General features: G+C 53.7%; 5 protein-coding genes across 6 annotated transcripts; 2 read left to right on the top strand and 3 right to left on the bottom strand.

Moving 5' to 3' along the window:
* Positions 1-50,185: 50,185 nt before the first annotated feature.
* Positions 50,186-70,175, bottom strand: GMFG (glia maturation factor gamma). The gene is made up of 8 exons (XM_077318517.1): positions 69,965-70,175; positions 64,237-64,384; positions 61,196-61,292; positions 60,326-60,375; positions 55,197-55,246; positions 52,811-52,893; positions 51,821-51,894; positions 50,186-50,444 (listed from the first exon to the last, which is right to left on the bottom strand). The coding sequence occupies exons 2-8, from the start codon at positions 64,237-64,239 to the stop codon at positions 50,373-50,375; spliced, it is 429 nt and encodes a 142-aa protein (XP_077174632.1). The 5' UTR covers positions 64,240-64,384; positions 69,965-70,175; the 3' UTR covers positions 50,186-50,372.
* A 407-nt stretch (positions 70,176-70,582) lies between these two features.
* On the top strand, positions 70,583-104,418 carry SAMD4B (sterile alpha motif domain containing 4B). Its single transcript, XM_077318737.1, has 13 exons — positions 70,583-70,714; positions 83,425-83,862; positions 88,241-88,717; positions 90,000-90,242; positions 91,059-91,168; positions 91,609-91,695; positions 93,098-93,404; positions 96,574-96,659; positions 96,781-96,899; positions 98,910-99,108; positions 100,325-100,448; positions 101,133-101,216; positions 101,809-104,418. Exons 2-13 carry the CDS (start codon positions 83,667-83,669, stop codon positions 101,835-101,837), a joined length of 2,061 nt encoding a protein of 686 aa, XP_077174852.1. The 5' UTR covers positions 70,583-70,714; positions 83,425-83,666; the 3' UTR covers positions 101,838-104,418.
* A 1,957-nt stretch (positions 104,419-106,375) lies between these two features.
* On the bottom strand, positions 106,376-110,043 carry LOC143828359 (suppressor of cytokine signaling 5-like). The gene is given in 4 exon segments (XM_077318736.1): positions 106,376-107,360; positions 107,362-107,473; positions 107,475-107,690; positions 109,671-110,043. Coding segments are annotated over 3 exon segments (1,206 nt in total). The 5' UTR covers positions 107,585-107,690; positions 109,671-110,043; the 3' UTR covers position 106,376.
* A 1,176-nt stretch (positions 110,044-111,219) lies between these two features.
* PAF1 (PAF1 component of Paf1/RNA polymerase II complex) lies at positions 111,220-121,646 on the bottom strand. The gene is given in 15 exon segments (XM_077318462.1): positions 111,220-111,914; positions 112,788-112,875; positions 113,175-113,280; positions 114,213-114,247; positions 114,249-114,342; positions 114,827-114,943; positions 115,449-115,552; positions 116,092-116,160; positions 116,340-116,445; positions 117,379-117,480; positions 117,931-117,997; positions 118,368-118,489; positions 119,599-119,691; positions 119,776-119,805; positions 121,467-121,646. Coding segments are annotated over 15 exon segments (1,644 nt in total). The 5' UTR covers positions 121,517-121,646; the 3' UTR covers positions 111,220-111,453.
* Positions 121,647-121,721: 75 nt separating this feature from the next.
* MED29 (mediator complex subunit 29) lies at positions 121,722-130,615 on the top strand. Of its 2 annotated transcripts, XR_013227555.1 has the most exons (5): positions 121,722-122,069; positions 126,924-126,982; positions 127,071-127,155; positions 128,785-129,431; positions 130,338-130,615. XR_013227555.1 is itself a non-coding variant. In XM_077318463.1 (4 exons), the coding sequence occupies exons 1-4, from the start codon at positions 121,833-121,835 to the stop codon at positions 129,010-129,012; spliced, it is 609 nt and encodes a 202-aa protein (XP_077174578.1). In that variant the 5' UTR covers positions 121,722-121,832; the 3' UTR covers positions 129,013-129,824. The 2 variants fall into 2 exon arrangements, 1 of the variants encoding a protein (XP_077174578.1); XM_077318463.1 differs by lacking the exon at positions 130,338-130,615 and having other exon boundaries at positions 128,785-129,824.
* The last annotated feature ends 8,471 nt before the right edge of the window (positions 130,616-139,086 follow it).

Below are 139,086 nucleotides of genomic sequence, written 5' to 3'. Positions count from 1 at the left end.
ACAGCCTCCCCCTCCCCTCAGGGCCTGGAAAGGCTGCAGGCAGCTGTTAGGGAACTCACCAGCAGGGATCTGCAGCCTCCGAGCCTCAGAGGGAAGTGGAAGGAGGAGGGGGTGGTCAGCGGTGGGGGACGGAAGGCGATTGGCTGGACACTGAACAGACAGGCAAGCTGGTTGGAGGAGGAGGCACTCAGGGGCGGGACAGCCGCCCTGAGTGGGTGTAAAGTGCTGAGTTGCACGTAAGCTCCTCCTCCAAGTAATATTAAGTGGAACAGATAAGATTTTCTGGACGTGAGCTTTTGAGTTTCAACTCTTGAAAGTTTATACTCTGGAAATCTTTTTAAAATCATATTTTTATTTTTAAAAAACAAGAGCTGTTTATTTAAAAGCCCTGCTTTTCACTACCTGAAGGAGACCCAAAGTAGCTTATAAGGACCTTTCCCTTCCTCTCTTCACAACAGGCACCCTGTGATATAGTTGGGGATGAGAGAGCTCTGAGAGAACTGCCCTGCAATAACACCTCTAACAGGACTGGTGCTAGCCCAAGGCCCCCTAGCTGGCTGCAAATGGAGGAGGTATTAAAGAAACCTGGTGGGAGAACTCTCATGACTGGAATAATAGGACTGAGGGGGACAACTTATTTAAAAGGGACAGACAGATAAAGAAGGTAGGAGAAATAGCACTATATGTTAAGAATATAAATACTTGTGAGGAAATGCGTGTGCCTGAGCACAAGCGTTCACCTGAGAGTCTTTGGGTAAAAATAAAAGGAGTAGGAAATAACAAGAAATAAAGCCCGCTGTAGTTTTAATACAACGGGTGCTAGAGCCGCGACCCCAACCCCCACCGGCGACCATCTTCGGTCCTCTACTACAATTCCCATCAGCATTCGCTGGCAGGGGCTCCTGGGAATTGTAGTCCATGGACCTCTGGAGGGCCGCAGTTTGACTGCCCCTGCTGAAAAGCATATGCCTCCAAAATTGCGTTGGTCACTCCAGAGCTGCTAGACTCAGGCGGAGTTCTTGTGTTGCAGACCAACACGGATGCCCCCTGAAGCTAGCTGCGGAAGAGAAGACTTTAACCAAAACATTTCAGCTGGACAACTTTGTTGACTTCATTACTCGCTCTGAGATTTTCATGAGAAATCAGCTCAAATGTTGTGTTTGTGTTTGTGTTTTGGGTGTGTGTGTGTGTGTGTGTGTGTGTGTGTGTGTGTATGTGTGCCAATGTGCGGTCACGTGCCTGAACTTGATTTCATTTCTAATCAGCGCTTGTCACTGTGAATGTAAAATTCGGAGGGGGCAAGAAATAATCCGGGCTAATGCCTCCTAAGCTCGGCAAAGGGCGTGGCCTGCGGTGGGGGCCCCCCCCCGTTCACTTTCGCCCCCTCCCCTCTTCTCCCCATTCACTACCGTGGGCTCCCCCATCCCCCCTCCACCCCCGCCTCCAAGCGCCATTCTCCGCACTTAGCAGGATTTGCTTTCTGTGCCCGCCCACCTCTTTAATCCTCTCCATTTTCTGCCTGCTGGAGCATGAGTCTCTTTTGTCCCTGGGACAGGGGGAGTATCGGAGCAGAGGTAGCGCACCCACACACCGGCTTTCGTGCAACTCTTCCCTGCGTGGTTCCCCCATCTCACAAAATCTATGCCGAAGCATGGCAAGGCCAGGCCCAGGACACGCAGGTGGTCCGGCAGGGAGGAGGGAGCCCAGCAAAACGCCAGGAGCCCCTCGGGTTCTGCCCTGAGCTCTGGGGCGGGAGGACTGACAGACCAAGGACCAAGGAAGGTCAAGACTTCCCAGACTCGCTCCCACCTTTGGAAGGAGAAGTGGGGCACGGTGGTTGAAGTGAGGCCTTATACCCTGCTTTTCACTGCCCAACAGAGTCTCAAAGCATCTTACCACCGCCTTCTCTTCCTCTCCCCACAACAGACACCCTGTGAGGCCGGTGAGGCTGAGGGAGCTCTGACAGAACTGCTCTGTGAGAACAGCTCTAAAGGGCCTGTGATGAGCCCAAGTTCCGCCAGCTGGCTGCATGTGGAGGAGCAGGGAATCAAATCCGGCTTGCCAGATTAGAAACCACCACTCTTAACCACTTAACCATCATGCTTGGAAAAGCTCAGAATCTGTTTGCCGTGTATGTTGTTAGTGGTTAAGAGTGCTGGGCTCGGTCGTATCTGGGGGACCCGGGTTTGAATCCCTACTTGTGCTGGTAGCATCTGAATATGCAAAGGAGGCCCGAAGCACTGGTGCCTTGAATGATAAAGCGTTTTATTGAGAAAGAGAAAGAACTGTGTACAGAGAGAGGAGTCCTAACAGTCCAACTAACTAACTAACTAACTGTAGTTCTGGAGGCAAGCAGGGAGGAAAGGTGCTCCAAGGAGCAGGGTGTCTCCAACTGAGCCAGTCAGGATACCAGAGGACATAATTTGCAAAATACCAGGAAGTTCCTACTCTACCTATACTAAATACACATTGCCTCTGACCCTCCCCCCTTGCAGGATACTCTTTGTATACTGTTGAATGGGGACACTAGAGGGGGAAGCACAGGGGGTGGCCGTGGGCATCCCACTCCCGGAGTCCCATGAAGGGGAGAAGGAGTCCAGCCACCTGGGGTCTCCAAAGGGGCAAAAGGCAGGATACAAGCAGGTTACATAAAGAAGCAACACCTGTCCCATTGACAGGCTGAGGAACCGGACCTCTTCGCTGGGCCAGACCCTGGACCAGGCATTCTCAACCAAGGCTACCCCAAGGTTACTCCGGAGCCCAAGAAGGTTACTCCAGTTTAGGGGGGGGGATAATCTATATTGGAAATGAGTGTTTTGTTTTAGGAGTGATGCCCTGCACAGTGTGAACATGCAATTCCTGGGGGTGTGGCAGGGAGGCCTGGCCAGCTGGCATCACTTCTGGGGTCACCTGAAGCCTGAAGAATAGCTCAGGGGGTTGCCCAACAGCCAAGAGGTTGAGAAAGGCTGCCTGGTACCCTTCTAATCACCTGTCTCCTCAGGACCCAAACCATCCCCCCCCCCCGGCCTGTCCCACAAGAACTCTTATCCTGGCCTCTCTTCAGCCCCATAAGAAACACCAGAGTGCGGGGGGGGGGGGGAGTTTTAAGACTTCATGCCTCCAGGGAAATGGCAAAATGGGGGGCCCACTTCCTCTGGAGCCTGTCTTTCATGCAGCTCTTCAATTGGCAAGGGCATTTAGAGCCGTCAGATATGTAAGCACCCCGCCAACTGAAGGAGGAGAGGTGTTTTTCCCTACCCAAAAGAGTCCCCCAGTGGCTGACAAACCACTTCCCCTTCCTCTCCCCACCACAGACACCGTATGAGGCAGGTGAGGCTGAGAGAGCTCTGAGAGAACTGGGGGATCAAACCCTGCTCTCCACCTCAGAGGCCACCGGTCTTAACCACGACACCAAGAGAGTTTCCCCCCCCCCCCCGCCCAACATCCCCTTCATTCTCCTCTACAAAATTAAATTAAATTAAAAAGTGCCTCTTGTGGTCTGATTCGTGATTAGACGCTGCACACCCGTAACCACATGCTTTACAAGCGGGGTTATCCTTCTTACGTGTTTTATTGACAATGCTCTCGGCCTGACTCTGTTTGTATGGCCTGTAATGGTTATAGCCAGGTGAGCAATGCAGGTCAGAAATATAAGCCTCCGGATTTCTGGCTCGGAGGAGCACCCGCAGTTCATAAAGCCCGTTTTATTGGACACGGAGGCCGGTGCCTTTTCACGGGAGAGAAAAATTGCTATCTGGGCATCCCCCAGCCGGAGACCTGTTTCTGCCACAGGGATTTTGGCAACCTCTAATCTGGAGAACTGGGGTTGATTCCCCCAAGCCTTAGAATAAAAGAATCATAGAGTTTGGAGGGACATCCAGGGTCAACTAGTCCAACTCCTTGCACAATGCAGGATATTCACAATTATGTGCCTACCCACAGCGACCCCAATTCCATGTCCAAAAAGAATCTCCAGAATCCAGCCTGGCCTGGAGGAAATTCATCCACCATCCCACAATGGCAATCAGTAATTCCCTGGGTGTGCAAGGAAGGGCCCCAAGAGACAAACCCTGGCACACCCCTTCCTGCCCACCCAGTCCCCATCTGCCTAAATTCATAATATCAGAATTATGATTATTGAGCCTCTGCTTAAAAACTTCCAAAGAAGGAGAACCCACCACCTCCCGAGGAAGCCTGTTCAACTGAGGAACCGCTCTCACTGTCAGGAACTTTTTCCAGATGTTCAACCGAAAATTCAATGGGTTGAAATTCCAATACACCCCTCTGACAGCCCTGCAAGTATTTGAAGATGGTGATCAGGTCACCTCTTAGTCGTCTTCTCTCCAGGCTAAACAGACCGAGCTCCCCCAACCTTTCCTCATGCGACTGGGTCTCCAAACCCCTTGCCATGTTCGTAGTTCTCCTCTGGACACATTCCAGTTTGTCAACATCCCTCCTCAACTGGGGTGCCCAAAACTGAACACAGGACTCCAAGTGAGGCCGAACCAGAGCAGAGTAAAATGGTAGCATCACCTCATGCGATCTTAACACTATACTTGATTTAATACAGCCCAAATCCTGTTTGTCTTTTTAGCCACTGAGTCACACTGCTGACTCATGTTCAGTGTCTGCTCTACTAAGAATACCTGATCCTTTTCACACGTGCTTCTGCCCAGTCAAGGCTCACCATGATGCATGTGATTTTTCTTACTAAATGAAGAACTTTACAATTTTTCACTATTAAAATTCATTTTATTCATTTTAGCCACATTTTCCAGCGTGTCAAGATCATCCTGTATCCTGATTCTGTCTTCTGGTGTGTTTGCTGCCCCTCCCAGTTTAGTGTCATCTCCAAATTTAATAAGCCCCCCTCCATTCCTTCATCCAGGAGTATATTGAACAACACAGCGGCTGCTGATTGGTGCTTTGGGGCCGGACTGACAAGGTTTGGCCACGTGGGGGGTTGGGAGCTGCTTCGCAGCTCCCAACTGGTCTGTACTGGGGCAAGGAGCCAATCAGCGTGACTGCTGATTGGTGCTTTGGTGCCAGACTGACAAGCGGAAGGTCCAATTGGGAGGCGCTTCGCATCTCCCGATTGGGCCCTCTGCTTGTCAGTCCGGGGGAAGGGGCCAATGGACACCCTTCCTCATCCCAGACAGGGCCCACCCTAAGGGCCCTTAGTCTTTTAGTCTAGAAGGGGGGTGGGGGTGGAAGAACTCTGCGGACGGCCTCCCCCTCCCCTCAGGACCTGGAAGGGCTGCAGGCAGCTGTTAGGGAACTCACTGGCAGGGGCAGCTCTCATGCGGCAGGGAGCTGCAGCCTCCGAGCCTCAGAGGGAAGTGGAAGGAGGAGGGGGTGGTCAGGGGTGGGGGGCGGAAGGAGATTGGCTGGCCACTGGACAGACAAGCAAGCCGGTCGGACCCTGGGTTTGGGCCACTGTGCGACACAGAGTGCTGGACTGGGTGGGCCACTGGCCTGATCCAGCAGGGTTTCTCTTCTGTTCTTATGTCTGGAGGAGGGATGCTTGGTCTTCTTGGTGCTTGGGGGGGGGCCACGGTGGGAGTCCTTCCGGAGTTCAGACCTCACTGATGGACCGCCTGATTGGGCGGGGGGGGGGGGCGAGACAAGGCCTGGCATCCTCTGATGCGCTGAAGACGCGCAGACCCCACACCCGTTCTGGCAGCCACGGCATTCAGAGGCGAGTCCTCGCAACCAGGGCAGGATGGTCTGCTTCCTGTGCGTCACTTGGCTGTATTATAAATACATAAATCTCTCTCTCTGCAAGGAGTTCTTCAGGGAGGCAGAAGGGCACAGTCCTGGCCTGCCGTCAGAGGGCAGAGGGATCCTCCCATCCAGCCGTCTAAATGGCCCTTGGAAAAGGGGAGGGCCACAGGCGGATGTGGACAATTGACTCTGTGGATGAAGCTGCTGCTGTGGGGGTCTCCATGCAGGCTAAGGGAGGGGGCTGCACTGGCCTAGCCCAGGGGGCCGGATGGCTGCGTGTGCCACAGGTGCTGGATGTGAGGCCGGCAACCCACCCACCCCTCCGCGCAGCTCCTGTATCCTCCCCCCAAAGTTATCTACCCCGCCAAGGAAGACCCATGAGAGCCAGCCTGGTGCTGTGGGGCTGAGGAGGGGCCTCCACTCTGGGGAACCGGGTTCGATTCCACACTCCTCCTCCACATGCAGCCACCTTGGGCCAGCCACAGTTCTCTTGGAGAACTCTCAGTCCCACCAACCTCACAGGGTCTCTGTTGTGGGGAGAGGAAGGGAAGGCGATGGGAAGCCAGTTTGGTATGGTGGTTAAGATCGGCAGCCTCTGATCGGGAGAACCAGGGGATTCTTCCTCCACACGCAGCCAGCTGGATGACCTTGGGCCAATCGCAGTTCTCCCAGAGCTCTCTCAGCCCCACCTCCCTCACAGGGTGTCTGTTGTGGGGAGAGGAAGGGAAGGTGATGGGAAGCCGCTCTGAGACTCCTTTGGGTGCGGAAAATCAGGGTATAAAAAACACCTCTTTTTCTCCCTCCCTCCTTCCCAATCAGTAGCTCCCCAACACAAAGCTACATCCTACCTCCACGCGGCAGACCCCCAGGTCTGTTCCCCTCCCCTGGTTCACAACTCCAGATGTAAGGAGCCCCCTCAAGCAGCCTTCCCCAAAAGAAGCCGAACCCTTGATCCAAAGGCCCCTCCGCGCAATTGAGGCTCACATTAAAAGTTAACAGATAACGTCCACAGAGTGTTTAATCATCAGGTTAGGTCAACCAATTAACTCTCTGATTGGTTTATTGTTGGGTGGGTTTCTAATCAGATGACAGGTGGGGGCCGGACCCCGGGCACAAAGACAAGGCAGAGGAGAAGAAGAAGGAGAAGGAGAAGGAGAAGGAGAAGGAGAAGGAGGAGGAGAAGGAGGAGGAGGAGGAGGAGGAGGAGGAGGAGGAGGAGGAGGAGGAGAAGAAGAAGAAGAAGAAGAAGAAGAAGAAGAAGAAGAAGAAGAAGAGGAGGAGGAGGAGGAGGAGGAGAAGGAGAAGGAGGAGAAGGAGAAGGAGAAGGAGAAGGAGAAGGAGAAGAGGAGGAGGAGGAGGAGGAGTCTCCAAGCAGCTTACAATCTCCTTCCCTTCCTTTCCCCAACAGACATCCTGTGAAGTAGGTGAGGCTGAGAGAGCTCTGAAAGAACTTTCCCTGACCCGAGATCACCCAGCTGGTTGTATGTGGAGGAAGAGTGAGGCATCAGAACAGAGGGGCTCTCCAGATCAGAGGCCGCTGCTCTTAACCAGCGCACCAAATTGGCCGTCCCCTGACTGGAAAGGCATCAGCGGATAAAACGCTACCAGAACAGGGTCCAGACCCATAGTCCAGATCCATAGACTCCCCAGGGGTCCCAATCCCATTTCAGTTCTGGGGTGTTCCTGCCATGGGACATGAAGTCCCTTTCTTCTCCCCTGGGTGACCTAGCATCTCCTGATTAACTTCCGCAGCGTCAGGTTCCCTTTGCTGTCTCCCAGATGCACCAGAGGCGAAGTTTTGGTACTCTGCAAAATGTATTTACATTTAATAGATTAATTAATCAGTTTAAAAAGGGCAGGTGATTAATCAGCAGGGAACAGTTTAGGTGTTTGACAGTCCTAATTATTCCGAGCTTTGTTTCTATCACATTTCAAATTGCCGAGATGGTTTGCTTTCTTGGTTCAACCCTCATCACTGGCAAACCCCACGACAGATGCCTGTCACGCCCACCCAGGTACACCTCACGGTAAAGGGGAGGGGGTGTAAAAGAGGGACGAGGAACACAGGAGCCTTTTTGTCCGTAAATCCAAAGGCAAGTGCCCCCCCCTTCCAATCCCCCATCTCATATTAAAGATGCAGCACTCACTTGGCAGGTAGGTCCCAGATCCGATTTGCGGCAGCTCTGGGCAGAGTTTAGACAGGGAAAGAGAAGAGAAGCACCAGGCAGCTGATGTAGTAAGTAGGAGGAACAACCTCTAGACTATAGAACTGGGTTTGAGTCCCAAATCCTCTTCTACATGCAGGGAGTTGGATGAATTTGGGCCAGTCACAGTTCTCCCAGAGCTCTCTCGGCCTCACCTACCCCACAGGGTGTTTGTTGTAGGGAGAGGAAGGGTAGGCAATCAGAAGCCTGTCCGAGTAGTAAAAAGCAGGGTACAAAAAGCCCATCTCTGCTCCTTCAACTTTAAAAGTTAGAAGAGAAACAACTTGGTCTAGAAAGACTGTTCTGTTCTGCTGTCTTAATTCTTTCTGTTCTGGAGGCAAGCGGGCAGGAAGGGTGCTCAGAGGCGCAGGGTGTCTCCAACAGAGCCAATCAGGAAGCTGGAGGAAATTGTTTGAAAAATATGAGGACGTTCCTGATCTAACTATGCTAAATTCACATCTCCTCTGAGGCCCCCTGCAGGATATTCTTCATATATGCTGTTGAACCATGCTCACTGCAGACTGGCATATTCTTACATCTGGGATGAGTTTGAATCCTACCACTAGGCAGTCCAGGAAGCTGAGGATCTCTCCTTGGCCAAGACGCAAAATCTTGGGCTCAGCAACCCCAAGACACAGTGTGGAGTAGGGGTTAGGGTGCTATCGAGGATGCTGGGCCCAGGTTCAAATCCCACCCCTCAAGGACGTTTGTTGGAGGACCTTGAACCAGTCATTCTGCTGTACAAGGTGGTGGAAAGGATAAAGTGGGCCTGGGAAGGCCACGGACGCTTCCGTGAGTTCTGTGCAGGAGGTGGTAGTGGAGATGACTCATTGCAATCTTGAAGGTTTTCCAAGGCAAGAGGTGGACAGAGGGGGTCTGTCTCTGCGTGGCAACCTGGGACTTCCCTGATGGTCCCCCATCCAGGTACTAATCCGGGCCGGCCCTGTTTCGTTCCCGACGTGATAAAGCTAAGCAGGATTGTGTGAGTCAAAGCAAGGACAAGCGCAAGAGGGAAGTGGACTATTTAGGTCATTCTCCCAGAAATAATTTTTAAAAAGAACACTTGGGATTGATGTCTGGACTTAGAAATAAAAAAAACATCTTGTGGGAAGAGCTGGATCCCCTGGGCAAAAGCTGGAAAGGCCACAACAGAGGAAGAGAATGAAACTGCAATTGGAGAGAAATCTTTAGGGCAGGGGTAGTCAACCTGTGGTCCTCCAGATGTCCATGGACTACAATTCCCAGGAGCCCCTGCCAGCGTTCGCTGGCAGGGGCTCCTGGGAATTGTAGTCCATGGACATCTGGAGGACCACAGGTTGACTACCCCTGCTCTAGGGGAAGCCCGGAAGGCCTAGAACAGAGGTGTCCATGGACTACTATTCCCAGGAGCCCCTGCCATGGAATTGTAGTCCATTGGCCTCTGGAGAGCCACAGTTTGGAAAGAGGGTTGGACAGGACCTCCCAGTTCTCAGCCATTTCAGGGGTCTCTCCCAGGTGAGACACAGCATAACCAACCGCCTTAGCCATTGCCCTACCAAGCTCGGCATCCCCTTGTCCAGAGGTCCCCAGCCTTTTTGGAACTCTGACCCAGGAATGTGGCCCCAGCCGCACGAATGGTGCCCACGAGCACCCTGTTGGGGACCCCTGCTCTGGCCTGACTGCCAGCAGCTCTCGAGGGTCAAGGAAGCCTCTGCCATCTTCCCCGATATCCTTTCACTGAGAAAGGAGCCTGGGCGGCTTTGCCCGCAAGGCTACGGCTCCTTGCAGAAGGAACCTTGGCCACTGTGGCTGGAGCAGCTCTCCAGGGTCTCCTCTCAGCACTCTCTTCCGGGCCTGCTCCCCAGAGCTGCCGCAAATCGGATCTGGGACCTACCTGCCAAGTGAGTGCCGCCCCACAGGGCTTCAGGGCTGGCTGCCCCCCAGCTCACCTGCCCAGCCCCACACGAGGAGAACCGGGCCCTCGGCCCATTGCAGCGGTGGCCCCTCCCCTTGTTTTTCTGTCTCTCGCACTGCTGTTTCCCCGCCTACGATCCACACAGATGTTTTTAGGTAAGAAAGAAATTCTCTATTAAGTGAGAGGTGTTTGTGCTCAAACAATAATTGCTGCCTCGTTATCTGCGTAATTACAGGCTGTTGGCCTACGCTGGGGTTCGCCGGAGGCGTTCGCTGGCAAAGGAGCTCGGATCCGCCGGTGCGCTCGAGTGGAAAGGAATCAGGGGTGGGGGGCGGTAGCGATTGGGGTGGGGGGCTTAAATTCACACACACCGTCTTGAGTGAGATGTGTGGAAGGGGTCCCAGGAAAAGAACAGATGCGGAGCTTGACCACTATGGAGGGGGAAATCCATCGCGAAGGAGGAGAGTTTCAGGGTCACCCAAAAAGACGAGGAAGGGGCTGGAGATCAAATTGAGCCTGAACTCTCTTTTGAAGCTAAAATGACTAAGCAGAGGGCATTGTGCATTGGTCAAATGGTCTTTTGTCACAAAGACAAAAATGTGAAGCAAGCAGAAAACAGCAGGGAAGGAGGAAAGACCAGCCAGAAATGGAAAGAAAAAGAGCTGGGGCCATTCCGCACCCCATTAATGAAGCGTTATACTTGCCCTATGAAGATGCTACATTTTTGGCATTTCACATGATGTCGCCAACCTCCTGCGTCTGCCCAGCAAACATAAGACCACATCCGCCATATTAAAGTGCTAGTTAGGGAATTGCATAAAGTGAATTCCGCAACCTAAAAAGAGTGAACTACAGGAGAGCAACCAGCAGGCCACCAGGCAAAGAAATGTGTGGAGGCAAAGAAGCACTATCTCCGCCTCCAATGTCCTGCCCTCGCACCCACCTCCCTCTCCCTTCTCCCAGGGACGGGAGTTGTTTGTTTTTTAAGAGCAAACTGCCTGGAGCAACGAATAGGCGTTCAATCGTGCAGGCAAAGACAAAAAGATTTCCCCCCCACCACCACCACACACACACACACAGTTTTTACAGAAAGCATGCCTCTTTAAAGTCCCCCCCCCCAATTCAGGAATGAAATTAATTTTTAAAAAATCAAGACTCGTGATTCTATAAGGGCTGGCTTTTGAAAAGCACTATGCATCTATGATTCGGTTCACAGGCGTTTCAACAGAGAAGGATTGAATTTTTTAAAAAATTAGTGGGCATCGCGGACCCTTTAAAACATTGAGAAAGGGGATTGGTTGCCTGGCTCAACTGACAGGTAGAAGAGAGTCATGTGTAAAGTGCGTTGCTCTCTTCCACCATTTCAAGCAGTGTAAGAAGCACAAAAAGGCGACCGACGGAAGTGAGACAGAAAGAAGCTGAGGAGTGGCTGGAGGCACAATAATTTGGGGGAGTCAACCTGTGGTCCTCCAGATGTCCATGGACTACAATTCTCATGAGCCCCTGCCAGCAAATGCTGGCAGGGGCTCATGGGAACTGTAGTCCATGGACATCTGGAGGACCACAGGTTGACTACCTGTCTAAACCATGATGCTGGTGTGATGCTATTTTTTTTGATGTGCAGAAATGCGCCTGGTTCTTACACCCTGCTTTTCTCTGTCCGGAAGAGTCTCAAAGGGGCTTACATTCACCTTCCCTTTCCTCTCCCCGCAACAGACACCCTGTGTAGTAGGTGAAGCTGAGAGAGCCTTCTCAGGGCTGTGGCGAGCCCAGGGTCACCCAGCAAACGGCAGCGGTAGAAGCAGGGATTAAAATCTTGGCTGCTCAGAGTCTTGGCCTGCCCCTCTGACTGCTAATCTGCACCGGGAGGAAGATTTGAGTCAGGGAAATTTCTCTGTGTTTTGTTCCGCTGCCTGTGTGTCTTCGCGGGGGCCCAGTGACCTCCTCTAACAGCCAAGCAGGGGAATTCACCACAGAGACAAGACCGGGGTCTCCACATCCTCCAGTGGGCAAAAAGATCTAGGAAAGGAAGAGCGGAAGGTCCAGAGCGCTATGGGAGGAGTTGGCCTCGGGATTCTCTCCCAGAAGAAGCAGCAGCAACAGGGTAAGTTTTTATACTCCGCTTTTCACTACCCAAAGGAGTCTCAAAGCAGCTTACAATCACCTTCCCTTGCTCTCCCCGCAACAGACACCCTGGGAGGTAAGTGGGGCTAAGACAGCTCTGGGAGAACTGCCCTGTGATAACAGCTCTAACAAGACAGTGACTAGCCCAAGGCCACCCAGCGGGCTGCATGTGGAGGAGCAGGGAATCAAACGGGGCTGGACCTATGAGGTAGACAGGGCTGGAAAAGGTCTAAGAGAACTGCTCTGTGAAAGCAGCACTATCAGGGATGTGACTAACGCAGGGGTCACCCAGCTGGCTGCATGTGGAAGAGAAGTGGGGAATCAGTCCTGGCTCACCGGATTAGAAGCAGCTGCTCTTGACCCCGGCACCAAACTGGCTCTCGGGGTGGCCTGACAGACTCCCAGGATTGGGGGCACAGTTGGGGGCACGCCAGTCTCTCAACCCCTCCTGGAAAATTTGGGTGCTGGCCACCCTGTTTCTGGTATCCCGACCACCTAGAGCAGGGGTAGTCAAACTGCGACCCTCCAGATGTCCATGGATTACAATTCCCATGAGCCCCTGCCAGCATTCGCTGGCAGGGGTTCATGGGAATTGTAGTCCATGGACATCTGGAGGGCCGCAGTTTGACTACCCCTGAACTAAAGTACTCTGAATCCCTGGAATTGGAGATGAAAGAGATCAGTTCCCCAGGAGAAAGTGGCAGTTTTGGAAGAGTAGACTCCACAGCTCTATCCTCAGCTGATCCCCGTCCCTGCCCCCAAATCCCACCCACTCCCCGCCCCACCCCCAAAGCCTCCTGCTGTTTCCCACCCAGAGCCGGAAACCCTCTGCTATGTAAGCCAAAGAGCCCATCAGGAGGTTGGGGATGGAATGAGCTTCTTCCCCCTCTCTTCCCTCGCTCCATCCCCTGAAAGGTCACCTGGAAAGAAGGCAATTACCAGGCGCTAATAAATCTCACCTCTCCGACATCCCCCATTACTCCCCCAAGAAGGCTGGTCCTTTCAAGGAGGCCGACCCCAGCCTCAGCTGGTGGAGAGGAGGGTCTTGGCCACTGCTCTCCCTGCCTGTGGGTCGTGAAGCCCCCTTGGGCTGCGAGAAAGCAGAGCAGGCTGCCCCCTTCCCACAGCAGCCCCCTCCCAGGTGGGAGGTCAGTAATGGGACGCTGACAGTTCTGGTGTCCACCAAGAGTTAGGTCATGAGAACATGAGGAGGGCCCTGCAGGATCTGAGCAGAGGTCCATCTACCCCACTCACATCTCAAACAGAGCCTTCCTGGGGGTCTCCCTTCCAAGGACAGACCCTGCTTAGCTTCCCACTTAGAGCCCCCCCCCCCACAGCAAGGGGCTCCCAAGGCCAGATAGGAGCAGAGGGGGTTATCTTTCCCCTTCCCCTGCAGAGCCTTCCTGGGGGTCTCCCTCTCAAGGACTGACCCTGCTTAGCTTCCCATTTAGCCCCCCCCCCAGCAAGGGTCTCCCAAGGCCAGGGAGGAGCAGAGGGGGTTAGCTCTCCCCTTCCTCTGCAGAGCCTTTCTGGGGGTCTCCCTCCCAAGGACAGACCCCGGCTTAGCTTCCCACTTAGGGGGCCCCCAGCAAGGGGCTCCCAAGGCCAGGGAGGAGCAGAGGGGGTTGGCTCTTCCCTTCCCCTGCAGAGCCTTCCTGGGGGTCTCCCTCCCAAGGACTGACCCTGCTTAGCCACCCCAGCAAGGGGCTCCCAGGGCCAGCAAGGACAGAGGCTCCCATCTTCCCCTGCAGAGCCTTCCTTGGGGGGTCTCTCTTCCAACTCTTTTTCTGAGCACTGTGGAAAAGATTTGACCAATAAGGGGACTGGTGTGCGGGCCAGTCAGTGTGAGCTTGTGGGTCCAGGATGTGTCCATCCATCTCTGGGTCTGCATTCATGCCACGGGCTCCCGACGTCTGTCTCAGCTGCAGTCCGTTCGCCAGCCCTTCTCCTTGAGCACCTGGCTTCCCCTTCTCCTTCCCGCAGCCCCGTGCCGGGGAACCATCAATCATGCTTAGAGCTTTCCGCCTTGTGCAATCCTTGTTCCGGCAAGGACCGGAGTGCATTAATCATCGTGGTGGAGTGTCGTGTCTACGGAGGGCAAGAGACAAGGCGTTTCCCTGCAAACTGGGCATCCTGGCACGTGCAGAGACAGAATGAGGGCCGACAGCTACAGGCATCTCTGGCAGATTGTGGTGTGTTTTTACATAGGGGAGACGATGCAGAGATACCTGTCCGATAGAGTGCGCCTGCTAAGTGCCGTCAAGTCACTTCCCGATGAGCATCCTCCAAAATGTCCTATTATTAACACATCACTGATAGAGCTGGGTCTTATTTAGTGGCAGAGGGTGGGGTGGGGGAGGCCCCAGGCTGTCTCTTCAGATTGTGTCTCCAGCTCCACGTTTAACACAACCCTGTCTCACCCATGTTATCGGGGACAGAGAAGCAGCGCACAAATTCACAGCTTAATAATTCAGTGTGGTACATCTTAAAGTGACCACATTACACGAGTTCTCACTTATTCCCGTACATTGGGCATGCTAGTTTGAGTTTGTAGCACCCTGCCAAAAACAGCACAAAACATCTCGTACAGTTCTTAAAAGCTCCTCGCGTTCTCTCTGAACAGACTAGTCATGGATATCCGCTTGTTCTCCCTCTTCTGAGTTTTCCCAGAGTTGTGAAGGAGATTCAGAAGTTGTGAGAGGCTTCGCTTCTAAATGAGTAAGCTCTTTGAATTAAAGTTTCTTTATTAGAAATGCAAGCATCTTCTTTGAAGGCATCGTCAGAACTGGCTCACAAAGCATAGGGTAGAGAATATAGGGGCTTGAGGGGGAATCCCCCTCCCATGGGAACTCAAACCAGGCACGGTTCAAAAGAAGTCATAATATGTAGATAAGAGTCCAGGCATCAAGGGATGGGAAGACGTGGAAACTATGAATACCAAATGGGGAGAGAAATAGAATCATAGAATCATAGAATTATAGAATCATAGAGATGGAAGGGGCCATACAGGCCATCTCGTCCAACCCCCTGCTCAATGCAGGATCAATAAGGAAGGGGAGGTGAGGAATGTTTGGGGAGTTTGGTATGCATAAAATACAACAGCAAGGTATGAACCTTGAGGTGTCAAACGGAAGCATCTGGGTTGCACCTGGACATCCGAGTTAGTTTAGATCAGGGGTAGTCAAACTGCGGCCCTCCAGATGTCCATGGACTACAATTCCCAGGAGCCCCTGCCAGCATTCACTGGCAGGGGCTCCTGGGAATTGTAGTCCATGGACATCTGGAGGGCCGCAGTTTGACTACCCCTGGTTTAGATGGACACACTAAATCACAGCAGAGATATAATCATGGCAGAAATACATGGAGGTTTCTGGCAGAAGTCCCAGTACCGGATCTCTGATAGCAGGTCTAGCCCATTTGAAGCCCCCCAGGGCAGGAGATTCCACTGGTTTCCCTCACAACCTCTCTGTTCCCTGCCCTCCCAATCATGTCTTCCTGGCCTTCAGGGGACAGGCTGAAGAATGGCCCCCCATCATCCTCCTGACATCTTATGAAATATGCAAAGGGTGTCCTCCAGATTCACCCCTTAATCTCCTTTTCTCCCAGATAAACACACCAAATTCCATCCGCCTGCCCTCTGTTGCAATTTGTCTCCCAGACACTGCCAGCCTCTTTACAGCTCTCCTCTGAATTCTTTCCAGTTCACCAGCTCTTTCCTTAAGCCCCATCTGCCTTTTGACAGCCTTTGAATTTGGATCTACAGGCGTTCCATTCCCGGGCCCGTGGTTATCTTCCTCAGCCATGTATTCCCCCTTGCCTCTCGCCAGGACCCCCCCCCCCCGGCCTTCACCTTTCTCTCTCTTGACCTCGCCTCTCATTCCATCAAGATAAAAAACGGCGGAAGCAAGGGGGCTGTGACAAGTCTGTAAAAGGGCAACCCCCTTCCGCTGAATCGTGCAGTGAGAATGAAAATTGCTTCTTGGCACCTTGATTCGAGGCCACCAAGTGCCAAGCAAGGCTTAGAGAGGATTGGCCTTGAGTCATCAAAACAATGGGAAGCAGGTCCTCGGCCTCACGGTCGGCATGTTCAGGACCGTGGAGAGCTCCCAAGGAAGGCAGACGTGGCTCTGAGAGTCCAAAGCTTAGTGGAGCCCTTTTATCTACAAACGAGGGTTCTTCACTGCCAGAAGGCCCTCTTCCAGGGAAGCTGCAGGGTGTCAGACGCACAGGAAACTCACAACAAAACTTATTCCAAAAGAAAATAGTTTTATTGATTAGCACTATACGCATTGGACTGAAAGTCAAATCTGACTCGAAGCCAGATTTGCCTCAGCTTATCAATACATTTCTCCCGCCCAAAACTTGACAGTTCCCAAGGAGGGGGGTTAGTGAGGAAAGACATATGTGAAACAACAACAGGATTCCAAACTCCCATCCTTGAGAGAGGTGACAACAACCCTGTGAGCCCATAACAAGATAAGGTTAACATAACATCACTATTCTATTTTATTGCTTACAAACTACAAGGCCGGGGCTAGCAGGCGCCAGGCCCAATCAAGCAGTATAACTGACATGGAGGAACTCAGGCTAATTTATGACAGAGATTCTACAATCCTGACATCCCTCCGCATTAAAACTAACTTCACTCCCCCACCTAGCCGGCATCTACCGGACGAGGACAATCAGGGAATGCTCGGTGGAAAGCCCGAAGAAGGCGGGGTGCTTTCACATTCCCAGCCTCAACCCACTCTTTGTCCCCAGAGGGGAAATCTTTCCAATCGACCAGATATTGAAGGCGACCCTTATGCAAACGAGAGTCTAAAATTTGGTTGACTTCATAGTGGGTGTCTTTGTCGATGTAAATTGGCACAGGCGTAGCTGGGGGAGGGTGCCACTCGTCCGGGGCCGGAGCTCTTCGCAGCAGGCTGGAATGAAAAACCGAATGTACATTCCTATAAGTCTTTGGTAAAGCTAGCTCAACAGTCACATTATTAATCAGTTTTACCACTTTAAATGGTCCCACATATTTTGGGCCAAGCTTTTTGGATTTCTGTTGGCACCTCAGGTTCTTAGTAGACAAATAGGCCAGGTCTCCCACTTTCCATTCAGGTGCAGGTACTCTCTTTTTATCTGCTTGAGCTTTATAGGCTTGTTTTGCCTCCTTGAGGCTAGCAACAATTTCTGGCCAACCTGTACTGATGGTTGCTGCCCATTTATTTATGTCAGGAGCCTCAGTGGAGCTGAGCTCCCAGGTGGGGGCTGCCACCAAATCAGTTCCATACACCACCTTGAAGGGTGATACCCCTGTTGAGGCGTGGACCCCATTGTTGTAGGCGAATTCAGCGAGTGGCAATAAGGAGACCCAATTATCCTGCTGGTGATTGATAAAACAACGCAAATATTGTTCCAGGATTTGGTTTACCCTTTCGGTCTGGCCATTTGATTCAGGGTGATAGCCCGAAGTAAGGGCTTGCTCCACTCCCAATAGTCTTAAGAGTTCCCTCCAAAACTTGGAAACGAACTGGGGGCCCCGATCCGTCAGAACACGTGTCGGGATCCCGTGCAGACGTACCACGTGTTTAATGAAAAGAGAAGCCAATTTAGGTGCTGAAGGCACACCCGTGCAGGGAATGAAGTGAGCCTGTTTAGAGAAAGCATCCACTACTACCCATATTACGGTGTTCCCGTGGCTGGGAGGGAGGTCTGTGATAAAGTCCATAGTAACATCTGACCATGGACGAGAGGGGGTGGGCTGCGGCTGTAATAGCCCTTTTTTCTTGCCCCCAGCCGGTTTTGAGGCAATACAAATGGGGCACCCCTGTACATATTTTTCCACATCTTTGCGCAGAGATGGCCACCAATACTGTCTCCTGACTAGGTGCAGAGTTTTCACAAAACCAAAATGTCCAGCAGTTTTTGCATCGTGGCAAAGTTTCAAAACTTTTCCCCTGACCGAAACAGGGACAAAGAGTCTCTCGCCCTTAAAAAAGAGCCCCCCCTTCTCCGTCAGATCGGGGCGGAGGGAGCAAAACTCCGGATCTTGTGACATCTCCTTCTGGACCCAGCCCCCTGGGATGGGCGTAACAGTCTTTGTGTGGCTACGCGTCACGGCGGCCATCCCCAGTTGGGCGGGGGTGAAAACGGTATCTACCAATGGGTCTCGTTTGCTGTTATACTGGGGCAGGCGTGACAATGCGTCTGCCAAAAAGTTCATTTTGCCTGGCAGATGCTTTAGGGAGAAGTTGAAACGGGCAAAAAACTCCGCCCATCTCATCTGCTTGGCGGAAAGCGAGCGGGGCTGCTTGAGTGCCTGAAGGTTTTTATGATCCGTCCAGACTACAAACGGGATCGCGGATCCCTCCAGCCAATGCCTCCAGGTGGAAAGGGCCAATTTTACAGCAGCTGCTTCTTTTTCCCAAATTGCCCAGTTTCGTTCTGCCCCCGAAAATTTCTTTGAAAGATAGGCCAGCGGGTGTAATTTCCCGTCCTCCCCCTCTTGGAGGATCACGGCCCCCATTGCTACGTCCGAGGAGTCTACTTGTACAGTAAATTGCTTAGAAGGGTCAGCATGGGCCAGTACGGGTTCGGATGTAAACAGCGATTTTAGTTTGTCAAAAGCGTCTTGACAGGGGGGGGTCCAAAGCAGGGGCGCCCCCGGGCGGCTCGCCGTTTTACCCCCTTGTTTGGTCTTCAGCAAATCAGTGAGGGGCAACGCCACGTTGGCAAAGTTGGGGATAAAAGTCCTGTAAAAATTAGCGAACCCCAGGAAGCTTTGCAACTGCTTCCTGGTGCGGGGAGGTTCCCAAGCTAGCAAGTCACGCACCTTGCCAGGGTCCATCTCAATCCCAGCCTGGGAGACTCGGAAACCCAAAAACTCCACCGCATCGCGGTGGAACTCACATTTAGACAGTTTAGCAAACAATTGGTGCTTCCGCAAGCGGCTGAGCACTTCGCGGACCAGGTCCGCGTGACTCTCAGCATTCTCTGAATACACAAGAATATCATCAATGTACACCAACACCCCCTGGTACAACAAATCATGCATAATTTCATTTATCATATTCATGAACACGCCCGGAGCGCCGGCGAGGCCGAACGGCATTACGGTGTACTCAAACTGCCCTAGGGGAGTATTAAAAGCCGTTAAATATTCGTGCCCCTTTTTGATCCGGACTCGGTAATAGGCTTCCCTCAAATCCAGTTTCGTGAAGATCCGCGCCTTCCCCAGGTGGCCCAATAAGTCTTTTATCAGGGGGAGCGGGTAGGCGTTGCAGGTGGAAACCGCATTCAACCCACGGTAGTCAGTACACAAGCGCAGTGAACCGTCCTTCTTTTTTACGAAAAGGACCGGGGCTGCCAAGGAAGATGTGGCCGGTCTAATAAAACCCCTCGCCAGGTTTTTGTCCAAAAATTCCCTAAGCTCCGCCATCTCCCGCGGGCTCATGGAATAAAGTTTGGCTTTGGGGAGAGGTTCCCCTTTCTTTAATTCGATGGCACAGTCAGTTTTATGGTGGGGGGGAAGTTGGTTGCACTCCACCTCCGCGAACACATCAGCAAAGTCCCGATACTCGGGAGGGAGCGCTGCCCCCCCTGATCCCAAAGCGGCCACAATCCCCGCACTTGGAGGATCCCGCGGTCGAGCGTGCTGCTCGCAGGCGGGAGAGGTAAATTCCACAGTCCCTTCTTTCCATTTCACTAGGGGGTCATGTTCCTTCAGCCAATCCAACCCTAACACGCAAGGGAAAGCCGAGTGAGGGGCTACCAAAGGTTGGATTCGCTCCCAATGTTTTTTTATGTCCAAGTCCATGGGGCGCGTCTTTGCCGTGGCTTCCCCTCCGGGAGCACATTTCCCGTCTAATTGGGTGATTGGCAAGGGTTCCTTCAGTGGCACCTTTCCCACCCCCAAAGTCTCGGCCAGTGCCGGGCTCACTAGGGATTGGGTACACCCCGAGTCCACGATACACCGGACTCCCACTGTTTTCCCGGACTTGGGGTTGGAGAGATTGGCAGGTAGGAGTAGCAAGGGGGAATCACTCACCACGCGTTTGCCCCTGTTGGCGGCCTGCTGGCGGGGCGCCTTTACAGCAGACCGTCCTCGTTTCCCGACTGCTCCTCAGCTTGATCCTCGTCCTCCAGCTCGCTTCCCTCCTCCGAGTCGTCCACTGCCGGCACGGCAGCCACAGGCACCAGAAGAGACTTGGCGCTTTTCTTCGGAGTGGATTTCTTGGCAGGCTGGGCTTTCGGCGGAGGGCTGCTCACGGCCCTAGGGGTCGACGCCGCTTTCTTCGGGCAGTGTGCGAGGAAGTGCCCCGCTTGGCCGCAGCCCAGGCACAGCCCCTTTTCCATGCGCCGGGTGCGCTCAGACGGCTCCAACTTGGCTCGGGGCTTGGCTTTCGCCGGGGTGGAAGTTTTCGCCACGGTTTTGCCTGCCAAAACCTGAACCATCGAGGCTCGCTCCAATCGATTTTCCATCTCTCCAGCCAGTTGGACCCACCCCTCGACGGTGAGCGGGTCTTCCAGGAGGAGGCATTTATCTGCCAGGGTAGGATTGAGGCCCCCCACAAACGCCAGCACGCGTTGGGGTTCTGTCCAGTCCGGTACAGAGGAAGCCAGCTCTTTAAATTCCCTGGCGTACTCGACCACTGACAACTTCCCTTGCCGGTGGGCCCTGAGTTTTTTCTCCGCAGTCTCCCGTTCGAACGGCTCCACGTACATCTGGCGCAGGGCCCGCATAAAGTGGTTGTAGTCGCGGATGGCCTGGGGGTGGTAGCGGTACAAGTCCACGAACCATTTGGCAGCTTTGCCTTCTAGGGCTTGACCCACGAAACGCACCCGCTCAGCGTCGTCCTGGAAAGTGAACCCCATGTCCATCATGTAGGCCTGGAGGTGCACCAGAAATGTAGGGAAATCGGAGGGGTCCCCAGCAAATTTAGCCTTGAATTTATAGGTGTTCCGCAACTCCACTCCACGGAGGTGGGCGGGTAGGCGCCCTGGGCCCCAATCCGCAGGTGCCGGGGCCTGGGCCAGAGGTCTTGCGCCACGGCCGATGCCTCGTCCTAGCCCCGCTGCCACTCTTGCTCGTTCCGCTACCCGCGCCGCCTCTGCTGCCCGCGCGGCCGCCACCGCTGCTTCGCGCGCCGCTGCTGCTGCCGCCGCCTCGGCTCCCGCAACGTCTGCCGCCGCCGCCGCTGCCGCTGCTGCTGCTCCCTCGCCGCCATCCGCGCCGTCCCCTCCGGCACCATCGCCACCCGCGCCGCCGTCGTCCTCTCGCTCCTCGTCCTCGTCTTCTCCTTCCCTCTGCGCTCTCGCCCGAGCCGCCGCCTCCGCCTCGATCTCTAGCTGTGCTCTGGCCCTGGCCACCGCCTCAGCATCCACCGCTGCTTGCGTGTCCGCCATGCCGTGTTCCCGCAGTGCAAGCCCACCGCTCGCTCTTCGCAGACTGGTATCGTGCGCACCACCCCCGAGCACTTCCTTTAGCAGGCGTTGTGTTCGGCGTTTCTCCTCCGGATCCAGCCGACCCGAAAGATTCTGCAGCCAGTTAGTCACCCTGTCCAGCTTGTACTGCAAGTCCTGTGTCTCACCCACAGGCTCCAGCGCGTAGCTAGGCAGTCCCAGGTGCTCCGGCCACCGTTCGTCCCCAGTAGGGCGGTCGTATTTTGACAATCGCCTGCGCTGGGTGACGTGTCGTTCCAAAAATTCCTCGGGCCCTGGGGTTGTCCCCGAGAGTGCCCGCATCATGCCCGAGCTGTGCGGCCCAGCACCAGCGCCGTCGCCCTGGGAGAGGTCCCAATCCAGGCCCTCTCCCTGCTCGGAAAAAGTATGTCCCTCGCCCTGCATTTTGCAGGTGAAAGGAGTTGTGAGATTTGACTTGATGTCAGACGCACAGGAAACTCACAACAAAACTTATTCCAAAAGAAAATAGTTTTATTGATTAGCACTATACGCATTGGACTGAAAGTCAAATCTGACTCGAAGCCAGATTTGCCTCAGCTTATCAATACATTTCTCCCGCCCAAAACTTGACAGTTCCCAAGGAGGGGGGTTAGTGAGGAAAGACATATGTGAAACAAAAACAGGATTCCAAACTCCCATCCTTGAGAGAGGTGACAACAACCCTGTGAGCCCATAACAAGATAAGGTTAACATAACATCACTATTCTATTTTATTGCTTACAAACTACAAGGCCGGGGCTAGCAGGCGCCAGGCCCAATCAAGCAGTATAACTGACATGGAGGAACTCAGGCTAATTTATGACAGAGATTCTACAATCCTGACACAGGGAATGCATTGAACTCTTTGGTTACTTGTAGCTGTGCTCTGGGGTAATGCAGGGAATGGCACCCAGTTGTGCCCTTAGGGGTGTGGATGTGAACCCCCCTGGGTGATGTGTGGCTGCTTCAGATTCTTCGCCCCAAAGGTGCCCAAGCTTGGAACGTTTAGCGTCTCGTTGAGCATCTCATAGAGACCTTTGGGGCATTTCCCGTCGGCCCTACAGGAAATATGCTGCTCGCTCTTGGGGGAAGCTGGTATAACAATTTATCTTGATGTTTATTTGGTCAGGCTATTTATGCTGCATCTTTATGGTCTCGGAGCTGCCCCAGGTTGCTCTTCCAGAGTACAGTATTATTGCATTTATCAAACCATAAAGTCAAGAGATCAAGAGCTAGCGCCAGAGAGTAGGGGTCCCCGACCTTTTCAGTGTGCAGGCATCTTTGGAATGCTGGCACTGCAGGGGGGGGGCAGCCACAAAATGTCCGCTGCAGTTTACCTCTCAGTGGCACGGTGCAGATCCTTCTGGGGTGGGGACAGCTGCTGCCAAAGGAATGCTTTTAAAAAGCTGCACAGATAATACAAATCTCAAGTGGCCAATTAGAAGCCTTACTGGGCAAACTCCCCAGCTGGCTCTAATGATGCTCAAAAAACACTCAGTGGGCACCCAAATAGGTGTTGGTTTGTGCCATGGTGCCCATGGGTACCCTGTTGGGGACTCCTGATCTAGATTGTTCGGGGTTTGGTTTTGAAAGACTTTCTGTGAAACACAAATGCTTTTACATCAAGCCATTACCCAAATATGCAGGAGCAAAAATGAATGATCAGGGAGGGGGGGGGGTTCCAGTGAAGAGACAAATATAGAATCGTACAGACGCACTGGGAAACCAATATGGCAATAGAAAATATCCAAATTGGACTTATATTGAGTCGTCTCTCTTTAGTTTCAGTTACTCCTTAATCCATATTTCATACAAGTCCCAATGCGTTTCGCCCACTGGCTTTGTCAAGGGACAGATGAGTGTTTCAGACAAACTTCAAATAAGTAAATACATGTCTCTTAGACAGAGTATAAGGTCGTATTAACCGCAGCTACTCCTAGCTAATGGAACACCATTAGCTAGGAGTAGCTGCGGTTAATACAACCTTATACTCTTTCTTTCTTTCTTTCTTTCTTTCTTTCTCTCTCTCTCTGTCTCCCCCTCCCTCCCTCCCTCCCTCTCTTCCTTCCTTCCTTCCTTCCTTCCTTCCTTCCCTCCTTCCCTCCCTCTCTTCCTTCCTTCCTTCCTCCCTCCTTCCATCCCTCCCTCCCTTCATCCCTCCCTCCCTTCCTTTCTCCCTCCCTCCCTCCCTCCCTCTCTTCCTTCCTTCCTTCCTCCCTCCTTCCATCCCTCCCTCCCTTCATCCCTCCCTCCCTTCCTTTCTCCCTCCCTCCCTCCCTCCCTCTCTTCCTTCCTTCCTTCCTTCCTTCCTCCTTCCCTCCCTCCCTCCCTCCCTTCCTTTCTCCCTCCCTCCCTCCCTCCCTCTCTTCCTTCCTTCCTTCCTCCCTCTCTCCATTCCTCCCTCCCTTCGTCCCTCCCTCCCTTCCTTCGTTCCTTCGTTCCTTCGTTCCTTCGTTCCTTCCTTCCTCCCTCCCTCCCTCCCTGTCTCCCTCCCTCCCTTCCTTTCTCCCTCCCTCCCTCCCTCCCTCCCTTCCTCCCTTCCTTCCTTCCTTCCTTCCTTCAAGGCCGCCGTTCTGCAGAACATCGAAATGCACAGCTGGCTTGTCTCTGGGAGGTGGTTGTCAATATCAGCCAAAGTAGGTCATGGAAGAAGGAGGTGGTAGAGCAGAGTCCTCCGATCCCTAGACAGCGCCGCTTCCATCAGGGCCAGCTCTGTGGGTCCAGAGGCAGGACGGCCGAGGGCAATCCCACTCCCGGAAGGAGCAGTGGGGCCGGCTGCAGCCCTGGCCTGTCCAGCAGCGGCAAACATCTGCACGGCGTGTTCATGCTGGCTTAGCTGCCGTGGCTCCCCTCTTAGGATCCTGGGAACCGCAGTCTGGGGCCAGCTTGAGGGACCCAGAGACCAATTTGCCGACGGCTGACATCATTGCTTGTCTGCACAACAGTCCAGTGAGGAAGGCTAGGCTGACAGAGCGAAATGTCTCCTGGGAAGTTTCCATGGTGGAGCACGGATGCGAAATTCGCCCTGCTCTGACTGCGATGACGGTTTCCGAGGGGAGCCGTGTGGTTTTGGAGCAGAGGCACACAAGATGTTCAGGGCAGAAGCTGTGGAGGGAGCCTCGGCTTTCCCTCTCCAGATCTCATCCCCGGAAACCTTCTTGGACAAGAAGCTCACTGCCCTAACCCCCACGCCAGGGGCAGTCAACCTGCGGTCCTCCAGATATCCATGGACTACAATTACCATGAGCCCCTGCCAGCGTTTGCTGAATTGTAGTCCATGAACATCTGGAAGACCACAGGTTGACTGCCCTGCCCTACGCAACACTACTTCCTTGGTAAGTAATCAGGGAGGGGAGTCCTCAACATCGCCGCTTGGAGGCAGAGCGTGTGTTAGGCATCTACTGCATAGATCCCGCTTGTAATTTATGGATGCACATTTCTAGCTGGCCTCCCCATCCCGTCAGGTGCCAGAGATGAGCTTTGATGAGTCCTTAGATCCCATTCAGAGTCCTGGGGCACCTTTCAGACCCACAAAGGTTATTTCTGGGTAGAAGCTTCTGGGGCACGCATGCACACAGAGTAATCGAACACAGTTACAGAACAAAGTTATGGATCAAAAATTTGATTCAGGGACACCTTTAAGATCAAGAGAGTTTAATTCTGGGTACAGGCTTTCATGTGCATGCGAGCCTTTAAGGCCAATGCATTCTGGGCCTAGGTTTTTATATGCGCAAGCACTTTGAAGACAAATCTGTGGGTCCTAGATCAAACCAAGCCTGCGGCCTCCGAGTAGCTAAGTGGGCCAAACAGAGACTGCAGAGAGCCCATTTGCTGGAGTGGCTAGGAGTGCGGACTTCTAATCTAGCACGCCGGGTTCAATTCTGCACTTCCCCACATGCAACCAGCTGGGAGACCTTGACCTCACCACAGCACTGATAAAACTGTTCTGACCAGCAGGAATCTCAGGGCTCTCTCAGCCTCCCCTCCCTCACAGGGTGTCTGTTGTGGGGAGAGGAAAGGGAAGGAGAAGCATCTAAGAACCAAATCTTTTCCAGTAATCTCAGGGCTCTCAGCCTCCCCAACATCTCAGGGTGTCTGTTGTGAGGAGAGGAAGGGGAAGGCAAATGAAAGCCGCTTTGAGATTCCTTCGGGTAGAGAAAAACGGCATATAAGAGCCAACCTTCTCCTTCTCCTTCTCCTTCTCCTTCTCCTTCTCCTTCTCCTTCTCCTTCTCCTTCTCTTCTCCTTCTCCTTCTCCTTCTCCTTCGTCTTCGTCTTCGTCTTCGTCTTCGTCTTCGTCTTCTTCTTCTGGAGTCCCCCCTCCAAAGCAGCCATTGTCTTCAGGGGAACTGATGTCTTTAGTCTGGAGGTGAGCTGTGATTCCAGGGGATCCCAGGCCCCACCTGGAGGTTGGCATTCCCAGATCAGGGACCATGGAGGAGTAGACCAAATAGACTCCACCAAGATGTCATTCCACAACAGACACCCTGTGGGGTGGGTGAGGCTGAGAGAGCCCTGAGTATTCCTGCTCGGTCAGAACAGTTTTATCAGTGCCGTGGGGAGCCCAAGGTCACCCAGCTGGCTGCATGTGGGGCAGAATCGAACTCGGCATGCCAGATTAGAATCAAACCCGGCAGAATCGATCTCGGCATGCCAGATTAGAAGTCCGCACTCCTAACCACACCACCAAGCTGGCTCTCCATAGCATTATACTCCACCCTCACCTGCTTGTGTAGATGCCCTGCTCAGTCAGGGGTCTCTCTCTAGGCTCTGGTGCTGAGGCAAAACAACCAGAGCATGTAGGCCTCACTCGCTCCCCCCCCCCAGGAAAAGGCACAATAGCCAAGTGAGGCTCCTAAGAGGCAGGCAAGGCTTTCTGGGAGAATGGGCAAGGCCTGGGCCAAAGCAGGCCAGACCCAACACAGGCCGGCCCCAACCGCAAGGCCCACAGGCAACCCCAGGGGGAAAGGATGCCAGGAGCCACCCTCGTCCTGGCAGCCTCATGGGCACACTGCAGGGTTTCTTGGCAGCCTGACAAAAAGGGGTCAATTATCTGATAAATGGACATTTTCCGTCTGTTCCGTTTCGACTGATTTTGTCCTCCTAAAAATGAGTTCTCATATTTCGTTTCTTTTATCGGCTGCTTGGCGTATTTTGCATTTGTCAAAAATCAGACTGAAGATGACCCGGCGTGAGTCGAAACGTGTCAGATCTAAGGCCTGAGATTGCACGGGGCACAGGATATGTTGGGCCTGCAGGCGTAGTTATTATTTTTAAAAAGAGAGCCGGGCACAATAAATGTTTATATAACGTTATAACCTTGTCTGCATTGTCCAGACATCCAGCCCTTCAGGCCGTAGCTAATTCCAGTTAGGATCTTCTTGCTTTCTGTTCCAGGCTGTGTTTCTCCCCTCCTGGTTCTCTGGAACTCTGCGATTCCAGCTCATCTCCAGGGTACACAGATCAGTTCCCCCAGGAAAAGAGGGTTGCTTGGGAGGGCATTGTACCTTGCTGGGAGGGATGCAACCTCCCGGTGGGGCCTGGGGATCCCCCGGAATTACAGCTCACCTCCAGACTAAAGAAGAAGAAGAAGAAGAAGAAGAAGAAGAAGAAGAAGAAGAAGAAGAAGAAGAAGAAGAAGAAGAAGAAGAAGAAGAAGAAGAAGAGTTGGTTCTTATATGCCGCTTTTCTCTACCCGAAGGAGTCTCAAAGCGGCTTCCAGTCACCTTCCCTTCCTCTCCCCACAACAGACACCCTGTGAGGGAGGGGGAGGCTGAGAGAGCCCTGAGATTACTGAAGAAGAAGAAGAGTTGGTTTTTATAGGCCACTTTCCTCTCCCTAAAGGAGTCTCAAAGCAGAGAGAGCCCTGATATTCCTGCTCAGTCATAGCAGCTTTCTCAGTGCTGTGACTAGCCCAAGGTCACCCAGCTGGCTGCATATGGGGGAGCGGGGAATCAAACCCGCATCACCAGATTAGAAGTCCGCACTCCTAAGAACTCCACCAAGAGCCCAGTTCCCCCAGAGAAAACGGCTGCTTGTGGGGTGGGCTCCATAGCATTCGACTCTACTCCACAGAGGTCGCTCACTACTCTGGCAAGCCTGCCCTGGCCACCCCTCCCTCCCTCCCTCCTCACGCCCCCCCCTCTTCCTGGTCTCCCCTCTTGCTGCTCAGCTGAATGTCAGGTCCCCCCTGGCAGGGCCCATGCATCATTGCCTGCTCTCAGCGCTGTGTGCTGCCGCCACTGACCTTTTGCAGCACGGTAAACACCAGGGGCCTCGGCTGACATCTGTGCCGGCTCGCTGTGCACAGACACACCTCTGGGGAAGGAGGGCCAGCAAGAGGAGATGAGTCAGCGCTGAGTTTCCTTGCTTGTTCTTCTCCACGCGGCAGCTGGTCCTTTAAGGCAGGCAGGGTGAAAACCACCTCTCTGCACACACCCCGAGAGCAGGAGGGGAAACGGCAAGAGGGAGAGAGCTTCCTTGGCACCCAGCTCTGCCACCGATGCCACGGGAGGCCTTGGGCACGATGCTGCCAGGCCAAGCCACCTTTCTAAGGGTTCGGACATGCACAGAAGCTCCTGACACACGCTAGGGCTTCTGAGCCGCCCCGGAGAAGGAGGCTTGCCTTGGACAAATGGACACCTTCGGTCCACTCCGTTATTATTGATCTTGCTATTCAAGGAGAATAAATTGGGGGGATTATCTCATTTGCTGCATTCTCTGCTGTATCATGTGGGTGTTCAGGATTAGACCTCTGAGGAAGATCCATTTTTACTGGGGAAATGAGAATAGACAGTTTTTCCGCCGTCTCTTCTTTTTCTGATTAAAGGATTGTGTTGTTTTTATGTCGGGGATTTTAATGGGGGTTTTATGGGGGTTTTATTCAGACATATGTAACCTGCCACGAGCTGTCTGGGAGTGGCAGGTAATAAATTGAACTTCTTCTTCTTCTTCTTCTTCTTCTTCTTCTTCTTCTTCTTCTTCCTCTTACTATTATTATTATTATTATTATTATTATTATTATTATTATTATTATTATTATTATTATTATTATTATTATTATTTTGGGGTCAAAACACATTAGGTGTAGCATTGTACAGTGCATATTTTGTGATTTCAATCATTAGCCCATGGGCTGTGTCTATTTTTACCTTTTTGATTTTATAACTAGGTCTTTCTTCACCCTACGTCTCTGCTGAGTCCAAGCCTTCAGGATCTGAGGACTGTCCCCAGAGGATTGGGAACAGCTCGATTTGAGTCTGGAGGAAGAATTGGCTTTTCTGCCCCACTTTCCTCTCCCCGCAGAAGCCTCCAAGCGGCTGGCATTTGCCCTGATGACCCAGATGGGGCCAAGAGAGTTTCGAGAGAATTGGGACTGGTCTCTAAAAGAGCCAGGCAGGAGGGGATGGGGCAGACCTCCACCTGAGACCCTGGAGAACAGCTGCCAGCCTGAGCAGGCAATACTGCCCTTGATGGACCCAGGTCTGATTCGGTAGAAAGCAGCGTCCTGTGTTCATGGCCCAAGGTCACCTAGCTGGCTGCATTGGGGGGGGGGGGAGGAGGGGATCCAGCTCGGCTCTCCAGATTAGAGGCCACTGCTCTTAAGCACAAGACCGTTCTGGCTGTCCAGTCCAGCAGCCCCAAAGAGACCAGTCTCAGAGGTGTACGCTTCCAAAATTCAAATTTCCTTTGACATATAAGGGGGTTGGGAGCGAGATACATAGGAAGATACAGAAGAAGAAGAGCTGGGGGGGGGTTGTACCAAAGGAATTTCAAAGCAGCTTACAAACACATTTCTCTTCCGTTCCCCACAACAGGTGCTTCAGTAGGGCGGTGGGGCTGAGAGAGCTCTGAAAGAACTGGGACTGGCCCAAGGTCACCCAGCAGCCTGCATGTAGAGGAGGAGTGGGGGATTAAACCCAGTTCTCCAGATTAGAGGTCGCCACTCTTTAACACCCCACACCACACTGCCTTCTACTGAATCAGACCCCTGGTCCATCCAAGTCGGTCGAGTCCATTCAGAATCAGGCAGAAATCTTTCTCCTCGCCTCCTGCCAGGTCCTTGACTGGAGGTTCTAGCGTCTGGAGTCTGCACAGGGGACCTTCTGCATCTCAAGCAGAGGCTCTGCCACTGATCCATGGTTCTTCCCCAGACATGAATATTCATGAAGCTCCCTTATTCTGAACCAGGCCACCAGCATCAGAATTGCCTACTCAGGCTGGCAGCTGCTCTCCTGGTTCTCAGGCAGGTCTTCCCCATCCCCTCCTGCTTGGTCCTTTTAACTGGAGATGCCACTGGGGATCGAACCTGGGACCTTCTGGCTCTTCCACTGAGCCACAGCCCCTCCCAAAGCCTACAAGCAACCCTCCCCGGACACATCTGCCTGGCAGTCATACGCACGCTTCTTAAAATCGCCACCTGCTTGTTGGGAAGCAGTCACTCGGAGAAGAAAACGCAGACTGTTGTCTCTTTATTTAAAAAAGAAATCGAGACACGGGGTAGCATCAAGAGGATATACAAATATACTCACTTTTCATTTCTGACTTTTCAAGTCGCTGGCCTTCATTGTCTGGCATCCGCAGCTTGTTCGTTCGAGCACCGGGGTTCTGCTCTTGAATACTAATGCCTGGTTTTTCTTCCCTAACTGCACCGTTTTGATACGGACAAGGAGAGGGAAACCAGGCATCGCTTTCTAGCGGCAGAAGTTCGTAAGCATGGCTAAGGGGGATACAGAGAGGACGGTTTTAGTTGTAGCCTGAGGGTAAAGAGCCTATTTCAGAAACTGGGATTAGAAACTCACCAATGTTCACAGAATCCAGCCCTCTCCCTACCATGGACAGCTCCTGGAGAGCAACCAAGTTGTTCCAACAAAACCCATAGGGACCTTTTGACAACTGTGACCTGGGCTGGCACAATCTCATCAGATCTTGGAAGCTGAGCAGGGTTGGCCCTGGTGTTTGTCCTTGGGTGGGAGACCTCCAAGAAAGGGCAGAGTGGCTACGCAGAGGCAGTGAATGGCCAACCACCTCCACAGGTCTCTTCCCCAGACCGAGATGGCCCAGTTGGCTTGAACATGTCAGATCTCAAAAGCCAAGGAAGACTCCAGGGTTGCTCCAGAGCCAGGAAATGACAAGCCATCTCTGAACGTCTCCTGCCTTGAACCCCCACCGTAAGTTGGTTGGAACCCAATGGCAAAAACACCCCCCCCAAAAAACATTGTGGCCTCAGCAAATTTGTCAGGGGGCTGCTTCACCCTCTCCCACTGTTGCCAGTAGGATTGCCCCAATTTTTAGGCAAACTGCAGGGAAAAGTTGGCATTTTGGTACCGGAAGGGACACTAAACTGTTTGCAAATCTCACCACCCTACCTACCGCCTTCTGTGTACTTTCTGGTGTCGCTGGATGGTGGTGAGAGGGGGGGGGAATGCCAACACTTGGCACTGGAATATGTTCCCAAATGTGACTGGGAAAACTGCAGGGCGGAAGGACATTGGCATTCGAATGCCCTACTTGCTTTGTAACCTGCCACTCACTTCAGCCCACATCCCCAATGCCAGGAAAAAAGAAGAGAAGCTGGTTTTCTATTTCACATTTTTCTCTAGACTGCAGGAGTCTCAAAGCAGCTTCCCATCGCCTTTCCACCCTCTCCCTGCCACAGACACCCTGTGAGGTCAGTGGGGCTAAGTGAGCTCCGAGAGAACTGAGACTGGCCCAAGGTCAGCCAGCTGGCTGCCTGCAGAAGAGGAGTGGGGAATCAAACCCAGCTCTCCAGATTAGAGGCTGCTGCTCTTAACCACGACACCACGCGTCAGGTTCTGTCTTTGCAGGAGGGGCCCGGTCCTCTTCCTCTCTTGCAAACAGCCTCCCACACCCTTTCCCAAAGAACTGGCAAAAGGGCAGCAGATATTCCCATCTCAGAGCCCAAAACTTCCCCAGCCACCCCGCTGCTTCATCCCTGTGCTTCGGGCAAAGGCCTTTGACCAGGAGGCAGGCTTTGTGATGCCCTGGGGAGGTTTTGACAAGTGGGTTGGAAAATCCCTGCAGATTTTATGGTAAAACCCAGGGAGGGCAGGGTTCATCCTCCAGGGGAATTCATTTCTGCAGTCTGGAGATTGGCTTTAATTCCAGGAGATCTCCAGGCCCAACCTGGAGGTTGGCATCCCTCACACCTGATGCACCCGTGGCCATTTCCTGGGAAGACTGCTGGAGTGTGAACAGCTTTTTACTTGGGGGGAGGTTCAGACCACATCTCTGTGTCCTGAGCGCCCCAAACCTCTCCGTCTGGTTCTATGACAGGCAGGTGTAAGGGCCACAATCCCCCCAGGAGAGATAGCCCAAAGCCCCCATCCCCTTCTCAGGGGGGGTCCATTCTTGCTGGGGCCTGGGGGCCAATGACTCCCTCCTGCTGAGCTGTGCCCCGTCACGGCTAAGAATACCTGACCTACTTGTCTCTCCGTGACTCTCCGGATGGTGCTAGCTGCAAGCCAGATGCAGAGAAGGCACCCAGGCCAGCTGCATATGGGGAGGGAGGGATCCTTTCCAAGAGCCACGGCGAGTTTGCAGATGTGACAGTCATGGGGGGGGCGAGCTCCCGCCCCACGTTTCCAGTCGGGGGTCTGACAGGCGCGTCCTCCTGGGCCTGCCTGTCAAAACCACTCCGATGATGCCCGGGAGGATCGGCTGTGAGTCATGCCACTTCCTCGTTGCAAAGTCAGGTGAAGGGCTCTCCGGTTTTCTGGGTCAGGGGCTCTAGAAAAAGGCAAAATTTTGTCCCTGCCATTGAGGGAGGAGGCAGCCGCTTCTCACACCTCCCTCTGAGAAAGTCCACAGAGCCTGGGCCTCACCCACGATGCCTCTGAGCACATGCAAAGGGCTTTGCTTGACATTCCCTTAACTAGACAGGCCAGCCTACCCTGATCTTGTCAGGGCTAGGAAGGTACATTTCTCCTTTCGCCCTAATTTATTTGCCTGCTGCAGAGACCCTTTCCCACGGCTTTGCTGACCTCTGAGCCGGGTGAAGTGACCCCCTTTGCAAAGGTTTGCCCAAAGCGCCGTTTCCTATCAGGTCTCTGCAACCAGGGCCAGAGCATCCATCGCCCGGTATGCCTTCCCTTTCTCCAAGCAGCCATCCCTGCCCCCCCCCCCCGCTCAAGCCCTTCCTTTCTTTAAGGCAGAACGACAGCCGATCCCCTTGCCACCCACCCCAAAATGGCCCTGACAGATGCTCCAGAGCGCTGCTGATAAACCTCACACTCCGTGGGCCCAGCCTGTGTCATCTCAGCACAACCGTGTGAGGTCCCCAGCGTGGCTACCTTGTCCCACAGCGGAGCATGGCCTGCGATTCTTCCCGCGACAGCCAGATGCTGCACTCTTCTCCTGCCGCTGAAGAATGCTTTGACCCCATGTTAGCTTCAGTGGTAGAAAGCGCATCGTGTTGGGAGGTTTTGGGGGGCCGCAGATGTGTGGGTGGAACTGCCAGGGCCTCTATTGGCACCCTATAGGGAGTTTTCGGATTCCCCTTTGCTCTTTTGTGGGGGGGGGACTGGCTGATGAGACACACATTTCTGCAAGCTCTTTTGGCCCTGGGGGATGAAAGTGGAACCAGGAATCACAGCATCTCTATGAAGCATCCTAGAGGGAAAGGCAGGGAAACGTTGGCTGGAGAGAAAGCAGGCAACTCTAGGAGCAACCCTATGCCATCGGGGGCACATCCCATAATAACCTAAGAACATCAGGAGAGCCCTGCTTGGTTACACCAGGGAGGGCCCATCCAGTCCAGCCTCCTGTCTCACCCAGGGGCCAGCCAGTTCCTCTGCAGGGCCAGCCACAGGGCAGAGAGGCCGAGGCCTTCCTAAGGACATCAGGGGAGCCCTGCTGGGCCAGACCAGGGAGGGCCCATCCAGTCCAGCCTCCCATCCCACACAGGGGCCAGCCAGTTCCTCTGCAGGGACAGCCACAGGGCAGGGAGGCTGAGGCCTTCCTAAGGACATCAGGGGAGCCCTGCTGGGTCACACCAGGGAGGGCCCATCCAGTCCAGCCTCCCGTCTCACCCAGGGGCCAGCCAGTTCCTCTGGAGGGCCAGCCACAGGGCAGAGAGGCTGAGGCCTTCCTAAGGACATCAGGGGAGCCCTGCTGGGTCACACCAGGGAGGGCCCATCCAGTCCAGCCTCCCATCTCACACAGGGGCCAGCCAGTTCCTCTGGAGGGCCAGCCACAGGGCAGAGAGGCCGAGGCCTTCCTAAGGACATCAGGGGAGCCCTGCTGGGTCAGACCAGGGAGGGCAGGTTGTTGTTGTTATGTGCGAAGTCGTGTCCGACCCATCGCGACCCCATGGACAATGATCCTCCAGGCCTTCCTGTCCTCTCCCATTCCCCGGAGTCCATTTAAGTTTGCACCGACTGCTTCAGTGACTCCATCCAGCCACCTCATTCTCTGTCGTCCCCTTCTTCTTTTGCCCTCGATCGCTCCCAGCATTAGGCTCTTCTCCAGGGAGTCCTTCCTTCTCATGAGGTGGCCAAAGTATTTGAGTTTCATCTTCAGGATCTGGCCTTCTAAGGAGGAGTCAGGGCTGATCTCCTCTAGGACTGACCGGTTTGTTCGCCTTGCAGTCCAAGGGACTCGCAAGAGTCTTCTCCAGCACCAGAGTTCAAAAGCCTCAATTCTTTGACACTCAAATGCCTCAATTCTTAGTATTATGGACTCCTTTTGTAACCTGCCATGAGCCGGTCTCCGGGAGTGGTGAGAAGTAAAAATTTGAATGAATGAATGAATGAATGAATGAATGAATGAATGAATGAATGAATGAATGAATCTGTCTGATCCCCTTTTCAAACTGTCTATCCCTGTGGCTGTCACTATATTGTCAGGCCGCGATTCCACCTCTTAAGCCGGCCTCCGAGAGCAGCGGTCATACAAATCGAATAAATAATAATAACAAATAATTAATCCCTCATTGATTTCACTTTGGACCGTCCTGATCCTCCTGCCCATTGGCTTCGTTCGATGCCCTCGAGTTCTCGTGTTTTGGGAGGAGTACGAGGGCTCTTTGTCAACTCTCTCTCCCCGCTGCCTCATTTGCTCTATTGCAGCAAACTGGTGAATATATAAAATTATACTTTTTCATAACGTTGTCTCCAAAAGGCCAGTTGACATACTGGGAAGTCAACTGAGTGCTATTGGGGTGCAAGCATCTTAAGCCACCCAAGTCATCACCATGGGCAGGGATTGTCCTGCGTGGCTGCCGACAAAGTTCTGGAAGCCTCCGTTCAAGAAGGACGTAGATAAGGAGAGCGACGAAGATGATCTGGGGCCAAGGGACCAAGCCCTATGAAGATAGGTTGAGGGACTTGGGAATGTTCAGCCTGGAGAAAAGGAGGTTGAGAGGGGACCTGATAGCCCTCTTTAAGTATTTGAAAGGCTGTCATTTGGAGGAGGGCAGGATGCTGTTCCCATTGGCTGCAGAGGAAAGGACACGCAGTAATGGGTTTAAGCTTCAAGTACAACGATATAGGCTAGATATCAGGAAAAAGTTTTTCACAGTCAGAGTAGTTCAGCAGTGGAATAGGCTGCCTAAGGAGGTGGTGAGCTCCCCCTCACTGGCAGTCTTCAAGCAAAGGTTGGAGACACACTTTTCTTGGATGCTTTAGGATGTTTTGGGCTGATCCTGCGTAGAGCAGGGGGTTGGACTAGATGGCCTGTATGGTCCCTTCCCACTCTATGATTCTGTGATTCTATGATTCTACCTGTGCCCGAAAGACAGGGACCCCGCTCCAACTGCTAGGCCGTCCACATGTCCTCCTACCCCAGGCCATGTGTTAGGTGGACAGAGGCCGAAGAAGGGTCATGAGCCAGAGGCAGGCAATTCACAGTGGGGGGGGCGGTAAATGAGCTCCTGGGGGAGCTTTCGGCTTTCCGCAGGGCCTGCAAAACGGGGCTCTTCCACCAGGTCTACAGTGGAGGCAGGCGGCCAGGTAGATTGCGGCCCCTCCTATAGAAGCGGGGGTGGCGAATTCCACCTGTGCCCCCTTCCTCCCTCCCCCTCTAAGACTATACTGGGTAAATCGCTGCTGTGTGTTATGGGCTTTTATGAATGTCACTTGGTTTTACATCTGTTTTTAAGGGGATTTTATTGGGGGTTTTATTCAGATGATTGTAACCCACTGCGAGCCTTTTGGGAGTGGTGGGCAGTCAATTCAATAAACAAGCAAACAATTAAATAAATAGGAGCCAAAAGGCATCAGGTTTACTTGCTCTCCCTGACAGCTGGCTCCATGATGCCCTCCCCACCGTCTGGGACGGAGAAGTGCCCTCGGCCGCACGTGAAGCCACCAGGAGGGGGCGATCTAATCAAGCTGCACCCTCCCAGCCTGGCCCCCCAAGCACGCCTTTTTCTCCCTAGAGAGGCATTTGGCCATTGGCCCCACGGGCTCCCCGAACAAATCCTTCATGAAAACCCCCTTTTTTGCACTCCATCCCCCCCACACACACACACACACCCCTGGCCCCAAAGAGTCGGCCTCTCACGAGTGGTTCTGTGGGGCAACTTCAGGGGGTGAGACCCCCAAACAGAAGAGCTGGACGGGTGGACAAGCCGGCGGGGATGGTTTCTAAGAGGCCGGACTTGCCGCAGGTTGCCATGGAAACTGGCGGCCGTGTCATTGTTCTGTTTGGGGGGGGGGTGAGTGTGAATTTGAGGAAGGGGGTTTCTGGATTCGGTGCTCAGAGGGGAAACTGAGCCCAGTTTGGGTGTCGGGGAGGGAGACAAATCACTGGGGTTGCCTCAATGGAAAACTCCTTGCAGCAGGCAAGATCCAGATTTTCTCTTGAGGAAGCCCCCTCTGAAGAAGGGTTGTGCTTCCCACAGGATCAGCCCAGGGCTCAGTCCTGGGGGCTTCGTACAATCTTGCCACTGAAGCAATGGTGGGGTGGTTTTGGAGCATGTGCTGAGTGCTGAGTTGCACGCTTGCCCCGAAGCAGAAAGCAGGTGGCATGCAGCATAAGCAGGAAATTCAAACTCAGGAGCACCTTGGAGACGAAGAATACAAGACAGAGGAAACTCAAATATTTTCAAACCGGGTTGTGCTGTTTGTGCACTCTGTGTATGCTCAGAAACGATCCCATCAGACAAAGCGGGCTTTGACTCTCGAAAGTTGGCACCCAGGAAAATATTGCTAGCCTTCAAGGTATTTGGCATCGTGGTGAAGAGCGGCAGCTTCTAATCTGGCAGGCCAGGCTTGATCCCCTGCTCCTCCACAGGCAGCCAGCTGGGTGACCTTGGGCTAGTCACAGTCCTGTCAGAGCTGTTCTGACTGAGCAGTCCGGTCGGAGCTCTCTCAGTCCCACCTACCCTACAGGGAGCCTGTTGTGGGGAGAGGAAGGGAGGGAGGGAGATGGGAAGCTGCTCTGAGACTCCTACAGGTCATCATAAAGTGGGACATAAAAGTCAGCCCTTCTTCTTTGGGAGCCAGGTTGGTGTTGTGGTTAAGAGGGGCCACTTCTCCTCCACATGCACATGAGTGCCCTTGAACCAGGCACAGTTCTCCCTGAGCTCTCTCAGCCTTGCCTACCTCACAGAGTGTCTGTTGTGGAGAGAGGAAAGGAAAGGCGATTGTCGGCCACTTGGAGCCTCCTCTAGATAGTAAAAAGTAGCAGACAAAAATGCAACAGTTCTTTTTCTGCTAGTCTAAAATCTTGCCCTTCTGCCTAAAGATAAACAGCAGCCTTCTATCTAGGAGCAAAGGCCAGGGGGACAAGGACAGAGAGCTTGACCCAAATGCAGGGGAAGTGATGGGAGGGGGGTCCCACACAAGGCCTAGCAAAGATGCATTCTGCCCTCAACCTGGGGAAGGGGCTTGAAAGGAACTCCATGAAGGTGGGTGGAAAAGAGACAGGACGTCACAGACCAAGGGGCAGGCAGGGCTTTGAGAGGGATGCAGAACTGCCAGCTTTGGCCTGGAAAATTCATGGAGAGGTTGGGAAACAGATGCCTGGCGGAAATGAGCAGAACGCCCTAGAGCACAAACTCCGGAGGGGTCCATTTCTTCTGGGGAGAAGGATCTCTGCAGCCTGGAGATGAATTGCAGTGCCAGGCGACCTCCAGCCACCCCCTGGAGGCTGGCACCCACTGGCTGAAGGGGCTATGAAGGCTGGACTGGAGGCCACCGTTCCACGTCCCCTGCAGGTGGGTGGGGGGCAGCAGAACAGACCGCTTGGCTGCCTTGAGGGAAAGAGATTTGGAAAAGTCCACGCAGGCTTTAGGTGACAAGCTTCCCTCGGGGGAAGCAGCAAAACACAAGGCCCTTTGGGGGGCCCTCCCCTCCCCCTCCTCCCACCCCCAAATCTGCCACAGACAGGATGGACCGGGGGGGGGGGCAGGGAAGAGCCCGAGCGAGAAGGACCCAGACGGCCACCGTGGCTTCAGCCACCATCGCATCCGAGTCTGTTTCCATGGAGATGCTCCATCCGTAGCCACAGTTGGGGGGGGGGGAGAGAAGGAAGAGGGAAGAAGCATCTGTGGGTGGGGGGGGGAGTTTGGAAGAGGGGGGATTTCCTTGGCAGCGGGGGGGGGCTTCCCAGATGGAGGAAAAAGACTGGAGGCCTTTTCCTGCCCCCTGCATTTATTTCCCCGGTTCCACAGGCTGCCTTCTCTTTGCAAGCTCTGTTGCTCTGGAGGGGCGCCCCATATTTTTGTACAATAAAATCAGGGTCCAGCAGCACCTTTAAGATCAACAAAGATTCATTCAGGGCGTGAGCAAAAGCTCACGCCCTGAATAAATCTTTGTTGGTCTTAAAGGTGCTGCTGGACTCTGATTTTATTGTGCTACTTCAGACCAACATGGCACTATCAGGCCTCAAAATGCTGCCACAAAATCCGTCTTTGGCTGAGGAAGGGTGCCCACATGGCACTCCTTTCTCCGTGCCTGGCCCGTGGTTCTGGAAAGCAGGGAGGGCCCAGGGGAGCGGCTTTCTCCCAGCAGGGCTTCTGATTGGCCGTGCAGATTGAAAGGCATCCTGTCCAACCCAGCATCTGCCTGAAATGTAAAAGATGCACTATTGGAGTTGTACATAAATGTGCCCCTTGATATTTGAGGCCCACAACGACCATTTTGTAGGTGTGCCAGAATTCCATAGAGCACCAAACGCTCAAAAATGGGGGGGGGGGGGAGGGCTGTGACTGGATTCCAATATGTGGCCAGCCAAAGCAGAAGCATTCTGCATATGCTCAGAGTCTCACATGACCCAGGTTGCTCCCCGTGAAGATCACACTTATGCAGCACAGCTGGGATGAGATGCTGTGCTCACTCTGAATGAGCCACACACTGTAAGCCCTCCCTCTGCACACAAGGCAGAATGCATGGGGAGAATTGCGAGGGGCTGGGAGACCTCTGTGTTTTTAATACTCCTCCCTTCAAAACCTCCCAGTAAATAAGAAAATTAGGACATTAGCAGCCAGTGGGTGCTACATTTTCACTTGCGGTAAATTGTTTGTGGAAGGGAATTCTGGCCACTGCAACCCCTGCCACCTCCCATCCGAAGGGGTACAGTCTAAGATGGCCTCTTTCTGCTCAGGCCTAAAAGGGGCCATGGTTCAGTGGAAGAGCCTCTGCTCAGCATGCAGAAGGTCCCCGGTTCAGTCCCCGGCATCTCCAGATGAAAAGGACCAGCCAGGAGAGGATGGGGAAGACCTTTCTCTACCCCAGATCCTGGATTGCAGCTGCAAATCTGAGTCAACAATACTCAGGGTCTGATTGAGTACAAGGCAGCTTCATGTGCTGGGGAAGAGCTGTGACTCCATGATAGAGCCTCTGCTTGGTATGTGGATGATCCCGGGTTCAATCCCTGGCATCTCAGAGGGTTAGGGTTAGAGTACAATCCCTGGCTCCAGAGGGTTGGGCCAGAACCAATGGGTTGAAATTAATTCAAAACAATTTTCAGCTAAACATCCGGAAGAAGTTCCTGCCAGTTAGAGCGGTTCCTCAGCAGAACAGGCATCCTCAGGAGGTGGTGGGTTCTCCTTTTTTGGAAAGTTTTAAGCAGAGACTAGAAAATCACCTGACAAAAAGGCTGATTCTGTGAATTTAGGCAGATGGGGAGTGGCTGGGCAGGAGGGATTGTGCTGGTGCTTGGCTCTGGTGGCCCTTCCTTGCATGCCCAGGAAAATGGCCATCAACATTTTGGGATCAGATGGTGAATTCCCTCCAGACCAAACTGGCCAGGGATTCTGTGTTTGTTTGTTTTTTTTGGGGGGGGGAGGCGTGGCATGGGGGTCACTGTGGGTGGGCGAGTAGTTGTGAGTTCCCTGCTTTGTGCAGGGGGTTGGACTAGATGACCCTGGAGGTCCCTTCCCATTCTGTGATCTCCAGCCAAAGGCATCGGGCAAGATCGGTGCCTGAGAGCCAGGCTCAGGGAAGAGCCTCTGCTGGGCAGGCAGGAGGTCCCCGGTTCAATCCCCGGCAGCCTCTCCAGGCAGGAGCGGATGGGGAAGCCCTTTGCGCGACACCCTGGAGAGCAGCTGCCAGTCTGTGCTGACGATACTCCCCTTGCCGGACCGAAGCCCTGAGTCGCGCCGGCGCGCGCAAGAAGAGGTGCATTTGGGCTCCAGCCGGCAGCGCCCCCCACCTGTGGCTCCTTGCGGGCGCCCTGGCTGCGTGGCCCGCGGCCTTCCTCCTGCAGCCTGAGCTCTGCGCCTCCGCCAAGCGCCTGCGACGCCCCGCACTGCCCCGGCCCCCACTCGCTTCGCCTGGGGCTCCCTGGGCGGCTCCTCTGCCCGCCCTGCAGCCCCGAGACCCGCGCCCTCTCGGGGGAGAAGGGAGCCAAGGCCCGGCCCCACGCAAGAGCCGCTTGGCAGAGACGCGCCGCCGACTCCCGCGTCCTTGTCCTCGCCTTGCGCAAGACGCGCACGAGCGCCAACCCTTCCCCCTCCCCCAGCCGGAGCACAGCGGCAGGGCGCCCCCTGCCGCCCCAAGCTGGGAGCTGCAAGCCTGCTGCTCTCTCCTGCTGGGGAATCAGGCAGAGCGGGAAGAGACCCCCAAGGGCCATCCAGTCCAGCCCCCCCAACTAAATCACACCCTCGGTCCTGTTAGGGGCTCATCCAGCCTCCTCGGAAAAAGTTCCAACAAAGGGGCAGCCGATTCCATCAACCAACAGTCTTATCCAGGGGTAGTCAAACTGCAGCCCTCCAGATGTCCATGGACTACAATTCCCATGAGCCTCTGGCAGCGTTCAGCAGGGGCTCATGGGAATTGTAGTTCAGGGAGATCTGGAGGGCCACAGTTTGACTACCCCTGGTCTCCGTCAGGAAATGCTTTCTGATATTTCAGTGGTACCTCCTTGTCATTTGAACCCATTGCTCCTAGCCCTGGTCCCTAAGGCAGCTGTAAATAAGTTGTCCCCCTCTTCAACGTGTCTGCCTTCTATGTAGGTCAACACGGCCCTCCTACCCCCTTCTGCTTCTCCGAGCTGCACAGACCCAGCTCTCTCTATCTCTCCTCGGTAGGCAGGGATTCCTATCCCACACACAGTTCTAGTCTCCCTTCTCTGGACACCTTCCAATTACTCCATATCCTTCTTGGACTTCAGCACCCAGAATTGGACGCAATATTCCAAATGAAGTCTACCCAATGCGGAATAGGGTGGCATTATGACTTCCCTCGCTCTATGCTATGCTCCGAGTAATGCGTTAGCCTTCTTGGTGTAGTGGTTAGCAGCACAGACTTCTAATCTGGCAAGTTGGGTTTGATTTCCCACTCCTCCACAGGCAGCCACCTTGGGCTAGTCACAGCCCTGATAAAGCTGTTCTGACCGAGCAGGAATATCTTTCCTCTCTCAGCCTCCCCTACCTCACAGGGTGTCTGTTGTGGGGAGAGGAAGGGAAAGCGATTGTAAGCCACTGAGACTGCTTCGGGGAGAGAAAAGCGGCATCTAAGAACCAACTCCTCCTCCTCCTCCTCCTCCTCCTCCTCCTCCTCCTCCTTCTTCTTCTTCTTCTTCTTCTTCTTCTTCTTCTTCTTCTTCTTCTTCTTCTTCTTCTTCTTCTTCTTCTTCTTCTTCTTCTTCTTCTTCTTCTTGTTAGCTGCCATATTGCCCTGCTGGCTCATATTCAACTTAGAACAAGGGGTAGAGTTTTGTGGGAGCCTTCCTCTCCTTTGTTCTTGGGGTCACTGTGTAGAAAATGCACCAGAAGAAGCTCAAGTGAGACTTACAAGTGATGCTCTTTAGAGCAAAATTACCTCTCTTTAAACCTCCAGAGAGCCATTAAACCACTCAACCGTCACCTTGATTCTTCATGTTATAGAGTTTATTAAAACAGTCAGTGACCTGCAGAAAATATACAATAGATCACCAAGTAAAAAGCAAGCTTTGATGATGATGTAAGTTAGCACAGCAAACTAATAAAATCAGCTAATTTGTTTAGACAGAATTTTCCTTTTCCTAAAGACTAAAAAGCAATATTTTTCTATATAAGTATATTCCCACCCTTCTGCCAAGAATACCAGAAGAAGTACCAGAAGAAAAATAAGGGTGACCTTATTTTTCCCTTCACAACAACCCTGGCAGGTAGTCTAGGAAAAAAATCAATGACTAAGCCCACAGGAAAGCTTACCATTTGCCTGCCTGCAGTGGGTAACCCCCTCACACACACACACACACACACAAACACATACTCTGCCCCATTCCTCTAGCTTCAAAAAACTGAGCAGAAGGAGGAAAAAAATCACTAGGAAAATGGCCTTCATAGTGACACTCTGGGAATTTCCCCATGTCTCTACGGACTTTACCATTGAAGTTAGGAGAAATACCTAGAGGGTCATCCAAAGTCAGGCCACATTCTCCCCAAATGCCATCCTCTCCAGCTAGTGCCTGATAATCTCCTGATACTGAAGCAGTGCTAGAAACTCAGACCTGCCCCATGATCTGAACTCGGGGCTGAATATCCAGAACACCAACCACTGCATGCATGCCTTAGGCTCCCCCAATGTTTCCAGGACATGCAGAGCATAGTTGACACTAACAGGCCTTTCCCACCAGTCAGTCAGGGCCACTCAAACCAGGATCGTAAATTGGCACTTGAAGCACAGCTAGCCTTGATGGTGGTTTTGCACCATGAGCCAACCCAACAAACTCATCCCGGGTCGGACAGAGCCGAGACAATGAAGCCAGCCTTCCTTGAAGCGGAAAAGGATCGGAGTGATTACGGGCAAGCTTAAACCCAATTTTGCAAACCGACCGGAATGAAAACAAACCGTGATTGTCTATTATGCGTAAACCGAGCCAATAATTTCATAAACTCTGACACGACAGGGCAGACAAACGAGTTCAAGCTTCTTCCTGGTCGATAACATTTATGACGAATTTTCCAGGCTTGCAGAGAAGGGAGCGATTTGGCAGCCGAAGGACAGGAGAACAGGGCTACTGGGCTCAAGCCGGAAGCAAACGCCGGGACGAGAGAGCGGCATCAGCTTGGCCTGTCAGCTCGTGCACAAACCTTCCAACATACGCCCAGCACGCCCCAAAGAACGCCCACCAGAAAACACGGGGTGCTGAACAGACATGCAGCACCAGCTACCCTCCTTCCCCACGGTAGAGGCCCAACTTTCCAGGAGGGGCGGGGGACTATTCCCTCACAACGTGGGGTACCACGCTGGCCTTCCAGGGACTGGGAAAGAAACAAACAGGCAGTGCTTCAAAATGTCCCTTCTGCCCTCCTTATTTACTCAGGGGTTGGTGGGTGGGAATCAAATTAGCAGGAACTCTGGGATTATTTCGTCTGGCAATATTTTTAACATCCCCGAGAGGCCGAGGCAGAGAGAGGAGCAACACATGTGGAGGAGGGGGGCTATTAAATCTTTCACTATTATGCTTTTCCCTTTGCCAAAAAAAAAAGAAAATATCCCACCTCCAATCTGCTGTTCTGCATGCGAGGGAAAATTTACAAGTATCCGCAAGCTTTCTCTCAGCGGGGGGACCAAACGGGGCTTGGGGGGAGGTGGTGATTTTTGGTGAGAAAAGAGTTTAATCGGGCCCCCATACTGGTCCGCCTCTTTGAATAGCAATTCCTGGGGCTGCAATCTGTCGTGTAAGGGGGGGGGAGGAGAAAACGGCTGTAAAAAGGAATCCGTGAAGGAGGCGGGAACTGAAACTGCACCTGCAGAATCCTGGAAACCTTTTGCCAACATCAGATGTCTTGTTGAGCACACAAGGAGAGCTGATTTGCAGGCGGGCATCTGGCTAAGCCATTGTGGGGGCTCAGTCCCTAATCTGTGCAAGGACACGGTTGAAATGGGGTTACGGGAGAGTTGGGAAACTCCTGGAGATCTGGGGATGGAGCCTGCGGGAGACAGGGACCTCATTGTGGAGTAATGACATACAAAGTCATAAGGACACCAGGGGAGCCCTGCTGGGTCAGACCAGGGAGGGCCCATCCAGTCCGGCCTCCTGTCTCACCCAGGGGCCAGCCTGTTCCTCTGGAGGGCCAGCCAAAGGGCAGAGAGGCCGAGGCTTTCCTAAGGACATCAGGGGAGCCCTGCTGGGTCAGACCAGGGAGGGCCCATCCAGTCCGGCCTCCTGTCTCACCCAGGGGCCAGCCTGTTCCTCTGGAGGGCCAGCCAAAGGGCAGAGAGGCCGAGGCTTTCCTAAGGACATCAGGGGAGCCCTGCTGGGTCAGACCAGGGAGGGCCCATCCAGTCCGGCCTCCTGTCTCACCCAGGGGCCAGCCAGTTCCTCTGGAGGGCCAGCCAAAGGGCAGAGAGGCTGAGGTTTTCCCCTGGTGTTGGCTTCTGGCTCTGGGATTCAGAGGCTTAGTGCCTCTGGGTGTGGCCTTCTTGTCAGTCACCATGGCTAGGAGTCATTGATAGATTTATCCTGCAGGCATCAACCGAAACTCCTTTTAAGCTTATTCCTGTGGCCATCGCTGCACTCTCTGGCAGTGAATCCCACATTATAATCACTCTGTGTGTAAAGCATCATTTCCTTTTGTCCATCCTGAACCTACTGCTCATCATGATCATTGGTTGCCTGCAAGTTCTAATCTTATGGGAGAGGGAGAAAAAAGTTCCCTTTGCTAGCTCTCTCCACCCCCAGCATGATTTGAAAAGCGTCTGTCATGCCCCCCCCCCCCGTTGTCTCTTTTCTAACCTGAAAAGTTCCAGACTCTTTACTTTTTCTCCTAGGAAAGGGGCTCCAACACCATAATCCTCTTGGTTGTCCCCTACTGGACTTTCTCTCCAGCTCTGCAATGTCTTTTTGATGTGGAACACATCTACTGCCGCGCTCCCTAAAGCAGAAATGATAAGATGCCGTTGTCCCACCTTAGGGAGCTGTCAGTCGATGGTGGCGGTGGCAGCAGAGTTCCAAGGCTCAGAGCTGGACCTCGGAGGCCCGCCGCAGTGCTGCTGTCTTCCCAGGCCAGTCCTGCCCTTTGGAGTGTGGGACCGGGCTGGGAAGAGGGGAGATGCAGCCAGCAGCAGCAGAGCTCCAAGGCCCAGCTCAGAGCCTGGCTCAATGCTCTGCTGTCCCATCAGAACTGCAGAGGAGGGGGAAGGGGGAGGGAGTGTGTGTGTGCATGTGTGTGTCTGTGAGTGAATTCGTGGGAGGGGGGAGGGGGGAGGGGGCAGGGACCAGGATGGAGAAGTAGATAAGATAGGCAAGGGGAAAGGGGAGAGAGGAGTGTGTGTGCGTGTTTCTGAGAGGGAGGGGGAGGGACAAGGAAGGAGAGGTAAGGGGGAGAGGCAAGTGGGGGAAGGTGTCTGGAACCAAGGAATCCCAGAACAGGTAAGCGTTCCACATTTCCTGTGATAGTCAGACCCTCACTAGATTTTTTGGAGATGTAATGACCAGAACTGTCAACTCCAGGAGGCTGGCAACCCTTTCAGCAAGGACAATGCCCCCTCAGTCCCCCTCTCAAGCAGCCCTTTTCTCCAGGGGAACTGATCTCTGTACTCTGGAGATGAGCTGCAATGCCAGGGGGTTCCCAGGCCCCACCTGGAGGCTGGCATCCCCTCTCAAGCAGCCCTTTTCTCCAGGGGAACTGATCTCTGTACTCTGGAGATGAGCTGCAATGCCAGGGGGTTCCCAGGCCCCACCTGGAGGCTGGCATCCCCTCTCAAGCAGCCCTTTTCTCCAGGGGAACTGATCTCTGTACTCGGGAGATGAGCTGCAATGCCAGGGGGTTCCCAGGCCCCACCTGGAGGCTGGCATCCCCTCTCAAGCAGCCCTTTTCTCCAGGGGAACTGATCTCTGTACTCTGGAGATGAGCTGCAATGCCAGGGGGTTCCCAGGCCCCACCTGGAGGCTGGCATCCCCTCTCAAGCAGCCCTTTTCCCCAGGGGAACTGATCTCTGTACTCTGGAGATGAGCTGCAATGCCAGGGGGTTCCCAGGCCCCACCTGGAGGCTGGCATCCCCTCTCAAGCAGCCCTTTTCTCCAGGGGAACTGATCTCTGTACTCTGGAGATGAGCTGCAATGCCAGGGGGTTCCCAGGCCCCACCTGGAGGCTGGCATCCCTCGATGGGAAACCACTGAAGCCTCGACCTGCCCTGCCATTGAGCATCAGCATGAGGAATTCTCAGGTGCAAGCAGCGTCCTCATTCACACCCAAGACACATCTTCCTTATCAGCATGTACACGGGAAGTAAAAATACATAAACCACTTGTGTTCGGAATGAGGGCTGCTTGTGGAACCTCTTGTGAACTGTCATAAGGAAGAGCTCAGATAAAACTGATAGACCCGCAACGAGGATGTTCGAGTTGATTCATGGTGCCTGGAGGGAGCTGGAACGTTCTGCCTTAGCACAGCGGTCGTCTTGGGCACCCTTTCCACTGCTGGAAAGAAGGAGGAAGCGGAGACCAGCACCGGATATTGTATGCAGTAAGCACAATAGGGGAAATCTGCAGTGGAGGGTGGGTGGATTATCGGGAGCTGCTGCAATGGGCAAGGGAGAGAGGAGCATTTCATCCCTCGGAGCTGCCTTTTAAGCTCCCTGCAGCCTCTTGAGGGGGACTTCTGCCTTTGTGTGACAGATGGGGCTATTTGGGAAAGAGCTCTGTATGCTCCTTAGGCGTTCTTAGGATGGAGTGCCCCCCCCCCCCTCTGGGAGCATCTAAAAACTTCCAGAGGCATACAAACTTCAGCTGGTAAGCATACAAATTTCAGGAACTATTTCAGCCTCGCCTGCTGCTGCCCACCTTCAATGTTTTGCCTTTTGCTTGGCAATTGACGGGCTCTACTGCGCTGTTCCATGCGCCAATTTGCCTCCAGGGGCTGCAGTTCTTCCCCCTCTGTGTGCATGAGTGTGGATGCGGCCATGTGCGGGCAGGAAAAAGAACATAGGGAGAGACTCCTCTTTGCTTTGCCTTGAGGAGGTATGGAGTCCAGCTAAGACATAAATTCCCCTTTTGCAAGCAGAATGAAGAAGTTAGGGGCACAGCTGAGCATCAATTTGGCTTACGGAGGAAAAATTTTTTGTCATCCGTAATACCCACAGAACCTTCTGCCGTCTCAGCCTTTAGCAGCCTAACAAAGCTCTTGTGGAAGCTTATTTGTCCAGTTCCATGAGGACCAGAAACTTCAGCAAGGGCCAGTGATGGATCCCATGCAGCTTCCTGTAGAGTCAGCCTCCCCCGCCCAGCACCTGCTACCCCACAAACCCCAGGTCAACTTGGCTCCCCACCCCCCACAAGAAAAAATCTTTTGTTTTCCAAGAGTACGACTCTCAACCAACGCATTATCCACGGCGGACAGCTTAATTGCAGGGCAGATTAATCTGGCGGCTAGACAAGGGGATGTTCGCTCCATCTCTATAAACGAAGCGATAATTAGCCCTTCTCTCCCAAGGATATGATTCCCTCGGAGGACAATCGCTCTCCCTCCGTGAGCTCTCTGGGGAAAGATGCATCTCCACAGTACGAAGTTTCCCTGCTGGGGATGATCCATCTCTCTCCTCTTTCGGGTGGGCTGTAATAGTGGTGCAATAGCTTAAACGGCCAAATCTCATTTTTCACCTTAAAATCTTTCAACTCTTTCTTTGCTTGTGCTAGCCTTTCTCCCTTTTCATAGGAAGTGGGGCCCAGATCAGCCACGGTGGGGTCCACAGAGATGCTCTCGGGGAGGAGGGGAACTCTCCACCAGCAAGGTCTTTCTCCCAGTCCCACTAGCAATATTCGGCAGCTACCGATCGAGCTCTCGTCCTCAGAGAAATGTTGCTCACTATTATGACATCTTGCAGCAATGGATTCCAGCAGTGAACCATGCACAGAAGAAGTAAAGTCAGACTGGAGGAGTTTCTGTTGGCCAAATGAGTTTCCCTCCGACTTAACTGGCTCTTCCTCAGTCCGGACGAAGGCTCAAAGTTGCTGGTCAGCGGAGTGGCACGATCCAAGCCTTTGTATCTGGCTCAAGTGTAAAGCCATTCACCTTCAATGGATGACACCACTGTAATGCCTTAGGCCGACTTAGGTACAGAAGTAAGCGGGGGACAGAAGGCAGGAGTCTCCGGGAATTAAGCCAATCCACAGGTGATAGACTGGGAAGCAATTGTCCCGGTCGAGAGCCACCATCAAAACTGACCAAGCACGAGAGGGAATTTTTCAGCCACCAATTTTTGTGATTGTAGGGGGGTCTTAGGTCCCCTAGGTGCAATGGGTTTGGGGGGGGGATTTTATGTGGGTTTTACGTTGTAAGTCTTCAGAAAGCAGCGGGATATAAGCATAATAATAATAATAATAATAATAATAATAATAATAATAATAATAAATGTGCTCCTGGACTGTGGCTCTTTTCTGCAGATAGCTGAAGGCACTCTGGAAAACAGAACAGCCCCATGAGTTTGCTTCCTCACCCCTGTAGGTGCTTCCCTGTGCAGAGTTGCAAACCAAATTTCCCCAGCTGTCATAGAGAACAAGCCTAGGTAGGTCTCCTCAGGTCTGTTCAATTGGGCTTACTTGCTATTGTGCTGGGAATGTCTCAGAAGCTCTGTTCATACATTACATGAAACCAGGGTTCCCGTAAGCCAACTATGGCTAGTGCATTTGTCTGAATGTAGGCAGGCTGTTCCACAAACCATGGTTTGTTAGGGCCGTCAAACCCACAGCTGAAGCCACAAAGTTGGCTTATTACCAAGAGTCAGTTTGAACTATGGTTTTAGGTGATGGATGCCAACTACATCCTGGTGTAATCCTTGCTTATTCTTTAGCTAGAGACCCCTCTGCAGAGCAGGTATTAGCACCAGCAGAGATGCTCCACCAACCACTCTAGGCATTTCAAGATGCAGTCCTCAAAGCACTTTATGGGAACTCAGTGTGCCTGACTTCCCAGTACGCACTCTGGGGAGGGCTTGGCCCATGTCTGTCCCTCGCCAGCCAACCACCTGCAATGAGCTGAATCCACCAGGGCCTTTTCTCAGAAATTGTACATAAACAGGACTGCCGAGGTCGGCCGTTTTAATACCTGTAAGACTGAATTGTGCCCTTTTATCTGTTGAGCCTGTAGGGAAGAGTGGGCTAAAAATACAAAAATAATAACATGAACGGATCTCCAGGCAACAGGAAATAGGTGGGCTGTAAGGTACCGTGCCCCACTGAAGCCCCTCCCATCCCCAAATTCACCTTCCCCAGGACCCACCCCCCATCTCTCCAGGTAGTTCTCAAGCAGGAGCTGGCAGTCCTAGGTATCCATGGGGAGAGGGTCTCTTTAACAAGGTGCCCCTGGGAGGAATCCTTGGGAGCTGCTGCAATGCCCACACAGAGACTGGGACAGGGATTACTCCAGTCAGCAGAGACCGCCCAGCATGGGGCTTTGGCACTGTGAGAACTGACCTGACAGTGCCCTTCCCTTGACGGTCCTCTGGAAGTCGACTGTGAGAACCCCAGCAGGTGCGGCTTGTCACCTCGGAGCACTGCTGCACTTTGAATGGCTGAGTCTGCTAAAAAAAAAGAAAAAGAAAGAAAGCCCTTCCCCCTGCAGGAGGATTCTGAAAGCGCTGCCTGCTCCGGCCTTGAGGGGGAATATCTTGCCTCTTCCCGTTCCCACCTTTCTGGCCAACCAACAGCAGTTCCATGGGCAGAAGATGCCACCTGGTGTACAAAAGACACATCTGCAAAGCACTTGAGGCCTCAGATCCCTCATCACAGAGGAGGCAGTTTTGAAACACAACTCTTTGATTTAAATTGGGGCACTTCCACTTCTTAAAAAATGCAAGCGCCTTTTTTTAGACTAGGAACACTCTGGCGGGGGGGGGGGGGACACAAAACACTGGCAATTCTGGTGCTCGCCCACAAAAACATCCTGGTTTCCATCCAGCTGCTCTTGCCTCAAAAATCCTACGGGGTCACCATAAGACAGCTCAACTCGATCACACCAAGGTCTCTGTGGCCATTCAGCCTCCCTTGGTTTTCCCAAGACTATTCTCGCTCTTGGAACAGATAAGTGATTTGTGGGTGTGGGAGTCGTTTAACAATTTGGGCAGGTGGGCCCTTTGAGTGTGGTTTTCAGGGGCAACTTAATTGTTTATTTAATAGAGCTGTATCATTGCAAGTGGATAAGAGCCACTTGGGGAGTTAAAAATAACCGTACTTATTCAACGTAAACATTTCTGATGTTGGCAATATGCATGTGTGAACAGCCACGAAAATGGCTTGAAGAGAGGGGTTCTAAAACATCCTGATTTTCCCATCTGTGTAAGCTGAAACTCCTCCTGGAAACTGGGCAGCCCCAGATAGTGAGGAAGGCTGGCCTGCAGGAGGCCCCACAAGCAAGACTGGAGGGACACACACATGCCACGTTTATGCCACTGCTAGTGAAAGGGGAGGAAGCTACGGATCCAAGGGCTTTATTTTCATTTTAATTCATTCAACAAACTCCGGCAGCATTGATGGTGCGTGATGTTTTGCCCATCCAGGTCCTCCCACCTCTCACAGCACCCTCCCTAGTGAGGAGAGGAGAGGGATGCTGAGGACCGCTCTGGGTCTGAGCTGTCGCTGAAGGTCCAGAATGACCTCAGTCAGCGGAAGAAGGCCAGGTGCTCCTTCAGCCACTGCTCCGTCAGGTCCTCTGTGGTCCGGATCTCAAAGACCTGGTGAGAAGGAAGCTGGAGTCAGGAGAAGACGGCTACCCTGGCTGACAGCACAATCCTGCCTTTTCCAGGGAGCCAAGAAAGAGGAGCAGAGAAGGGAGGGTGGGGCCAGGAAGGGCTTTGGCACAGCCAGGCTTCTGACTGGCTGTTGGAGATATGATTGGCTGGGCAGATTTCTTAACATGTTGCTTTGGCAGCAGCTGCCAGCATACCCCAGGAATCGATGACTCAAGCTACAGCAATCATTTGTGCCTGGCTCCACCTCCCCATGGCACACATTTTGAGACCTGGCTCCACCCCCCATTCCCCCATGGAACACATTTTGAGGCTGCGCCCTACATGCCATGCTGAATTCCAAATGTACCCACAGTCTCGGACAGGTTGGGGACCCCTGGGATAGAAGATGTGGACCTAATTTTAACACAGACCTTGGCCCCAGCAGGATACCTTTGCCCTGTCTATTTGCTCCCCTCTTCCCTGGGCTTTGCCGTTCACATTATGGGCACGATAATTTGAAGAAACAGGAAGATGCCTTAGGCGAATCAAACTGAGTGGGGGCTGCCAGCTGAGGTGGAGGGCTGAGAAGATTAAGCTGACAGGCGAGAGTGGGCTGGATGCTGCTGTGTGCTGAGCACAGCTGATGGTCTGGCTGGATTGAAATGACGTACAGCACCAGCGCATTCTGGATCTCCAGCAGCTGTTCTGCGATGGTGTGTCCTATGGAGCTGCTGGAAGATCTGGGTGTTCTGGAAATGGAGAACTTTCTCCTGAGTTAAGAAACCTCAGATGGCCTTTTTTTCTTTTTTTTAAAGGCCCTCCAGAAACTAGACTTAGAATACTGCAGAGCCAGCATGGTATAGTAGTTAAAAGGGGCAGCTTCTAATCTGGTGAGCCGGGTTTGAGTCCCCGCTCCTCCACAAGCAGCCAGCCGGATGACCTTGGGCTCTTCACAACCCCCATCAAGCTCATCAGAAAGTTAATTTAATACATATTAATAATACACACATAGATGCAAGAGATGATGGAAGGGGGAGGGGTGTGATCAGGGTTGCCAACTAAACCAGACCAATGAGCAAGTGTCAAGGATCTTGTCTCAGCTTCCTGCTTTGTCCTGTCGTTCACCAGTTCCCCTCCCACACGGCACCGACCTATGCTTTCCCAGCCGAACACCAATGGAGGGAGGTGGTGGAAGAAGAAATAGATGAGAGAAGTTTTAACACCATCACCAGAGGAGTTTAAAGGCATCCACATTGCTCCAGGTTGCCATCTGGCTAGTCCGGCATATGGGGAAAGGAAATAAAGGGAGACATGAGTCTCATAGTCACAGTATGCTCAAAGGGGTAAGGACCACAGGTGCAAAGGTGCATCGGGAATACCTTGGTGAGCTCAGCCACCTGCACCAGCCTGTTCTTGCTCCCGGCATACATCATCTGCTGCTCCGGCTTGCATCCTGGAGAGCAGAGAGAGATGGACACTTTATTTACTATTCATTCGTGATCTTTGGCAGTGCTTACTTCAAAGTGCTTTGCAGTGGGCGGTATAGTGTCCTGGAGAAAGGAGATGGGAGAGAAAATGATTTTCCGTAGCCAGGGTGGGGGGGACTCAGGGCCTCGCTCACCCCAGGCTCCAAACTCATATTGCTTCCTGAGTGGCGGGAGAATACATTCACCCAGCAGCCACTTCCTTGAGAGGGGAGGGAAGCGCCACAGTAAATGAGGAGCAGTTTGAGGCGGAGCGGTTTACAGAGCACTTGAAACCTTTTTAAATGCTTCGCAGCCGCTATCTCCTCGGAACCATCAGAACAGCCTGGTGGGTTACACTGGTATGATGACCCCCACGTCCCAGAGAGGGGCTGAGAAGTGGCGGCTTGCCTGTATTGAGTTCATGGCAGAAGTGAGGGTTGAATGGGGAATTTACAGCTCGCAATCTTAGCAATTATTTTTGAATTGCTGTATCAACCGACCGTCTGATCAAGCCCTAGTAAAAGCTTGATTTAAACGTGATGCCGATGAGGGAAAGGCACACTCGTCCTGTGGAACTTGAGCACTCAAACGGCATTGGATTGAAACTGGGAGTCTACTTGGGTAAAAAAGCGGCATATCATGAGTGGCTTCTTCCCTGAAAGCAGCCAAGTTTAAACGCTAGGGGAATGCAAAGTGAGTATGTGGGGGGGGGAGCTTTTTCCTCAGCCCATCTCATTTAAGTCAGGCCTTAAATCACGGAGTGTTGGGATTTTCAGGACAAAACGTGGCCAGATTCCTTCGAAGCATCACATCTGTCCCACACAACAAAGACGATTCCGACCCAAATACAGGATTAGAACCAAGGCCTTCCTGGCTCAAACCCAGTTTAGAAACAGTTCTTACCCACGGGGCTGGAGAAGATGAAGCACAGAGGGTAGGAGATCCGACCGTCATCATGCAGGTATTTATAGCTGTAGACCACAAATGTAAGGCATTCGGTCAAGGAAGCACCACAAGATAGGGAACTGAGCAGAAGGAATGTGGCTAAGGGGAAGGGGGGTTGTTTCGAGGAAACCAAAAAGATGTAGCATTTGAATGAAACAAATCACCCCTTCGCACATTAGAGAGTGCACAGGCTGTATCTGGGTCACCACTCTGAGTCCAATGACAGTCACGAATGGGTAGGGCTCAGTTACAGACAGGAACACAGCACCTATGGAGAAGGGGCTTCAGTGAGGTGGCGAAATCAGGATTGGGAAAGAACTGGAGATTTAGGGTGGGGGGGAGGTGGTGCCCAGAGAGGGCAAATTTTGGGATTGAAGGGACCTTAGCATAAGACCATACAACCCGCTTGCAATTCACCAGGGGAAGTGATCTCTAGTTCTGGAGACCAGCTGTAATTCCAGGAAATCTGGAGTCTGGCAACCCAGGCCTCCTCTTTCTGCCCTCTACCATTTCCCTAGCCAGGGAGAGTTCCAGGGGGTTGTCCTTTGGCCTGTTGAGGAGACCCACACTTGGGGAGACCCACATGTGCAAAGCGTCCTTGGAATTAGAGACTTCTGTGCTTGCCATGTGATGGGTCGGGTCCAACAGTGCTGGCTTTTCAGCCTTTACTTAATTCAGAAGTTGCCATAGGGTTGCCAACCACCCTGGAATTCCTCCTGGAATTACAAGCCATCTCCAGACTACAACCACTCCACCAGAGAAAATGGCTGCTTTGGGGAGGGGCGTTCCCTCCATTCCCCAAGTTCCCTTCTCCCCAGGCTCGATCCCCAAATCTCCAGTGATCTGCCAGCCTGGAGTTGGTAACACTAGGTGCCCATGAGAGTCTCTTAAACTTAATAATAAGTCAGCAATCGGCTGCATTTGACGTGGTCAACCATAAGTTGGGGCCTTCAGGGGACAGAATTCAGGGGACAGGCCTTCAGTGGCTGCGCTCATTCCTCCCTCCGGAACCGGACACAGAGGGTGGTGGTGGGAGGGGAACTGTAGCACCCCTACCGACTCCCTTGTGGGGTCCCTCAGGGCATAGTTCTCTCTCCCACGCTATTTAACATCTTTATGCGCTCTCTGGCCCAGCTGCTCCGGAGCTTTGGGCTGGGCTGTCACCAGTATGCGGATGACTCCCAGCTTTATCTCCTCATGGATGGACACCTGGGCTGCTGCCCAGATACATTTGCCAGATGTTTGGAAGCCGTGGCTGGAGGGTTAGAGCAGAGTTGCCTGAAACTCAACCCCTCCAAGATGGAGGTCCTGGGGCTGGGCAGGAAGGCGACAGGATAGGAAGTGTGGTTGTCCACCTTGGCTGGGGGGCAGCTCAACACCTCGCTCTCGGCAAGCTACGTGGGTGTGATTCTGGATGCCTCTCTGTCTGTGGAGGCCCAGGTCAGGAGAGTAGCCCACGCAGCGTTTTTCCACCTGCACCAGGTGAGACTACTAGCACCCTACCTGCCCCTGGACTGCTTGGCCACTGTGACCCATGCAACAGCCACCTCTAGATTGGACCTGTAACTCACACTACGCCGGCCTACCCTTGTCCTTGACCCAGAAACTCCACCTGGTACAGAATGCAGCTGCTAGGGTCCTCACAAATACACCTTGGAGGGCCCATATCCAGCCTGAGCTGAGGCAGCTGCATTAGTTGCCAGTCGTGGCCTGAATCAAGTTCAAGGTTTTGGTTTTGACCTTTAAGGCCATCTGCGGCTTGGGCCCTGCCTATCTGAGGGAAGACCTGTCTCCTTATGGCCACCGCAAAGCACTTTGCTCTGTGGGTAGGAATCTCTTGGAGGTCCCTGGCCCTAAGGAAGCGCGCCTGACCTCAACTAGGGCCAGGGCCTTTTTGGTCCTGGCCCCAACCTCGTGGAATGAGCTCCCAGGAGACCTGAGGACCCTGCTGGAGCTGTCACAGTTCTGCAGGGACTGCAAAATGGAGCTCTTCCACCAGGTCTTTGGTTAAGACTAGTGCTAAACAATATGACCCCTCCTTAGGCTTCGTTTAATGTTATATCTACACGTCCACCCTGAGAGAGGTCTGCTTGGGGGAGAGAAGGTTGATGGCCAATCTTGGGCCTTGTAGGGAGTCTTATGGCCTCAGGGCTAAATGCAGTTTTTATATAGGGGTTTTATGGGGGGGTTATGTTTGTAAGCCACTGCGAGTCTTTGGAAAGTGGCAGGATATAAACTTCAATATAAATAATAATAATAACTGAACCACTGTGGCTGTGGAGGTGTAGATTAAATCTGGGGCTGTCTAATAGATAAGTTCCCCCTCCCATCAGCACAAGGATATCGAGGCTGGCGTTCCGGCAGTTCACTTCTCAGCTCCTCTGGAGAGATATCCTGTAGTAGAAGATCAAAAGGACAGGCCAGTGGTTCACAGCATGGGGGACAGGGACCCTCAAAGGGGGGCACAGAGTTATTGCAAAGGGCTCTGGAATCTACATGTGCACTAAGTATGGTCATTTGGGTCTTTTTGTCATGTAGTTTCGTACTATGGGGTGGGGGGGGGGTCTGTGAAATTGTTTAATGTTGAAAATGGGTCCTCCTCACACTCACAAAGGTGGGGAACTAATGGCCTAGAGAAGCAGTTCCTAATCTTTTTGGTATGGTGGTCACAAGTCCACCCCCTAGGGCTGGCCCAAGGTTTCTGGACACCTAGGTAAACTATGACCTTGGCACCCATCTAGTGCAGAGTTCCGTTTTCTGCAGTGGCTGACCCGATGCTTTTGAGAAACCGACAACCATCACTCAGCTGCTCCCACCATGAACCCCGAGCAAGTGGCAGTCTGACATACGCAGCCCTTGCATATGGAGGTTTCATTCCAGCCTTTGTCCACCCCCTGGAAAAGGGAGGGGTGGCCATTAAGGAAGGCTTGCCCTCAACCCTTCTTCAAAGGCCCTGCAATCCACTTCTGGGACCTGACCCACAGACTGGGAAATACTGCTGTAAACAATGCAGTGAGGGAGGAAACAGAAGCTTAGTTCTTCCCTACCGGCTGGCTATTTCCTGGGTCTTGTGTCTGTTCAGGAGAAGGGCAAGAACTCTGAGTTGCCCCCGCCTGAGTCTATGAATGCAACTGGGAATTAAAGGAGGAAGGAGGGAATCCTGTGTCTTTTTTTTATTTAGGCTGCCGCTCGGTCTGATTTCTGTGTTGCTAAAGGAGGGGGCTGCGCATTCTGTTCCTCCGAATTAGCTTATTATCTAATCCGCTTTGATGCAGCCGAGGAGGCACCAAGCACCATGTAATGAACTGGCAAATGCACAGAACTGCACAGAGTTTGCAACCCACTTAAGATCAAACAAGATGGCTGGGAAGGATCAACAGCTTCCCCACGCAAGACTGCAGTGTGTGCTGCCCTCCCCCCAGGAATGCAGCTGAGTCACGGGCACTGTGAGGTGCAGTGGAAGAGCCTCAGCTTTGTCTCCAGAAAGTCCCAGGTTCAATCCCCAGTATCTACAGGCAGTAGGTGATGGGAAAAACCTTTGTTTGAGGCCCTGAAAAGCCATGGAGAGGGACTGTGGCTCAGTGGAAGAGCCCCTACTTGGCAGGCAGAAGGTCCCCGGTTCAATCCCCAGCAGCATCTCCAGTCGAAAAGACCAGGCAGGAGGTGATGGGAAAGACCTTTGTGTGAGACCTTGGAGAGCCATGGAGTACAGCTCTGTGGAAGAGCCTGTGCTTGGTGTGCAGAAGGCCCCAGGTTCAATTCCCACCATCCTCAAGGACCAGGAAGTAGGTGATGGGAAAGACCTTTGTGTGAGACCCTGGAGTCCAATGGAGAGGGGTTGCAGCTTACTGGAAGAGCATCTGCTTTGCATGCAGAAGGTCCCAGGTTCAACTCTCAGTTAATACTTAGTTAGAAAGAACCAGGCAATAGAGAAAGGTCCTACTGGGAATCTGAGGGTGAAGGAGGCTTTGTCAGAACCTGGTTGGAGCGGGAGGGCAGGGTTGCCAGCTCTTGCTTGGAAAACTCTTGGGGATTTGGGAGTGGAGCCTAGGGATGACAAGTACATCAGTCGTTTACAATGCCACCCATTCCACTCTCCAGACCATCCCTTTTCTCCAGGGGAACTGATCTCTGTAGTCTGGCAATTAGCTATGATTCTGGGAGATCCCCAGGTCCCACCTGGAGGCTGGCATCCCTACTAAAACTTGATAAGCTCAGGATGAAGAGAAGCCCTCCAGGCCCCCAAAACTAGGGAGAGTTAGTTTGAAAACCGCGTTCCAAGCAATGTTTTGGAACTCTGGTCGGAAATGATTTCTTCCCAGCTAAGTACCACTCCAGGGTCACTTAACTAGCTGGCCAGGTTGGGTGATTGATTAGTTTTTATCTTTGAATACTGCCTTGCAAGCATTATGGCTCTGAGGCAACACATAAATAATGAAAATAAATAAACAGAACCTCCAATTCCCTGCCCCATCCTAGATCTGCCCAGAATATTATTAAGCACTGCTTCCTGCCCTCTAAAGACCAGCAAGATAATGCATGAGCATCAGTTCAGATGAGTATAATTTGCCAGTAGTTCATCTGATATTTTAAGAAAGTGGGAGGAAGTGTTGGGAATATCTTTCATCAAAGTCTCCTCACCCACCGCAACTCCAAGTCCCTGCTTGGCTAAAAAGAAAAAGAAAAAAAAACATACAGCAGACCAGAGATTCCACAGTTGCTATTTGATTAACATTTCACAAATGTGCACAAGGGGTTGTATAACGTATTGAATTAAATATGAAAGCAAATGACGCCATCAGCACATTGCTCCCCCGAGATATTAAATTTGATCTGGAATTCAATTTGCTTTTAGCCCAGCCTCGTAATTTCCAACGCACTGGCAAAATTTATGTCAAGAATGCAGGAATGTGGAATGGAGGAGTTGATGTGATTTCTTTTGGGAAAAGGGGATGTCGCTTTATGTCAGATCCAGGCAATTGCTCGGAGCGCTGGGAATTCATTCTTTGGCATGTGCTTAAGAGAAGTGAAGTAGAAACTCTCTGTGTGTGTGAAAGAGAGAGAGAGAAAGAGAGACAGAGACAGAGAGACAGAGACAGAGAGAAAGAGACCACGAAGCAAACAGAAAGCTGGAGAAACAGTTATTTTCTCTATTAAGCATCTTGCTGTGTGTTTTGTGTGTCTCTTTAGCATTGCAGCTACCCCTTTATTACAATGAAGCTGTAGGAGGGGAAGGAATTGTCTCTATTTGGGATTCTCTCTAATGCAGGCAATTGTTTTTCTCCTGAAACACTCTGTGACTTCCCTATAATGTCCCCAAGTTCCATTAATGACGATGTGGCTTTGCAGAGTTCTTAAGGCATTCCTCAATGGCAATGGGTAAAGAGTCAGAGCAGTACAACTGGTCAGGACCAGTTTAAGAATTTGCGGGGCCTGTAGCGCCAGAGCCAGCAGGGTCCTTGCAGAGAACAACTGGCGCTGTTCTTTGTGCGGCACAAGTAACAGTGGGACACCCTTCCCAAGGATAGTTTGGAACTCTGGAAGCAGCTGATACCTTCACTTTGCTGCAAACATTTGCTAGTATTATCCTGAACGCTAAATGCCCTTAGCATAAAAAAGAAAACAACCTATTTTTTAAATTTGACTACACTCAGGGACTGTCATCCTCTTTGAGGGCTGTAATTCTAGCTCCAGGACATTAATGTCTTTCCCAGGAATCCTTTTACCTGTGCTAGCTACTCACTGCAGTTCAGAGGGTGCCCTCTTGCTTCAGCTGACACCAGCAGCTCCAACACCCCCCCCTCCGCACACTGCCTTCAGCTTTGCCCTTCAGTGGCTATTCCAGATTGGGGGGGGGGGGGGTCTGGCATTCCCTTCAAGGGTTTTCTTGTGGGGAAGTCTGTTTCTTTGAGGGTGGGTTGCCTTGTCACTTGGCAGGCTGTGGTGGAGGCCATCAAATGTAGCACATGCTACCGCCAGAGCATTCCCTCCCCTTTTCTCCTGTTGCGCTTTGTGCCTGTGTGTGTGAATGTAGTAAAATGAATAGCAAAGAGTTAACTGAAACCTGATTAGGAGTGGAGAGAAACTTCACCCCCTGAATTTGTTCTTTTTCCCTTAGCTTTCTGTTCCTATGTTAGTTGGCGTTGAGTTGCAATAAAATGTTGTGTTCTGCAGTTCCTGTGAGTACATAGATTTATTCCCTCCCCTCCCCATTTACAAAAGTGAACCTCTGGGATTCTTCTGGGATCTTAGCTGAAACCAAGCTTTCCTGTGGGGCTGTGACAAAAGGGGACGACTTCTTGCAAAAGGAAGGCTGCAAAGCCCATCTTCTGCAACGTTGCAATGAACAAATCCATTCAAAGTGTTTAATGGGATGGACTCCACAAACTGCCACAGATCTGGCCAGCTGACTAAACCTCCCCCCACACACACATTATTATTATTATTATTATTATTATTATTATTATTATTATTATTATTATTATTATTATTATCTTTCGATTTATTGCCCGCCACTCCCTTACGGCTCGTGGCGGGTTACAACATTTTAAAACCCCCAATAAAATCCATTAAAAACCCTCAGCAACAATTACAATATAACATTATCGGTTAGCAAGCTAACCTGGCAAGATAGGCTGATCAACCTCCCCCTCCTACTACAAGCAGGTGGAGAGGGGATACTGATGGTACTAATCCCCAATCTCAATCCCAGGTCCCGGGTCCCGGGTCCCTGGGGGGGGGGCATAGATGTTAGCCTCGTCCTCAACCGTAAACATCTACCACCACTCGTCCTCAACCGTAAACATCTACCACCACCACCACCATCATCTCTCTCCAAGTCCTCCTCTGCAGCTTGGCAATTCAGGCAATGAAGCTCCTTGTCTCAGTTGAAGAGTGCCAGAAGTACGCCTAAGCTCTCTGCACGTGTGCTCTCTTTCGAGCTCTCTATCACTTAATTTTGCTGGCGAGACAGGGCCCTTGAACCGAGGGGCCCTTAGTACATGCTACAACTGCTACATGGATAAACTGGTACTGCAACTGGTCCTGAAGCGGAGAGATACTTGTTCAAGGGCAGGATAGGGGCATTACTGCTGTGCTTAAAGTTCTACACTGGCTGCCCATCTGTTTCTGGGTACATTTCAGAGGGCTGGTTCTTGCCTTTAAGGTCCTCAAGAGTTTGGAGCCGAGGTCCTTGAAGGACTACCTCCTCATACATCGTGCAGCTCTGAGCTGGGTGGTCCCTGTGGGGCTGCCCATGGAGCGGCAGTTGCTTGGCACAGCTTATTCCAGGGCTGTTTGAACAACCCCAATATGAACAATCCCAAACAAACCCAATTATCCCCAATGTGCATCTAGAGACTTGAATAATGGGTATATTTTAGACCCTGGTCAGCTGTTGCTGCTTCTTTTTAGCCAATAGGGAAATCTATCCCTGTTTTAAAGCAGAGTGACAGAAGCAAAAATTCAGCCTACCTGAAACTCTTCCTCTAGCACCACCAGTTGCTTATCTTTGTCAACTTTCACTGAGGACACAGAAAGCAGAAATCTGTCAATGCATTTTCATCCCCACACTTAGGAATCCCCACACTTGGAACCCTTGACCTCATATCTTCTAGCACTCCATTTGCAGGAAAAGGGGGGGGGGGACCTGAAGTTTCCAGGACTGGAGTCTTGACTTCAGAGATATCTAAGCAGTTTGACTCTATTCACATCTCTTTCACATTTAGATGTGGTTTATAGGAATGGTGATGGTTAACTGGGGCCCACATACACCTATATTAGTGGGAAAATAAGTGCTGGATTTTTGAACCCTGCTTTTAACTACCTGCAGGCGTCTCAAAGCAGCTTACAATCCCCTTTCCTCCCTCTCCGCTGTGAGATAGATGAGGCTGAGAGGGCTCTGAGAGAACTGGGACTGGCCCAAGGTCACCCAGCTGGCTGAATATGGAGTTCTCCAGATTAGAGGCCACTGTTCTTAACCATGACACCAAGCTGGCTCTTTGTTCCATCAGTAGAAAAGCCACTCTGCTTGAGGTCTTCCCACCCCATGATGCTTCTTGTGAATGCTCCAGGCTTCTCAGATTCAAAAAGGCTTTTCTATAGTACTTTCTTTTCCCATATCCCCCAATGAAGAGTGGCTGTGCCAGCTCAAGATGCACCAGGATTGTGTTATGTCCACATGCTAAACTGATTTTGATGTATCTGTTTATTGAATTCACACTGTCACTTCTGATACATGGGCCAGTTCCTTTGGCTTTTAATAACAGGAGTCACAAGCCATGCACAAGCCATGCTAAGTGTAGGAAAAAACTGGGGAAGGCGCTATGCAGAATGGTAACTCACTAATTATAGCTGCATTGTTCGTCTCCTTCCGAAACCGAAATTTCTTCAGTTTCTCCTTCAGCTCTGGATCCACTTCGCAAACAACCAGAGAATTGGACTGCAATGAAAATAGGAACATGAGGGTCTCATTCTCCCTGTCCCCTGTTTAGGGATGTCATGCCACAAATAAAACATAAGCTATTAAACATGATATGTTGAAGTCATGTAGAAACTGTCAGGATATGCAAAATCTGCAGTGTGACTGAACAAGATATGAAGCATGTCTTGGAGGGGCTATCGGAGGAGATATGTATTTTTAATTTATTTATATTTATATTTATATTTGGTGCAGTTAGTTCAGGAACTGCCTGATATTATTTTTCATATAATCTGCTCCAGTGTCCTGAATGGCTCAGTAGGCGATTTCCTGCTCCTTTGAGCATACTTTCTCCCTGCGTGCCTAAGGTGACCAGATTTTAACATTGGCAAAGCGGGATACCATTGACCGGGGGGAGGGGGGATTAAAAATTTGGTCTGTATGGAGCAACAAAAATTTTCATAGAACGCATCGAATGTAAAAATACTATTGTAATATATATATTTAAATTTCAACATACGTACAATTTGCCAGGTGCCCCCAGATGTCCCTCCAAAAGTGGGACAATCTGGTCACCTTATGCTTGCCTCCTCAACAGACAGAATGAATGCACAACTACAGTTAAAACAGTTAGTTATGTCTCTCTTTCCCTCTTTCTATGCACAGTTGTTTATCTTCACAATTTTATTATTCAAGCAGTCTAGTACTCATGTATTTAAACTCTGCCAACAGAAATAACCTAGCCTGGAGAACGTACAGGGATAGGCAGCAATGCAGTATCATAGGCCACCGTTAAAACCATGGAATAGTCTAATCTCCTTTAGAATATATATATTTTGGTTGTTTTTTTTTTTAAGTTTGTGTGGCACTACGATTACCAGTTCCATGTGGAGCCTGAGGGGGGCAGGAGGAAGGGACTTCAGTGGACTATAATGCCACAGAGCATTATAAGCAGCCATTTTCTCCAGGTGAGCTGATCTCTGACATCTGGAGATCAGTTGTAATCCCAGGAGATCTCTAGCTACTACCTGGAGGCTGGCAACTGTACCTTGCACCCCCAAAACTTGGAACCTGGCTGCAAAATGCTTGTGGAACCCCTAGCTAGGAATGAAATAAGCATGAAGGGGTGGAGACTCTAGATGCAGAAAGATGCAGAGTATGTAGAAAGCAAAGGAAGGAGGACAAACTACCCTGCTGCAAAGCTCAAACCTTAATCATAGGTTCTTAACACCTTGTTTCAGGTAACTATGATTTATCAGCAGACACTGGTACGGGAGGGAGACTTTTGTTGTAAACTGTAAATTTTATTATTGTTTCAGGGCTGTGTGATTTAATGGGGAGCTCATTTGGGACGGTGCCAGAGCTGGTGGAAGCTGGTGGCAGAGATTTCTTGGGACACCAACTAGAGGAATGAGATGGACTTTGGGCTGCCAAACTGTGAAGGGGGGGGGGGAGGAAAGTTAAGTGTTTGGACACTAAAAGATCACTGTTCTGTTATGATACTAAGTTTTTGTTACACGATAGGATAAGTGAAAAGTTAAAAAATGTTTTATTCCTTTTAAATGATTGCAAGATTCATTCCAACGTCTGCCCCACAGAACCCACAAGTGGAGGTTACACTTGCCTAAATGAAACACTGTTTTTGGAAAATAACTAGTTAAGTTCATTAAAAAATTTTTTTTCTGAGTGTTTGTTTGTTCATTAAATTGCCAGGTTCAAACAGGGCCTGGTCTGCAGGCACTGGATTAAAACGCAGAGCTGCTATTGATAGTCAGGGACACTATGACCCACTGTGCTAGGGATACCAGCCTCCAGACAAGACCTGTAGATCCCTTGGAATTAGAGCTCATCTCCAGACCAAAGAGATCAGGTTCCCTGGAGAAAGTGGCTGCTTTGGAGGGCTCCATAGCATTATACTCCACTGAGGTTCTTCTACACCCCAAATCCCACTCCCAGCTCCACCTGCAAAGTCTCCGGGTGTTTTCCAACCCAGAGCATTCTCTTCACCTAGCAGCCCACTAGCCATGTAAACAAGTGGAAGAATCCAGAAGATCAGTGGTCCCCAGCCCCCAGTTCGGGGACCGGTACCGGTCCGTGGATCAGTCCGTACCGGGCCGTGGCTCCTCCTCATCCTCCTCCCCGGCTGCTGCCTCGGGGGCTGCCCTGCCACTCTGTCGCCGGTCACCTTTGGTGCTCTTTGGTGTCAGCCATGGCTGGGGCTCCCCTTTGGTATGGCACTGCACAGCTGCTGCTGGCAGCGCTCCCCAGCGGGCAGCGGGAAGTCAGGGGCACCAATGGGAAAGCAAGCGGAGCGGGGCTCAGGCGGCGGCGGTGACGTCCCTCAGCAAAAGATAACCCCCTCCCCCGGACCTCAGTAAAATTGTCAAGCATTGACCAGTCCTTGGTGATAAAAAGGTTGGGGACCGCTGCAGAAGATCACTTGGTCTTATACTTGACAGTCCTCTCAAGACTGAAAGCTGCCCTGTCTTTCCTTTGGCAAAAGACAACTGTTCTGCTTCCTCTTTATGGACCTTGTTTCGTCGTTAAACAGCCTCACGCCATCTCTTCTCTGGAGTGTGTGACCTGAATCTGTCTTTTGGTCATTCAAAGCCCTTCACTCCTTGCTTTCAATTTCACACTGCTGTGTTCAAAGCATCCCTTGGTTTCGAAACGTTCATCTGGCAACACTCCGTCCATACCACATAGGAAGTTCCTCTATGCCAACTGCTCGCATGTGGCTTCCATCTTGGCCTCAGCCCACAGCTGCCTCTCCAAGACTGAGGCTGCATCTGAGGCCAGAGACTGTCGCTTCAATATTTTCATCATAAGAAGGAGAAATGAGGAAGCAGCAAAGAAACGTCTCTTTTAACAAATATTCAAAGGAGCAACAACAGATCTGGAGCAAAGTTTGACCATCTGCACACCACCCCATTCATGACCTAAGTTAGGAAACATTTAACCTCACCATTCTCCCTTTCCAAATCTTCTTTTGCTGGAATAGTGTAGCTCAGGGTCCAACTCGGTTGCTTCTGACAGGATGTGCAGAGCTCAGCTCCTTTGCTCAGGACAGTCTGACAGCTACAACGGAAAGGCGGTTCCAGAGGAAGTCATTGCTGTTGGAGGGGCGGGGCATAGGGACAGATGTGAAAGGGTTTCCGTCACATTTGCAGAAAGGGAAGCACGGCAGAAAGCAACACAAATAGGTCGGGGGCACAAACAAACAACAGCACATTTCACTTCTACTTTATGCCGATGATCTGGCCTTATTCTGTAGGACTCCCTTAGGAATGAGAAGAGCTCTGAGTGCCTTAAACTCCTACTGGCATGCAAACTACCTTGAAATGAACCATAACATAACCAAGGGGATGGTTTGTGGAAAGAGGCCAAAATCTCACATCTGGAGAATAAACGGGACCCTGATAGAATAAGGAAAACACTACAAATATCTGGGAGTTATAATTCAGGCCACACAAGCTAGAACTGCACATCCTTATCCATTGTTGTCCCTCTATATATTTATGAAACAGCCAAGGGGGTGGGACGTGTCCGCCTGTCCAAGTTGGAATAGGGCCAATCAGGGTGCAGCCAGCTTTGCCCTGATTGGCCCTGCCCCTGCAGCTCCCGCCTCCCTTGGACTCTAGCCTCTTTGCTCTCAGACGCCTCAGTGCCTGGAGCCAGAAGCAGGTAAGGGGAAAGGCCCTGGGCAAAGGGTCATGGCAGGGGGCCTTCTAGTCTGGGCCTGCTGAAAAGGGCCTTCCAGCCTGCTGATTGTTCGTTAAGGACTGCTAAGGAGCTGACTAACTGACTACTAAGGAGCTCTGTCCCGGCCCTGCTAATGAGCTGCTCAGCCCCCACCCGTCCCACTTGATTTGGCTGTGAGCTGCCACCCAGGGCCACCTTAAGCTGCCTGGCCAAGGGCCAGGGGAGGGGACCCTTTCAAGGCCCGTTCTTAGGAACGTGCTTTGAAGCTAGTCTGGAGAATAAACGGGACCCTAATAGAACAAGTAAAACACTACAAATATCTGGGAGTTATAATTCAGGACCACAAGCTAGAACTGCACATATATATAAATTATATTTTATCAAATGCGCAGAAAAGCTCAAGTGAAATTCAGACAATTTTCTGGCAAAAAGGTGGAAGATGCATATGAGCGGCCATAAACATCTTCAAGGCTAAAGCCTTTGCACAACTGACATGGGGCCCCAATAAGCATCTCTGGTAACTTGTCTAACTTAGAGATGGTCCTGTCTCAATTTTTGAGAACTTTTCTCCAATTGCCAAATAACATTTCTCATATGGCAATTAGGATAGAGACTGGAATGGTTAATGGACTAGGCTCTGGGTAGCAACCTTTATGTTCTGGCTAAAACTGATATTTCAGCAGAGGGGTCTTATTAGCCTCCTACTGAGAGATAATTTGTTGCGCCCTTGTTAAATGCACTGTTAGATAAGCTGGGCTCCTATGGTCTGTCCTATCAACTTGTTCTGAGCCTGGGAAATGACAAGGCGAAAGAATTAATAAGGAGCAGGGTAATAGATGTAGAAAGACAGCATGATATTAATAAGACCTTGGACCCACCTTTTGGAAAAGACCTTCTTAATAAGACTTTCCTGATGCGTTATCTAACTGATTTTCTAAATTCTGAACAAAGAACTTTCACTCTCCTCCGTTATAATGCTCTCCCTTCCGCTTTTCTGGAAGGAAAGTTCAAGGGGCTACCGATAGAAGCACGCAAGTGTGTCTGTGGCGAAGGTCAAATGGAGACAGCTGAAAATGTCCTATTTGAATGCGGACTATCGCCACCTCCGCACAGACTCACCGGACTCGTTGCTTGCAGAATGCCCCAGAGGTCTGAGGAAACAGCGTCTTAAGCTACTACTGTCAGGCACAAATAAAGGCCTAACGAAGACTATTGCTAAATTTGCTTGGGTAGCTACAAAAATAAGGCAGAGCTGGACCAACTCTATAATCCCAAATACATTTAGAAGAAGAAGAAGAGTTGGTTCTTATATGCCGCTTTTCCCTACCCGAAGGAGGCTCAAAGTGGCTTACAGTCGCCTTCCCATTCCTCCTTACACTGGATCCATATACAATTGTTCTTATTTCTGAGTTTTTATCCATTTGTGATTGATTTTATATCTGTAATCTTACGTTTTCTACTGGTTGGTCTATGACCGTAAATAAAATTGATTTGATTTGATTACGACATTATACACCAATGAAGTCCCTCCCCTCCCACAACCCCTCACTCCTCAGGCTGCACTCCTAAAATCGGTATTTCCCAACCCAGAACTGGCAACCCTAGCATAGAGGCTGAGGCCTTCTCATGACAAGGACATAAGAAGAGCCCTGCTGGATCAGACCAATGGTCCATCAAGTTCAGCATCCTGTCTCACACAGTGGCCAATCAGTTCCTCTGGAGGGACAACGATAAGACAGAGAGGCCGAGGCCTTTCCCTGATAAGAACCCTGCTGGATCAGATCAATGGTTCCATCAAATCCAGCATCCTGTCTTACTCAGTGCTAATCAGTTCCTGTATAAGATGAACAAGGGGGCATACAAGCCAAAGCCTTCCCCTGATGTTACCTCCTAGCACTGAAATCCAGCCATTGATTGTCTCTGATCATAGAGGTTCCCTTTAGTCACCATGGCTAGTAGCCACTGATAGACCTTCCTCTATGAATCAAACTCCCTTTTTAAAGCTGTCTATGCCTGTGGCCATCACTACATCCTCTGGCAGAGAATTTCACATTTTAATCACATGTTGTGTAAAGAAATTTCAGGTGGGCAGCCATGCTGGTCTGAAGGAGAAGAACAAAGTTTGAGTCCAGTGGCACCTTTAAGACCAACAAAATTTAATTCAAGGCGTAAGCTTTTGGGTTCAAGCACGCTCCTTCGGATACCACTCTATCGGCTAATATCTGAAGAAGTATGCTTGCACACAAATGCTTATACCTTGAATTAAAATTTGTTGGTCTTAAAGGTGCCACTGGACTCTGTTATGTGTAAAGAAGTATTTCCTTTTGTCCATCCTGAATTTACTGCTCATCAGCTCCATTGGATGCCCTCAAGATCAACCAACTGCCTCTCAATGGTCTCTGGAAAAATGGATGGGAAGGAATTGTGCCTGGTCTAAAGGATAAAGTGGAAAAGCTGAATACATTGCTTAGTGTTGCAATCAGAAACAGCTTACACTGTGTACCGGCTAGGGAGGCCAAACTCCAGGTGGGATCTGGGGATTCCCCGGGAATCTCCAGCAACAGAGAGCAGCTCCCCTGGAATAAATGGATGCTTAGGAGCATGGGCTCTCTGACACTGTACCCAGACAAGATCCCTATCCTCCCCAGGCTCCACCCAGGAGTTTCCCAACCTGGTCTGGCAACCCTGCCCCTCATCCCCCAGCCAATGGCTAGGGAGGACCCAGCCACCCTAGATTAGACCACTTATCAGAGATCAAAACTTATATTAACCATGATCAATTCTGCAAAGAAAAGCAAACTGTACTGCTGGTGGAGAAATAAAATCAGAGTCCAGTAGCACCTTTAAGACCAAGAAAGATTTATTCAAGTGCTTGTACTCGAAAGCTCACGCCTTGAATAAATCTTTGTTGGTCTTAAAGGTGCTACTGGACTCTGATTTTATTGTGCTACTTCAGACCAACACGGCTACTCATTTGAATCTATGCTGGTGGAGAGGTGAGGTTGAATTCATATGTCCTGTTTAAAATGCTTTCCCCGCCTTGTCTGGCTGCTTGATGCAAAAACTGAATGGCATGTCTGTACAAACACAGTGAAAAGAGAGAGCAGTTCTAAATGTCTGAGCATCTTATTTCTGATGTGAAAAACAGAAAGCGGTTCTAAAAGCATTTTTACCAGCATTCTGAATCTATTGTTGGCCACACAGGAAGACTAATTTACAATTACATTCAACTTCCCCATGCTTTACAATGCACATGTGATTTCAGTTTAAGAACTGAAGGGCGTTAGATACAGATATTTTATGATTAGCTATTATCATGTAATTACCATGTAATAAAGAATCCAGCTTGCAATAGATTTGAAGCTACATTTTCTGCCTTACTTGAACAGAATAATGCCAAGGGAACTTGCCATTATTTCATAGGTGAATAGCTGCCAGATTGGTTTATGGCAAATATTGGGCACGTAAAGCCCATTTCAAAAGAAATGTTATGCAAATTGTGGGATGTAGTGGGTTCAGGGTAAAATAACAAGTTATATTCCAGCTAACCGGGGAGGAAAGAGAATTAACATTTATAGAAAGAGGGAAATGGTTGAATTCCTATAGGAGACACCAAACGAAATGTCCAGTCCTTTTTTATACATATGGAATCAAACCTCAGACATGATTATATTGATCCTGACCACTTTGTCTTAGTCATTTGCTGGAGTTTGCATATCTTTTTGATAATTCAAACATTAAAAATTCAAAAAGCAGTCACAGCCATGGAAATATAAAAGATTGCTTGGGAACGGGACACAGCTATGCCCGACGTTTCTACGCCTATACACCTTATTTTTGTATGGACCGGTTTGATTACTTTGCCACAAACAGCATGGCACAGTTTGGCCAAAGGATTCAGAGGGCCCTGAGAACAAGCAATGGTGAACGCCATTTCTCCCTGGAGAGAAGGAACAAAGAGAAATGAGGTGGTTCAGTACACATTTGTGAAATTCTTTTTTCCAATGCATGTAAACCTAAAGTTGCGGATTGTGAGGCCAAACAAAGGGTACCTTACCCAACCACTTCTCCAGCAACAGCCCTGAAAGATTAGGTCATTTTATGTTTTAAAATAGCCAACTGAGAAACCATGTTTGCTCTGGCTTAATTTCCCCGTTTGTGAAATGGGAATAAAAGGGCTTTTGTTCATGTAATTTCTATGATGGTGGATCACAGCTAGGGTTTGAAAACAAAAAAAGAGAGGACATATCGCATTCCAACAAGTGATCCCCATGATAAAATTTCCTTTTAAATCCCCCCTCCTATTTAAACTGTGAGAATAGCAGGTGACCTTAATCAATACTCTGCATCTCTGATAATCTATTTTCCTCTGTATTTACACTCTTTGGGTCATTGTTAAGGTTTGCCTTTCCTGAGGGACCCAGTTTATTTATTTAATGAACCTGCACATCAGGACAGCAAAGTATCTTACAAAATTAAAATTAAAATGCTTTTAAAAAGATCATACTATTTTTCCACAGCTAGCCAAACTGATGGGGTTCATCCTTGTTTGAAGTTACACAAAATCAGCATGGGTAATGGTAATTTTATTTATTTGATCTCTTAGAAAAAGTGTAATATATTTGGAATAAAACAGACAATGGGACTTCCTGAGGTGCAAATTATTTGAAATAATAACCTGTAAATAAAACGTACTGTGTGCCTTTCCAGAGGAACAGATTATTTAAAATAATTATTTTAAATGATCTGTACTGACAAGTCTTAAGTCTCAGCAGAAACTTTGATTTCTGTTCAGAAAATTGGTAAATTATAAGGTATAAGCACAGCCATTTTGTCACCCCAACAACTGAGGAACAAATTAATTAAAATAATCTGTAAATAATACGGGCTATGTGCCATTCCTGATGCACAGATTATTATTTAAAATAATAATGTTTACCTCAGGAAAGGCACCCCGCCCGTTTTAATTCACATTTGTACCTCAAGAGTACCTCAAAACATGTGGGTGTGGATACAAGTGTGTGTCCATTTATAAACGGTTTATTTACTATACACTGATCTTACAACGCTCGCTCTCTGCATATAACATCAAGTTTTAACGGAAGGAAAAGGCCATTGAAACTACTGTAACGTGTGAACGGGGGCCAAATTGAGAGCACGACAATATTCGCTTCCCTCAGGAGACACTTTGGGCGGGAAACGGCGAAGGGGCGGAGCCTCGCCACCGAGGGGGTGTCAAGCGACGCCCTCACGGCCCCGCCCTCTCCCGCTCCTCCCTCCTAACTCTCTGGTGTCTCGTCAGCTGATTGGCGGAGAGCGGACGCCCTTCGCTCCCGCCTCGCCCCTCTTCACCCCGCCCCCGCAGTCCTCTCATTGGCAGATTCGGCCAAGAAGCGAGGGGGGGGGCAGGACCAGGACGAAGAGGGGCGGGACGGACGGAAGGGCCGCCGCCTCGCGAATCGCTCTCCCTCGCCCTCTCGAGAGGAGAGACTTCCCATTGGCCCGGAGGAGCCGCCCATCCGGCCGGCCTCCGCCAATGGCCAAGTGGGGAAGGCTCCGGCGGCCGAGAGGAGGGGCCCGGCGACGTGCGTAGTTAAGGCTGCGTGCTGACGTCGCCGTGCGTTGTGACGCCGCGCGCCGCCCTCTGGAGAGAGAGAGAGAGTGAGTGTGGTGGCTGGAGCTGTGTGGGTCTGCCTCCCGCGCCCCTGCGCTTGGCCCGGCTGGAGTGGGCCGCGGTGACGGTGAGTGCGAGGCCGGCCGGGCTGCGAGGGGAGGCCGCGCCCCGAGGCCAGGCCTGGGCCTCCCGCCCTCCTCCCTGCCCCCTCCCGGGGGTCCTCTGGGGAGCCAGGCCCCGCCCCTCGGGGGACGCGGGGAGGGGCCGGCGGGGCCTTGGCCCCGCCCCCAGCCAGGGGGGTCGAGGCCTCCCCACCCCCATCTGCCCCCCCCGTCCCCCCCCCGTTAAGGCAGGGTTCTGGGCCGCGTCTCCCCCCAAGGTTAAGGCAGAGCTACCTGGGTTGGTCCCCCCCTCCTCCTCCTCCTCCTCCTCCTCCTCCTCCTCCTCCTCCTCCTCCTCCTCCAGTAAAAGCGGGGTTCTGGGTTGGGCTCCCCCCCCCAAGTTAAGGTGGGGTTCTGCATGGGGTGGGGGTGGGCCTCGCCCAATTTAAGGCAGGGCTCTGGGTTGGGTGGTCGTCGTCGTCGTCCCCCTCCTGAAGAAGAGTTGGTTTTTTATACTCTGCTTTTTAACACTCAACAGGGTCTTAAAGCAGCCTACATTTCCCCCTTCTCTTCCTCTCCCCACAACAGGCTCCCTGTGAGGTGGGTGGGGCTGAGAGGGCCGCTCTGTGAGAACAGCTGTAACAGGACTGGGGGCTGGCGCAAGGTCACCCAGCTGACTTCATGTGGAGGGGGAGTGGGGAATCGGACACAGCTAACCAGAATTCAGGGGTAGTCAAACTGCGGCCCTCCAGATGTCCATGGACTACAATTCCCAGGAGCCCCTGCCAGCGAATGCTGGCAGGGGCTTCTGGGAATTGTAGTCCATGGACATCTGGAGGGCCGCAGTTTGACTACCCCTGATCCAGATTGTAGGCTGCCGCTCTTAACCACACCACCAATGTGGCAGGCTCCACGCTGCAGTTTGAGGCAGGGTTCTGGGTCAGGTCCTTTTCAAACTAAGGCAGGGTTCTGGGTCATTCCTCTCTCCACCCACCCCCACTCCGATAAAAGCAGGGTTCTGGGTTGGGGGTTGCCCTTCTCTTAACCCTGGTCTTCCTTCGCACCCCCTTCAAACTCCTGTTCTTCTGCTTCTTTCTAGCCAGGAGCACCACTTTTCTCCCTGGCATAGCTGGAGGCTGTACATAGCCACACTGGGGAAAAGCAGTTTCCAGGAACTTCTTTTTGAAAAACAGCAGTGTGGTGGCACAGGCAGAAAGCGCTGTCACATTGCGGCCGGTTTGTGACGACCCAGAGGGATTTTTACAGCAAGGGTGCTCTACGACCCGCCGCTCTGTTATAGATCAAGTTGGGCAGCCATGTGAGTCTCTGCTGGAGCTGGAAAGAACCAGAGTCCAGGAGCACCTTAAAGGCTAGCAACATTGGTGGCAGGGGAAGAGCATTTCTTCAGATGCACAAATTTAGTTAGTCTTTAAGGTGCTGCTGGAATCTTGCTTGTCTCAACTGCCTATAGGGAGTGATCCTGGACTTCCCGGGAGGTCTCCCAGTGAACCTGTCTATGTTTGTATCAGACTGTTGTGTGGACACAGACATTCTGCGCTTTCCCAGATATTCTTGCTGCTTTAAATCCTCTTGTAATCTTGCTAAATCGCACCCTGCTCCTGTGGGACACCTTTTTAAAATTTAGTACTGTGCAGCACAGTGTACAAGAATATGTCTCTGCTTTTCACTACAACCCCCCACCCCACACACACACATGCTTGCCACTTATCAGTGGGACCCTTTGGCCTCTAATGTTCCCCCCACCTCTTGCTCTTTCTTTTCTCCCTCCAAGACCAGGAGGTTCCTGCTACTATGATTTATCAGCTGTTATTAAGTATATTGGTGGCCTGTTGTTCATTGCAATTACTGCTGAACTACATTTCCTTGTTGCCCGCAAGACTGTTCAGGTGTTGATGACTCCTTCATTTTGAGGCGAATTCTTATTCTTCTAGCCCATTAATGCCCACAAATCCAGGAAAATGCCCTCTTCCTCCGCAGTATTTTTCTTAACCTGAACCTTCGTGATTTTCTCTGGACAGTCAACCTTCATTCTCCAGTGGTGGCTTTCGATGAATATTTTCTCAATCTGACCTCTTCTTAGGGTGGTCTTGGACACTTTTCTTCCCTGGTAGTCTTATTGACTAGAATCGATTGCCGTATTGGACTGTGACTAGGGTGACCTTGGTTGGAATTAGGATTGACATTACATGACATTAACTGGTTGATTGTGGACCCATTTCTGTCTTTTTCTTTGAGCCTAACCCACCTTGCAGGATTGTTGTAGTGATAATATGGAAGAAGATAGTTGTGTAAACCAGGAGTTTTGCCTTCATTTAGGGTGGATGGGGGAAGCTTCTGTCCCTTGGCGCAGGGGTAGTCAACCTGTGGTCCTCCAGATGTTCATGGACTACAATTCCCATGAGCCCTTGCCATCTGGAGGACCACAGGTTGACTACCCTCGCCTTGGCGTGTTGGGCCTGGTCTTGCTGAGTCCTGCAGCCACCACCTTTTTGGAATGAAGCTGTTTCTATTGAGTGTCCATCGTCAGGTGTCCATCTGTCCTCCGCCACCCAAGTCAAGAACCAAAGTGGGCCTCCTCTCCTTCTCACTGCTTCAGGCATTAACTGTTAAGTCAAGAATTACAAGATAACATCCAGACATGTAACTTAATCTGGAGAAATTTAGCATATAATTTTTCAATAATAGATAACAGACTTTTTGGCCCGTAGTTAGCGGGGTTCGGATGACAGTCCTTTCTGCAGATAGGGACAAAAGTCACATTTCTCCAGGCCAACTATTAAGTCATTTGGCAGCAAGGACAGCTCTTACCTAGCACCTGGGGTCAGTCCTGCTCCAGAACTTTCCATTTCCACAAAATATCTTCTTCGTACCCTTCACAACTGAGTCCTGTGGTCTTCTCCTGCGTGGGTCATGACTAGGGATGTGCAGCAATCACCAGAACCCAAGGCACCGCCTAGGAGGTCAGTGACGCGGCACGGAAAGGAGGGGTGGCGGCAGCACGCCAGCTGGTGGCCGTAGAAGCCGCCTTGGACTTTGGTGATTGCCGAGGCGGCCAAATTGAGCTGAAGAGCACCTCCTTCGTCATGACTCCTAGGACACCTTTTGGGCTGCTTCCCCTCCCCCAACAGTCTTCATTGTGATGCTGCCGTACCTGCTGTTCATCCAAGGATCCTGTTACTGAAACCTGGCTTTCCCAGCCAGTTGAGTTCCTGTTGCTTTTAGAAGGCTGTTCCAAGAGCGTGTTAAGAGATCCCTAATCATGGCTTGTTCCATGGAGGTCTAAGGTGGTTGCTTTTCTGTTATTCAAATTTTGAAGCCCTCTTCCTGGGCTACACTTTGGGCCATTCTAGCCTGGAAAAATCCAGAGTGCTTAGAAACATGATGCTGGCATTCAAGGTTGCTGAATTCCCCCCCCCCCCCTTCCTTTCCATATCCCTTTTCCAGCTTGATGCTTGAATGGCTTTTGAATACTGGCCCTCTTAGAAACAGAGAATATCTTGCCTTTCCTCTTGATCAGGGGTAGTCAAACTGCGGCCCTCCAGATGTCCATGGACTACAATTCCCAGGAGCCCCCTGCCAGCAAATGCTGGCAGGGGCTTCTGGGAATTGTAGTCCATGGACATCTGGAGGGCCGCAGTTTGACTACCCCTGCTCTTGATTGTTGTTGGATCAGCATTACTGCTCCAAATTGAACTGCCCCAACTGGAGGGGAGCTGCCTTGGGATGGACTCTGACCTCTAGTGGGGCATTCCCCCTTGTTCCCGGTACACTTCTAGGGTTTCTTCTCTCCCCCCACCCCCAGCTGCCAAATTTGTGTCACAATAATTTATTGAATCTCACACCCTTGCAGGAAAGTCCCATCTTTTTGTTCTCTGCCTCGTACTCTTGTCCCTTTGTTGCTTCTGTTCCAACTCTTAGGTTTGTGTCTCCTGGTGGTCTTCTCTGTCATTGCGTGTCCAGCCTGACCAGTGAGATTCGGGAGGGACGGGCACCTGCCTTTGTTTTATGGGTCTTCCCCACTGTGTCTCCACAGTTGTTCCTGTGCGGTCTAAGGAGCAACGTGGTGTGAGAACATGCACACCATTTCTGCTAGAGCATCTGAGCAGGGGCGGGGGAGCGGAGTCGTGCGTGCAACAGGCTAAGGGCTGCTCTGTACTAAACATGGGTGCAGCATGTGTGACTTTTCCTTCCTGCCCCTCTGGGATGGGAGCACATTCTATATTTAGCGCTACGTATTGCAGGGCACCTGCTCCTTGCGTCAGGTGAGTTAACGACAAGGCAACTTCACATTCTCTGCCAGCCACCTGTGTTTTTTTCTGCATTTGATTTCCACAGCCTGAGATTTCTTTCTGCCATCCATCTAGCTCTAGTGCCGAATGAAGGGGATTTTGCATCAACAGGTACTTTAAGAGCCTCCGTTTCGTAGCAAATAGAGAATTTCTCTGCGTGTTGGAAGGATTCTGGGATTGTTTCTCTAGATGAGGAAATGAGAACAGTGGTCTCTCCCTTTGAGTGAGAGCCACTTTGATCTGTTCCATGAGGAGGAGCTGTGGCTTCCTGGTAGAGCTGCTACTTTGCATGTGGAAGGTCCAAGATTGAGTTCTCCAGCACCTCTAGTTGGTAAAGTGAAAATGCTTTGCCTGAGAGTCATTGCCAGTCTGAGTAGACAGTCCTGACTTGGGTGAACCCAGGGTCTTATTCAGCACACTTTTTAACATCTACGTGCGCCCTCTAGCCCAGCTGGTCCGGGGCTATGGGCTGGGTTGTCTCCAATATGCACCCAGCTCTACTTCCTAATGGCCAGAGTCCCCCCCCCCCCCGAATACATTTGTTTGGAAGCAGTGGCTGGATGGCTCAGGCAGAATCTCCTGAAACTCAGCCCCTCCAAGACGGAGGTCCTGTGGCTGGGTAGAAGAGGGCTGGATCAGGAAGTGCGCCTCCCATGCCTGGATGGAGCGCAATTAACACCTGCACCGGTGGCCAGGAATTTGAGTGTGACCTTTGATGCCTCCCTTACCATGGAGACTCAGGTCACGAAAGTAGCCCGGGTGGCGTTCTTCCATCTTCGCCAAGCTAGGCTACTAGCGCCCTCCCTGTCCTCGGACCACTCGGCCACAGTGATCCATGCAACGGTCACCACCAGATTAGACTACTGTAAATGGCTCTACGTGGGCCTGCCCTTGTCCTTGACCCAGAAGTTACAATTGGTACAGAATGTGGTTGCTAGGATCCTCACCAGGACACCTTGGAGGGCCCATATTCAGCCAGTGCTCCAACATCTTCACTGGTTACCAGTTTGTTTCCGGATCAAGTTCAAGGTTCTGGTATAAGCCGTTAAGGCTATAAGCAGCCTGGGTCCTGCCTACCTACGGGACTGCTTAGTTGCATATGCCCCCTGTAGGGCTCTTCGCTCTGTGGGTACAAATCTGCTGGTGGTTCTGGGCCTTCGAGACGTTTGCCTGGCCTCGACCTGAGCCAGAGCCTTTTCGGTCCTGGCCCCAACCTGGTGGAATGAGCTCCTGGAAGAGCTAAGGGCCCTGCCGAAGTTACCAGCTTTCCGCAGGGCCTGCAAGACGGAGCTCTTCCGCCAGGCATATGGTTGAGGCCAGGGCGGGAGGTCCTGATAGTCGATCTGGGCCTCCTGTATTCATTTGATTGTTCTGTTTGCCTCACTCCCATTAGGACATTAGAATACTAGGAGAATAGTACCATGGTTGACCTTCACCTGAATGAGGGGCATTGATAATGTTTTCCACCTGTTGCCTCAACATTGTTTTGATATTAATCGGTTTTAAAATGGGTTTTAACTATGGGATTTTATTGTAAATTATTTTCACTTTGTAAACCGCCGTGAGCCCAAGGGAATGGCGGTATATAAGCTTCATAAATAAATAATAAATAAATAAATAAATAAATAATAGTCTGGAAGCCCGTTGCATGCAGGAATGCAAAGGGGGCTAGCAGTGGGCCCCACCCCGAGGGCTCCACCACTGCCCTACCTGCTGTTCCCTCTTGTGGCTGGGCCAGCCGGCCAGCCTGGTGTGCAGCGCTCAAGGTGGTCGTTTGTCTTGCTGGCTGGGACGATGGCTCCGTAGCTGGTCAGGCTGGTATGTGGCAGCTGAGCCAGTAGCCCTGCTGGCGGCTGAGCCGATGGCTCTGCAGTCAGTCAGCCTGCCACAGCTGCTGGCAGCCAGGTCGATTGGCGGCCAAGGAAGGGCTCCCTCCTCGGTGTCCAGGCAGTGTCTGGCCACGAGGCTGGCTGAGCGCCTTGCAGCCGGCTTCTAGAGCTGGGTGCTCCAGGGGCCGGCTGGGTGTACACGGCTTGGCCCATGCAAGCAGAAGCGCAGGCCGGACACCCAGATGTGTCCTGGACAGCGCTCTGCCTAGGCCTATTATGCACAGCCGCTGAAATGGCAGCATGGAGAACGCGGAGGAGGAAGAAGCGAAGCAAACCGCTTACGCACGGGACGGAACGCAACGACGGCAAAACCCAGAGTACCGGATAATGCACGCGGCTACTCTGGAGCCACTTCTGGTTGCGCCCTGGTCCTGGGAAGCTCCACTTTCTTCCACATCTCGCTAACATGGCTTTTTCGGCGGCATACATTGACTCTGCGCCCGGTTGCCACCTGCAGCGTGCATAATTGGTGATTTTAGCCGCCGCCATTCCACCCCGAATGCGGACCTTCCACTCCGTGCATAATGGGCTCTATAGGGGTTTTTCACAAGCATTAGAGCCACCAATGGTTAGGATAAGGCAGCTTCCATTTTATGAAAGTAAGAAGAAAAAGATTTTTTAATCCCCTGCTTTTCACTGCCCGAAAGAGTCTCAGAGTGACCTTCCCTTCCTCTTCCCACAACAGACACCCTGTGAGGTAGGTGGGGCTGAAAGAGCTCTGGGAGTGACTTCTTTGTGAGAACAGCCCTATCTGGGCTATGATGAGCCCAAGGTCGCCCAACTGGATCCATGCGGAAGAGCAGGGAATCAAACCTGGCTACCCAGATTAAAAGCCGCTGCTCTTAACTGCAACGCCAAGCATGCAAGTTATAACTCTTGGTGTGCTTTTTTCTTTGGACGTGCTTCTCAGAGTCTCATTTGTGTATGCTTCAATAAGAGTTCCTTCAGTCACGGATCCTGTTTCTTTTGGCTTCTTATGTTTCGGAGGATGCAACTGAGTTACTGGGCTAGCTTTTCCCGTACTGATTGCCAAGGTTTACAATCCCGCACTCTCTCTGAATTAGTATTAGAAAGCGTATGCTTGGTTGTTTGTACACACAGTAAAAGTAAACCAGTTAGGAGGAGTAAGAACAATTGTCCTTGCCAGAAATTCATCCCGTATGCTTCCCGAATTCTCCTCCAAGAGGATATAGCGTTAGTGTGTCTTGTGCGGAGTAATTGGCATGTTCATTCGGCACAGTTCATAAATGCCTACATCGGAAGGTGATTGACTGCTCTGGCCATGCCTCCTTGTACTCATGCAGAGGTGCACTGGGCAGTTAGGGAACCAAGACTCACCAGAGTATTTCATAATTGTTTGTGGCACACTTGTGTGTTTGCATTGGTTGGAGAATTGCTTGTCTGGCTAGGACAGACCACTTCTGCTGAGCAAGGCCTTGATACAGGTTGGCAGCTGTGTGGTGAGAGGCCCCTGCCGTATTTGCCAGGACAAACCTGGTGGCACGGTCTGCACAGCTCAGGCTTCGTGAGTCTGCGCTTCCTACACGGCTCGCTAGATTTGTCAGGGTGTAGATGACAGGAGGGATCTGTCGGTCAAAGGTGTCTGCTTGCAAATGAGGGAAAGCTGAAGTGGATCAGGAAACTCTGAAGGAGGCATTTGTTATCATGGTGTCTTTAGAAACGCCACCCTTGGTTCAGTGTCCGAGAGCTGAAGAGATGTCAGGATGCGGCAGCCTCTGTGTAGATGAAACTTCTGTCCTGCTAAAAAAACGTACTTTGCCAGGCTGCCACTGAGAAAAAAACTTCACATACGTAAACAGACCGGGCCGAGTGTTTCCACAGCGCCCTTTATTTTTGCCACATTGTCCTAGCTCCTGCAGCCTGTGGATCCTTTTTCAAGGTCTTGCTGTGGGCAGAACAGCCAGCAGGAGGGCCCATTATAATCCACAGGAGCAGACCAGGCATCTCACTGGGAGCAGCGTGGCGGACTTGTAGCGCTTGTTCAGGCTGAGGTTCTGTGGCAACCTTGGTCCGTGCAGGGGTGGCACTAGCACATGCAGCCAAGAGAGAAGCCGGCTTGTGGGTAGTTTGGACTAGGCTCGCTCAGTCATTGTCTGTTAAGAAGCTGGACGCTGCTGTCCGCATGACTTGGTTTCCTCAAGCGACTCTGGCGAAGTAGCATGACGCAAGAGGCATTCCTTGGGTTGCACCTGTGTTCATGGGAACATAAGCCTTGTTCAGATGACGTTTTTTTGTTTCCTGTCTTATGCACTTGCTGGTGAATAGGGCTGACTTCTAGGGTTGCATTCTCCACGGGGGTGGGGTGGCACATGAGGGGAACACTGGGCTTTATTTGTTTGTTTATTTATTGATTGATTCATTCATTCACTTAGTTTATATTAAGAAGTCACTCCTAAAGGCTCGTGGCGGTTTACATATGTCCCACTAAAAACCCCATTAAAACCCCGTTAAAAGGACTATAACAGCAACAATCAACAGCAAGTAAAGATGGCGGAACCCTCAGCCCCCCCTATTCGTCTCTATAGTAAAAGTATGGGTATGTCCTTTTAATGGGGATTTTAATGGGATTTTTAATGAAGACTTTGTGACCCGCCATGAGCCATAGTATGGGAGCGGGGGATATAAAGCAAATAAATAAATAAATACATGCCACACCCCCAGGAACTGTATACGTAGAGTTCACATGGGCCGAATTATTGCTCCTCAGAAAGGAGTGCTGTTATTTATTTGACATGAATGTTTGGAAGATGCTAAAACGTAGGGTCTTTTAACTAGGACTTTCCCAGACTTGTTTGGTGGAACGAGGACCTTGTGGGTGAATATTCAGAGGCAGTCTACCTCCGAATCCCAGTGCCAGGAGGCAACATCAGGGGAAGGCCTCAGCCTCTCTGCCCTGCTGGTCCTCCAGAGGGACTGGCTGGCCCCTGGCTGAGCTACATGGACCACTGATCTGATCCAGCAGGGCTCTTAGGTTATGAAGGCCACACAACCTATTTGCCCTGTGGTTGGACCTCTGGAGGAACAGGCTGACCTCTGTGTGAGTCAGGATGCTGAACTAGATGAACCACTGGCCTGATCCAGCAGAGTTATTCTTGTGTTCTTATAACTGCCTCTAGTCTAGGCCTTTTTGTAGGCCCTCTAGAAGAACTGGTTGGGCATGGACTGAGACAGGATGCTGGCCTAGATGGACCGTCACTGGCCTGATCCAGCAGGCCTCGTGATGTTCTTAATAGCAGTGGTTACCAACCTTTTTATCACCGGGGACCGGTCAATGCTTGACAATTTTACTGGGGCCCTGGGGGGGGGTAGTCTTTTGCCGAGGGACGTCGCCGCTGCCTGAGCCCCTGTTCCGCTTGCTTTCCCACAGGTGCCCCTGACTTCCCACCGCCCACTGGGGGGTGCTGCCAAGTGTGGGCCCCAGCTATGGCAGCCGCTGGAGAGCACCAAAGGTGAACCAGCGGCAGAGTGGCAGTGCCATGCCAAGGGTGGGCCCCAGCTATGGCAGCCGCTGGAGAGCACCAAAGGTGAACCAGAGGGAGAGTGGCAGGGCAGCCCCTGAGGCAACAGCCGGGGAGGAGGATGAGGAGGAGCCACGGCCCGGTACCGACCGGTCTCCTGACCGGGGGGGGGGGGGGTTGGGGACCACTGCTTAATAGCATTTAAGTCCCCATTGTTGCTTAATAGCCCAGCCACTAGCACCGTGGTCCACTGGTCTGTACCTGTGGAGGTACACTGGTCTGTACCTTTGGAGGCTCATCTAGCCCTCCTTCAAGCACACATGTGGCTCCAGAAGGCATTCTATCCTCTCTTTCAAAGGTATAATTAGAGCCAGCTGCCTGGTTGCTGATGCTCCTCCAGACTTCTCCGTGCTGCTTACTTTTGGGGAATGTGTTTGCTTTGGTTGGCTTTAATGATAGTGTCCAGAGAATCCAGGCACCCTGGCAGCTGCTTCCTCGGTCTCTCCTCCTTCTCTCCCCCCCCCCCCCATACACACCCTGAGACAGACACTTGTTCTTTATTGAAGGATTTATCAGCCACATGGGTTTTAAGAGCTGCATTTCTCTCTGCTCCGTCCCCAGAAGAGACACCCGTTTCTCCCCGTGCCACTGTAAGGTAGACCATTACAGCTGGGCTGCACTTAAGAATGTGCTTTCCTGAGCCTTGGGGGAAGGTGGTATATAAATTTAATAAATAAAACGATGGATGGGCAAGAGAAATCAGCCCCAAGGTGTGGTGTGCAGTGATACCCACACCCTCACCTTCCTTGTCTTGCAGGCACTTTCTGGATTCTAAGAGAATCAAGGGAGAAGTTAAGGAGTGATTGTTATGCGTAGCTGCACATTGGAGGGTTACTGTTGCCCTCGAATAACCTGGGGCTGGGTCATTCCTAGGGGTCAGCCTCAATCGCTGGAGGGTCAGCGAGTGGTGGAGGAGAGTGCTGCTGCCGGTGGCCAAACTGTGGCTCTCCAGATGTCCATGGACTGCAGTTCCCATGAGCCCCTGCCAGCAAATGCTGGCAGGGGCTCATGGGAACTGCAGTCCATGGACATCTGGAGAGCCACCGTCTGGTCAGCCTACCATAGCGTTTTAAGGCAACAGACCTTTCGGAGGTGGTTTGCCGTTGCCTGCCTTTGTGTATTTCCTCAGTCGTCTCCCATCCAAGTACTTAGGTTCTGAGATCTGATGAGAGTTGGTTGCCATCCAGGTCAAGGTGTTTAATTAGCTCTTCCCCTAGAGCAAGGCATGTGAGAATGGTTCCAGGGAATTTGTTCAGCAGGAGTAAATTGCTTCGCATTGAAAGCCCTAAGTTGGCATTTCTGGGTTAGGATGGGGTCATTGAAATAGTAGTCCGAACACCACTTGCTCCCCAAATATACTTTCATACTGATCATATGGTGTGGTCTGGCAAAGGGAGTCTGGGGTTCTACTGGATAGCAGAATTGTCTGTTTCTGGACTTGCACTATTCTTTTGCTAATGTATTTAAGCTCTGGTTTTAAGCCACATCGGTTCTCAAAGCAGTCAACAGGTCAAACCCATCACAGTAAACGTTTCAGGTAGGGTGTGGGAGGGGATTTTGCCTTGCTGAGAGAGGCTGCATGCATTGTTCACTCTTATCTACCTTTGCTCACTCCCATTTTCTGGCAATTTGAGTAGCTCTCACCATTGCCTGCTCGGCCAGCCCCTTTCTCTGTATCTTGAGTGTGTTTGATTCCTGTGTAGCCCACCTTTTTCACCAATGGGGGGGGGGCAGGGCAAAGTGCCTTGCACCATTCTCTTCAGTTTAATTCTCACCATGACCCTAAGCTGAGAGAGATGGGCTGCCCTAAGGTCACCTGCCACAAACCCTCTATGGCAGTGGGGTGATTCGTACCTGGGTCTCCCAGGTCCTCGTCTGACACTCTGTCCACTGCATCAAGCGGCTCTCGTAGAGTCCGTTCCTGAGACACAGCAGAAGAAGCTCCAGCCAAGTGCACTGGTCTCTGTTGGGCTTAGCTGAGGAGCTGTGGCAGTCTGGATGTTGACCATCCATCTCATGAAATCAGAGTTGGAAGGGTCATTTAGTCCAACCCCCTGCAGAATGCAGGAAATTCACAACTGCCTGCCCACCCACAGTGACCCCAATGCCATGCCTAGATGGTGCCTCCCCCCATACACCAGAATCCCTGGGTGGTCTGGTAGGTAAGAAATTCACTTCTCAATCCCAAAGTGGCGATCGGCATTCCCCTGGGCACGCAAGGAAGGGCCACAAGAGCCAAGCTCAAACACAGTCCTTCCTTCCCAGCCACTCACAATCCGCCTAAATTCACAGAATCAGAATTTTTGTCAGATGGCTGTCTAGCCTCTGCTTAAAAACGTCTAAATAAGGAGAACCTGAGGAAGCCTGTTCCACTGAGGAACCACTCTGACTGTCAGGAACTTCTTCCGGATGTTTGGCTGAAAATTCTTTTGAATTAATTTCAACCCATTGGTTCTGGTCCGATCCTCTGGGGTAACAGAAAACAATTCTGCTCCATCTTCTCTAGGACAACCCCTCAAGTATTTGAAGAAGGTTATCGTATCTCCTCTTAGTCACCTTCTCTCCAGGCTAAACAGACCAAACTCCCTCAACCTTTCCTCATACGATTTGTTCTCCAAACCCCTCCCCATCTTCATAGCTCTCCTTTGAACTCGCTCTAGTCTCCCCTGTCACCTTCCAGCAGCTGATGCTTCTAATTGTTAAGCATTCTGAAGCTGCCTGGAGCAAAGAGAATCTTTCACGGCTGTTCAAAAGCAGTCTGGACAGGGCAGCCAGCCTTCCTGGGAGTGCCCCAGCGGCTGTTTGGACGCCCAGTGGAAGGCTGAGAAGCCAGGGTGGTTGATGGCAGGAGACTACAGCTGGCTGGCAGAAAGGCTTCCAAGCCCCACAGGCAGACCTCGTTGGAGGAGCAGGCTGTTCTTTTTGAGTGTGGAGGTGTGGACTCTGCTGATATAGGTCGAGACATGGAGACACTCACGCTCTGCTCTCTTTCTTCCAGGGGGATCTAACGTGGCCTGCAGAGAAAGCACAACCCCAGTGGAGTTGGGTGACCCTGCCACAGCGAAGCTTCTCTTTCCATGCCATCCTGTCCTCTGGCTAAGGGGAAAATCGATGCCGGGCTGTTCCCCCTTGTGCTGAGCCCCCCAGGCGCACAGTCGAAACCATGTGAGGAGCCTTCCCCCTGCTTCCCTTGCCCCCCACCTTGGGTGAGTTGCTGCCGAGCCTGAGGTGCCAGCCACCATGATGTTCCGGGACCAGGTGGGCATTCTCGCCGGCTGGTTCAAAGGCTGGAACGAATGTGAGCAGACGGTAGCCCTGCTGTCCCTCCTCAAGCGTATCTCTCGCACCCAAGCCCGCTTCCTACAGCTGTGCCTGGAGCACTCGCTGTCGGACTGCACAGAGATCCATGTCCTGGAGTCCGAAGCCAACAATGCAGGTGAGTGAGCATCTCATAGGCCTGTGAAACTCTGGCTTAACTTTATCACTTTGGGGTGTGCGTCTGGGTGGGCAGGCCGCGTGCCACTTCTCTCCCACAGTGGTCTGGTTTGTGGTGAAGGATGTTGTGTGGGCCCTGCTGGAGGAGTTCCGTGAACACATAACTATCAAATAATGAACTCGTTATCTAGAGCAGCCGTCCCCAACGTGGTGCCCCGGCTGTTCCTTTCCTGGAACCGACCTGGTGGCTTCGGGGCAGGGCCAGAGGGGCCCTCCTATCTAGCGGATTATCTGTGCAGATTAAAATATGCTGTTGATTTCATTTGCTGTCGCACTCTTTCCCTGGGTGCTTTGAAAAATCAGTGCTCTGCAGTTGGGCTTCCTGTGTGTGTGGCTCTGTTTCTCTTTGTGGTCATGCTCACCACCTGATGTCAGGATTCAAAAGACGCTCACAAAGGATGGGGACCCGTGATCTATAGGTTGAAGTAGTATTTTGCCACATGGATGGTTGGCTCCCTGCCTGTTTATTAGAACTCACACAACACCATCAGCCTGATCCAGAATCTTATTTCCTTGAGGGGGGGGGAGTTCCATGAAGCTCCCAAGCAGGGTGCAAAGGCTATTCCCCCTCCCTCATTGTTGCCTCTCTAGTCGCTAACCGTTCCGAGGCTCTGCTTGCTTAAGATGCGAATCCTCTGCTGTCTCTCAGCTTCATTGGATGAATTGTAGAATCAGAGTTGGAAGGTACCATCCAGGGTCATCTAGTCCAACCCTCTGCAGAAGGCAGGATATTCAGAACTACCTGTGCAACTACAGTGGCCAGATGATGCCTTCCTGCCCCCACCCTCTTACTATTTGCCTAAGTTCATAAAATCATCATTTCTGTCAGATGGCTATCCAGCCTCTGCTTAAAAACTTCCAAAGATGGAGAACCCACCACCTCCCAAGGAAGCCTGTTCCACTGAGGAACCACTCTAACTGTCAGGAATTTCTTCCGGAAGTTTAGCCTTTTGAATTTTCAACCCATTGGTTCTGGTCAGACCCTCAGGGGCAACAGAAATCAGTTCTGCCCCATCTTCTCTATGACAGCCCTTCGTGTATTTGAAGATGGTGATCCTATCCCCTCTTAGTCGCCTTCTCTCCAGGCTAAAGAGACCAAGCTCCCTCAACCTCTCCTCATACGACTGAAGTTCTCGTATTAGGAGAAATTCCTCTGTCCCTGTTCTTAACTGTATGCACCTGTGGCAGTCAGCTTTCCTATGTGATGCAGCAGAGAATCTGGACCATCAGTTACCCGCTCTGCTTCTGACCGTCCGGGCTGCAATAGTGTCTGGGTGATGGACATGCTCCTTTATCTGGGTCCGCGTGGAGATGGATGCCAAATCTGAGGCCGTCCTTTTGGGTTTGCAGCTGACTGACAGGCAAAGAAGCTGACACGGACAAGCCACTTGCCAAGTGAATAATGTCGTCCCTGCCCCTGGGCCCCTCAGCTGAGAAGGGCCCGGTGTCCCTGCAAGCTCAACGGGATGTTGGCAATATGTGTGACTGTCCATCCCTCTTAATTATACTCTGTCCCTCGAGCAGAGCATGTCTGATGCTGTTGGCTCCCAGAGCTGGCAGAGCCGACCTTCTCGCTTTCCTTGCAAAGAGAAAAAACGCACTCTCAGCTGTCTGTCATCTGAAGGTAAGGGAAGCCTGTCATACTGGCTCCATTTTTTAGAGACTGCCTAGAACAGGGGTAGTCAAACTGCGGCCCTCCAGATGTCCATGGACTACAATTCCCACGAGCCCCTGCCAGCAAATGCTGGCAGGGGCTTGTGGGAATTGTAGTCCATGGACATCTGGAGGGCCGCAGTTTGACTACCCCTGGCCTAGAAGCCAGGATATGGGCACGAACTTCCTGAACTCACTCCTGGCTCCTATCTCAAAAACCTTTTGTTTCGCCCTGAGCATCCCTACACTGCAGCCTACGGTAAAGACTTGTTATCCTCAAGAAGGAAGTGGCGCTTGCCAGGCCCAGGATACTGTCTTGAAGGACAGCTGCCTCTCGCACCCACATAGAGTCTTGGGGGAATTGGATTTAGTGCATATTGGCATGAAGAAGAAGAGTTGGCTTTTCTATGCCACTTTTCTCTACCTGAAGGAGTCTCAAAGCTGCTTCTAGTTGCCTTCCCTTCCCTCTCCCCCCAACAGACACCCTGTGAGGTAGGTGGAGCTGAGAAAGCTCTGGGAGAACTTCTCTGCAAGAACAGCTCCCAGAGACCTGTGTCTACTCCCAAATCAGGAGTAGAAGAGTTGGTTCTTACATGACAGTTTTCTCTACCCAAAGGAGCCTCAAAGCGGCTTCCAATCACCTTCGCTTTCCTCTCCCCCCACAGACACCCTGTGAGGGAGGTAAGGCTGAGAGAGTCCTGAGATTACAGAAGAAGAGTAGGTTCTTATATGCCGCCTTTCTCTACACGAAGGAGTCTCAAAGTGGCTTCCAATCACCTTCCCTTTCCTCTCCCCACAACAGACACCTTGTGAGGGAGGGGAGGCTGACAGTGCCCTGAGATTACTGAAGAAGAAGAGTTCTTGTATGCCACTTTTCTCTACCCAAAAGAATCTCAAAGTGGCTTACAATCGCCTTCCCTTTCCTCGCCCCACAACCATTACCCTGTGAGGGAGGGGAAGCTGAGAGAGCCCTGATGAAACTGCTCAGTCAGAACAGCTCTATCAGGGCTATGAGGAGCCCAGGGTCACTATGTAAAGGATGGAGCAGAGTTGTTTTCTGTTGCCCCTGAAGATCAGGCTGGAGCCAACAGATTGAAATAATACCAAAAGAGTTTTCAGCTAAACGTAACTGTTATTGATTTTTATACTGCTGTTCCCATAACTGGCTCGCAGCAGTTAATAAAATAGGAACATCCATACAATTTAAAATCCCTATAAAACAATTTAAACAGTTTACACATATGGCAAATGGCAGCGACCTAATATCCATCCCCCCTATTCCGGCCATCAGTCAGTGTAGATGAAACAGTAACTGAAAGCATAACATAAGATGGAATAAACCCGGCGAGAGGATGAAATTAGGCCCCTGAACAGTCTAGCACTGCAGTTCAAAAGGGCCTGGGGGAGAAGGGGGGTGGTTCGAAAACTCCGGGGCTCCCGCCCGGCCTCAACCAAACACCTGGCGGAAGAGCTCCATTTTGCAGGCCCTCCAGAACTCAGAGAGTCCCGACAGTGCCTGCAACTTGTCCGGGAGCTCATTCCACCAGGTTGGGGTCAGGACTGAATGCCCTGGCCCTACTCGAGACCAGGCGGGCCTCCCAAGGCCCCGGCACCTTCAGCATATTCATACCACAGAGTGAAGTACGCTGCGGGGGGCATAAGGAGGCAGGTGGTCCCGAAGGCAGGCAGGGCCCAAACTGCATAAAGCCTGAAAGGCCAACCAAGACCTTGAACTTGTTAGTGCAGCTCCTCAGTGGAGCAGACTTCCTTGGACAGTGGTGGGCTCTCCTCTTTTGAAGAAGAGGCTGGATGGCCGTCAGACAGCCATTCTGGTTCTGTGAATTTAGGTGGATAGTGGGAGGGAGGGATGAACCAACCCTTGGCTCTCGTGGCCCTTTATGACATAACCAGGGTAATTCTGGTCACCTATTTGAGAATAAAAAGGGGTGGGTTGGACACCGCTATTTACTACCAGAAGGAGTCCCAAATCAGTTTACAGTCGACTCCCCTTCCTCTCCCCACAACAGGCACCCTGTGAGGAAGGTGGGGCTAAGAGAGCTCTGAGGACTGGGACTGGGCCAAGGCCACTCAGCCGGCTGCATGCGGAGGAGTGGGGAATCGAACCTGGCTCTCTTAACCACAACACCACCTCTGGAGTCAAAGGAATTTTTCTCCAGGCCCAGGGATCCTGAAGTTTTGTTTTTGTTTTTGTTTTGCTGTCCTCTGGGCTGAGATCCCTGGGGAAATTGCGTGTGTGAGGGGTGGGAGTTGTGAATTCCCTATGTTGTGGAAGGGGCCGGACTGCTCTTGGCGTCCCTTCCAGCTGTTAGGTGTCTGTGAGCAGTATTGAGGCTCGTGTGACCCTACATAACTTCCCAACTCGCCCCATCAAAGCTGAGGGGTGATCACAGAATTTCACAAGGGGAAGAAACCTCTTACCAGTTCTCATTTTGTCCATCTTCAGACAGTCACCGGCTCAGAGCAAGGACCACCTGTCTTTAGTTTTCTCTTGCTGTTTCTCCCTGACAGCATCATCTGATTCTTAGCTTACGGGGGGCTTTGCCTGGAAGATCTCTCTTGAGTGCAAATTTTAAGGTTTGACAGGGGCCCTCTAAGCGCTCCATGGTGCCAGGCACTTCCCTGACTTCCTTCCCTTCTCCCGACAGCCATCCTCAGCCAATGGCACCAAGAGCCCAAGGACAAAGTGGTCTCCCTGCTCCTCTCCCACTTGCCCCTCCTCCAGCCTGGCAACATCGACGCCAAGTCCGAGTACATGAAGCTCCTGCAGAAGGTGCTGGCCTACTCCATTGAGAGCAACCTTTTTGTGGAGGAGAGCCGGCAGCTCCTCTCCTACGCGCTCATCCACCCGGCCACCACGCTGGACGACCGCAACTCCCTGGCTCTTTGGCTCAACCATCTCGAGGAGCGCCTCTCCAGCGGCTACTCCGGGCAGGGCAGGAGTCGGCCCGACACGGCTTACCACTCGCGCCAGGGCTCGGACGAGTGGCAAGGCCCCGCGGATGCAGGCCTCGGGGAACTGGGACACAGCTGGCAGGAGAAACCCCCGCGAGAAAATGGGCACATGTCCTTCCACTCCTCGGGGTCGGTGCCGTCGGCCATCAACAGTATCGGGAGCAGCACAGGTGCAGAAAGGTTTGGCGGGAGTTGGGCCTGCGAGGGCATCCTTTGGGGCATCCCGGGCGTCGTTTCCCCAAACTGCGGCCCTCCAGATGTCCATGGACTACAATTCCCATGAGCCCCTGCCAGCTGGCAGGGGCTCATGGAAATTGTAGTCCACGGACATCTGGAGGGCCGCAGTTTGACTACCCCTGCCCTCATGGAACCTCTCCCAAGTTGCCAAGAGCTTGGCTAGAGGATGGCCCTTTCTCCCATTTGCTGTTGAGTTCCCCTTGTCAGAGGAAGGAACTTTGACTCTCAAGACCGTGCGTCCTGAAAATCTCATCGATCTTGAAGATGCTACTGAATTTCCAGTCTAGTTGCGCAACTGCAGGCCAAGATAAGCAGTTTATTATTAGAGTTCAAGAATGTTTAAAAACCATAAAAGAATATCTATCTGGCACACATAAAGCAGTTCAGTGAGTACCCCTGTCATGCCAGCAAGTTCAGGCCTCATGCGTTTCGATCAGATGATCTTCAAGGATACAAAATCCTCTTATTTTGGACCTTTCTGCAGAGAAGCCCACAGTGGGATTCTCCAAGCCCAGGAGAAGAATAAGCAATATTTGCTGACTGAGGATTCTGCCACTATGAATGAACTGCAGAACTCAATCAGCCCTAACAGATTAAAGAAGGTTTTTACCCCCTTTGACACAACTGTGTGTCTCTACTTACCCTCTGATGAAGATAATCTGACGGAAAAGCGTGAGGCCTGAACTTGCTGGCATTACAGGGGTACTCACTGAGCTGTTTTATGTGTGCCAAATAGATATTCTCTTGTGGTTTTTAAACATTCTTGAGCTCTAATAACTAGTTGTTTATATTTTTCTACCTCTGGTTTTATCCCTAGCCTGTTTGTTTCTTACCTGTTTTCCCGGTTGGGTTTTTTTGTTTTCCTTTATGTTGTTTGTTGCTGCTGCAGACCAGCACGGCTGCTCTAGGAAATAACCATCATGTCTGAACTACTGCATTTGACTGTGTGTGGTACTTAAGACCTTGCCCTAAGAGGACCCAAAGCTTCCCAACAACTTCACTGGAGAAACAAAGTTTGAGTGCCTAAGCTGGTTTTCTTGATTTGCTTCCTCATGCTTCATATCTTCAGCACTCTTCAAGTTTTCCCTTTCCACTTCCTGGCTGCCAAAGGCGGCCTGCAGCAGAGAGGTGTACTGTTGTGCTCCCGTGACTTCCTGGACCACCTTGGGCAGCTCTTAACAGTCTCTCTCTTTCCCGCCCCCGCTCTCTCTGCAGCTCTCCCCTGCCAAATCCACCCCAGCCCGCTGAAGCGCTCCATGTCCCTCATCCCCACCAGCCAGCAGGTCCCCAGCGAGTGGATGAGCGTGGAGGAAATGGCGTCTCGGCCCGCTTTCATCCCCAGTGGGGAACACGCTCCTCTCTCGCCCCAAAGCAGCGTGGCCTCCTCGGGTAGCGAGCAAACGGAGGATCAGTCCGGCAGCCGCAACACCTTCCAGGAGGACGGCAGCGGCATGAAAGGTACCGTAGGGTCATTGGGCAGGTGGGCGAACTGGAGCCCGGCTCCCTTCCTTGTGGTCGAGATACCTGTGCAATCAATGCCAGCTCAGTCATTGCGTACGGCCCAGTTCCCATCCCCCTTGCATAATTCTGGTGACGGGATTTGGGAGTATTGCCAGGAATAGCCGTATTTCGCCTGATTTTGCTTGTGTTTGCTTTTCTCACTTTTAAGATTGCACACGTCCCTTTCCACTCCTTTCCCCTTACAACGTAACAGACTTTGCAAGCTGAAAAATATGCCGGTTACACGAGCTCATTTGTAACCACGTTCGCACCGCTTGCTAATTCCCCAAGCTGGAAGAATCTGGCCCCATAGCTGTCCGTAGAGGAACCATACAATAGCCAATGGAGAATACATGGTTCACATAAAAGCAGCCACGTTAGATCAGGCCAGTGGCCCCTCCAGTCCAACACTTGTGTGGCACAGTGGCCAAAACCCAGGACCATCAGAAGGTCCACCAGCAGGGCCAGAACTCCAGAAGGCCTCCCACTGTGGCCCCCCTCAAGCATCAAGAAGACAGTGTTCCATCTGCTTCTTGTAGCTGACAGCCACTGATGGGCCTCTGCTCCCTGTGTTTATCCAGCCCCCTCTTGAAACTGTCTGTTCTCGTACCCACCACCACTTCCTGTGTTTGGGATCTGGAGATCTATGTTTCAGCATCTGTGCTTGAGAGTAGCCTCCAGGATCCAAACAGCTTGCTTAACACACACTCCCCACCCCACCTCCTCCTCCTCTTGCCACCCCCAGTTACATCTTTATTTTTGGTCCCTCTGCAGACGTCCCCTCGTGGCTGAAGAGCCTTCGCCTCCACAAATATGCAGCCCTTTTCTCCCAAATGACCTATGAAGAGATGATGACCCTGACAGAGCAGCATCTGGAATCACAGGTACTGCTGAATACGCATGGAACCAGAGTTGTCTGTGCTGCTGGGGGAAGCTCCAGTTTAGCCTGGCATCCTTTGACAACTGGGACACGTGCATAGAGAAGGAAGGTGCGCAGCAAAATTGTTTTGGGAATGCTCCATGACAAGCTCCTTCTAGCTTTCTAGCTGGGAGACCATATTTCTGCAAGTTTTCCTGCGTAACCTTGAGGACTAGAAACTCATCCAGAGAAAGGAAACTGAGAGGCTTAACACAGCATGGCACAATCACAGTTGTGCATCTTTCAAGAACCCGCAAAGATGTCTTCTTGGTGGGATGGGTTTGTGTACCATTGGGCGAGGGGGAGGTGGAGGAGGGGGAAGAGAGCACAACTCCCATGAGAACAATTCACCCACAGCGGCCTCTTTCTGCTCCCTTTCCTTGCTCTTGCCGTCTCTCTGCCTAGAACGTGACCAAAGGAGCAAGGCACAAAATAGCTTTGAGTATCCAGAAGCTGCGGGAAAGGCAGAGTGTCCTCAAATCTCTGGAGAAGGTAAGGGAATCCTGCTCAGCACCTTAGGGGGGAGGGACCGTGTCTCAGTGGCAGAGCCTCTGCTTGGCATGCAGAAGGTGCCAGGTTTATTCTGCATGATGGGAAGGATTTCTGACGGAGACCTGAGGAGCAGCTGCCAGGCTGGGTAGGCAGTCCCACTTTGGTGGACCAACTGTCTGATTTAGTATAAGGCCAGCTTTGTATGTTCAAATGAAGAAGTTGCTGCAGAAAGAGTGAGCCACGGTTCAGAAAATAAGAGCCCTGCTGGGTCCATCCAATCCAGCAGCCCATCTCACAGAGTGGCCAAACAGTTCCTCTGGATGACCAGCACCAGGGCATAGATGTTGAGGCCTTCGAAGAACCTTAGTGGAGCCCTGCTGGGTCAGACCAGGGAGGGCCTATCCAGTCCAGCCTCCTGTCTCACGCAGGGGCCAGCCAGTTCCTCTGCAGGGCCATCCACAGGGCAGGGAGGCCGAGGCCTTCCTAAGGACATCAGGAGAGCCTGCTGGGTCAGACCAGGGAGGGCCCATCCAGTCCAGCCTCCCATCCCACCCAGGGGCCAGCCAGTTCCTCTGGAGGGCCAGCCACAGGGCAGGGATGCCTAGGCCTTCCTAAGGACATCAGGGGAGCCCTGCTGGGTCAGACCAGGGAGGGCCCATCCAGTGCAACCTCCCATCTCACCCAGGGGCCAGCCAGTTCCTCTGCAGGGACAGCCACAGGGCAGGGAGGCCGAGGCCTTCCTAAGGACATCAGGGGAGCCCTGCTGGGTCAGACCAGGGAGGGCCTATCCAGTCCAGCCTCCCGTCTCACCCAGGGGCCAGCCAGTTCCTCTGCAGGGCCAGCCACAGGGCAGGGAGGCTGAGGCCTTCCTAAGGACATCAGGGGAGCCCTGCTGGGTCAGACCAGGGAGGGCCTATCCAGTCCAGCCTCCCGTCTCACCCAGGGGCCAGCCAGTTCCTCTGCAGGGACAGCCACAGGGCAGGGAGGCCGAGGCCTTCCTAAGGACATCAGGGGAGCCCTGCTGGGTCAGACCAGGGAGGGCCTATCCAGTCCAGCCTCCCGTCTCACCCAGGGGCCAGCCAGTTCCTCTGCAGGGACAGCCACAGGGCAGGGAGGCCGAGGCCTTCCTAAGGACATCAGGAGAGCCCTGCTGGGTCAGACCTCATGCAGCTTTAGGAAATGCTTCTCCTCTTTTTGTTAGATAATGCTTCTTGATGGGGTCAAGGAGAGCCCAGCCCTGAGCTGGCATACCGAGGGTTTCTAGGGGTTTTCCTTGGGGTGCCCCTATAGCCAGATGCTGAACAGGAAGATAGAGAGTTTTCGGCATGCCCTCCCAAGCCCTGAACTCCCCGAGGCAGAGCCACCTCCTCCAAGGTCCCCCTCCTGCTCCTCTCTCCCGCAGGACATCCTAGAAGGGGGCAACTTGTGGAATGCCCTCCAAGAGCTGCAGCAGATCATCATCACGCCCATCAAGGCCTTCCACACCCTGCAGACCTCGGCCGCCTCCAAGGAGGGCCAGCCACTGACGGCAGAGCCACGCGGGGCTCCCAAGCTGGGCCTGGACAAGACCAGCAACGGAGCCGAGGACAAGGAGTCCACTGCGGATGCCTTCCCGCCCCCAACAGGCTCTCCTTGTGACGGGGAGTCGGGGGCAGCACCTATTGCCGAGGGGGACATTGCAGGGCAGTTCACACGGGTGATGGGCAAAGGTGAGTCCTTCTGGGGATGAGTTCCGGCTGCACAGGATTGTCTCCGGACGACTCCGCAGAGTTTGGTTTTTCCCTGTAAGGGAGGACATCCGCATTTTGGGTCAACGTGCAGATTCCTGCTAACGCAACCCCCCCCCCCAATAGATTCTTGAGACAGCTTTATTTGTAGCAGAAACATGCAGCTTTAGCATCAGAATGGTTGAATTTGGAGAGCTGATAAAGACAATGACAGCCAAAGAAGTTATAGGACCAGGGAAAAGAGTTTGAGAACAAAGGTTGAGTCCAGCGGCATGTGTAAGACCAACAGAGTTTAATTCTGGGTGGAAACGTATGTTCTTATCCATACCCCTTTCTTCATTTCTCTTATTGCTTCCATTAAAAAAAAAAAAGACCTGTTGCATAGCTGTCTTTGGGTATTGGCATTTTAAAGCTGAACTGATTCTTTAATGGTAAGAGCTGTTTTTTTGTACTGTGCCTTCTACTCCCCGAGGAGTCCTTCATCTTGACTGTGAGAACTATTAATGGGCGGTGGGGAAAAAGGGGGGGGATTGAGGGATTGATTCTGTTCCATCTTCTATATGACAACCCCTCAAGTATTTGAAGATGGTTATCAAATCCCCTCTGTCGTCTCCTCTCCAGGCTAAACAGACCAGGCTCCCCCAACCTTTCTAAATACAACTTGGTCTCCAAACCCCTCACCATCTTTGTTGCCCTCCTCTGGACACTCTCCAGTTTGTCAACATCTTTCTTCAGTTGTGGTACCCAAAACTGAACACAGGACTCCAAGTGAGGTCTAACTAGAGTGGAGAAAAGCAGTACCATCACCTCACATGATCTGGACATTATACTTATTTTAATACAGTCTAAAATCCTGTTTGCCTTTTTAGCTACCGAGTCACACTGCTGACTTATGTTGAGTATATGGTCTACTAAGACCCCCAGATCCTTTTCGCACATGCTGCTGCCAAGACAAGTCTCACATCCTATAGTGGTATATTTGATTTTTTTCTACCTAAATGAAGAACTTTACATTTATCACTCTTGAAATTCATTTTGTTCACTTTAGCCCCATTTTCTAGCCTGTCAAGATCATCTTGAATTCTTATTCTGTCTTCTGATGTGTTTGCTACCCCTTCCAGTTTAGTGTCAGCTGCAAATTTAATAAGTACCCCCTTCATCCAATCCAAATAATTTATAAATATTTTGAACAACAAGGGCCCAGGACAGATCCCTGAAGCACTCCACTCGTCACTCCTCTTCAAGAACATGGCAAATCCTTTAAAAAGCACTCTTTGGTCTACCAGTTCTCGATCTATTAGGATCTATATCACATTTTACCAACTTGCCAGTAAGAATATCATGCGGAACCTTATTAAAAGCCTTACTGAAATCAGAGTAACTTATGTCCCCAGCATTCCCATGATCTAGCAAGGTAGTAACTTTCTCAAAAAAAAAAAGAGAGAGAGAAGGTTAGTCTGACATGATTTGTTCTTGAGAGAGCCTTGCTGACTCTTAGTAATTACAGCCATCCGCTTCAGCTCTCTGATGATTTGTTCTAAAATTTTGCCAGCTATAGTCATCAAGGGTAGGTAGTTATCCAGATCCTCCTTTTTTCCCTTCTTGAAGATGGGGACAACATTTGCCTGCTTCCAATCTTCTGGCTCCAAGAATTGTCAAAAATAATGGATAGAGGCTCAGAAATTACACCTGCAAGTTCTTTTAGTACCCCGGGATGCAATTCATCTGGTCCAGGGAATTTGGTTTCATTTAAAGAAACTTTCTAAGCCTCAGCCATTAACAGGAAGAACCAACTAAAATACAGCCTGTGCTTCCAAGTCCTTCACTTTTTCCCCCATATGCTGCACACTGCACTGAACAGTATCATTTGTTCCCACATGAATGAGCAGGAAGGGATATCTGTCCTTGGGCTTCTCAAGTCTTCCCACCCTTTCCATGACATAGTTGATTCTCGTGCCAGGTAGACAGCACGGCTCTTGAGACAATAAGTCCGGTCAACACACTTTGGCTTCTACTCCTCTCAGTAGGGAATCCCGAATTACCAGCATGTGTCTCCTAGTCCTAATGCAGTGGGGAGCAGAAGAGGTAGTCCACTCTTCCACAGAGGCCAGTGAAACGTCTTCTGAGCTTCAGGGGCATTGGGGGAATGACCCTTGTTCCTGTGGTCCAGAGTCACTATCTACAGAGAGATCTATGATTCTGTGAGATCCTGGAAATGATTTCTGAGTATCAGAGGGGAAGAACATCTCCATATTTTTCGACACCTCTGGGCAACTTTCCTCCATAGAATCATAGAATCAAAGAGTAGGAAGGGACCATCTGTTGTCCTCATGATTGGGTTCTCCTCCAGTTGGTGAGGCACCTTTCCCACCTCTCCCAGTTGCCCTCCAAGAAGTGCCCCATGAGCTCCTTCCAAGACCTCTTCGCCCTCCTTTTGAGAACCAAGTATGGACAGGCATTCTTCTACCTTCTGTACCTTCTCCTCCAGGAGGGCTACTAACTTGCACTTGGTGCAGGTGTATTTAAGGTTACTCTCAGGTAGAAATACAGACATGTCACAGACAGTCCAATTCACAGGCTCAGGTCCATCACTGGCTACGCTGCTTTGATCCTTTGCGGGAACACTTATAGAGTACCCTGACATGATCCACAAGCCACGAGCCCTTTAGCTTTCGCCCTTTGGGACACACTTCTGGTGAGCTCAAAGGCCCACCCAGCAGAGGGTGGAGCTAGCAGACAGCCCTAGGGGAAACGGCCAACTAATGCTATTAGCTGCAGCCCCCCACCACCCAGACCAAAAACAACAACACTCAAACAGCCCCCTACCTGCAGCCTATACACCCTCATGCACTGTAAGAAAGAAAGCAACACTCACCAGTAGCTCCCAAACTCGCACTTTCTCCTCCCTCTCCAGCACAAAGGCCCACCCAGCAGACCCTCACCCACTGCCCTCTCACAGTCCAGGAAAGAAAGCAGCACTCACCAGTAGTTTCCGAGCTGGCACTTTCTCCTTCTCCCTGCCCAACTGTGAGCAGAGAACCTTGAAGAACAAGCTGCCCCCGTCATCCCTTGGAGAGGGGCATCATGTCCTTGCACCTCTGAAAAGCTCTGAATTCCTGCCTCTGTAACCAACTCTGCCTTTGCCCCGCAGTATGCACGCAGTTGCTGGTATCCCGGCCAGACGAGGAGAACATCGCCAGTTACCTCCAGCTGATAGAGAAGTGCCTGATGCACGAGGTAAGGCTGAGCTCTCCAGTGGGGGTGGGGGGGGTGTCGGTCCCTAGAGATCCTCCCAACTCTTTCAAGCCCCCCCCCCCCCCCAGGCCCTCACAGTCCCCCTCCTGTCCTGCCTCCCCAGGCATTCACGGAGACGCAGAAGAAGCGGCTGTTGTCGTGGAAGCAGCAGGTGCTCAAGCTTCTCCGGACGTTTCCAAGGAAGGCGGTGCTGGACATGCAAGGCTACCGTCCGCAGAAAGGGTCTGTACCTGGGTGGGAGCAGGAAGGGTGGAACAATTAAAGTGGTCTGGGGGGGGGGGAGGTGGCCGTGTGTTCCTCTGACCACGAAAGGGGGAGTTTGCAAGATTTCCGGCAAGATCTGTCTGTGTCTCCCCCCCTTTCATTTCATTTGCTCACCACATTTCTCCCCATGTTAGTCTGCTTGGTTTTTTCCTCGGAACGGTAGATTGGGGGAGCAGGTGAGTGGCCAAGGTCACCCAGCAAGCTTCCATGGCAAAGGGGCAGTTTGAACCTGCGTCTCCTGGATCCCAGCGCTGTAGCTGCTGTACCAGTCTGGCTCACTGGCAGCATGCATTTCCCTGCCTTGAGTAGCCCTCCTTAGTTCTGGCCCTGCTGGTGGACCTCTTGGTTGCCCCTGGGGTTTGGCCCCTGTGTGACACAGAGTGGTGGACGGGTGGCCTGTTGGCCTGATCCAGCAGGGCTGCACTTAGGTTTTGGAATTGCTGGGAGAAACAGGTGGGCTTGCAGGTTGCAAGAGCTGACACCCATCAAAGGCTGGGCTTGCTTTGAGTCTTGCCCACCTGCCTTGGTGGAAGCCGAAGGACTTCATAAGCCTGTGTACCTGAATTCAGTGCCCTTCCTATTCCTTCAGAGGGGCGGTTCAGACCCCCTGGCCAGCGAGAGCACAACCAAGCCCCGCCATCTGCACTTAAGCCGTCTCGGCAGTTGTGCGACTCAGGCTCCGCGAAACCTCGAGAGGGTTGTCACATTATTACCCCCTTAATGAACGTAATGAAAACAATACTTAGATGGCTTTTGGCTCTCCTACAAACTTCTTTCTAAGCAGTTTCTCTTCACGCTTAAAGGAAGCTGCCCCTTCTCTTTCTCTTCCCTCCCAACACATCCCTCTTGGGGCTCTGCTTGCTTGTCAGGGTTCCTTCCTGGCTTTCAGCACCTTCTGTCTAAAGGGGGGGGGGGGCGTTGATCGGCTGACAGCTCCGTTTAGGACCCAATAGGCATTGCTTGGGCTGCTTGTCAGTGAAGACATGCCGGCTGCTGTTTGCTGGGGCCTGCTTAGCTGCCTTGGCTCCTTGGGGGGGGGGGGTGGAGTTGTATCTTTCTGACCAGCTCGCATCCTTGCCAGCCCACCCAAGGAGAGCCTGTGGCACCTGGCTCCTTGAGAAAGAAGGTCTTTAACTTACAGCAGGGATTCCCAGCCAGGGGTCCCCGTGAACTCTGAGAGGGATCCACGACCCTCCCGCTCCCGCCTTAATGGATTTGGCCACATGCTAGGGAAACAGCCAATTCCATTGTTCTCCCCTCCCCTCCAAGTGTAATGGAGTTCTCTTGGGTTTTCTCAACCCAGGAGAGGGTTGAGCCTATGGTTGTGCGCTTCGGCTTGGTTGGGACACCTTAGCGATCACCGAAGCCCAAAGCGGTGCGTAGGAGGCCAGCAGTGTGGACAGGAGGAGTGGCAGCGGAACGCCAGCCGGCAGCTGCATGCAAGCACAGAGTTCTGTGCCTGTGTGCGGCCACCGGCTGGCTCACCACCATAGCCCCTCCTCGACGCTGTGCTGGCCACCTTGGGCTTCAGTGATTGCCGAGGCATCTGAACCAAGCTGAAACATAAACTCCTAGTGGAGCCTGCATGGCCCCTGTCTCCCTCCTCAGTCCCCTTCCATCCCACCTGTTAACACGGTTGGTAGGGTCAGTTCTCGTAATGTGTCACTTCTGGATGGTGCAGCAGGGAGGCCCAGCCAGCTGCCCTCACTTCCAGGGTTCCCTGGCACCAGAAAAATTATTTCGGGGGCTCCTCCACGGTCCAAAGGTTGAAAAAGGCTGATTCAGTAGCGGCAGGAGTTTGAGGCATTTCTGGGGTGCAGAAACGAGCCTGGGACACTGTTCCTGAGGACGTCTGCTGGTCTCCCCCAGCTCCAAGGCCCAGTCCTGACCGGTGTTTAAGTCACTGTCCCCCGTGGGTCTCTCACACGCACTTTCTCTCCCTTCTCCCCCCCCCCCCTTTCTGTCTAGATGGGCCTTTGGCTCCAACTCTCTCCCCATAGCTGGCTCTGTGGGTGTGGGAGTGGCACGCAGAGGACAGAGGCAGTTCCAGATGCCCCCCCGTGCCATCCCCCCAAGCCGAATGGGGATCCTGAGCCCAGCGGGGATCGGTGGCGTCTCTCCCCGGCACGCCCTCGCCAGCCCCAACCTGGGGAGCCAAGGCCGGCAGGTAAGGAAGCTGGGAGGGGGGTCTGGCTCAGTGGAGGGAGCGTCGCCCTCTGTGACCTCTGGGCTGCCTCTGAAGCAGCCCTTGTGGATTCGGTGGCCCTCCAGGTTTTCTCATATTCATAGAATCATAGAGTTGGAAGGGGCCCTACAGGCCATCTAGTCCAACCCCCTGCTCAACGCAGGATCAGCCCAAAGCATCCTAAAGCGGTGGTCCCCAACCACCGGGCCGTGAAGGCCCTGGCACTGGGCCGCAGCTCCCTGCCTCCGCAGGGCCGCACCCAGCCGTGCATGCGTGTTTGCGCCATGCGCAGCCGCAAACATGCATGCACAGCACTCCTGCGCATGTGTGTTTGCGGCCGCGGATGTGGAGTGCTGCGCATGCTGGGCGATCGCCCTCCCTGCCGCCGCCGGTCCGCAGCCTGAAAAGGTTGCGGACCACTGTCCTAAAGCATCCAAGAAAAGTGTGTGTCCAACCTTTGCTTGAAGACTGCCAGTGAGTGTGCGAATTCAACTAGTACTTCAGGCTGACTCTTGCCCCGTCCTGGAATGCAACGTCAGGCATCTAGTTCTTCCAGCGCTGCGAAAAGGGGTGGCAGGAGGGGAGAAGCTTGCAAATGGAGCCGTAGCTCAGTGGAAGAGTCTCCGCTTGGCACGCAGAAGGTCCCAGGTTCAATCCCCGGCAGCTCCCGCTAAAAAGGACCAGGCAGAGTATGATGGAATAGACCACCATCCCAGAGATCGGCTGCCCAGTTCCAAGGGTCCAAGGCGGACCGAGGGTCTGGCTTCGTGTTTGGGGTTCTTGGGACTATGGAGGGTGATGTGGGGTGAGGTGGATGTAGGGCCAGATGGCCTGGGAGCTTTAGGGGTCCTGGACCTGTGAGGGTTGTGAGTGCAGCTGGTTTGGGGTAAGAGCCTCGAGGAGATTGTGAAGTGGGGAGGAGCATCTCGGCCGCTGCCACCCTCTCCTGGCCCACCAGGGTTCACCATCCCTGCTGGGGGCCTCCTGGCACTTTGGCGGCTACTCTGGTCTTCAGTTGCTGGAAGTAGAGTCCTTGTGCCATAGAGATGCGGGGCTAGAGCAGCACCCATCATGGCATTCCGAGTTCAGGTTGTGAGTCCCGTCTGAAAAGGGCAGAGCGTACCAGGAGGGGGGCCGTGTTCCCAAGGGAGCTCTTCAGGGGTTCTCCTGACTAATGACCTTTCTTTCCCCCCCGCAGAACCTCTGGTTTGCCAACCCTGGAGGCAGCAACAGCGTTCCCGGCCAGAGCCGCAGCTCGGTCCAGCGCACCCATTCGCTCCCTGTCCACACATCCCCCCAGGCCATCCTCATGTTCCCCCAGGGTGAGTCAGGAGGCGCTGGGGAGGGTCAGAGGGTGGATCGATGGGGAGGGCCCTCTGCTGGTGGGCCCCCCCCCCCCGGGCTTCTCTCCCTCCGAGAAGGGCAAGTTGGCTGCATTGAATGCCCATGTTGCTGTTCGGGGCTGAGCACTGGGTGCTTAATGCGCTTGAGAACCAGCACGGTACGGTGGCCTCCAATGTGGAGAGCCGGCTTTGATTCCCCACTCCTCCCCCTCGTGCTGTCAGCTGGGTGACCTTGGGCCGGGCCCCAGTTCTCCTAGAGCTGTTCTCTCGGAGCTCTCCCAGCCCCATCCACCTCACAGGGTGTCTGTTGCGGGGAGAGGAAGGGAAAGGGGTTGGTGAGCCACTTTGGGGCTCCTCCAGGTAATGAAAAGCAGGGCCTAAAACCAGCTCTTCTTAATAAAGGGTAGCTTAACCCTTAACGTTTTGTCAGTTCTCGGACGACATGGCTCTGGAATAGAGCTACTCTGGCCTGGAATGGAGCAGCACCACCAGCACCCTCCTCCGTCTGAGAAGTGGAGGAGAGGTACACAGAATACCCCCACTCTTCAGGGGCTTCGCGGGGGGGGGGTCATTCGGCTCTCTTTGAGGGCCAAACATCGACGAGGAAGTAGGCAGGGAGCAGACATGATCAACAGCTGTATCTCCCCCTCCCCCCCCCACTAGATTGCCAGCTGCCTGGAACTGACCTGGAGATCAACCCCACGCTGGAGTCACTGTGTCTCAGCATGACGGAGCATGCGCTGGGTGGTAAGGCCCTTTGGCTTGTTCAGGCGAGGAAATAGGGGGGAACTGAAACACGAAAGGGCACGCAGTAACGTGGGCCAGGAGTAAATGCGACCTGGTGCCATTGCTCAGTAGACGACGGGGTGGTAAAGGCCTGCAGGGCACGGAAGCCCCCTCCCCCAAGACACATTTCCCCCATCCTGTCACCTCGTTCCTTCACGGGGAGGGGAAGGGGCTGTCCAGTCTCGGCCCCTAATGGTGAGACGCAGTGAGGTCATCCCAGCCTGATGCAGTCAGTCTGCAACCAACTCATATGGAGGCCAGGGGGTTTCCGAGGCAAGGGATGCGCACAGGCGGTTTGCCCCGCTTGCCCTTACCTGCCCACCCCCTTTCCAGCCCCCTCCTTGCTCCTGGAGGTTGAGAGACGTAGTTTTTGCCTTGGCAGAGGCATCCTGCCCGGGGAACCGCGATTTTCATGCCTGCAGCAGCCTCTTGGGCAGGGTGTGTCCGTCCGGCTGCTGAACCCCAGGCCCCCCCCCCCCCGGTTGGCGGAACTGGGTCTCTCTTGTCCCCTGTCCTGATTTGGGTCTCTCTTTCTTTCTTCCTCTCCCTCCAGACGGCAGTGACAAGACTTCAACCATTTGAAAGAAGCTGGATCGGCTGGAGTTCCTGAGAAGGGGAGGGGGGGGCTGTTTTTTTTTTATTTTTTTCTCCCTTTTTGTTGTGTTAACCCCTTCCCTCCAGGGGTGTGTTGCTGCGGGGGAGGGGGGGGTGGACTGCTTTCCCCCCCGCCTTCCCCTAACCCCCCTCCGGCAGCTGGGGAGGTGATAAGGAGGGGGGGGGGTATTGGGACAAAAAGCTTTCACTACAATCTTTACCATCTTTAGTGTGTTCTAATATTTTTTTTTTCCTACTTTTTATTATTATAACTTTCAGCTATTGGTTTAATATTTTGATGTACACGGGAGTCGGAAGAGGCTCCCGAGAGTTTAACGCGGCATAGCCTGAGGGCGTGAGGAAGGAGGCTGGATTTGGGCCATATCGTTCCCTTTCCTGTGTTTGGCTTTTCGTTCCTTCTCCCCTCGTGAATTGAGTCCTCTCTCCCTCCCTCTCCACCACCCCCCCCCCCGAGATCCTGGAGATGAAGGGAGAGCAGCGGTCAAGAGAAAGAGGGGGCTGTGCTTTTGCCTCGGCCGTAGGGTGGGTGCTGAACGGCCAGAGGTTAACCCCAGGTGAGCAGGCTCTACCTGGCCTCGACCCTGCCGCAGCCTCCTCCCCTATCCGGCCACTGCAGGAAAGAGGGGGGCCTGGGGGCCGACCCCCGTCAGCCCTTTACAAAGTGCCTCGAACACACCCTGAAGCGGAGCCAGTTGGGGCCCGGCGGAGGGAGCCCACGTGCCAGGCGGGAGTATGAAGCCGTGTCCCTGCAGTGCCCCTTCGGGAGGAGCTGACGGAGGCCGGCCCACCCGGGAAGGAGACTCGAGGGCCCAAGCGGGGAGAGGGCTGCCTCCCGGGGGCGGTTTCAGGAGCTGATCACTCAGCCCAGTTTTGTTGAAGCAGTTCAGATACCTGGTTGTTTTTTTTCCTTTTTGTTTTGTTTTTAGGGAATTGCTCAGCAGTTTTTTCAGGTTCAGAAGCGGAGCCAGTGTGATGTTGCTTGTACCGGTGCGAGATATTCCCCCCCCCCCTTTTCCCCAGGGATGGTTGGTTGGGAGGGGAGCAGAAGGCAGGTAGAGGGGAAGTAGTTCTCTGTTGCCCCCCCCCCCCCTCCAAGAAATGGCTCTGATCTTTCTATAGCTCACAGGTTTTGCTGGTCTTCCTTGAGAATGCAGTTAGCGTGTCTCTTCTGCTCCGAGGCACACAAGGGACCCCCCCCCCCAATTCATCCCACCAATTTCTGATTGCTACCTGCAGGGTGGGTGGGTGGGAGGGGGGTGACCTGGCTTGGGAGGGGGGGGGGTTGGTGGTGCTAATGAATTTGCAGGATCAAACTGCTGCCCTGGAGGGGGAACCACAAGATCTCACCTTAGTGGTCTCAAGAGCTGAAACTGCCCCCTCCAGAAGCATGAATTCAAGGAACACAAAATTGGAAAGGGGGGGGGGCACTCACTTTCTGTGCACTCACATTCACAAACACTACAAAAGGGGGGGTGCTGTAATATCCCCCCCCCACACCCACCCACCCGGAGCTGGCGTTTGGATTGGCCAGCTTGAGCCTATCCCAGGTTCTTTTTTAAAATGTGTAGCTTTATTGTTCAAGGGAGGGGGGAGGTTGGAGAGAATTAAATGGCTCCAGGCCCACAACTCATGGGCACGGAGGGCAAGGCTCAGGACACTGGCCGTCTCCTTGTGGGTTTTGAACCCAGGCCTGAGCGATGCTTGCCCCAGCGCCGGCAGGGTTGGTCTTGCAAGCATGGGGTGGGGGTAATCTTGTGCAGTGTGAACAGGCCTTTGTCAGGGGTGTCTTAAGCACAGGGATGGTCGGGGCTGATGCCCCCTTGCCCCCCCCCAGCAGACAGGAAGAGCATCTGAGATCTGGAGGCTGCTGTGGCTGCTCTGCCTGGGCCAGGGGCTCCTGGGATCCCCCCCCCCCCAGTTGCAGAGGTTTACAAAGGTGGCAGGACTCACTTTGAGATGGGGGGGCAGAGAGGAGAGAGGGGACCTCATGCCAGACAGCCCAGCCTTTTCCCCCTTGCCGTCTCTCCTGGGGGGGGGGGGAGGTGACAAGGCTGAGCTCAGCCAGCCCTTCGGTACAGAGAAACCCCCTCCTCACGCTCCCCCTCCCCCTTTTCCTCCTATCCTCCGAAGCTGTTTTAAATGCACAGGTTTCCCCCCCCCCCCCCAAAGTCCATCCCGAAGTGTAGCGTGCAAGAGAGAGAGAGAGCAAACCTCGAGGGAGCGATTTCTAAAAGAAGGAAAAATAATAAGCCGAGCGGCACGGTTCCTGTTTCAAATAGAAATGTTATTTTAGATACATTTTATTATGAATAACTTTTGTTATGACTATGGCTGGTAACCATGAATACGTTATTTAAAAAAAACACACAAAACATTTTACAAAAAAAAAAAAGAGATCCACATTCTGACTTTAGATTGCTTTGTTGAACTCCTTTGCCACTTCTCCCCCCCCCCCTTTCTAGTTTTGCTTTGTAAAAGGCATCCAGAATTTAAGTATTAGCCCTTTTTTATTAACCTCTATGATAAAGCTGTGCTTATTTTGTATTAATTTTGTTTGGATGCTTGGTTTTCTTTGGGGAGGGGGCTTACCTGTTAACACAGAACTGAATTTCTTCTCGGGGGGGGGAAATGTGGGGGGTGGGCACCAGTGCTGAGAGAGCCCCCCTGCACGCACCTTCTGCTCCACAGGAGGCAGGGGTACTTGTCGCCAGGGGGGAAGGGAGAGCACACCACTGTGAAGATGTGGTGCCTTAAAGGGCCACGGGTGGATCTTTCCCCTACGGCAGAGGAGCCGTTTGCCCTGGCCCCGCGCACCGCCCCCGTCTGAACCGGGCTGGTGGCCTTCCCTCCCCTGGTCTGCCTGCGGTCTGCTTTGCAGGAGAAAGGCGCTCCCTGTCTCCGCTTGCAGTGGGTGTTTCTAAGACACCGCACAGAAGGGCAAGACAGAAGTTGTGGTCCTCTGGGGGGAGCCGCATAGCCAGACTCTCTTCAAAGGCTGCTTCTCTGCTCTCCCTGTGCCGCTTGGGCACAGGGCAGGAAGGAAGCTCTGGGTCACGGCAGAGGGCCGCCGGGCCCACCTGGTGTCTTATGCCCATGACCCAGAGGGTTGGGGGAGGGTGACCACCGGTTGTGGTCAGCCTGTATGGTTGATGGCCGACTCCTGTTCAGCCCTCGTCCCACGGCACGGCCAAATCAGTTGGCCTCTGACTTGGAAGAGTGGGGAGGGCCCCATGGAGAAAGACGCCTGCCTGCCTGCTCCCAGGGCCCCTCTGGTAAGGGGCTGGGCGGCCCTTCCCTGGAAGATCCAGCCCGTGCCTCTTTGCTCCCCCTGGGAGGCTGCTCTGCTCTTCCTTGCCCAGGGCCAGCAGCATCAGGGACTTGTTTCTCAGCAGGTCAGGACGGTCTGTGGGGGCCGGCAGGGCAGGGTAACTCCCTGCTCGGCTGCCCCACAGGAGCTGGCATGGGGTGGGAGGGGGGGGGGGTTGAATGAATTTCCTAAGCAGGTCAGGAGCAACAGCTGCAGAGAGCATGCGTGGCAGAAGACGCTGAAAGCACAGGCTGGCCGGAGGGGGGGGGGAGTGCGGGACCCCATGCTGCCCCACCCAGGCCAGAAGTGTGGAATGGCGCACTGAGGCAGCAAAAGGGTAAACGAAAGATTCCCCAGGGCCCGGAGCAGGGGTCCTTGCATAGGCAGCCCTCCCTCCCAGAGGCAATCCAGTTGAAGGCTGGAGGGCCCTCTCCTCCCCCCTCCCCCCTGGCTGATGTCCTCCCTCCCTTTTCCCCAGACAGTCCCAAGAGCACTGGTGGGAAAAGAAGTCCACAAAACACACTTAAAAGGCCAAGCCCACGTGAGGGGGGCACTCAGAAATTGAGGGCACTGCCTTTGGGCAGTCGTGGGTCGGGGTGAGTTCCCAGAATCCTCTGCCCAGAACCCTGTGTGGTCTCCCCTGCCCCACCTCCCAGCTCTCCGATTCCCTCCTGGCCTGTCTTTGGCTGGGCCTGGCCCCTGCAGCCGAAGCCTGCCCTGCCCAGGGGTGGGGGGAGCTCCAACAGCGGCTCCCCAGAGGCCAGGGCCTGCAGTTGCCATGAGCCCCTGGCATAGAGCAAAGATTTGGGGCAGGGAAGAAAGGGTCACCCCCTGCCCCCAACATGCACCTTGTGCTTGCCATTCTGAATGCCTGCTGGGGAACAAGGGGGCAGGGAGGCCTAGGGGCTTGGCAACGGGGGTTCCAGCTGCCCTCTCCTTTGCCAAGAGACCCATCTTGCCATCTAACCTGCCCTCGGGCGCTCTGACTCCAGGCAGCTGTGCTCCTGCTGCCCCCAGGCTGTCACGGGGGCTGCCCAAAGCTCCCCTTCGGCCGCCCTGCTGTTGCTCCTTGGCTGGCCGTGGGGAGACGTGTTCAGCGCAGGGGCAGTGGAACAAATGCAACGTTTGCAGCCCTAAGGAGCAGGGAGGGCGTAGCCCAGGAGGGCCCCCACCCACCCACCTGCCCGCCCACCCACCCTTCAGGTCCACCAGGTGTCCAGCCGTCGGATCCGCACGCGCTGCTTGTAGTGGTACTCCTTGAGGTACTCCTTGAGGGCGCTGGGGATGGGCAGCTGGCCGATGCCGTCGTAGGTGGTGCAGCCGGTCACCACGGCCCGGCAGAGGTGCTGCAGGCCGAAGGGGAAGGTGCGGTTGACGGGCAGGGAGAGCAGCGGCTCGAAGAACATGCACACGCTGGGGTCCTTGTAGTGCTCCAGCAGGCCGGTGACGGTGGGCGCGTGGAAGACGCTGGGGTCGTGCACGTCGAAGCTGAAGTTGTGGTTCCACTGCTCGATGCGGGCGTGGAGGGAGCGGCCGTAGCGGCGGAAGCTGACGGAGAAGAGGTAGTCCTCCTGGGCAGAGTCCCTCAGGAGAAAGGTGCCCTCCGGCTTCCCCTCCAGCAGGGCCTCGGCCTCGTAGCGGTCCATGACCCCCCAGTAGCAGGGCAGCTGCGTCAGCTGCAGCAGGTCGGGGACCAGGCAGTGGATGTAGTCAATCTGCGTGTGCACCCGCAAGCCCTCCCGGGCGTCGGGCACCACCACCGCAGCAGCGGCGGCGGCCGTGGCACAAGCCACTTGGCCCACCGAGGCCTCGTCCTCCTCCTCCTCCTCCCCTTCGTCGGCCGTGGCTAGCGTGGCCCGCCCGGCCAGGTCGCTCATCCCGTGCGCCAGCTTGGGCCCCAGCTTGTAGAGGGGGTTGATCTGCGCCGTGACCTCGAAGGTGTGGATGAGGGCGTCCGGGGGGGGCTCCACCCCCTGCTCGATGCTGATGCGCCGCCTCTCCCGCAGGCGGTCGTCCTCGTCCTCCAGGGCCTCGTGCTCGGAGACGGGCGCCGTGTGCTGCTTGATGAGGTTCCAGGTGCGGGCCAGCTCGGAGCCAGGGGGGAAAGGGCAGGTGTCCAGCATCAGCTCCCGCAGGTGGATCTTGCGCTGGGAGGAGAGGTCCGGGGAGCGCGGCGCGCTCTTGTAGGGGGAAGCAGTGGCCCACGGCTGCCTGCAGCTTCTGGCGCAGGGAGCGTCCCGTCCCTTTGGTGGGCTCCGCTTGGCCCCCGCCTGGCCCGGCCGGCTCCACCTCCAGCGACGGCGGCCTCCGTCTCTCCGAGGACTGGCACCCGCCACCTCCCGCCGCGCTGCCCTCCGGCACCGGAGTCCGGCCTCACCTTCGGCCGGGCGCCTCCGTCCTGCGACATGACCTTGCCGCTGCAGGGGAGGCTAGAGGGACGGCAGGCCTGGGGCCATCGGGGGCCACCGCTGTGCCAAGGGAGGGCGTGAGGCTGGCCCTGGGCGCTTTCAGACCTGTGCGAGGGGAAGAAAGGGCACACAGCATCACATCTTGCGGCCGAAAACGAAACATCCCTTCAGGAGGCCTTTCACAAATTTAAGTTGCCTGGACTGCCCCTTCCCTCCACCCTCACAAAAGAGCCAGCAACACGCAGCTTTAACAGAGAATTAAAACAGTTCCAAGCAACAAATCCCAGAAAGGTTCAAAAAAGAGGAAATTCCGGGCAAGGCAGGCTGTGTCGTGGAGCCAGCATGGGGACAGGGGGGAGACCTGGGTGATTTTGGGGCAGCCCCTCACAGCCTAACCTACCTCACAAGGTTGTTGCAAAGAGAAAATGGGAGAGAATGAGCTCCTGGACAAGCTCTCAGGCCTCTCTGAGTTCCGCAGGGCCCGCAAAACGGAGCTCTTCCACCAGCCCTTCGGTCGAGGCCAGGAGGAGCCCGGGGTTTTCGATACCCCCCCCCCCCCAAGGCCCTGTTGAACTGCAGCGCTAGACTGTTGAGGGGCCTAATTTCACAGCGGGCTTATTCCATCTTATGCTTTCAGTTACTGTTTCCTCTACACCGACCGATACCCAGAATAGGGGGGATGGTCACATTAGGTCGCTGCCGTTTGCCATATGTGTAAACTGTTTTAATTGTTTTATGGGGATCTTAAATTGTATGGATGTTCCTATTTTGTTAAGTGCTGCAAGCCAGTTATAGGAGCGGCGGTATAAAAATCAAATAAATAACAAGAGAGAGAAGCCACTTTGAGGGCCCAGTAGGGAGAGAAACACGTGCAGGGGTGCCAATAATTTGCACGGAGACTTAAAACTGATGCTCCCCAGATGGCTTGGGAGACCCTCCGGCTGACGGGCAGCCAGGGCAGGGTCCCACGGGGCCCCGTAGCCGCCGAAGGCCCCTCAGTCTTGGAAACCTCCGCAGGGGTTGCTTCCCTGCTTCGCCAACAGCAGGCACGCTCTGCAAGGGCGATGTGCAAATTGGCTGAGAAAAGAGAGGTGCCATTTAGGCCTTTCTCCCAGGAGCCCCTGCTGCCTTTGGCCACGTGGCCCCAAATCCCTGCTCTCCTCTCTCTCAGGGACATTTCTTTTTGAATCGTACATAAAGATGAACCTGGCGCAGAGTCCGGAGGCTTCAGGGGGGGCGGGCTGCTGATACGACAGCATCAAAGCACACCTGGGGCGACCCCTAATAAGTGCAGCCCCGTAATGGTGGGACACATGCAGCAAAACCTACCCTGCAGGGTTGTTGTGAGGAGGAAACAGAGAAGAGGTGAGCCACTTGGAGTCCCCACTGCTGAGAAAAAGGGGGTTGTGTTTTATTGTTATGACCTGGGGTGGTGAGCCAAGGCAAGGGGGCTGGCTGGGGGGGGGGGGGGATATCTCAATGGAACGAATAAATGGAGGCAGATGAGTGGTTGGTTAGGTTGGCCCCACTTTTCAGCCCCCGAAGGAGGCCTCGTGCCTCTGCCAAAAGAACCGGGTCCAGTTGGGTCAGGACAAGCTCCGGTGCCCAGCAGACGCTGATCCAAGAGAGCCCTGGGAAAATTGTATTTGGAAAGGAGGAGGATTCTGTCTCCGTCCCTAACGAAATTGGGCACCGGGACTTAAAAAGCCAACATGGAGCCCGGTTGTTTAGTGGCCCCTGCCAGGAGGGGCACCCCGCGTGGGGCTGGGAGGCCATGTGGATACGAGGCCAGGCGCAGCCGTCCATCTTTATAGGCCGCCCTTCCCGCGGGGCTTAGGGCAGGTCGCAGCAGGAGTCAGACCACCGGCCTGGCCTTGATCCCCAACCACAGACACGTCGCACACGCGTTGCTCTTCCGCCTTCCCCACCCCGGTGCTGCCAGGGGGGCGAGCCTGGCCCCAGATCCCCTAAGGGGGCTCCCCGGCACAGCGGCCTTCGCCCCCGCCTCCCCCCAGCCCGCCACGACCGCTGTCCTTCCCCCCCCCCCCCGTCTCCCGTCCGGGAAAGCGCCCCCCCTCTACCTACCTGCCCGCCAGCAGCCGCGGAGGGCGCTCTGCCCATGCTCAGGGGCGCCGCGGGGTCCGGATCCAGGTGCAAAGAGATGCCCACCTTGGGGGGGCCGGGGCAGCGGCGGAGGGGCCCCTCTTCCCCCGGCGCCCCCGGAGCGTCCCGCCGGGACCTGGCCCCGCGCCCAGGAGCGCAGCGCCCTCGGAAAGACGGACGGACGGGCGGGCGGTCGGGCCGGGCTCGGCGCTGGCTGCGCTTCGTGGGCGGCGGATCCGGCGTCGGCGGCCGAGCGAGAGCGCGAGAGGAAGCGGCGAGAGCGGCCGCGGAGACGCCCCTGGACAGCCCGACGCAGACGCCGCCCGAGGAGGAGCCCGCAGGGACGCCCACCCACCCACCCAGCGGGCGCCAGGACGCCCCAGCCCAGCCCAGCCCAGCCCAGCCCAGCCCTCCCAACCCGGAGACCAGGCTGCCCAGGGGGGCGCCTCGAAGGGGCCCCGGGCTCGAAGCTGGAGCCGGCCGCTCCGCTGGCAGGGGCTCATGGGAATTGTAGTCCGTGGACAGCTGGAGGGCCGCAGTTGGGCTCCCTCCGGTGGCACAGAAATTAAATCAGAGCCCCCCCCCCTTGCAAAGGCTGCGGTACGAACTAACTCGGATCTTGGCCGCCGGTAGCGCAGCTGTACATTGAGGGGCCTTTAAAGCGCAGGCAGGAAAAGGTGGCTGGCTGGATGCCCGTGGGCTGCAATTCCCATGAGCCTCTAGGACCCTGGCAGAGTCTTGTGGGAATTGTAGGCCATGAATATCCAGCCTCCCTCCCTCCCACCCTCAAGGATGCCCACATACCCAGCTAGCTCTCATCCCACATTTCCTGCAACCCACTCAAGCATTTCAGCACCTGGTAAACGCACATTTCTTCTTTTGCGCCCACCCCCCACCCATGCTGCATTATTCCGAATCTGCTCAGACTGGCCACTGCTCCCCCCGTTCCTTCCTGGATAGATTTATTTATATCCTGCCTCCCTCCCCAATGGGGACGCAAAGTAGCTCTGGCCGTTCTCCTCACAACAACCCTGCGAGGTAGGTGAGGCTGAGTGACTGGCTCAAGGTCATCCAGCAGGCTTTGAGGCTCCCAGTTCCAAGTCGGATGCTAGAATCCCAGGAGGGGAGTGGAACACTGCGGCTCCCAGAGGCCCACGGACTACAATTCCCATGAACCTGTGCCAACATGTTGACAAGGGCTTGTGGGAATTGTAGTCCATGGACCTCTGGAGAACCAGTTTGGCCACCCCTGCAATAAACAGCAGTCCTTTTCTCGGACAGCTTTTGAGTTCAGAAAGCTCCTCGTTGGGTTCCTTGTTACAAAACAGAAAAGGTGGTGTGGGGCAGCGCCATCCCTCCCCCCCCCCACATGCTCTCAGCGGCACTGCCCTCCCCCATTCCAACTTCTTCATGACCCTTCCTTTGCGCTGCTCTGACGCCTTGGCTGTGGGGTGGCTTCAGCTGCCTGCCCCTGCGGCAGGAAAAAGGAAGTGACTTTGAAATGCAAGAAAGCGTGGCGGCGGAAGAGAAAAAGGGAGAAAAAGCAAAACTTTTTATTTCTGTACGGGACGCTATGTACAACGGGGAAAGGAAGACACGAGGGAGGGAAGAAAACAACCCCTCTCCCCCCCCCCCGGTCTTTTCAAAGCCCCCTCCTACAGCAGGAGGGGGGCGGGCGGTGGGATCCTGATCCCTAGCCTCGTGCTCCTCGAGGGAAGTGGCTGCCCTTGCAAGGCGTCAAGCACCCTGTGGCACTCGGGCGGGCTCAGTCGCTCTCACTGCCCTCTTCGCTGGACTCAGAGGCAGCTTCACTGGCGCTGGCCTCCCCCTCTTCCTCCTCCTCCTCTTCGTCTTCCTCGTGGTTGGAGCCATCGCTGCCGCTGAGGAAAGGGCTGCGGCTCCCTCGGCGCTGCTGCCGTCGACTCGCCGACGCCTCCTCCTCCTCCTCCTCGCTGCCGCTCTCCTCGTCTTCCTCCTCCTCATCTCCGTCGGGGCGGCCCTCGTCCTGCTCGGAGCCCTCGTCGTCGTCACTGCCGAAGATCTCCTCCTTGTCCCGGGCCGCCCGCTCATCCTCCTCGCTCTCCTCCTCCTCCTCCTCGGCCGCCCCCTCCGCCTCGCTGGCTTCGCGCTCGCTCTCGCTGGCCGACCGGCCTTCCTCCTCCTCCTCCTCCTCTTCCGCCTCGCTCCCCTCCTTCTCGCTCTCGCTCCCCTTCTCTTGTTCGTCATCTGGGGAGGAGAAAGGGGGGGAAAAAGAGAGAGAAATGCCATTAAATACCATGAGGGTTCACATTGGGTGCGATCTGTCAACCAGTTCTCGGTCTACCTAACACAGGGGTAGTCAAACTGCGGCCCTCCAGATGTCCATGGACTACAATTTCCAGGAGCCCCTGCCAGCATTCGCTGGCAGGGGCTTCTGGGAATTGTAGTCCATGGACATCTGGAGGGCCGCAGTTTGACTACCCCTGACCTAACAGTAATAGGACCCGTATTGCATTTTACCAACTTGCCAAGAAGAATATCATGCGGAACCTTCTCAAAAGCCTTAGTGAAATCAAGGTAAACCATGTCCACGGCATTCCCCAGATCTAGCAAGGGAGTAACGTTCTCAAAAATGTTTTGCTGATATAATCATAGTAGATCAGATGAATAATCGTATTTATATTCGTCATAGATAAAATCGGAAGCTTCTTCTTTCTTTCTCTCCTTCTCTTGAGCGATGGGTTTACTGTGTGACCGAGGAGACACTCACACCAAGGCTCAGAGGGACCGCTGGCTGCAAGGGGAGACGAAAGGGCAGATGCGAGGCATGAGCCAATGAAAAGACGGGAGGTCGGGCCATCCATTCTGAGGAAGGGGACTGGCTGGCACTGTCAAATCCCAGGAGTGTGGTGAAGCTGCCTCAGAACAGTCCACCAGGTATGGGGTGTGTGTGTGTGTGTGGACTGAACCATTCCCCAAAACCGATACAGAGGAGAACAGTTGTAGGGGAAGACGATGGTTAGCGCAATAGTTCACTGTCTCGAACAAATCAAGCCCAGAAGGGAGAGAGGGTTGTGGGGGCAGGGGGTGGGGGAGCAAAGGAATTCCCCAAGGCAGTACCTGAACCCTGGGCCTCTTTGCCCAAGTCCATCTCTTCCTCCTCTTCCTCCTCCGGCTCGTGGTTTTCCAGCTGGGCTTTGCGGGCCTCCTGAAGGGAAAGGGGGTGGAGCGTGAACAGGACAAACAGCCCCCAAATTCCCCGGCATCCCGAACATTTCACCCTCACCGCAAACTGCTGCCAATCCCAACCTGCTTCACCAAGAGCCACTGGGCCTCACGTTCACCCACGGGCTCAGCAGCCTCCCCGGGTCTCCAGGAATTTTGTCACCCCCCGGCCGTCGATCGCGGGGCCAAGGGGCGGCCCCCTCCCCAATCCTCCCTTTCGGAGCCCCTCAAGAGGCTCCAGTGTGGCCGGGGTGGGGAGGAGCGTTTCCGCCCAAGCCCTACCTGAGCCTCCAGCTCTTTCTCGTTCATGTCCCTGTGCTTCACCACCAGCACGGCGTTGGTGCCCGACTGCACACCGGCCTTGGCACGTCGCTTGCTCAGTCGCACTCTGGGAGGGGAAGGGAGCGGCAAGGTCAGACGGAGAGAAAAAGCGGCACCTGCCTGCACCACCCCCCCCCCCCAGCGAAAAGGCAGGCCTGTTTGGCTGATTCCCCCATCTCCTTCCCCCATGGGAACTTCCAACTAGCTGAGGAGATGTGCATTTAGCATGTGCCCTTTTGCCCAGCTGGTGCAGAGGTTTGGGCTGGGATGCCACCAATATGCAGATGACACCCAGCTCTTCCTCCTGATGGGACGGCCGCCCTGATTCTCCCCCTGAAGCCTTAGCCAGATGCCTGGAGACAGTGACGAGGTGGCTCAAGCAACAGTCGTCTAAAGCAGGGGTAGTCAATCTGTGGCCCTCCAGATGTTCATGGACTACAATTCCCACAAGTCAGTTAGAATGTTAGGACCCTCTCTCTTTCTCCTCTCTCTTTACAAAGTTGCTCCAGCTCTCAGTAAAGCTACTTATTTATTTATTCATTTCATTTATAGCCCGCCGCTTCCGCGGAGTGGCTCATGGAGGGTAACAATCCAGATAAAACCCACAATAAAATCCCTGAAAATGTATTCTTTAAGCCTCTAGTGGCTTAACTCCTTTGCGTCTTTCAACTCCGCTAATAGCAGGCCGGTCAGGGAGAACGTGACGGCCCCCCAGGGGTTTTGAACCACTCTGTACTCACCAGCTCCATGGTGAGTCGCTCGGCCCTCCTAAGCTGCTAATCATGTGGTCCTCCATCCACCAGGGGGCAGCAACACCCTGGCCCTCCCTCCCTAGCCCGTAAGGCAAGAGGGTGGAACCAGAACCTCCAGGGATGTGGTCTCCCAGCCTGTCAGCTGGTCTCTGATGCAGGGCCAGGCTGAGAAGTGGAAGGGCTGGCGCTACGCCCCAACCTCCCTGCTTGCTCCCCCCGTCCCCGAGGCCCCCACCAGCCCCCTCACCGGGTCTCCAGTTCGTTGTAATAGACCCCGTCGCCCCTCGCGGAAGATGAAGAAGTAGTTCTCCTCGTAGCCTTTGCTGGCCTTGTTCTTCACGTTCCAGTTATACTCTCGGGCAATCTTGTATTCATACCTGGGGAAGGGATAGGGGGAGAGGAATGGGTGGCCCTAAGCCCCCCTGCAGAGGAAGCCTGCCCAGAAAGCAACCGCAGACCTCTCCCAAGCAAGTTTCTAGTCCTCATGTTAGCCTGCATCTTCTCAAACTTTAATCAAATTTTGATAGCCAGCAGAAGTGGATTACTTTGGCCAAGAGAATCTTTTACCCTGACCTGCTGGGAAATGCCCCCCAAAGACAGGCCTTGGCTTTACAAAAGTGACCAGGCTGGGTCTGGCCCACTTCAGGTCACAGGAATATTGAGGCCTCAACATGACTGGATTCTCATCAGCATAAATCCAAGGCCCTCCAGTCAGTGGCAGCAGGTGGGAACTCTGCTGAGTGCTTAGCGAATGGAAGAACGCTGATTTGGGGTTTCTCGGGAATGTTTCTGGGAGACTGCGGGGCTCTCCTTCTCCATCCTGGCCCTCTCGACCAAACGCCACCCCCCACCCCCACGTACACATCCTCGGGGGCGTAATCCATTTCTTCATCCTGGTCGCGTTTCCGCTTCCGCATCGTCTCGTCCACCGGGAGGAAATAGGCCACAAACTGGTTCCCTTCCTCATCCATCATGCCCCTGAAGAAGAGAGGAGGGGTTTTGAGAGGGAGGGGAAGTAGCCAGACAAGCAAGTTGTCCAGCTGGGGAAATGGGGAGCAGGACCTTGGGCAGGTGCATCAGCGGATGCTGAGACACCACTGTGGCCGTGCCACGCACAAAGGGAAGGATTTTCCGCTGGGGGCCTTTTCGGTATCACAGCAAACAGCCCAACGCTTGAGTTGCTCACAGCTCTTTCCGTGCTCAAATTAGGAGCCGGGAAAGCTTTCTGCTGCTGGCAGCGGATTGTTTAACCTGCTCTGTGGAGGCTGCAGCTGATGTTAAGTTTTCCTTAAGAGCGTTTGGAAAGCAAAACAATAAAGAAGGAGGAATTGTGGCTTGGGAGGTCTCCCGCTGGAATCTCACGGGCTCCTGGCTTTGACGCCAACCCTTCGGGGCCACGTTTTGAGGCAAGGCGACAACAGGAACACAAAGTGCAACCCAGGAAGGAAGTGCTACATGGCTCTTGTTCCCCCACGTGGGTTACCTGATCATCGCCTGAGACATCATCTCGAGGGCGGCCGCCCCGCTGGTGTCCTTAGGGGCCGGGTCAGAGTCGAAGATGACCTGAGCACAGGGGTTGATCCACATCTGGAGGAGGAGGAGAAGGAGGGTTCCGTGAGTGGCAGGGGGCCCCCAAAGAAGCAAACCTGGGCCTGACCTCCGTACAGGAGGGGAGGAGAATCCTGCCCAGTGTAGCCCCAGCCCCAATCTGTCTGTGATCCATTAAAACAGACCGTGACTAAAACACAGACCTTGGGAATCCAGAACATAAGAACCTAAGAGAAGCCATGTTGGGTCAGGCCAAGGGTCCCTCCAGTCCAACACTCTGTGTCACGCAGTGGCCATAACTCAGGGGCCATCAGGAGGCCCACCAGCAGGGCCAGAACCCCAGAAGGCCTCCCACTCCGGCCCCCCAAGGAGACAGCGCACCCCTGCCCCAGACAGAATGCCAGAACAGAAGCCCTATTGGATCAGACCCATATGCAACAGCATGTTGAGAATGTTCAAGCACCTGTCAGAGACACCACCTCCCCCCAACCCCCACCTGAGTGGCCTGCAAGCCCAAGTCTGCCCGTCTAGCGGGGCCATTTTTCGTCTTGTCCAAACACCCCTCGGCCGGCTCTTACCTTGAAGTCAGGGAACACCGGCATGACCTCCACGGGAGTCACCCGAGGCTTGCTATAGTGCTGAGAAATCTGGAGACAGAATTCGGCATTAGGAGGAACCAGAGGGCATGGAGGAGCGGGGGGAGGGCAGAGTTCAAAGAAACCGTTCTGCTTCCAAATGCAACTCTTCTCTCTTTGTAGTGGGGCTTTAAGCCCACCCTACGGCACCCCCCCCCCGAAGAGCGTTCCTCGGTGGAGGTTAGGCTCACCGACTTCTGAGCATCCTCAAAGGTCTTCTCAATGGCTGCGATTTGACTGTCCCTGTCCTTGTAGATTTCCTCTTCTGTGAACTGCTGCTTGACCGAGACGCCGATCCTGAGAGAGACGGGAACATGAGGGAAAGGATGATCCGGGAGGCCGTAAGAGCTGCTCAGGGCCTGGGCTGCTTGAGAGAAAGCCGGAAGAGGAGCCTACAAGACTCTTGGCCACAAGAACCCTGGCCGTCCCCTCCCTGCTAGACCTCCGGAGCCAAGGGGCAAGGCGTCACTTTCTGGTCTGGTTAGAAGTTCTTTCCTCCCAGGGCATTGGTCACTGGGGTTTCAGTTTCGGGGAAACTGTGGCACAGTCAAAATTTGGGACCCTTATTTTGGTTTTGAGACCGGTATGTTTGGACCCTGTTCTGGACTGCGGGTCTTCTCCAGTGGTCTTTTCCAGCCAGGGGTTCATGGATCCAAGGGGGTCTGCGGGAACTCCAGAGAGGGTCTAGAGCCTTTCCCCCCTTGCCTTAATGGACTTGGCCATCATCTAGGGAACTGGCCACCTCTGCACAGGGGGGTGGGCCATGGGTGTAAAAAGCAAAGGAGGGGGGCAGTTGATTGTGGCGTGGTAGGGGGGGGGTCCGGGAGGCCTTCTCAGCTCCTGCCCTTCTTTCCGGCATACATGAGGTGGAACCACCATAAATGGGGGGGGAGGAGTGAGTAAAAGGAGGGTACAGATGGTGAAGTCACTTCGGGGGGGGGGGGCTGTTTTGGCAGGTAGGTGAGACCAGCTGACCGCTTCTGGGAGTCCTCAAAGCTTGAAAATTTATTTCAGGGGCTCCTCCACAGCCTAAAAGTTGAAAAAGGCCGAGCAGAAATATTTTCCCAAGTGAGCCACAAAGGGCCCCGGGATGGCTCTCTGGGAGCACCTGACCTCCCCGGACTTCACGACCCGCATCCCATTCGCTTCGGGGCACGTGTCCAGTCGAAAGGCCCCGCAAAACCTTCACCAAGGAATCAGGGACGTCGCCCACCGGCCGATTCTACTCACTTCACCTCCGGCTTCTCGTTGGAGACCCCGTAGCGGTTGAACTCAGTGGAAATGTACTCGGTTTTCCTCATCCACGGCACCACCTTGGCATGCTGCTGGGAGCTGCAGGGCGGAGACAGAATGAAGGAGGCACAGGTCAAGGCAGCAGTGGCCAAACAATGGCTCTCCAGGTGTTCAGACTACAATTCCCAGGAGCCCCCGGGGGGAGGAGGGCCTTGCATGATTTGTCCCTCCCCCCAATTAAGAGAAGCAGGATTGTGGGAGACTAAAATGGGATCTGTTATAAAATATTTGAAATCAGAACTACTGTTAAGATTACAAGGAGGACGAGACGGAGAGAAATCTTTCACTTTTCTATATTTTATGAGGTCCAGGGATCGCCGAAAGTTATGATCTGTCATGCACAGTCCTTTTTTGTATCTTACACGTTTATCCTTTTTCTGTTAAAATAAATGTCTGTCACCTACAAGAAGGCGTTGTTTTTTAAGGGCTGGCTGCAGCCAGGGAGCGGGAGAGCTGAAAAGATGCCAAGCGGGTGGGGAGGGTGAGTACCGTTTCGAACTGGTCGGTGCTTGGATCTCTTCCTCCAGCAGTTTCTCATCAGCCGGATCCAGAAGGACTACCGGGAACACAAGAGGTGGGAGGAACAGTCTGGCTGTGCAGGGCCCCCAGCCCCCACCTCCCCTCCTCTGCTCCCGCCAAGAGCCAGGATCCGTCCCCAACCTGTCCTGGCAGCCAGCCACAGCCCAGTTTCGGCCGTCGAGCTGTCAATAAGGGCCCGGTTTGCTGACTGACCCCAACCCAAGAGGGCCTTAGGACCACGTCCCAGTTGGGCTGAACAGAAGCCTCATGATTGGGGCACAGAGACGGGTCTGGCGTGGTGCCAAGGGACCTACAAGTCACACAGCCGGCCGCCCCATCGCCCGAGACACGCCTCCACGCTCAGACCCCTCCCGCCCACTCAGGGACCGGGATCCCCGGACTCTCACCGTTGGGATCAATGCGATACGTGTCGGGGTTGATCAAGTCGATGGTGACCCCTAAGTCGGGCTCCGTCAGCAGGTCATGCTTGTGCTGCTTCTCCAGGGAGGTGGCCTTGTACTGGACAAACCTGGGGGCCAACAGTCATTTCTTTTTCTTAAGCAGACCTTTCAATCCGCAGAAGATGCGCGGCCCACAACCAAAAGAAGCCCAAGAGAGACTCTGCAGAAATAACAAGCCCAGTTTCACATCTGGCGAAATCCCTCCAGGCCCGGATGGCTCCATCTTGTCAGATCTCAGAAGCCGAGGAGGGTCAGCCCTGGCCAGTCTTCATGTGGGGGACCCCCCCCCCAAGGCAGTCAGGGGCTGCAATGCAGAGGCAGGCGAGGGCCAACCATCGCGGTTTGCCTCATGCCTTGACCTGGACAGCCCAATCCTGACGGGATCGCCACAGGTAAGCTGTGACTTGACGGCACTTATCACCCGCGTACAAATCACTCAAATTCTGTCCAACTGTTTGATTAATGCAGGGGTAGTCAAACTGCGGCCCTACAGATGTCCATGGACTACAATTCCCATGAGCCCCTGCCAGCACTGGCAGGGGCTCATGGGAATTGTAATACATGGACATCTGGAGGGCCGCAGTTTGTCTATCCCTGGATTAACGGATTCAATCTGAAGAGCTGATTTTTTTTGTGCTCCGCTTAATACAACCCAAAGGAGTCTCAAAGCGGCTGACAATCGCCTTTCCATCCTCGCCCCACAACAGACACCCGGTGTGGTGGATGGGGCTGAGAGAGCTTTGGAAGAACTGTATGAGAACAGCTCTGTCAGGACTGTGACTAGCCAAAGGTCCCTCCCCAGCTTGCTGTCTGTGGAGGAAGAGTGGGGAACCCCTCCCCCACAGACACACACACACTGGCTCTGCATACAAACAAACATCTAAATGGAAACTGTCATTTGTCTTATTGGAAGCTTGCAGTACGCGTCCATCAGTCATCAAACTAGCTGACCTTTCTGAACATAGAATCAAAGAGTTGGAAGGTACCTCCTGGGTCATCTAGTCCGACCCCCTGCACTATGCAGGACACTCACAACCCTCTCGCTGGCACTGTAACATCCCACCCCACATTCCCAATTCATGAACTCCATTTCCTCTGCCTGCGTGTTTCTGTGCCCTGCCCCCCCCCCCACCCCCAACAGAGGCAGAGCCCCTTGGCTGCTTCCCAGGCCACGCACCTGTTCTGGTCGAAGGGGTAGGTGATGAACTTGGGGTCGAAGGGGATGTCCGGAAGGCTGTTGCCATACTTCACGCGGCACACCACCCCCGACCTGCAAGGAGAGGCGGGAGGCGTGAGCCCTGCGGCCCCGCTCCGAGCAGAGGACTGGAAAGGGGGAGGCGGAGAGGGCTCTTACCTCTCGGGGAGTGTCCGGTGGGAGTTGGGCCTGGAAAAGGAAAAAGACAAGAGGTGTTCTCCTTACTGGTGAGGCCTGCAGATCCCTCAGTATTACAATCACTCTTCCGAACCACAGAGGCCCCTTTCCCCGGGGTAAACAGCTGCTCTGGAGGTTGGACCATCCTGAGGTCTGTCCCCTCCCTCAACCCCACCCTCCAAGGCTCCACCTCCAAAGACTCCAGGAATTTCCAGGCTCAGGATTGGCAACCTTCCTTGCTGGTCACCCCAAACGAAGAAGAAGAAGAGCTGTGTTTTTCCCACTCTGCTTTTCACTACCCAAAGGGGCTTCCAGTCACCTTCCCTTTCTCTCCCCACCACAGACACCCTGTGAGGGAGGTGGGGCTGACAGAGCTCTGAGAGAACTGCTCTACAAGAACAGAGAACTGTGAGTGGCGCAAGGTCACCCAGCTTGCTGTATGTGGAAGAGGAGTGGGAGATGAAACCCAGTTCTCCAGATTAGAGTCTGCCAGTCTTAACCAGTAACCAAGCTGGCCCTAGAGATGCCACGGCCAAATATCTTAAGAGCCAGCTGCCAGCAAAGACTCAGGGAGACCACAGCTCAAATCACAGCTCTGCCATGAAGCCCCTGGCCTTCAGCAGGGCAGTTTTAGTTGCGCATGCACACACCATGCAACACGGGACTGCTTTTGTCTTGCCCTCTTCCAGGGCTGTTCTGACAGTTCCATGATAACAGACACAGAGCGACATTTTACAGAGAGGGTCGCAAACACAAAAAATTACAAACGGGAGACACCAAGAAGAGCCGTGCTGCGACAGGCCAGGGGGGCCCCAAACGGCAGCCCGGAAGTTGCTTTCAAGAAGGCCAATTGGAGCACATTTTATCTCTCAGCTCTTCAGAGAGACTGTCTCGGGATGTGGAGGTTCATCGTGCAATCATGGCCGATAACTGTTGGCAAACCTCCCTCTCCCCAGCACTCCCCCAACTGTTGATAAGTGGAGCCCTTCTAAGTCTGGCCCAGCACCCCGTTTCCAAGGCTGCCCAGCGGCACAGCGTCTGTGTGGCATGCAGAAGGTCATCTCCAGTTAAAAGGGCCAAGTAGGAGGTGACGTGACAAGCCGTTCTCTCCCACAATACCCCGGAGAGCGGCGTCCGATCAGAGCAGACCCCCCCCCCCGCCCTGGACCAGCCAGAACTGTGACCCGAGAGGAGGGCAGTTTGGTGGACATGCAGCCGGTTCATAGCATGGCGGCCACTGCCCTTTCCAGCTGCTCGGCCCCGGTGTCTGAAGGCAGGTGGTAGACTGCCTCTGGCGGTGGAGGCTCCATCCAGGCACCGTGGCTGTCAGGACTGGTCTGTCTGATGAAGCGGGCATGCCCACGAGAGCCATGCTTGGAATAAAGATGCACTTGGCCAGGGGTGGTCAAACTGCGGCCCTCCAGATGTCCATGGACTACAATTCCCATGAGCCCCTGCCAGCGTTCGCTGGCAGGGGCTCATGGGAATTGTAGTCCATGGACATCTGGAGGGCCGCAGTTTGACCACCCCTACACTTGGGAGACACCCGGGCTGGTCCCCGACGTGCATGCCCACGGAGGCTGCCCCGGGTCCCGAAGACCCCTCCTGGGTCCCCCCCGCCTCCCCTCCCTCCTTCCCTCCCCCCCAAGGGGCCCGGGGGCGTGACGTCACACCTGTGGCCCGGCTCCTCCCGCTGCGCCTGGGTCTGGATGGTGGGCGCCATCGCGATCCCGGGAGCGGCGACGGGGGCCCGTGGGCGGCGCTACGGGGCACTTCCGGCCGCGGCGCTGGGCCTCCTGGGAAATGCAGTTCGGCGCCACCAGGGCACTTCCGGTCTGCACGCCTGGAGCGGGATTGGTTCGGCGGAAGGGCGTGTCCGGGAGCGGCCTACCTCGCGCGGCATCCTGGGAGACGCTGTTGCGCACTGCATTCCGGGAGCGTCCGGCCATACGGCTCGGCCGCAGGGCACGCTGGGGGACGCAGGGTGACTGGCCGCGCTGCCTGCTGGGAGCCGTAGTCCTCTTAGCCAAGAAAGCAGCATGGCGGCGGCGGCGCCTCAGCAGCAGCAGCAACTGGCCCAGGCTCCGGCCCAGGGCGCGCCTCCCGCCGCCCCCGGGGTGCCCCCCGGGCAGCAGCCGCCAGCCCAGGCCTCCGCGGCGGCCGGCGCCGCTCAACTGCAGGCCCCATCCGGGCTCCAGGTGGCCGCGCAGGCGCAGGACTTCGACCCCGTCCAGCGATTCCGGCAGCTGCTGCCGCAGCTGAAGGAGAGCCTGCAGGTGAGGGGCGGGGCCTGGTTTCCAAGGAGACGAAGCCAAGGGGTTGCCATGGCGGCCTCGAGGGGGGAGGGGGGAGGGGATAACTCAGGGGGAGTCGAACTGCGGCCCTCCAGAGGTCCATGGACTACAATTCCCATGAGCCCCTGCCAACGAATGCTGGCAGGGGGCTCCTGGGAATTGTAGTCCATGGACCTCTGGAGGGCCGCAGTTTGACTACCCCTGGATAACTCTTTATTCCTCATATTTTGTTGAGCCAACCTGGAAGAGGGGTCTTTATTATTATTATTATTATTATTATTATTATTATTATTATTATTATTATTATATTGCAGTTCCCGAGGGATTTGGGCGAGAAGCATGTGCAGAGTTTCAGGCTGCCAACTTTGCCTTGAGAAATTCCTGCAGAAGTTCAGACAGAGACTTTTATGTGTATACCACAGGGGTGGCCAAACGGTGGCTCTCCAGATGCTCATGGACTACATTTACCATGAGCCCCTGCCGGCTCATGGCGGCAGCCTCCCAAAGGTTAGGAAGGCTGAGAACCACGGTCACAGATGCCCAGCCAAGTAGCCAAGGGGTGTCTGGGGCCAGGCGAATTCCTTTGGAAGGGAAGCTTGTGAGGGGCAGGGGAGAGCTTTCCCTTCAGCCTAACTGCCTGGAGATGAGCTGTACTTCCAGGGGAGTCTCAGACCCTAACCCTCCATGGGGTACAATGCTACAGAGTCACCCCTCCCGAGCAGCCATTTTTGCCTGTGGAGATGATCTTTATAGTCTGGAGATGAGCTGCACTTCCAGGAGATCTCCAGCCCCCACCTGGAGGTTGGCTGTCCCTGGTCTGAACATGTTCTTTGAAGTTTGGAAGTGGGGCTTTAAAAGTATGTAATGCCTCCGCTGCCACCTATCACCCCCTGACTTATTTCAGGCCAAGCAAACACTGCAGAGAGGAGGTCAGGTTGCCAGACTGCTGTAGGTTCATGTTCTGGAATTCCTCTCTCCCTGGGTGTGCATAAACCTGACTAGGGTCAAGGCTGCTGTGCACAGAGAGACCTCCTCTTAGGGTTGCCAGCTTCCGAGTGAGCCACTAAACCCGCACCAACCCATGAGCTAGCGCTCTCTCGGCCCCACCTCCCTCACAGGGAGTGTGTTATGGGGAGAGGAAGGGAAGGTGATTATAAACTGCTTTGAGACACCAGAGGCCTGATGGGTGACTGTGACTCATTCCCAGTTCTCAGAACTTTCTCTTCTCCACCTCGCTCGCAGGGTGTCTGTGATGGGGAGACGAAGGGAAGGCAGTTGGAAACTGCTTTGAGAAACCTGAGACCTGCTGAGTGACCGCGGGCCATTCCCAATTCTCTTAGACGTCTCAGCCCCACATCCCTCACAGGTTGTCTATTGTGAGGAGAGGAAGGGAAAAGGTGTTTGTAAACTCCTTTGAGGCTCCTTTGGGTAGTAAGCCGCAGGGTACAAAAATCCAGTTTATTCTAAGGAGCAACCATGAAAGAAGCATGTGGGCACAGAACATTTTATCAACAGTGAAAAAATGGAGAAGAAGGAACAGGGTGGACACCTGTGTACTGTGACTACCCCATGTGTATTAGGGCAGAGGGGCATTTCGGTGTCTGTGGCCTAATTCCCACAAGAAGGGAAATGACGCAGAACTGGGGGGAATTGGTTGCCATGTAATCTTCCCCTAAGAAGAATCTCCAGTCTGATTTCCCCTTCACATATCTGAGGACATGTCTCTGGAAAGCTCATCTGTAACCACTATGCCACAATCCCCAAAGGTCAGTCCTCTCCCACACTCAACGAACATTCCACACCACAGGTTCTTGACGCCCATCTCTCCACACCCATGCCCTCATTTGCCACCACACAACAACAATACATTCAACCCCATGCCCTTACAGACTGGACAACCCCTCCCCTTCCTCTTCGCACCACCAAGCTGTAGCGCCCGTTGTTCTGGAACCTACAACATCTCCTGAGTGCCCGTCCGTGCCACAACCTTCTGCAATCACACACCGTCATGCCCCGCCATGCAGCCACAACCCAAACACCACACCCATGCATTCCAGAATCAACAACTCCTGACTTATTTTTACCGCCCCCACACTCTAGTGGCCGTTGTAACCCTGAATACAACACGCTTTGCTCCTAGAAATAATATAAATATAGGAATAGGAAATGCCTTCATGTTGGTGTAGAGATGCCAATCTCCAGGTGGGACCTGGGGATCCCCTGGAATTTCAGCTCATCTCCAGGCTAAAAAGATCAGTTCCCCTGGAGGAAAGGGCTGCTTTGGTATATAGCATAATATGCCGCTGAGGTCCCTTCCTGTCCATCCCCGAAGTCCCCAGGTTTTCCCAAAACCCAGAGCTGGCAACGTCATTCGGAGGGTGATGCACTCTGCCAGGGGTGGCCAAACTGTGACTCTCTAGATGTCCACGGACTCTCTAGATGTCCACGGACTCATGGGAATTGTAGTCCATGGACATCTGGAGAGCCACAGTTTGGCCACCCTTGCTCTTTGGCGATCTGCCCCCCTGAGGTCCCTCCCCAAACTTCCCCTTCTCCCCGTTCCTCCCCCAAATCTCCCGGAATTTCCTAACAGTGCGTCAGTGACTGCGGCTAATTTTGAGTTCCTGCACCTCCCGCCCTTCACCGAGCGGCCAAAATATCCGATTGGCCAAGCCGTTCCGCTTCTTTCCTAACGCGCCCCTTTCTCGCTCTTTCACAAGCATGTGGCTTCCCCCCCCCCAGCAGTTTCCAAATTCCAGATGTTTTATTTTTAACAACAACACACACAAAAACCCCGAACGGAAGCGTCTGACTCCTTCCGAAGGAATGAAGCCTCGGCCTTTTGGCTAAATATACCAAATGCTGAAGCGCAGGGTGGTTGTGTTTTTTTTGGGGGAGGGGGGGATTTTGCAAAGAAGCAAGCTGACTTAAATCCAGGGCCTGGTGTGGCGTAGATGCTTCTGGTAAATGACTCAATGTGTGTGTGTGTGTGTGTGTGTGTGTGTTGGGGGGGGTGTCTATCCTAGAGTGAGTATCTCCTAAACTTTTGAAAACGAAACGTACCCTGACAAGCCTTTGTTCTCTGGCCGGTTTCCTTCCCAGGTCTTGTTTTGCTTGCAATGCCCAGCTTCCCTCTGGCGTTTCCTGACTTCCCGGAATCCCGGAAAAGAAGCGGGGCCTTTTGGAGCTCCCTTAGGTGCCCCCTCCAGCAGCTGCTCCCGGCTCGCTGGCGGAATTTCAGGACATCTTGCCTGCCTCCTTGGGCTCTGGCCCCGAGGTGAAATGGGGGGGTCTCTGGTGGGTGCCCTCGGATCCATCTCATAAATAAGACCACAAGACTTTCTCGGTCCTTCTTTTTGGACCCATCGATGTCCAACGCTTGCTTTGGTGGGAAGAAACCCAGCTCTGCTGTGAGCACGTACAGAGTGCCCTCCCCATGCAACTGAGTAACCGCAGCTAAGCAGTACCCAAAGCACCCTGATCCTGACAGCTTGAACCCGTTTCCCCGTACCAAAGAACCTTTATTTCATTCACGGGGTTTAGAATCCCCCCAAACACATAACCCAGCTCTTCAGGGAAGGAGCTGCACGGTAAACCTGGTCGGAGCTCCTCACCTCCCCCCAAAACCCTGGCTAGGGAGGTCCCACTGCAACCTGCCTGCCTGGATGGTGCTTTTAGGGCAAAGAGCGAGGCATTCCAGGCAGGCTGGATTCCCCCCCCCCCCCAATCTTTCCTCAACAGATGTTGGTCTGCTTTTTCATAACCCTGGGTTAGTCAAACTGCGGCCCTCCAGATGTCCATGGACTACAATTCCCATGAGCCCCTGCCAGCGTTTGCTGTCAGGGGCTCATGGGAATTGTAGTCCATGGACATCTGGAGGGCCGCAGTTTGACTATCCCTGTCATAACCATAGTGCAGCTCTGTACCAAAATCGAACCAATTATCGGCTTCCGACCCAGGCAGCTACGAAGCCGCAGTTGGAAGTGGGTTTGCTGGCCCGGGCTCATGTTCACCGAGATGAAACCTGGCATAGCTGCCGATCTTTCCCTGCAGGCCAGGGGCCGAAGGGACTAACCGGTCCCAGCTTAACGCTGCTTTGGCCCTGGGTGCCGGGCTGTTCTGGGGAAGCAGGAGGCGGAATTCATGTATGTTCTACTGCTCTGCACTCAGGGTTGATTTACAGCAGGGGTAGTCAAACTGCAGCCCTCCAGATGTCCATGGACTACAATCCCCATGAAAGAGTGGGAGGGGGGGTTCCTCTCCCTGTCTGGCCTCCTGCACACACTAAGCCTCTGTTTGGTCTCTGGGGTTTCAGCTGATCCCTGTAAGAACGTAACTGAAGCTAAAACAAATGTTTTATTTATTTAATATATTGACATTACTTACAGCCAGCCTTTCTCACAGGGACTCGGGGCAGATTACCCAGAGTGACTCAGTACACACCATAAAACAGGACGTTCAGTAACCAACCCGCTAGGATTTTAGAAATCGGGAACTGCCACAGAGAACTGAAACCCAGCGTGAATATTAACAGGGCACCTTGCGCAGCGCAGAGATTATGTAATAGGACACTCCGTTACAGGAAGCAGTGCTCCCTAATCGTCTACCCCTGTAAATCTGTGAACTGTTTTGTATAGGGTAGCCATGTTGCTTGTGCAGAAAAGCCAGCTGGACTCCTTTGCGTCTGTGTGGCTGAAGGAGGTCGTTTCAGAAACGGGCAACGCAGTGGCTGACCCTCGAATGCCAGTTTCCTTTCCCTGAGCCATACTGCTGATTCCCCTGCCGCAAACTAACTCTCTCTCTCTCTCTCTCTTTCTCTCTCTCCCCCCGACTCAGAACCTGATGAAAGTGGCCGCTCAGAACTTCGTTCAGAACACAAACATCGACAGTGGACAGTGAGTTTGGGGTGGGGGTTTCTCTCTCCTTCCCCACGCGGGCTCCGGCATGCCCCGCCCCGAGGTCAAGCCTCCCCTCTCTTTGTAGGAAAAGCACGGACGGGCCGGTGCAGAGGGTGGACAAGACCCTTGAAGAGTTCTACGCCCTGTGCGACCAGTTGGAGCTGTGCCTGGTAAGCGTCACCGTCCTTGATCCCTGGCCAGGAAGAGGGAGATTGGTGGCCCACCCAGGAGTGGGTCTTCCTTTGGGCATGTAAGAAACAGATAAAATTTCCTGCCATGGGACACAGCTTTGATGGCTCACCAAGGCGGCTTTTTAAGGCTCCCTCAAGCTTGGGGGAAGAAAGGCCTGTCAGCACCATGAAGGTGGTGTGGAGGTTCCCCAGAGAGGAGCAGTCTACCTCCGATGGTCAGCTGTTAGAGCGGGGGTCCCCAAGGCGGTGCCCGCAGGTACCATGGCATCTGCTAACACTTTTCCTGGCTGACCCCTTTTTGAAAGCAGATGGGGCCCATTGGGGCTTGTGCCCAGCATAGCTTAGAAGTGGTTGCTGGAGAACGGATTGGCTGTGCAAAATTTATACACACACACACTTATTATAAATTTAGAGACAAAAAAAAGTTACAATACATTGGAGCAATTATGTCGCGTTAGAAAACAAAAGAGGGAGAAATCTTTAATACCATCTTTGTGCCACATTAATTTTGGCAGATCTGGGGGGGGAGGGAGATGAATAACACATTTAGGACCCAAAGGGCAGCTCTGCCCTGGCCTACGTCCCCCAAAGAGCACTCCACTTTGCAAATGCCGACCAGCTGGTGGTCCCTGGCACTTCCTCCACGTGGCCGGGGGGGTGGGGGGTGGGACAGCCTACCTGATTGGCCGTTTGTTGGACAGACAGCCAATCAGGTAAGTGATGAGTCCCAGCTCCTCCCACCACCTTTGTCCGGTTTTGTTGTTCTGTTGTGTTGGTTTTAATTATTATGACATTAAATAGTATGTAAACCGCCCTGAGCCATTATGGGAGGGGTGGTATAGACGTTTAAATAATACTCACCTTTACTGACCTGCTGAGAACAAAGCTTTTTTGGAAATAAGTCTTTGGCCCTGCAGTTTTTACTGTCTGATAGAAATTCAAATGAATCGACCACTGTCCCTAGAATCTTAGGTAAAGTTTTCTATTGTGTTATTTTATCTTCTTATAATTTAACTAGTAAATAAGCCCGCTGCACTCTGAAGGCAGTGGGCGCTAGCGGGGCTCGGGAGTCTCTGGGGCCGGCGCAGGCATGGGGCGTGGCTCACCTGGACCTGTGGTGGTGCTGGAGGCAGTGACCTGCCCTCTCGGATCTGAGGCAGGTAATTGCGGTGGCTGCAGGCGAGCAGGAAGGGGGGCGGATCGGGAGGCGCAAAGCACCTCCCAATTAGTCAGTCCGGTGGCAAGGGACCAATTGCGAGCCAAGCTACGTGCAGCTCACAATTGGTCCCTTGCTGCCGGACTGACAAACAGAGGGCCCAATCGAAGGGGCCTATCAGCACCCTTCCTCATCACGGACAGGGCCTGCCCTCGGGGCCCTTAATGAATTATTTAATCTGCTCTGCTAGGAGCGATTAAAGATGGTTTGCAGTACCTTTTTATGTTTTGTTCTATTTATTTAAGCCCTTGGCCTATCTTATTATTTCACTGTATCCTTTTAGTTGTATTTATTTATGTTTTATGCCAGTTAAAGGTTCTGACTGACAGTTATTATTAATAATCATCATAATGGCCGTTCTCTCACACCCCTCCCTCCCTCCCTCCCTGCAGCGCTTGGCCTACGAGTGCCTCTCCCAGAGCTTTGACAGCGCCAAACACTCCCCGACGCTCGTGCCGACGGCCACCAAGCCAGACGCGGTCCAGGCGGAGAGCCTGCCCTACACGCAGTACCTCAGTATGATCAAGTCCCAGATCTCCTGCGCCAAGGACATCCACAACGCCCTCCTGGAATGCTCCAACAAGATCACGGGCAAGGTGCCCTCCCAGGGCGTCTTGTAGCCCTCTGGATCGGGCCCAAGCCAGCAGCTCCGCAGCATTTGAGCTGCGCTCCAGTTCCCCGGGAGGCCAGGAGGTGGCCCTCTTGCCCTCCTCCACGCTGTCTGACCCATCCTTTCCCCTCTCGCTGTGTCTATCACGGCTTCGCTCTGTCTCTCCTCCACCTGGCCGAAGTTTCCACCTCCTCCTTTCAAAGATCTGGCTTGCCAGTCGGGTCTCCAACGGACTTGTGAGCATCAGGCTTTGGGAGAATTGCGTGAACTGCAGGTGACCCATTTCTCCATGAGCCGGTTGTCTCATTCTTAAAGGGCACAGTGTTTGAGGACCGTCCCCAGTCCTGGGAATGGAGACCTTGGCCTCTGCCTGCATTCCAGTGGGAGACTCCGGACATCCCTGCTCAACCCCCATCGAAGCTGAAGGAGGTAGAGACCTGCCTGGTTCAACTTCAAAAATGTCTCTTCAAGCAAGAGAACTTGGGCGGGGGGGGGGGATCTATTTTGAGGAATATCTTCTCTGAAATTTGCTCTTTGGCTTCGTTTCGGGGGGAGCCCAATCTCTTCTGTGTTTCAATTATCAAATGCCCGTCTATTAAGAGGGAATTCCAGAAGCGTTTAGTAGAAAACAGAGTCAAGGTTAAGTGAATATAAACGTGTGGCCAAATGGTATGGATATTTTACATAGAAGAACTGGAAACATATGAAAACAGGTGTATTTATTTTTAAAGCAGGTCACTATTAGCCTCAAGACAATGGTAAACAGACAAGGACCCAGTGGCCTAGCCCAGAGGCACGTTGGCGCTGCTGCCGTCTTCAGAGCTGAGGCACAGGTCCGCATCCATAAATTGTACATGATCAATACAACACGATCAAGGCATATTGATTTTCCACGGGAGGCTAATATTGAGGCCTGGTAATTTCATAGAATCTTTCCTGTTCTTCTGACGCCTGGCCACTTGTTTAAATCCATTTAACCTTTTGGGTTCCTCGTCTCAGGCAGGATTTTCTTTCTTTTTTTCTCCTAAAAGGGCCTTTAGTAGAAATCAGTTCCGAGGGGAACTAAATCTGTCCCGGCCTCTTTCCAACCGGGTGTCTCTCCTGTTAAGAGACAGCAGAAGCGGCTTTTGAGCTCAGAGCAGGAAGCCAAACGAGCAACTGCGTTGAAACCAAGATTTTTCTGCCAAGCGCCCCCCTCCCCCGTAAGAATCTGTCGTGGAGGGGGGGGGGCAGATGGCACAGCACGATGATCGTATCTTTGTTCCTCTGGCAAGGTGGGGCTGGGGCGTGGGCGGGTGCTGCCTGCCTTGTGGGTTTCACTACCTGTTTTTGCAGAGGCCCCCGAGTCGGATTTCTGGCCTGCCAAGAGGCACCCGGAAGGAAGTGGGTGACAGCACAAAGCGTCCCGCCTCGGCTTCCGTTCCTCTCGACTCCTGCGCTTTGGACTTTGTCAGGGTGACGACCGGATTTGTTCCTTTCTGCCCTTTTTTTTCTAGAAAAAGCCACAAGCACAACCGAAGCTTCTGGGGTCTTCTGCTTGTCTCCACAGGGCCCCACAGAAGTGAAAGTCTGTGGGTCTCGTGCATGGTTTCCACGGGGGGGGGGGGGGAGGGAGAGGGAGAGGGTGTCGCTTTGTTTTCCACTCCCCCTCGTCCAAATAAATTTTTGGAGAAGAAGCTCTTACTGTCTCTCGCCTCCTGCGACGATGTGGCGCCAGAACCCAAGAAGCACACTGCTCAGCTAACGCTCTGTTTCTGATCCTATGCACCACGAGGGCTCCAGGTAGCGCTTGTGGGGTTATTAGAAGGGTCTCCCCCCTCTCCCCATGGCCCTGACTCCTCTGAACTCAGAAGCTGAGCAGGGTCAGCCCTAGTTAGTATCTGATGGGAGACACACACCCCCACCCCCCCGCCGGGAGTCCAGGGCTGCTGCACAGAGGCAGGCAAGGGCCAAGCCCCTCTCAACGCCTTTTCTGTGACCAGGATGCCCCAGACTAGTCCAGTCTTGTCGGACCTCAGAAGTTAAGCAGGGTCGGCCCTGCTGAGCCTTTGGGTGGGAGCCCACCAAGGAAGTCCAGGGGTGCTCTGCAGAGGCAGCCACCTCTGTCCCTCGCTTGACCTGGGTGGCCCAGGCTAGCCTGACCTTGCCAGAACTTGGAAGCTAAGGAGGGCCAGCCCTAGTTGGCAGTTGGATGGGGAGACACACACAACCACACACACACCCCGGAAGTCCAGGGTTGCCACGCGGAGGTAGGCAGCGTCAAGCGCAGTTGTGCCCCTCTTTCCCAAGAGGGGTCCCTAAAAGATGTGTGCTGCTGGGCAGCTGGCTCCCTCCTCTCGCCCTCTGCTTTTGCCACTGCTTGAGCCAAAGGGCTTGCTGTGGGGCTGGATGTCTGGGGAGGCCGCACGGAGGAACTGAAGGCAGCTTTTGTGGGCCTGAGCCCTGGAGAGGCTAAGAGGCTCTGGAGCACAGAGGGGGCCTCACTGCCCAGGGACCTTTCATGGCTCTTGCGCAGGGCTTGCTAGGAAAGACAGGTGCTGCACAGAAGAGAGAGCCAAGGCGAAAGTCCTCTAGTCCCCATGAAGAGGAACTGCGGGGCCACAGGGAAGGCCCATGGCTCAGTGGCAGAGCCTGTGCTTGGCATGTAGAAGGAGTATTGAGCGCATGAGCGAAGGAGTAGAGAACCGAGTCAGGGTTTGGGCAGCAGTATTGCCAACTTGGGCGGGCAGATTCCGTCCCCTGCTGGAAGCTCACCGAAGCCACAACAACACACACGGCACCCCTGGTCGCAATGAAGAGGCTGCCGCTTGAGCAGATCCAAGTTACGGTTGCTCCTTTGTCTGGGAGAAGAAGAGTTGGCATTTATACCCTGCTTTTTACTGCACAAAGGAGTCTCCAAGCAGCTTCCAGCCACCTTCCCTTCCTCTCCCCACAACAGGCACCCTGTGAGGTAGGTGGGGCGGAGAGAGCTCTAAGAGAACTGCTCAGAACAGCCCTGTCAGGGCTGTGATGAGCCCAAGGTCACCCTGCTGGCTGCATGTGGAGGAGCAGGGAATGAAACCTGGGTCACAAGATTGGCAGCCACCGCACTTAACCACGACACCGTGCTGGACTCCCGAACTCTGATGCAAGTGAGGGCCGGAGCTGTCCTGGCTGCTGCCCAGATCCACAGAGTCTGCAGGCTGCCCTGCCCCAGGGAAGCCCCCAGCCGCCTCCTGCAAAAGCCCAGGGCTGCCCGGGGAGCCCTCAGCACAGGGTGGCCTTCTGTTCCCGGCCCGCAAGCCGCCCCGGGAGCGGGAACTGTGGCAACCCTTTTTTCCAGGCGGGGAAGGGAAGGAGAAGGGGACATTCCGTTCTCTCCAGGACCTGCGGCTGGAAAAGCAGCCCTTGCATCACCGCCAGCCAGCACGGCCCTCCCCTTCCTCCTCCTGCTGCTCCGGCCCCATGCAAAGCCCCCCCTGGCACAGTGGCCGGGACCTCTTCCTCCGGAGACCAGCCGTGTTGTCTTCTCCTCCCCCCCCCCGCGCCCCCGAAAATAAACACACCACTCTCTGCTTGCTGGGGGGGGGGGGGCAGAAGAAGCCGCCGCAGCAGAACAGCCTGTCCCTGGCCTGTTTTGCCAAAGCCTCGGCCCACAAGGCAGGGGATGAGCTGGAAACGGCCAAAGCCCAGGCCCACAGCTGGGTCAGCACAGCGGAGACGGCACAGCTGCTTTCCAGGATGTCTCAGGAGGAGAGCGGCCAGAGGCACCCCCCCCACACACACACACACACACACACACACACCCAGCCCCTCTCCCAGTGGGAGGCTCCCCGGGCAGCCAGCTGGTGGTTTCTGGCGGGGCACAGTCCAGTCTGCGCGTGTGAACATCAGTGACTTTCTCAAGAGCTTTTCACGGCAAAAGAACTCTTAAGACCAGGGGTAGTCCAACTGCGGCCCTCCAGATGTCCATGGACTACAATTCCCATGAGCCCCTGGCAGGGGCTCATGGGAATTGTAGTCCATGGACATCTGGAGGGCCGCAGTTGGACCACCCCTGCCTTAGACTAATCGCGTTTCATTCTGGGGAGAAGCTTCCGTGTGCACGCAGGCGATGCCAGTTCGGGTGAGGGTCTAGCTAGGCCCACTCTCTTCCCTCCCCTAGGCAGCACGCCAGCTGAGTAAGTTACCCACAGCACCTTGCCCTGGTGGTAGACTGCCTCCGGCTGTGGAAGCTCACTTTAATCACCCCCGCCCCCTGCTTCCTGGCCCTTGGAAGGCAGCTCTTTTTAAAAAAACTCTGGTGGTGTTAGATACTGACTTTGACAGTCACCGCCCCCCTCCCCCTGCATTTCGTCTTGTCTTCTGTGTAAGGCTAATAAAGATTTCTAGGGGTATACGAATTCTGTAGAGGCTGCGGCGGGGCCAAGATTTGGATCCAGGAGGTGCTGGAATCTGCTGGTGCTGGAATGCAGTCGTCTTCACAGTGCCTCTGGGAACGCGCAAAGAGCCTTTCCCACGCTTGTTCACCCAGACGTACGTATTTAGGGCAGGGGATTTCCTGGGCACGCAACTTCCACTTTAGAAATTTGGCACCACTCCAGCCCCTCGGGCAATCGAAGAAGGGATCTAGTACGTTTTAGATCTTGTGCACCAAGCAAAACAGCATCCACTGCAGCTGCCTCTTCCCCCCTTCTGTGCTCACAGCACCCCAGATGGGTCACCCTGTCAGTCTGTCTGCAGCAGGAGACAAGAGCTGGAGTCCAGGAGCACCTTCAAGACTCACCACATTTCTAAGCTGGCCTTGATTCCCCGCTCCTCCTCCACGTGCAGCCAGCTGGGTGGCCTTGGGCTTGTCACAGTCCTGATAGTGCTGCCCTTGGAAAGCAGTTCTCTTGGAGCTCTCTCAGCCTCCCGTCCCTCACAGGGTGCCTGTTGTGGGGAGAGGGAAGGGAAGGCGATTGTAAGCCTCTTGGAGACTCCTTCGGTATAAAAAACAACTTCCAAGTGGAGGGCATTTCCCTCCCCCTGGAGTCGACCCATCTGGATGCTCTTCCTGTGCCTCGATGCCTGTTTTATGTGGGTCTCTGGTTTCTAGACTGCCTCAACTGTGGCTTTACATTCTACACTACAGGACAGAAAAAAACCACACACACAGACACACAGCTCAACCTTTAAGGGCTGCCAACTGACTTGGGACAGAAGCTATCTTACCTGGTCCTGCACGTCAAGCACCTGCCTTGAAACTCCAAAGAACGCCCGGCCACCAATTTTGTTAGCCTTTCAGGGGCTGCAGGACTTGGCTCCTTTCACCTGCCTCTCGTCCGCAGCCGTCAGCAAGGGGAGAGAAGCGGCCCCAGCCACGGATGCATTTGCTCATCTCCCTGCAACAGCGGACGAGAGCCAGCATGGTGTAGCGGTGAGGAGTGCCGGACACCAAGAGCCTAAAAGACCCAGGTTCGAATTCCTGTTCTGTTGCTGAGTGACCTCGGGCTAATCCCTCTCTCGGCCTAACCTACCTCACAGGGGCGTTGTGAGGATAAAATACCGGAGAGGAGTGCGGCACGAACTCCTTTGACTTCCTGCTGGGGAGAAAGGAGGGGTAGAAGTGAATTACAATTACAAGTGATTGATTTTATGTGGGGCATTATGCACAGGCATGCTCCCGTGCCTTTATGTATGCAGCATGCATCCCTGCATTGTGCATGCACACATTATGTTCCCACCTTATACGGGCCTACCCTCATGTGGGCCTACCTTACAAGGCTGTTGCCGCAAAGTAAACTCTGTTTTGCCCTCCTGAAAGCAAATCCTTTCAGTTAAGGAGCAATTTTCTGGGCAGGTTGAAAATTTCCCCTTCTCCCAAAATTCCCCCTTCTAAGACTCCTTAAAAGATGCAAGAGTCCTCCAGCTTCTGCCGAGTTGCTCCATCCAGTTATCCTCCTTTGCCCTTAGCAAGTCACACACCTGGCTGATTCCCAGGTGACTCCGTTGCAGGCGGGAATCCTGATTTCCACTTCCCAGAAGCAAGCAGCGGAGTCCTCCTTGATTCCCTCCTGGAGGAAGGCGTGGCAGAGCAGGAGGTGGCTTTCGGTTCCACTCCTAGGTCAGAGGTTCTTTACTCTTCTTTAGAAAACCCAGAAGCCGAGAGGAATTCTTCACAGAAGAGCATCAGGAGAGCCCTGCTGGGTCAGACCAGGGAGGGCCCATCCAGTCCAGCCTCCCTTCTCACCCAGGGGCCAGCCAGTTCCCCTGGAGGTCCAGCCACAGGGCAGGGAGGCCAAGTCCTTCCTAAGGACATCAGCGGAGCCCTCCTGGGTCAGACCAGGGAGGTCCATCCAGTCCAGCCTTCCATCTCACCCAGGGGCCAGCCAGTTCCTCTGCAGGGCCAGCCACAGGGCAGAGAGGCCGTGGCCTTCCTAAGGACATCAGCGGAGCCCTGCTGGGTCAGACCAGGGAGGTCCATCCAGTCCAGCCTTCCATCTCACCCAGGGGCCAGCCAGTTCCTCTGGAGGGCCAGCAACAGGGCAGAAAGGCCGAGACCTTGTTAAGGACATCAGGAGAGCCCTGCTGGGTCAGACCAGGGGTCCCTCCAGTCCAGCCTCCTGTCTCACCCAGGGGCCAGCCAGTTCCTCTGGAGGGCCAGCCACAGGGCAGGGAGGCCGAGGCCTTCCTAAGGACATCAGGGGAGCCCTGCTGGGTCAGACCAGGGAGGGCCCATCCAGTCCAGCCTCCCGTCTCACCCAGGGGCCAGCCAGTTCCTCTGCAGGGCCAGCCACAGGGCAGGGAGGCCGAGGCCTTCCTAAGGACATCAGGGGAGCCCTGCTGGGTCAGACCAGGGAGGGCCCATCCAGTCCAGCCTCCCGTCTCACCCAGGGGCCAGCCAGTTCCTCTGCAGGGCCAGCCACAGGGCAGGGAGGCCGAGGCCTTCCTAAGGACATCAGGGGAGCCCTGCTGGGTCAGACCAGGGGTCCATCCAGTCCAGCCTCCCCTCTCACCCAGGGGCCAGCCAGTTCCTCTGCAGGGCCAGCCACAGGGCAGGGAGACCGAGGCCTTCCTAAGGACATCAGGGGAGCCCTGCTGGATCAGACCAGGGAGGGCCCATCCAGTCCAGCCTCCCTTCTCACCCAGGGGCCAGCCAGTTCCTCTGCAGGGCCAGCAACAGGCCAGGGAGGCCGAGGCCTTCCCCTATAAGACCCTCAGAAGAGCCCTGCTGGGTCAGACCAGGGAGGGCCCATCCAGTCCAGCCTCCCCTCTCACACAGGGACCAGCCAGTTCCTCTGCAGGGCCAGCCACAGGGCAGAGAGGCCGAGGCCTTCCTAAGGACATCAGGGGAGCCCTGCTGGGTCAGGCCAGGGAGGGCCCATCCAGTCCTGCCTCCCGTCACACCCAGGGGCCAGCCCGTTCGTCTGGAGGGCCAGCCACTGGGGAGGGAGGCCGAGGCCTTCCTAAGGACATCAGGGGAGCCCTGCTGGGTCAGACCAGAGAGGGCCCATCCAGTCCAGCCTCCCCTCTCACACAGGGGCCAGCCAGTTCCTCTGCAGGGCCAGCCACAGGGCAGGGAGGCCGAGGCCTTCCTAAGGACATCAGGGGAGCCCTGCTGGGTCAGACCAGGGAGGGCCCATCCAGTCCAGCCTCCCATCTCACCCAGGGGCCACCAGTTCCTCTGCAGGGCCAGCCACAGGGCAGGGAGGCCGAGGCCTTCCTAAGGACATCAGGGGAGCCCTGCTGGGTCAGACCAGGGAGGGCCCATCCAGTCCAGCCTCCCGTCTCACCCAGGGGCCACCAGTTCCTCTGCAGGGCCAGCCACAGGGCAGGGAGGCCGAGGCCTTCCTAAGGACATCAGGGGAGCCCTGCTGGGTCAGACCAGGGAGGGCCCATCCAGTCCAGCCTCCCGTCTCACCCAGGGGCCACCAGTTCCTCTGCAGGGCCAGGCACAGGGCAGGGAGGTCGAGGCCTTCCTAAGGACATCAGGAGAGCCCTGCTGGGTCAGGCCAGGAAGGGCCCATCCAGTCCAGCCTCCCGTCTCACCCAGGGGCCACCAGTTCCTCTGCAGGGCCAGCCACAGGGCAGGGAGGCCGAGGCTTTCCTAAGGACATCAGGGGAGCCCTGCTGGGTCAGGCCAGGGAGGGCCCATCCAGTCCAGCCTCCCATCTCACCCAGGGGCCAGCCACTTCCTCTGCAGGGCCAGCCACAGGGCAGGGAGGCCGAGGCCTTCCTAAGGACATCAGGGGAGCCCTGCTGGGTCAGACCAGGGAGGGCCCATCCAGTCCAGCCTCCCATCTCACCCAGGGGCCAGCCACTTCCTCTGCAGGGCCAGCCACAGGGCAGGGAGGCCGAGGCCTTCCTAAGGACATCAGGGGAGCCCTGCTGGGCCAGACCAGGGAGGGCCCATCCAGTCCAGCCTCCCGTCTCACCCAGGGGCCAGCCAGTTCCTCTGCAGGGCCAGCCACAGGGCAGGGAGGCCGAGGCCTTCCTAAGGACATCAGGGGAGCCCTGCTGGGTCAGACCAGGGAGGGCCCATCCAGTCCAGCCTCCCGTCTCACCCAGGGGCCAGCCAGTTCCTCTGCAGGGCCAGCCACAGGGCAGGGAGGCCGAGGCCTTCCTAAGGACATCAGGGGAGCCCTGCTGGGTCAGACCAGGGAGGGCCCATCCAGTCCAGCCTCCCGTCTCACCCAGGGGCCAGCCAGTTCCTCTGCAGGGCCAGCCACAGGGCAGGGAGGCCGAGGCCTTCCTAAGGACATCAGGGGAGCCCTGCTGGGTCAGACCAGGGGTCCATCCAGTCCAGCCTCCCCTCTCACCCAGGGGCCAGCCAGTTCCTCTGCAGGGCCAGCCACAGGGCAGGGAGGCCGAGGCCTTCCTAAGGACATCAGGGGAGCCCTGCTGGATCAGACCAGGGAGGGCCCATCCAGTCCAGCCTCCCTTCTCACCCAGGGGCCAGCCAGTTCCTCTGCAGGGCCAGCAACAGGGCAGGGAGGCCGAGGCCTTCCCCTATAAGACCCTCAGAAGAGCCCTGCTGGGTCAGACCAGGGAGGGCCCATCCAGTCCAGCCTCCCCTCTCACACAGGGACCAGCCAGTTCCTCTGCAGGGCCAGCCACAGGGCAGAGAGGCCGAGGCCTTCCTAAGGACATCAGGGGAGCCCTGCTGGGTCAGGCCAGGGAGGGCCCATCCAGTCCTGCCTCCCGTCACACCCAGGGGCCAGCCCGTTCGTCTGGAGGGCCAGCCACAGGGCAGGGAGGCCGAGGCCTTCCTAAGGACATCAGGGGAGCCCTGCTGGGTCAGACCAGAGAGGGCCCATCCAGTCCAGCCTCCCCTCTCACACAGGGGCCAGCCAGTTCCTCTGCAGGGCCAGCCACAGGGCAGGGAGGCCGAGGCCTTCCTAAGGACATCAGGGGAGCCCTGCTGGGTCAGACCAGGGAGGGCCCATCCAGTCCAGCCTCCCATCTCACCCAGGGGCCACCAGTTCCTCTGCAGGGCCAGCCACAGGGCAGGGAGGCCGAGGCCTTCCTAAGGACATCAGGGGAGCCCTGCTGGGTCAGACCAGGGAGGGCCCATCCAGTCCAGCCTCCCGTCTCACCCAGGGGCCACCAGTTCCTCTGCAGGGCCAGCCACAGGGCAGGGAGGCCGAGGCCTTCCTAAGGACATCAGGGGAGCCCTGCTGGGTCAGACCAGGGAGGGCCCATCCAGTCCAGCCTCCCGTCTCACCCAGGGGCCACCAGTTCCTCTGCAGGGCCAGGCACAGGGCAGGGAGGTCGAGGCCTTCCTAAGGACATCAGGAGAGCCCTGCTGGGTCAGGCCAGGAAGGGCCCATCCAGTCCAGCCTCCCGTCTCACCCAGGGGCCACCAGTTCCTCTGCAGGGCCAGCCACAGGGCAGGGAGGCCGAGGCTTTCCTAAGGACATCAGGGGAGCCCTGCTGGGTCAGGCCAGGGAGGGCCCATCCAGTCCAGCCTCCCATCTCACCCAGGGGCCAGCCACTTCCTCTGCAGGGCCAGCCACAGGGCAGGGAGGCCGAGGCCTTCCTAAGGACATCAGGGGAGCCCTGCTGGGTCAGACCAGGGAGGGCCCATCCAGTCCAGCCTCCCATCTCACCCAGGGGCCAGCCA

This window comes from Paroedura picta, unplaced genomic scaffold (genome assembly GCF_049243985.1).
Source record: "Paroedura picta isolate Pp20150507F unplaced genomic scaffold, Ppicta_v3.0 Ppicta_v3_sca21, whole genome shotgun sequence".
NCBI classification, from domain to species: Eukaryota; Metazoa; Chordata; class Lepidosauria; order Squamata; family Gekkonidae; genus Paroedura; species Paroedura picta.
The sequence above is the reverse complement of the archived record's forward strand: the minus strand, read 5'-3'. Positions and strand labels throughout refer to the sequence as shown.

What these genes read in the sequence shown, in the direction of transcription:
- GMFG (XM_077318517.1), bottom strand. An exon ending in CTGCCGGAACGCCAGCCTCG is followed by an intron (nt 52,894 to 55,196) that starts ATATCCTTGTGC and finishes CGAATGCCTTAC; the next exon opens with ATTTGTGGTCTACAGCTATA. An exon ending in CATCTTCTCCAGCCCCGTGG is followed by an intron (nt 51,895 to 52,810) that starts GTAAGAACTGTT and finishes TCTGCTCTCCAG; the next exon opens with GATGCAAGCCGGAGCAGCAG.
- SAMD4B (XM_077318737.1), top strand. Translation starts at nt 83,667, where the DNA reads ATGATGTTCCGGGACCAGGTGGGCATTCTCGCCGGCTGGTTCAAAGGC. An exon ending in AGCAGCATCTGGAATCACAG is followed by an intron (nt 91,169 to 91,608) that starts GTACTGCTGAAT and finishes CTCTCTGCCTAG; the next exon opens with AACGTGACCAAAGGAGCAAG. An exon ending in AGAAGTGCCTGATGCACGAG is followed by an intron (nt 96,660 to 96,780) that starts GTAAGGCTGAGC and finishes CTGCCTCCCCAG; the next exon opens with GCATTCACGGAGACGCAGAA.
- MED29 (XM_077318463.1), top strand. Translation starts at nt 121,833, where the DNA reads ATGGCGGCGGCGGCGCCTCAGCAGCAGCAGCAACTGGCCCAGGCTCCG. An exon ending in ACAAACATCGACAGTGGACA is followed by an intron (nt 126,983 to 127,070) that starts GTGAGTTTGGGG and finishes CTCTCTTTGTAG; the next exon opens with GAAAAGCACGGACGGGCCGG. An exon ending in ACCAGTTGGAGCTGTGCCTG is followed by an intron (nt 127,156 to 128,784) that starts GTAAGCGTCACC and finishes CCCTCCCTGCAG; the next exon opens with CGCTTGGCCTACGAGTGCCT.